At 41.1% G+C, this 121,896-nt stretch overlaps 3 protein-coding genes across 4 annotated transcripts; 2 read left to right on the top strand and 1 right to left on the bottom strand.

Annotated features, from left to right (window-relative positions):
• Nucleotides 1-299: 299 nt before the first annotated feature.
• Nucleotides 300-43,086, top strand: arhgap29a (Rho GTPase activating protein 29a). Of its 2 annotated transcripts, XM_049566115.1 has the most exons (23): nucleotides 300-512; nucleotides 1,895-2,312; nucleotides 22,580-22,723; nucleotides 25,803-25,899; nucleotides 26,677-26,749; nucleotides 27,243-27,303; nucleotides 27,812-27,958; nucleotides 29,270-29,334; nucleotides 29,428-29,538; nucleotides 29,652-29,732; nucleotides 30,301-30,483; nucleotides 31,323-31,460; nucleotides 31,616-31,806; nucleotides 35,188-35,357; nucleotides 35,903-36,031; nucleotides 37,347-37,445; nucleotides 37,779-37,942; nucleotides 38,870-39,058; nucleotides 39,663-39,800; nucleotides 40,126-40,361; nucleotides 40,499-40,811; nucleotides 40,925-41,033; nucleotides 41,149-43,086. In XM_049566115.1, the coding sequence occupies exons 2-23, from the start codon at nucleotides 1,994-1,996 to the stop codon at nucleotides 42,093-42,095; spliced, it is 4,104 nt and encodes a 1,367-aa protein (XP_049422072.1). In that variant the 5' UTR covers nucleotides 300-512; nucleotides 1,895-1,993; the 3' UTR covers nucleotides 42,096-43,086. The 2 variants fall into 2 exon arrangements, with proteins under 2 accessions (XP_049422072.1, XP_049422073.1); XM_049566116.1 differs by lacking the exons at nucleotides 300-512; nucleotides 1,895-2,312; nucleotides 22,580-22,723 and adding an exon at nucleotides 24,374-24,619.
• A 557-nt stretch (nucleotides 43,087-43,643) lies between these two features.
• abca4a (ATP-binding cassette, sub-family A (ABC1), member 4a) lies at nucleotides 43,644-95,145 on the top strand. Its single transcript, XM_049566120.1, has 51 exons — nucleotides 43,644-44,006; nucleotides 46,256-46,367; nucleotides 47,005-47,098; nucleotides 47,236-47,377; nucleotides 47,713-47,852; nucleotides 52,124-52,251; nucleotides 53,309-53,506; nucleotides 59,461-59,550; nucleotides 61,779-62,013; nucleotides 63,343-63,482; nucleotides 66,763-66,879; nucleotides 68,998-69,195; nucleotides 72,603-72,808; nucleotides 72,891-73,067; nucleotides 73,275-73,497; nucleotides 75,058-75,279; nucleotides 75,607-75,811; nucleotides 76,215-76,292; nucleotides 76,432-76,641; nucleotides 77,358-77,535; nucleotides 78,226-78,357; nucleotides 78,484-78,623; nucleotides 78,794-78,931; nucleotides 79,913-80,091; nucleotides 80,491-80,593; nucleotides 81,142-81,347; nucleotides 81,732-81,786; nucleotides 81,966-82,046; nucleotides 82,586-82,761; nucleotides 83,044-83,168; nucleotides 83,252-83,350; nucleotides 83,449-83,638; nucleotides 83,868-83,962; nucleotides 84,167-84,199; nucleotides 84,427-84,532; nucleotides 84,646-84,720; nucleotides 84,901-85,070; nucleotides 85,442-85,619; nucleotides 85,812-85,927; nucleotides 86,515-86,662; nucleotides 86,743-86,866; nucleotides 88,640-88,769; nucleotides 88,952-89,072; nucleotides 89,160-89,222; nucleotides 89,320-89,426; nucleotides 89,524-89,665; nucleotides 91,233-91,367; nucleotides 91,508-91,611; nucleotides 91,702-91,794; nucleotides 91,917-92,166; nucleotides 94,009-95,145. The coding sequence occupies exons 2-51, from the start codon at nucleotides 46,302-46,304 to the stop codon at nucleotides 94,126-94,128; spliced, it is 6,981 nt and encodes a 2,326-aa protein (XP_049422077.1). The 5' UTR covers nucleotides 43,644-44,006; nucleotides 46,256-46,301; the 3' UTR covers nucleotides 94,129-95,145.
• Nucleotides 95,146-95,316: 171 nt separating this feature from the next.
• On the bottom strand, nucleotides 95,317-112,196 carry tecrl2a (trans-2,3-enoyl-CoA reductase-like 2a). Its single transcript, XM_049566119.1, has 13 exons — nucleotides 112,125-112,196; nucleotides 106,027-106,077; nucleotides 104,362-104,413; nucleotides 103,698-103,742; nucleotides 100,246-100,349; nucleotides 99,209-99,324; nucleotides 98,313-98,418; nucleotides 97,898-97,970; nucleotides 97,152-97,195; nucleotides 97,004-97,061; nucleotides 96,739-96,827; nucleotides 96,600-96,645; nucleotides 95,317-96,190 (listed from the first exon to the last, which is right to left on the bottom strand). Exons 1-13 carry the CDS (start codon nucleotides 112,146-112,148, stop codon nucleotides 96,063-96,065), a joined length of 936 nt encoding a protein of 311 aa, XP_049422076.1. The 5' UTR covers nucleotides 112,149-112,196; the 3' UTR covers nucleotides 95,317-96,062.
• Between the last annotated feature and the right edge of the window lie 9,700 nt (nucleotides 112,197-121,896).

The raw sequence follows: 121,896 nt of genomic DNA, 5'->3' as shown, positions 1-121,896 counted from the left end.
AGTCTCTATGGACCAAGCTACTGCCAGCCCAGAATATAAAGATACGTATTGTATTCTCATTTTTTCTCAAATTCATATTTTGCTGATATTCTGTGTTTAAGTTTTAGTAGAAAGACTTTAAAAGTCACACCAACACTGACATGTAGCAAGTTGTAAAATCCAAGCCAGTGAATTTATTTTGAAAGGCATAACCGGAAGTTGAATGTTTTATCAATCGCTTAACACTTTAAAACTCCAGACACCTGTTGTTAAGGGAGGACTCCACATGAAATCCCCAACACACACACACACACACACACACACACTAATCACAAGTTACAGCCTACATCACGGAGAGAGGGGAGGTGATTGAACTCAGTGGAGCCGGGCAGGACAGTGAGTAGAGAGGGGGACGCGGCTGTGAGACATCAGGACAGTGGCTGTGGATTATTTTGTCTTTCTCAAGACTGATCACCGGTCGCTTTTACGCCTCAGGATTTTTTGGGCTGAAATGTTTCAGGATCCGACGGCAGGTGTGTAATTTTGTCTGAGAAGTTGTAACATTTATTTTGGGTTGCTCGCTACAGAAACACATCGCTGCTAATAACTAATTTGACCTCACAGAGACGTTGCAAATCAGCTGCGTACTTTTATTAGTGGAATTCAAGCTAACTTGTAAGCAGCTAGCTACTTCAATGCTGCCTTTCGCTGGCGAAGAGCCTACTTATTCTTGAGGAGAAATTACTTTCAAACTTTTGTTAACTCGCAACACACCACTTCGACATAACTTCAACACACGCAGCACGTATTACTCTCACAAAACACTACATTAAGGTTGTTCCTCGAGTCCGAGCTAACGTTAAACGCGAACGGTTATCGCGATCTGCCGTAGCAGCCAGGGTGATGAAAAAGTTAATTTTCTATGACAAAGGGTGTTGTTTGGTAGATTTTATGAAAGCCGAATTAACAAGCAGACCTCAATGATCCGACAGCCTTAACAGGAATAAAGTTCATTTTGTTTTATTTGGCAATAAACAAGGAATCATCTTAATTTGTGAATTTAAACCAGTGGAGTCGCGTTCTGTAGTGAACCTGTGCACTGGGAGATGCGCTTAGACACAGAGTGGATGGGAAATGCATGACCACCTGTATTTAACTCATTTATCTGCTGTTTTTCCCTCCTGTCTAGCTTTATACACCCTATTTTTACAAATTATGTTTGGTCTGTATTTATAACTATAACCAAATTAAAATGCAGGACATGTTTACATCAGTTGTAGCATCAATCACTGCAAGAAAGGCTATAGATTAATGTGTCAAGTATAAAAGCTTCAAATGTGTTTACTGGTTGAATATATTTTATATATGTATATGTAAGTGTCATGTCCTGTCTGAGGCATTGCATGTTACTCACAGCCAAATATAGGCATGGTGTAACTGATGAGGATAACTATGTTTCAATTACATCATAGTTAAAGACTGGTTTGGTCTGTCAGATTATGTTTTAGGTGGTAATTGGTGTCATTATTGTATTACAGTAAAGACGACTGAGGCTTCTTTAGTACTACAAGGACTGCTTAATTGAATTACCTCACACATTGTTCAGAGCACAACACTGTTTGTGAAATATTGCAGGTTGACAGCATGAGGAATGGTCCAGCCATGCGCCTCATTTTCTTCTGATTGACCCATTTAAACTCCATGCAGGTTCTTTATTGTTAATTTCAAGGGATTCACATGTTGAATATTGTCAACAAATAACTGAGACAACCCATTTCATAGTGAGAACACCATGCTGTGAGGGTGTATGCCCTGCTACAACCTATTTGGTACTGTGTTACCTCTTTCAAACAGTAATGTCATGTTATTCCAGATGGTTTTTGACATGATCAAGAGTCTTCTCTTTCTTTGGCAGAATCCTTCATTCCTGTTTCGGTGCAGCGCTGGGTCTGAGAACTGAGCCTAACTGCGGGATAACAGTCACCAGGCCCAAGGGCCACTGGACCAATAAAACATGCTGGCTGCCATGCTGCGCCAGAGCTCTGGCGGAGGATCAGGAGGTGGTAGTGGCGGCAGCGGCAACGGCGGCGGCGGCAGTGGTGGCACCAAACTCTCCCTAGGTATCTCCAGATTCTCCAGCTCCAGCTTGGGTTCAGCCAGCCCTACCAATGTGGGCTCTGGGGTGCCGGGCAGGGTCTCCAAGAGTGGCTCGGTGAGCTCAGACAGCCCAGATATCCCCACCTCAGACCCAATCTATATTATGCAGCTGGTCAGCGACGTGCGCAAGTTTGCTGATGTGCTTCTACAACTCAAAGAAGTTTTCAACTCCAAAGGTATGTTTGGAAAGACACACTGTTTTTTTGTTGTAATTTTCTGCTGTGTTTGCTAAATTTCCTGCTAATGATAAAAACACAGCACGCTCTTCTAACAAACAAATAGTTTTTTGAGGTACAGACGTCTCACAGCTGGTATAATAAACCCTATCACTTATATTCACACTAACAGATTCAAATCCAAACTTGCGTGTCTTTGGATTTACCTGGTCATAATTTGTTGACACAACAATTGGCCATGGTGCGTGTGGGCTTTTCGGTAAGTTACACATGTAAGTGCTTCCACATATAAACATGCTGATGACATGAACACATCAGTGTGGTTAAGCTTTGTAATTATTATTTTGGGCTCATAAATAAGATGTGCACATCCTAAAAATATCTCAACTTGTGGCAGTCTTTAGATGAAAGAAGCGGAGCAGTGTAGGCACAGTCAGACGGATTCATAACGGACCACAGCTCTTTGTGTACACACTGTCACCACAGTGTGTACACAGTCCCAGGTCTATCTACCTGTTTTGTCCTGCTGCAGCCTTGGCTGCACGGTCAGTCAACCAGTCTTATCTCACTTTTAGTTTGGTTCTTGTCCTCCATCTTTCTATCTGTGAAGTTAAATATCCAAACATTTAAAAGTCTCTCTAAAAACTATTAAAAACGGCTTTGATAAATTACCACACAGCAAGAATTTTCAATATCCTGGTTGGCTACGGCAAGGTTGCTTGCCACAAATTCTTAGATCATTCCGAGTTGATTACCCTGAAAAGACATTTTAGCAAGGTATGATAAGGTTTGCTTTACAAATTTTAGCGTAACAAATAAAATATCAGTGTTCCCTCTTTCAAAGTTTAAAGCGACACTGAAGCCACATGAAACAACAGCAACAATCCAGCAGGAACCTTTGACGCCCAGGCTTTTTTAGATGGGTTGAAGCATCCTCTAATTTAGTATTTAATAGGCTCCTTTTATCAGTGATGAAATGGATGTTTTCCAAACCATAGGGAAGTTTAGAGACTTGTGACTCTGTATATTTGTGTGGGTGGTTATTACATTCCTGACTTGGTATGTTCAGCGTTGCCTCTTGGATCAGATCCAGATTTGTTAATCCCCAAATTGGTATGGAAGATCTAAATCAGATCAGATGAGGTGAAGGTGCCTGCAGTGTGGTGGTGGTAGTACCCTTTACTCCCTCATTACTACTGTGCCATGACGCCCAAGCTCTGTAAAAAAGGAATCCCAGGCTTTGTTTTTTGTCTGGAGAGGTCAGTAAAGGTGCTTGACCCGGCTGGACATGTCAGCATTATGGAGAGCAGGACTTGCAGCAGGCACCTTGTTAAGCTTGAGAGACTTTTCAGTGACCTGTCACCGTGCCAAGGATCAAAGCAGTAAATCATCATGTGCAAGAGATCGACGTCTGCAGCTGTGTGGAACAGAGGAAGGCTTAATTCAAATAAGGAATATACCATGAGCTTTCATCATGGCTGCACATTTTCTGATTCTGACCTAGTCGATCGTTAACAGCCTGAGCTACAGTTGTAATTTTGGTGTGTTTAATAGCAGATTAAAGGCGGGTAATACACAGCATGCACACACAGGTTCTTGCTGTGTACCAAGGTTGCATAGCTTTCATACTAGACATTTTGGCCAGGTTGCTGCTTGTCATTAAGAAACCAGTTTATAATCCGTGCCCTTTCCAAATAGACTGTAAGCAGAACTTTTGAATATCATACCTTAAATGGGCTTGAAAATAAACTCATGGCTAGGGTTGGGTACCAGACTCAGCACTTTAAAGGGTATGGACTGAATTACGTTGGTACCACTGAGGTCTGACACATGTTAAATGCATCGGTGCCAAATGTTGGTACCTGAGAGACAACACCAGATTTAAAGAGGAGGCAGTAGTGCCGCTAAAGTGCCCCGGAGCCTGGAAGCCAGCCAAGGAGCTCTGGCAAAAATGTGAGTGATACCCAACCCTACTCATGACAAACATCATTCAGTAACTGTCAGCCCACTCTGCTACTAATGTAACTGCTCACAATTTACAGGTTGAGTTAGCACAAGCTCAATTATGCAAATGTAGTCACTGAGATGCCAACACGTGATTGTAAAGCAAAGTTTTCCCATTAGACGGCTTAATTTGGCTAAATACAGGAAAGGGCCGATTTGGGGAAAATAGGCTGATTACGATGTAAGAACAGACCTCTCTGCTGCAGAGGAAACTAGCACAGAGACCATTGTGTCTCAAAGTAATTTCAAACTCCACAACAAAAGTAAGTTAAAGAGAGTGTTTGACAAATCAGTGATTTTATATGAGGACACTTGACCTCATGCAAACAGACCTCACACTGAGATATTTGGGTTTATTTTATTGGCCGTATCAAGATGCTTATCTTTAAACCTCTTCAGAGTGTCACTGTTGAGGTTTAGCGCTCTCTGGCTTTCAGCGGAGCTTACTGACAGATTGTTGGGAGTCACTGACTTGTGCTGTGATTGGATGTGATTTGAATCCCCCTCTAATTTATGGCCATATTGTCTCTGCAGTGCTTCACAATAGTTCAAACCTCTCATTACCCACGCCACTGACTGAAACCTAAATGAACCCTCCTTTTTTTTTTTTTTTTTCACCACGCAGGCCAATAGTCAAGAGCAATATTCAGCTTAAAGCCGTGTACCCCTCGCAACAGTGCCTGCATTCACAGTCAACGATGTGAGTCTGACACCCATTGTCCCGGGAGGCATCTGCAGACTAGCATGCTGCTGCTAACTGGCAGCTTTTACAGAAATGATACTTTCCCAAGTCAAGAATAGCTGCTGCCTGTGGGACTGGTCCCTGCGGGGTTTCTTCAGCCAATTCCATTACGAATGTTTCACTTGTAAAAAAAAAAAAAAGTTTATTTTCCTAGCATGCACATCAACCTTAAATGGTAATTATTATGCTGCTGCTGCTCAGTTGTGGTCAGAGCCAATGACGCATGGCCGCATTTTGTTTTTTAAAGCGTGCCTGAGAAGAAGTTGTTTATGTGCCGTCTTTGTTGCCAGGTCAGTGATGAGCTCTCCACAGCATCTCCACAGTTACATTCTTCCTTAAAGTTGTGACCTCGTCCAGTGGCCACTTGTGAAGGACGTGTCAGTAATTGGAGGGGATTATTATTTTGGTCTTAACCGGGGTCACAGAGGACGTTGGAGACCAGATGAGCCGTGGAGGTGGTCCTTTGTGTTTGACGGTGAATGGGTCCTCTGAAGCTCTCCATCATAAGATTAGCGTAACAAACATTCGGCCCCAGCGTGTCCTCCTTCAACACACGATAGACTCTGTTTTGGAGTCGCTGTGATTTGTTGGAGCTTGACTGAAGATTGCTGTGCATCTCATCATCTATTTTAGGAGTGAGAGTGTATTGTTGTGGCTGCCTGTCTGACTGGGACAGGTGTGTCATCAGTGTTTTTGTGCTTGGACGCTGCCAAGCAGAATGATGGCCAATTGTGTGCGTCAGCTGGTTAAGAATGAAAACAGCAAAAGCAATTGGCTCAGTGAAGCTGAGCAGGGCAGGGTGTGACAGGAAACACTTCATGTTTACAAAGATTGGAATCAGTATGTGGATCTGTCAGTACTGTAATTGTAGAAGATTGACTGTATGTTGAAACAGGTAGATGTATGGGATTCTTGTCAGGTTTTTTAATTTAGTAACCCGATGATGTTCCCTTTTTAGTAGACTTGGAGCAGCTTGCTTGTTATATAACAACTCCTATAACAACATCTGCTCTTTGTTAATTTGCAGCTGCAACACTAAGGAAGGCAACTGATAAGATTTACCAGTGTCATTATTGATTGTGGTAATTGGTCTGATTCTTTATCAATTCGCTTATTGAGTCCTCACTGATTTTATGTGTAGAAAAAAAGTAGGTTTACACAGATCTTCAGTGTCATTTTATTATCTCTGAGTCTGAATACAATGTAGATGAAATGACAGATTATTTATACAGCATTCTTAGTCAAAGAAAAAATATACCAAGCCTGCCTGTGCCGCGCTGATGTTATTATAACATAGGCAGGTTACCCTCTGTAATGGACGTGCTGCTTGGTTGGGAAGCAGTGGCACTCATGCGTAGTGTCAAATACATGGCATTCCTGGACTTTAAGCCCGTGTTGCATAAAAAGATTTCTTAGCTTATTGCTGGTGTTTCCACCCTTAGTTGAAGTGATAATTTTACAGCTGCACTGTTGTCATCTCTCTCTGTCAAATGAAGCCACAATATGGATCACTTCTTTGTGTCCACCAAAAGCGGTTCTTGTTGCATGTTTGTAGCAGCATAGACACGAGTTTGCCGTCATTGTTTTGCAGTGTGTAAACATGCCAGCGTGGATAAAAGGAATTGATAAGCTCGGAGGCGTATGGATCCGATGGATCAGACAATTTGGAACCAGTTGTCAAACAGAGCCGGCTCTTGACTCCCATCTTTTTGCTGGACAGTCTATGGTTTCTCTTGTGTTGATTGCTTTTACACAGATGCATCATCAGCACTGTAAATAACAGCTTTCCTGTGATATCTTAAAGCCACAGTTGTTTCATCTCCCTGTCACCTCTCCTACTAACTTCCTCTGTCTCAGGTACCCTGCGTACCTACAGAGCAAACACCCACTTGTTGCTTGAAACATATGCTGACAGTGTGACATGTATTCAGTCATCCATTAATTCAGGGATGCATGATATTGGATTTTATGCTGATATCCGATGTGCAGGTATATAACAACTCATTTGATCGACGACTGATACGGATATATCCTTAGATTATAGTAAATTATGCATTAACATTATTCCCTGAATCCTCTTACTGGATATACGTCTTTATCTGTATGCTTGTACCCCAGTTTATCTTGGTTTTTATATGCATTTTTATTTATGTAAGCCTACTTATGTAATGGTTTAGGACCATGTAGCCTATTTGTGTTTGCATTGTGTAGTATTGTTATTTGATTGTCTGATTTATATGCATTTTTAAAGAAAATTTCCTTTAAACTTTAAAAAGCCTGAAGGAAAATACTATTTCACAGACTTATGTTTTCTAAGCCTGTTGCTTTACTTTGTGGTGGTTTAAGAAATTTGTAAAATGGATGTAAAAACTCATTTTAAAGCCCTGACGAAGACCTGCAGTGGTGGAAACATGTTGGCTCTTTTAACGATTCAGCCACTACAGTAAAGGCTTTTTAATACTTCCTTCCTTGTTTTCTATGTCGTTGGAATGCCTTGATTACCGTCTTTTGTATCCTGTTGTTTCCTGTTCTCTGTGAGCACCAACACAAGGTTTTAATCTACGTTTGATTATAGAGAGCGACCAGTCGTCTCTCTTTTTCTAAAAAAAATATATACATCAGTTTGTCATATCGGCAGAAGTTGGCCCATTCTGATATTTCATTTTAAAGCCAATATCAGCTGATACCATGACGTGACGTGTTGATATAATATGATTCCAAGCCAGTTATCAGTAAATGCTCAACTACCCAAACCTGGTTGCAGCTTATGCGCTCTCCTCAGTGCCACTAGGCCCTCCTGCCAATAAAACTCCTCTAAATCTTGCGCAACCCAGCCAACATTCTTTCTAGGAAGGAAGGCTGTTTAAGCATGCATAAAAACAATGTTTTGTCACAGCTCCATCATCATTGGTCATAGTTTTAATTTGCCAGTGTTAATGGATGACTTGTGCAGGTGTACAAGTCATACCGCCTTATGTCAGCTGTATGTTTTCCTTCGAGGTGTAAGCACTGAGTCATAAGTGTCCTCAGTTAATCAGTGTGGCTTCCAGACGCTCTCTCCTCACACTGAATGCATGGTGTTTGTTTTTAATGATTAACAGGTCCCTACTAAAAAGGGTCCACACAGGTTTTGTGTAATGTTCTTCACTGTAAAACACCTGACCACTTGTTGAGGTACAAATTTGTGGCAAGGAGCCAAACATGTTTTTAGAGTTGCCTTTTTTTCTTTAAATCATTGGCAGTAAAGAAAATGGTACGATGGTTGTACTGATGTTAAACTTAACTTTATTGAGTTGCAATTTGTTTTGAAATGTGATGTAAATATGTGGAAGAATAAGTGCTTTTTGTCTTTTTGGAAGCCTGTTGAGTACTCTACAAAGATGCTAAAGCTTTGTGGGAAAGTGATGCTGGTCTGGGTCCTCAGAGAAAGCCTAAATGCTATTTTAGCGATTTGTATTCTAAATCACTCCTTGTGAAATACCAGCCTAAAATTAGCCCTACTTGGTCTTTTCACTAACCATTCCAAACCCTCTTAATGGCTGTAACTGTGCTCTGTTTAGACAGTCTATCCCACTGGGTCTGGGATCCTCTGTTAAAGCATTGCAAGCTTTTTCGTGCCTCCAAAAAGTTCCTTTTATGGTTCTTTTACTGTGGCCATATTTAAAGCCATTGTAAATTATCTCAGGCACAGGACAACTAGCCTTCCTTACTAAAAAGTTGTCTCTTGAAGATCAAGTTACATCCATGGTTTGAGAGTCTGGTCCCTAAATTAAATTTTCTTACTAATTTAATGTATATCTTACTAATTAAGCTGCCTAACAGGATTTATTACATTACCTTAATTGTTTTGGGTGATCTTTGTTTAGAGGCACAGCTACCGCTCAGCATTAGTGATGCAATGCTCGGGTTAGATCTTTGGATTGGTACTGCCTGGGATTAAAGTGCAGACTATTGTGACATATGGCAGGTCAATTTATCCCCTCTCCCTGAAAAAAGAAAACATGAAATCATATCCTGTTCAGAGCACCATCAGCTTAAAATCTGTCTTTTGGAAATACAGTGTGTGCAGTTGTATCGCGCTGTACACAGGTGGCAAAACCATGTTGACTTGTCAAGTTTAATAGCCTAACTGCACTTGAAGATTTGTAAGTTGTTTTCAAGTTGTAACCCAAGGGAGCTCCCTCTCTGTGTCTCTCTCCTTCCTTCCCTCTGGTAAGATTTATGGTTATAGGCACTGTTTTTGCTGGGGCAGCTTTGTTCCAGGAGGCTGTCGATGTCTGCCACACACTGAGATAAAGCCTCAGGATTCCCACACTACACATGAGAAGCCAAGGACTGTGGGCTCTGATGAGGGGCTGGACTTTAGAAACTTCCTATATACACAGTTGAGACTTGCAGTCAGCTGTGGAGCAATTTGGATATTAAAGATGGCAGTATTCCTCAGTATTCAGCATGGCAGATTTAACCAGCACCCATTTGGTTGCGTGATCAAAAGACCTCTCCTCGTCCTTCTTGGATTAAGGCTTTGAAACTAAGATGGCAAATTTATCCCCTGAATAAGCTTAAGTAGCCCTTGAATCTGTGGCCTCTACCCCTGCACTGGATTAAACTCATCTAGAATTAGAGAAGGCAGCATTAATTCTTGTTTTGTCTTGACTGTTAGAATTTTATTTGATTTCATCGAGGTGTGTGTGGTGAACACTGGGGCGGAAAGTGGGAATATTCGTAGTTAATATTAAGTTTATTCATAAAATATATAAAAAAGATGTAGGATTTGATAAGTATTCACTTCCCTGTACTCCCTTTCAGACATTATAATTATTTGAATCTCTATATCACCAAGCAAAAACCCACCCTGATCTCTTTAAGTATGTGTTTTGTTATTTAAGACCATGCCTATGTTGTGAGGGATCTATTTACTGTAATTATGTGTTTGGCGAGTCAGCTTTGCAAGGGAGAATTTGTAAAGAAGAGTCAGCCGTAGGGAACTTGTTAGATGCTGCAGGTGACAGGTGCTTATTTCAGTTTCAGCATGTCATTAAGACAAGTCATGGGTTTTAGCACGCTGTTTTTGTCGCGTGGAAAACCCATTGGCCACTTCGTAAAGCACAGGCAGTACTTTTAAATATCACGGTTTTATGGTATCACGTTATACAGTATTACACTTAATATTTTGAACAAATGCTGTATTGGCATTGAAACTTGAAATCATTGTTTTTAATGGAACTATGTGTAGAAAGTCTGACCGGCAGTTGAGGAGGAAAGGAGATGCGCAAGCACAGGTGAGATTCTCTGTCTGGTTGCATTTCTTTTAAATACCATAGATAAGCAAATGCACATGGTATGATAACCGTCTATTTTCATACTACAGTTTACGATTTCAAGTTAGGCTGCTGCAACCCTACAAACAGCATGAGTCATATATCCCAGCCTCCATACTCACAAGTCTTTGTGTGAGATTTTAATTGAGAGTTTCAATCTTATTCAATCTTAGTTTCTTGTCTTCATAACGTTTAGTTGTAAATCTCTGTGTAGTACGGGCTATACTGAGTGTAATTGGCCTTGTTATTCTGCCAGAGCCAACCTTAGGGCATGCTTGCATGTGCCTGGGTCAGCCCCATGCTGGGTACAGCTCATAACTTGTTAAAGGCCCAATGGAGCTGATGGGGGAGAGAGAAGGATAACCAGCCGCTGTCTTTGTCCACAACATTCTGTAAGTTTAGGAACTTGGTTGCTTTGCTCAGTGAAAAGGAACAGAGACCCTGTTTGATGTGGAGGTAGACAGACTGAGCGTGAAGCATAGCCGGGATCAACTGGAGTCTGTCCTGTCTTGTGAGACTCAAATTAGATCCCATTGGGGTGTAGAAAGGGCAGGGGAGGAAAGCGAAGCTATTGGGGTGTATTGAACTTGCCAGAGCATGCAACACACAAGCAATAGTGTCTTTTTATCTAACCAACAGTGTGTCTGAAATCGCATAGTTCTGTTAGTACACTTCAATTTAGTATACTATGTACACTACGTACTTCTTGTGTGGTGCACTAATTTTCACAGGGCAGTGTTGTCTCAAATCGAGCACTACTGTTTTGCACTTATGGGAAGTGACAATGGCTTTCTTTGAACCGCCTCTTCTTCATCATCTACTTTTTAAATGGCAAATTGCAAACGGATGGTGGAGCATTATTGCCAACATTTGACCTCTATCTCCACCAACACATAAACTTAACTTACATCACAACATCAGTGCTGATTAAAATGTGCTACCATTGCTGAGCAAGCTAGATGACGAGTGATGTTAGGTACCAAGCTAATGTTAGCATTGTTCACGGTACCAAATCATTACAGACCCAACAAACATTACTGACTGCTTCTATTCAAAAACAGTATTGGTACTTAGTGCAAAAAACATGTATACCTTACATCTGTATAACGAGGTGGTGTTTACTGTAGCCAGCTCAGGCTCCTTATCAAAGGCCATGGTGGCCGAGGATATGTCAAAAGATTCCACTATGTCTCAAAGATGGTGACCATTGAGGGTGAGAAGTGTCCATCATTTCACACTCATTTGGACCATTTTGAGTGTGCCAGTAGTACACTGCATTTTCCCGTACTGTGCAGTGTAAATTAGAGCTTAGATCGGGCCCAAAAAAATTAAGCCCGACCCGGCCCAAGCCCGTGCACGTTATGTCCGGGACCGGCCCGGCCCGTCCAATTAACTGTAATTATGGGCCCAAGCCCGATTTAAACCCGACATTTTTCAATAAGTTGGCTGTTATAATTAACGCTAAGGACACACCGAGCGCGTTAGTGCCGCGGAAGTCCTGCGAGTGTACTTGACTGAGGTGCTTGACTGTCCACACAGGCAGCGCATTTCTCCTGCGCTCTCCGCGCCGGTTAAACATTGACTCTACTCGCCTGTTCCCGTCAGTACTCGTTTTTTGACTTCAACAGGCCATTTTAAACATGGGTAAGTCCATATTTTCATTGTTTTTTATAACGTAATAAGTTAATGACAGTTTGTCATTGCATGTCCATGTATTGAGCGTGTTGGGTAAACACTGAATGAATAGGGCATATTTTTTGGAGGCATGGAAAGCCGCTGTCCCTCCCACTTATCTCTACCACCCCCCACCCCCCCACCCCCTTTCTTTCTGTATGTGTGAATTGCATCCCCCAACCTGTAGCCATTTCTCTCTCTCTCATATTTCTTTCTTTTTTTTTTTCTTTCTTTCTTTCTTTCTCTTTCTCTCTCTCTCTCTCTCTCTCTCTCTCTCTCTCTCTCTCTCTCTCTCTCTCTCATATCCGTCAGAGGGGTGGGGGGGGGGTCCCGGCCCGACCCGGCTTGGGCCCGCGGGCCGAGAATCTAAGCTCTAGTGTAAATGCACTCAGAATATGGAGTGTTTAGTACAGAAGTATACGATTTGAGACACACTCCAATTGTGTTACCTGGAATTCAGAAGCCTCTTAAGCTGCATATTTTATAACTAGTAGTGAATGGACATGGGGCCCACATATGCAGGAGGCCCCTTGGCATTAGATGTCTAGTACCTTTCATCAGGGCTGGCAGGTGTCAGCCAATATTGCCTCCAGAGCCCTGAATACCTTCACCCCCATGTAAGGCCGGTGTCTGCTCAAGCTGTTAATTGTAACCATGGTAAGAAACAAACCAGTGTGTTTTGCTCACAGATGGCTCTTGTTTTTCTTGAACCCTTGAGGTGTACTTTCTTGTCTTCCAACTGAACATAAAAATGCTATCTTTTCCCCCCATTCCCTTTTTATAAACATCTCACTAAATAGAATGCATTGACAGTTATAAGTTTTCTAGCACAAGCTTTCTATCACACAAAGCCCATTCTCTCAGGATTAGGATGCTAGTAAAGCTAAACAGTGTCCTCTTGTTCTCATTGCTGTGTTTGTCCCCCAACCTCAGCCCCCTCACCTCCCACTTCTGCCCCTTGACAGGTGTACTAAAGGGGCCCATCTTTGTACTTGTTAGACAGCTCTCCCACCTCCCACCTCTTTGGCCTGCTGATGTTCCTTTGCCTACATAACACAGCTTGGGGAGCAACTGTAGTCTCTTCAGTCTAATGCCTGACCAGTTTGGCTGCCAGCGAGAGGTTGCACGGTGGGGGGGATTTGCAGTTTCTCTTAAAGAAAGCATAGTTGGAATGCCAACCTTCAGAGCTTTGCATCAACAGTAGGCGGCTGTGGTGGTGGTGGTGATGTGGGGGGATATCCAGAGAGAAAGGTTGCCTGTCTTTCCTCACAGTGACAGACAGCTCCAAAGAGAAATGAAAGAGGGGGAAAACAAATTCTTCACTTCGCACTGGGTATCTAATTGATATGCGAATGAATAAAGAGAGAAATTTCCAAGAGTAAATGTGTCTGTTAACTAGACATCTTGGAACATTTTATAAGTTGCCCTTGGATTTTGGACAATTGTCAATTCCTTATTGGATCTTTATTACCGGAGTTTGCAATATGTGGTTATATCTTGTGTTCCTTTCTATTAGTCAAACTTAATGTCAGGCATTTCCTGTCTTCAGCCTTCATTAAGCATTATTTTTCATTCACTTTTAGTTTCCTGAGCTAACAGCTAACAAGCCTGACAAAGGCAGTAGCCTGCAGAGTGGGAACATAAAAGCCCCCCACCTAGGTGGAAGGTGCTGTGTGTCTAGCCTAGGGCTCTTTTTAAACGCCCGCTCTTTGTGCATGTAGTCATAGGGAAAAGAGCTTCAAAGGTGAAACAACAGGGAATGCCTCGGTATGAGCACAGGAGTCTGGGAAGGCAAAGTTCCCCTGCCTTTTACCAGCTGCATGTAATCTGCTAATCTGCAGAGTGGACCACCGGTGGTCTGTGGACAGAGGTGGACCAGGGCCGCTGACCACAGGAAGTATGCTGGGGAGGGGGATATCAAGGGATGTATGGGCCACCCATTGCAATGACCCCGCCCAAGTGTTAAAGGTTAAGTGGACCCATTTTGCAAGACCCCCTTATAGTTGGGCAAATAGTTCAATTTGGATTGAAACGATAAGGTCATTTTTAGCATCGCACATGAATACCCTATTAAAGATGTAATGTGAAAGAATGTGGCATTTCACCCCAGCCAATTAAAGAGGAATCCATTTAAACAATACAAAGGTTATTGAGTCACTCAGTGATTGATTATTAGACCCACATTTGGCTGCTTGTCTTTTGAAGAAGGGGGCAAGTCTCAAAGGACCCCCTTTAAAACTAGCCTCACCATAGCTTTTGATGAATGCACAATTTCTTTGAAACAACTGCCACTACAGAGTCCTAGCTGGTTATTTAGGGGGTGAGTCGCTGGAATGTCCAGCTGTGGTCTGACTCAATGGGACACATTGAGAGGTTTTGATTGACATTGGTCATGGCCAGCCTGTCCAACATCCTATTTAGCCCCCTCCGCCATGAGCTGCCTCCATTTGATCGGACCTCTGCGGACCCAGTTGTGACATGTTTAGTGATTTCACACTTGCTTTGTGGCAATAAGCACCCCTCCGTTCCCTCAAATGTTTTGAAGCATAGATAATACATTGCTCCCATGATTTGCAATGCATGACTGAGCATAGCTAGGGCCAGAGCGAAAGGAATGTTGCCAAGTCATATTGTGTCAGGCCCTAGTGGAAGTTTTGTGCCTCAAAGAGTCAAGCCATTGATGCTTATTCCCCAAACTGAGAGAGTTTCCTAATGGTACATATCACAAAAGCATCAGCATCTTTTTTTATAGCACTGATGGCCTTGCGTTATAAAAGCATTCTATTCTTGTTTGGTAGTCTATACACTGTGAGCAAATGATAAGTATTACAAACCTTTTCACACTGATTGCTTGGATCTGAGATACTCTGATTTTCCACAAATACATTTTTTGTTGTTCTTGGCTAAATATTCTTCTTCCCTCAGTTTTCTTTGGTCGGAACCAAACTGATACATCTGTTTAAAAAACTGACTGTATAAAAACTCATGTAAATGTAAAATATAGATGAGGGTAGTTTCCCTTTGATCAGGAGAGATATGTACAGTCCAGGAGTGGCCTATTATAACACTACTTTTGGGTATTGCGCTTATCACAAGTCAGAATGGACAACATCTGTTCTGTGACACCAGATCCAGCTCTGTTGCACTATGTGTTAAAACTGGACAGTTATGCAAATAGCCAAGCTTGACCACTGCATTAACCCTGCAGGTTAACGTGGGACCTGCATAGAGGTAGGGGTACCAAAGAAAACAATTCACAGAAAATACACTGTAGTGACCTGGGGGTCAGTGGTGTAGGTAGACATCTCACGATCATTACTTCATTGACTTATTGTACGATATGTGGACATGAACTTGATCATTATTCTAACCTTGTGTTTACTTGTGTGTTTGTCTACATAAGAATGTCACAAGCTGGGTTTCCATCCGAATGTATCGCAAATTTTAAGCGAATTTTGTGAAAATGCGCAAAAGAAAATGCGAATTTATGCATGTTTCCATTCATTATTGTTTTGCGAGTATGGGGAGTCAACAGGTCGAGCAGAACGTGGCGCTTCTCATGAAAAATAAAATGCAAAAGAACACCCGTTGAAGAAGAGGGCACCGTGAGATGACATCATTGAGAGCGTCTCATGTCCACAACTGATGTAAACAATTACCAGCACATCCATGACTACGGCGAGATGGAGAGATTCCTTGGGAACTTCTTGGCTATTGCGAGAGCTCTCATCACACTCATATCAGCGTTGTCAGCGTAGCCTACATAATGCTGTGATGTCTGTGTTGGTACACCAGGCAGCGCACATGATGCAGCGGTATTCAACACATCCAGTCTATTCAGGTAAGCTGTGAAATAGCCTACACTCACCTGACACTGGAGTAATTACCTCTCTCTAAGTTCACACAGGTGTGTGTGTGAAGTAGAAGTAGGATTCGGTAGCCTACGTCATTGTTTATTCGCTAAATCTGTTTCCATTGCCAAAAGTCGCATTTTCCTAATATCGATATGCTGACTTTTCCACCCCCTCCATGTGTAAAAACTTTTTTGCGATATTTTGGCCCTTTTTCGAATTTCTGGCGTTTCCATTCAAGTTTCTTTTCACAATTGTTGAAAATGCAAATAAAAATAGGTGGATGGAAACCCACCTACTGACATGTTAGTCAACACATTATAGGACTTGGGCGCAGTGACTCCTTTTTTATGTGTCCACCCCACATAATCCTGCAAGTCAGAAGGAAGAAAAAACACTTCAAAGAGGACATAGTGAAGCTTACCAGTAACCTGCAGCTGCACTTTTGATAGTTGTTGGCTTGCCGACCCCTGGCTACAAACCAAAAAGTAAGTCGTTTGTAGTTTTGCCCTCCTACAACTTCATCCACTGTCAATCCCTGGGAGCTGACTGCTGCACACCGACCGGATTATGGAGCCAATGCGGTGTTCCACAAACTTTGCTAAGCTTGTCTGTTAGTCACAAGAAACACCACTTTAGGGCTGCAACGATTAGTCGACTAATCGATGACTAATCAACTATTAAAATAATCAGTGACTATTTTAGAAGTCAACTAATTGGTTTGAGTCTTTTTTCATCAAAAAGTACTATAAAAGTACCCCAGAATACTCTTATTGCACCTTCTTGTGTTCACATATTGGCAGCTTTAGACACTCTCCCGTGACGGTGAACTAAAACCCTTTGGCGTGAGTACAAAACAGGACATTAGATGACATAATTTTGGGGTTTGGGAGAGACAGACCGACATTTTTCAACATTTTAACACATTTTTCGATAAAATGATTAGTCGACTAATCGAAGAAATAATCGACAGATTAGTCGATGATGAAAATAATCGTAAGTTGCAGCCCTACATCACTTGGTTTTGTGTTTTGTTGGCCAAGCTCTTTATTACAGTTATTGATATACAGTATGTAGAAATAACTACACCTCTTGGCACACATATCTCCTTATATTGTAAAATGGTGGTGTGGCATTATTGATTGATTCTGTCAATTTAGAATGAATCTGATCCACTAACATAGGCATGATGGTAAGGACAAAATTGGCAGGTGTGCATGTCATGAATTGGATGGTAATTTTTTTGTGCACACTTTTTTGTGCATAAAGATAGAACATTTTAGTGCTCATATTAGTGAATGAGGCCCAATGTTAAGATTCACAAATATCCCTGCTAAAGAATATTGCTGTGTCTACAGGTTTTATGTTCTCCAACATTGCCTCACCACATACTGCACAGACATAAACAACAAATGTAATATTTGTGTTTCTTTAGACCAGATCCTGACGTTAAACTGTTATCAAACAGGAGTCGTTGGCCTTATGTTTGTGTATGTGTGGGTCCATAACATTTATATTCCAGATAGTCTGTTCCAGAAGGGCATCAGTATGTTTTGGTATTGAGGTGTCATCTCGATGGTGAATGATCCGACAATGTTTTCATTATGGATCCCCCTCGACCCCTCGCTCCTGCAACTCCCGTCCCCACTCCCAAACAAGAGGCTGGAATGTTGGGTTTCCATGACGCTAATGAAGTAAAAACCTGGCAATGTGTTACTGGCAGCCTCAGAGCAGCTCCTGATCCGCGGCCTCCTTCTCATCAGGATCAGAGTCTGATCCCCCTGTAGCCTTCATTCACCAGGGCTTATTATGCCCAGGAATGTCTCTCACTCACTCCTTCTCTCATAACCCCCACTGAAGCAGGGATGTGGGGTGCAGGGGTAAATTTGGGACAAATCCCAAGGGAGAGCACCACCCCAAATAACACACAACCCCCCCATACCCAGCAAAACTCCTCCCCTATCACTCCTTACAATCACAATCACGCACGCACGCGCACACACACACACACACACACACTCCAATCCCGCTTTTCCGTGAAAAGTGAAAAGCTGCCGTTGTGATTTATTGTTCCATAAATGCTTCATGTGGTAGGCCCATGAGGCGACCAGCCCACTGTTTGCTAGTGGCCCCAGGGACAATGGCGAGTCTTCGGCACTCAAACAAGTCCTCATGCAAAACTCAGTGGTCTTCCCTCGGGAAAATGGGAAGATCTTCCTGGCAGCCTGTTTGTTTTGAAGTTTTCAGATGGCCAATATTTGCAAATCAAAACATCATCTGTCATTGCAAGTTTTTCCACAGAATTTTTCCTTTTCAAACTTTATCTTTCTCACCTTTAATAAGACAATACCACCGCTGCAACAAAATGTACTACTTAGATGTGCCTTTAACCAACCCTCCCCGGTGGGAACGAGTCTTCTTCTCTTTGTGTCTCGCGCAGAATGGCAGTTGAGGGGTTAAATAATCAGTCTCTGTACATTATCCTGCGTCCTGCTGAGCTGGTGGACGCAACCATAATGTCTTGCTAATTAGCCTCCATTTAGGATGGTCCAATAGGCCACACAACTGCCATTGAAGATTGAAGCCCATGGAGCTTTGCAAAGGAAGACCCTCTGTCTCGTGGGCATTCATGGTTGAGGCTTGTCCTTAATAAACCTTTAGCTTGCCCAGGCTTGATGCCTCCAGGACTCAGGATTCAGTTACTCGGTCCATGAATGGGATGTATAGCTTGTGTAGGGATGATTTAGGCCATTGTGTGTGTTTTGTTATTGAAAGGATAATGTCCATAAATGGGATCTAAACTGACCAGGACCAATTAAGGGCTTAAAGGTTGAAGCGGCTCATTGTAAACTTTGACCCTTATCAAGGTATTGTGGGTTGGGGTCCCTGTGAGAGATACGATTTTTGGGAAAACTGATCAACAATAAAGGATTAACATTGCATAAACATTTAGTGAAAGGAAAATTATATAGCATTTTTTACATTTTTGAATCTAAAATCCAGGCAAATAGTTATTTTTGTTGTTGTTATTTTTGCATTAACTCCAAAAAAATTGAGCCACTATAAATGGAAAAACACCAGTTAAAAGGTTTGTGATGGGAACTCAATACATTGGATACCACTGGATACCACTATAAAATCACTAAGCATTGTCTCTCTTTTCCTAAGAATTGTACAGATACAGTCATTTCTCAAATGACAGTATTCCAGGCAACTAACAAACAGAATGACCTCCTCTGTATGCCCATGTGCATTGATTGTATACAAGTATTGAGACTCAGTTTGATGAGTGGTTGTGCCAGAAGCACACCGCTGGCCCTTTTCCTGCCTCGTGGGGAGCTGGGCAGCTGAAACAAAAGGACAAGAGGCTTTCATCATCAAAAAGCACTCGGTCCTTGGCACTAGAAGGAGCTGTGCATGACATCTGATGAAGATGGATGAAGAATGTTGCTATGGTGAAGGATAGGACTCTCCAGGTCCTGAGCTTTTGGCAAGCAAGAAGCAGCAGGGCATGTTGGCATGGGGTAGTTCATGTGGTAGTGGAACAGTCTGGGATTTGTGCTTGTCTTATGTAATCATTTTGGGGTGTCCTGGGTTTTTTTAAGCAGTGTGCCAAGTTGATTTGTTTGTGTGTGGATCTCTCGCAAGTCCCTGATTTTTTGTTTTCCTGGAATTACCTTGTGACCCACTTGCAGTGTTGTTGCCCTGAGTCATTACACCTTACTCAATCACTCCAGCTCTTTTGGTTTATGTTAAGTGGCTGTTGCAGTCTGTGCTGATTGGTTGCATTGAAGCAGCATGTATGGCCATTTGGCACAATGTGACCACCATGTCTCGTTCATTAAGAGAAAACAGGGGCAGTCAGAGTCCTATAGCAGAGCTTGAGGCATATAGAAAACAAAGTGTGGCCCTCTGTGGCTTTCTGTTGACAGTTAGTGGGTGAATTTTGGCCCGCATATGTTGTCGTTTTTTCAGCGCTTTATCCTAGTTGTGTGATTATTGTTGTGATGTTGTGACCTGTTGGTCCATGTGAACTTGTCACCTGCTGGTTAGTTGGCTGGATTTCCGGGTCAGGACTCAGCAAGCATTGTCATGGTGGCCACACAGACCCAGCATTATTAGCCGGACTGGCGACACTATTTGTCCCACTCCAAAAAAGAGGGCTAATGAATAAAAGAAAAAATGGGAGACAGCTAAAGTCTTTCTGATCCCCCCTTCCATGAAGGGGTAATCCAGGGGTGATCGTCAGCACAAAATGTGGCTTTGACTGCCTGTATTCATTCTGTGTGTGTGTGTGTGTGTGTGTGTGTGTGTGTGTGTGTGTGTGTGTTTGTGTGAGGGTGTGTATGTGTGTGCGTGTGTGCGTGTGCGTGTGTGAGTATGAGTGTGTGTATTTTTTTTAACATAATCTTAATTTACAAGGAAATTACAAGGTGATCTGACCAGGGATAAACTCATTTATACACGTGACTTTAATGATCATAATCAAAGCATGACATAAAAACAACCCGCCAAGCAGCCTGCTATGTATTTAGTGTGATTACAGCTTTGGACTGAGACATATTTCATGTGTTTCTGTGTGTGTGTGTCCCTATTACCCTTTTGTATCAGCCGTCTTTGGGAAATCCAGTCATGTTAGCTGTGTTAGAAACCTGTCCCACTACCCCTCAGTGCTCAGTATGTTTCAAATAAGTAGTAAAAACACTTTAACATAGATCATATACTCATTTACATTTGCACAAGGGGACATTATCAAGGTTACCTGATAACACAGTGTATTTTGTCCCTTTTGTAAATGGTGGTGACTCACTGTTAGTAAAGTCACAACTTGTACACAGAACCACATACCTGAGATGCCAGGTTTTCTTTGGTTAACTACTAACTAACTGCTAATTGCAGAAAGAGCACAGTAGGTCATGTTTTAGTGCACTTTGCTGTCAGGTTAGTACCCTTTTTAGTTCTGTGTGTACGACTGCTGAGTTGTGTGCAGCTCTGCTTTGTGGTGTATTTGCCTAGACGGACAGTGGTTTGTCATGGCTGCCATGGTCACTCTTTCAACCAACAGAGCTGGAATGTCATGTAGTAATCCTTTTTCCAATGAGGTTGCTCCATTCATGTAAAGCAGAGAGGTTTTTAGAGCTGTGTTCCAGGTCCAGTCTGCTCAGGTTTTATAGCGTGTGATGCACTGTTAAGCCTCAGTGTTGAAATAGAGTGCAAGTCCTCTAATTATAGCATTTTTCAGACTGGAAACACAATTCATAGCATGAAATAGTACCTTGAAAAGCCTGTACATAGCATCTGCTATAGCACAACAAACCTGGCTAATTGCACAATGACTTGTAGCTGAGGAACACTGAATAACCCTGATCTCTTATCACCTTATTGGTCAAAGGTTAACAAGGCTAAAAGATAACAGTAATAGCTGTCAGTGAGATCTCAGCGCTTGATATCCAGTAGATGCTGTCCGATGGCGATGTTTTTATTGTCTTTGACAGTGGCGTCATGTGAAATTCCAAGTATATGAGTTGTCTGGACACAGTTCGTGGAGGCGGCTGAGCTGGCAGCTAGCAGCTAACAGTGCTAACTCCATAAACAGCATGGAACAACAACAACAGTGCTGAGAGAGCTAACAGTATTATCCGGGGGGAGGTGAAGGGTGGGCGCTTTTAAAAGCTACACTTTTGTGACGCTGCTGTCCCAATGACGGCCGAATGAGTGCGGTACAAAGCGGCAGTGATGAGCTAGCCAGTGGGTTACACATGTGTCTCAACTGGCTTATCACAACAAACCACACAGAAGCTACGTTTTTAACACACACAGGGGTAGCATGACTTCATTCTCTGCTCAGGATGCCATTACTTCGCTGTGTCTTTACATAGCAAATAGTCATTTACTTCAATGTTATTGATCTGAATGTTGCATACATAATTTTTAAACAGTTATTTGAGTGTTGATGGGGGGTAAAAAGCTTTGTAAAAGTTTTGGAAGCTTAAGTGCAAGCACAGTCCTTAAGCCACATCCAGCATTCACATTTGTAATGGTATCTACTGTAAGGGCTTGGTCTACATAGTAAATAATATCCTAAGTCACTAAAACCATGTTATCACATTAGCCATTTTTTCACTGAACACTTTTTGGTGTAGTACCCTTAGACCGTACTGACATGTCAATAAACCCTCGATCTGTCTTGTGTTTCCGCCGCAGACAGAACTCTTAAATGTAGGTGGGGTTACCACCAGATAGTTATAGTTGTGTCACTGTTCCATCCAGCTCTCACTGTATGTCCTCTTCACGGATGATGCAGAGGAATGTCTGCACCTTGCTGATCGTCCAACGATCGGGGTTGTGAACTAACGTTTTAGTATTGTATCAGTGTGCCAGGTACCTCAACAGAGGGTTAACTAAAAAATGGAACTGAATGGAACAGTTCCATTGGTACCATCCACAACATTTGACAATGGAAACACAAAAATAACCCTTATGTAACAAACTAAACTGAACCAGACTGCTTGGTGGAAACAAGGCTATTGTGACTTCAGCCACAGGTCTATTTTGTTGACTTAACTGAAACATTCCTCAACTCTACAATACAGCCATGATGTGCTTATTACAAGATAGACTGAATGCAATGTATGCATGAACTGTTCAAGTAAAAGTGTCTTTATAACTTTCCAGAGCACCAGGACTGCCTTCATCAGGCGGTGCACGAGCGTCTCGGGGAGCTGCTGCGAGTCCTGAAGGCCATTATCAGCAAACACCAGAGCCTCAACTCGGTGGACATTCTCAGTACTGCTGGAACCGTCATCGCCACGGTCAAAGGTGAGCAATGATGACCAGATCTCCCTTAAAAAACACACACATAACTCAGAGCTTCACTGTAAAGCATGCCAGCTACTCCTCCACTCTTCCTTTGGTCTGTTTTCTGTCTCTGCTTATCTAATACCCCCTTCTCCCCTGACAGTTTTCTCCTCTGGACATTCACAACCATGGCCTCTCTCTCACACTGTCTTCCCAAGTCTTAAAAAGAAGTCCCAGGGAATGTTTCTCAGTAGTTTTCTTATAGCTTCAAAGCAATGCAGCCCTTCAGAAGTCACTCAAGTGCTTAGAATGCAGCAGCATGAGTTTCAAACCCCATACGGAGAGTAAGAAAATAATATTTTGGAGTCAGACACCTGATTCAAGAGGCAGGGAGAAGCGGGTGTCCTTTGTGCTTTGTTTGCCAGTCCAGAGGGAACTACACTGAGGAATCCTATTCAATCTCTCATTCTCTGAGATTATGATCTGGCATGCAGGTCAATTCTTAACTTGGCCGCCGCACAAGAATCCCCTGAGTATACCTCGTCTCAATTTGCATTGCAAAGAGGGGTATAGACGGGGCTGTGTTGCTTTCTGAAAAGCTTTTACTTAATAAGATATGGTGACATGTTGAAGTGAAGAAAGTCTGAAGAGGCTCTGCATTAATCTGGATAGAGCTCATCTTCACTGAAATATTTGGAATAAGTCCATACACACAAGGGTGTGTGCAGGCATGTATGCCAAATAGCTATTAGGTGTATGCAAGTCTCATCTTTCGTGCAGTAACTTGACTATTTGTGTGGCATTCAAACATGTTGATGCACAACAAAGACGCACACAGTAACACCTTTTCAATAAGGAAGCATTAGATTTGACAGCTGAATAGTTGCTGTATAGAAGCCTTTGATTTAAGCTCTTAGTGATATTGCTTTAATGGGTGGAAGGATTCTTAAGAATGCAGATTAAGGTTTTCAATATTAATAGTAACTGGTTAAACAACACCAGTGTTAGTGCTGTAAATGAACACATGCCTTTAATACATGGCAAATATTGTGAAGAGGTTCAACACTTACAGTAGCTCTAATTATCTAGTCTGATCATGTTTATGTGCAGTGAAGCATGCTATAACGGCTTTTCTGCCACTAGGTGGCCAGAAGTGCTCACTCATTGACCCTCACACAGTGACAAGGTGATATCAGCTGTACACACCAATATTTTTTACTGCCAAATCTCAAAGCTGCGAATGTTACACAACACTAATATGTAAGAATATTGTTATACTGCTATTTATGGAGGTGTGACATGTGTACAGGAGGTTGTGTTTTGTTCTCAAATAATTCTAACGTCAGAAAAAAAGATGAAAAGTCTACCATTTGATTGTAAAGATGAGAGAATACTGTGTGCATTTCTCCGTCATCACACTTTTAAGGTACACCTCTACTCCAGATCAGATATTTGTTCATACAGAGTTTTACTACTTCCTCCATCCTGCGACACTTCTTATTCAGTCGCATGCCAACTCGCGACACCTTCCCATTATTCTTTACTAGAGCAAAGGTTCCTCCTGGACCTGAATTCTGCGTAGGACTTTGCAGATGACGAGTGTGTCAAGATTGTTGTGCGTTTCCACTGAAACAATACCATTTTTCCCTGATGATGTAACTTCCACGCTTGGACCACTGGCTGGGGCCTGAGCGAGTACTGGCATTGTATTCCAGCAAGCCTCAGGATGTCCTGTTGGGGGTAGGGGCTGGACAGAAGTGGAGGAGATGTGACTGCACAAGAGAGTTGTGTGCTCTGAATGGTGGTGGCTACAGTAGCTGGACTGGGGTTGGAAGAGGCTCCCAGGGTGCCCCATGGACATTGGACCGCATCAGAATCCTTCTTTTGCAGCCTTTCGACAGAATCTTAACACTTCCTGTGAGTCTGGGAGGAGAATTTTTACATTGGATTTATTTCTGTAAAGTGATCTTTTTGCTGGATAGAGGAACATAAAGAAAATCAACTTGTTTGGCTGCATGTTTAAGGCGTTAGGACAGAAATATCACCCAGAAGTAGAGGATACTGTTATGATCTAATTTCTGTTAAACAGGAGAAATGCTTAAGAAAGTTTTGAGGTGGGTAATTGGTGGTTTGGTCATTGGTATTCCTTTTTTTTTTTCTCTCTTTCCAAAACACTTGGATGCAATTCGTTAAAGCTACCGAGGAAGCATTTTAGTATTTGGTAGGTGTTGGTAGGTGAGTGTTCTTCAACTTTTTCATGGACCTGGCTAAAGATGATTCTAGGTATGCATACTACTTGAGGATTTGAGAAACTATTCAAGATAAGTTGGAGGTGGACTCTTCGTAGCTTGAGGTTCCTCCATGAATTTATATCTCTGCTTTTGCTATAAAAACAAGATTCACTTTCCAAGGAAGCCTACATTAAATTAAAGGAAGACAACCAAAGACATCAGGTTTTCTATTTAAGATGTCCGCTCTGTGAGTCTTTGAACTCTAGAAATCTCCATTGTTCTAATGGAAAGGAAAAACTGAGGAAATCATGGAGGCAGTGCAGTGGTCAGTGACATCACTGATTTATGGCTTAGTGTTTGGACTCGCTTTCTGAGCATCTCTCTCCTAGTTTATTTTTTCTCTCCTCAGTCAGGACAGGAAGTTTATTGTGAAGACTGATTACAGACGAATTTACATTGGTGTTTTTTCCCATTCTGTCCTCAGTCATCACTGTGTTTAGACTCACAGCAGGAAACTACTGCCTTTCGAGATTACAGCCAAATATATACACTCACAGTTTTTGCTTATCTTTTCCGACTTAAGGTACAAAGTTGTTTTTGGGATGTCTCTGAGGGGCCTTGTAGTTTTAAAAATGTCAGCAGATTTGAGATATGAAGTTCCCCAGCTCTCAGTGTGTGATTCGAAGAGCAGAGCGTGACTCAAGAGAGATTTTCATGCTTGACGTCACGCACAGGATGATGAATCATACCAGATTTATACCTTGAACACATCTCTATCAGTGGTGCCAGTGGAGGATGTCTTAAGAATGCAGCGTTTTAAGGTTGGCTACCAAAACTTGACTCTCTCCTCCTTATTCACAATCTGACAGGGGTGAACTTTAAGGAGGTGAACGAAGAGAACAAACAGAAGCTGTTCGGAGAGATCTACACCGCTATTGACACATTGGCGTTCACCTTTGGCAATGTGTGAGTACAATGTCATAACAGTGATTGCAAGTTCCACGGCTCATTTAATTTCTGTGGGTTTTCTTACTCCATTAAAATACAGACGAAATGACTGTTTTCACACCTGTATTTGCTACCTGTCAATTCTAAGATTGCACAATTAATGAACGTCAGTTAATATTTATATAGTATATTTTAAACAGTCCAGTGCAAGACAGAAATTGTGACATAAAAGCGGAAACAAATAAACATTAGTCACAAAAAACAGTAGAGATCAGTTGGAAAAAGATCAAACTGAGCCTTAAAATGGTAAACAAAAAAGAAAACACCCACAAATAAATAATAAATAAAGCAGTACAAATACTTCTGTGTAAATATCAGGCTATCAGATATGCTGTAGGTTTTTTCATTGCAACATAAAGGGGGCACTCCACCAATTTTACACATGGTGCTTTCCAAAATTCAGAAAGATTAACCCTAATGATAACAGTGTGGATTGGGCTTAAAAGACTTTTTAACGAGGTTTTGTGTTACAAATGTTTGAGCATTTAGGAGGACACTATTGAGTTGCATTATTGGAAATGTAGGAGGCCATGTTTTTTGGACCTTGACCCAGTGCTGCTTCTTTTAGACCATTCATTTTTTTTTTTTTTTAAATCTCTCTTTTGTAAATAAGTGCAATACTAAAACGCCGGGGTGCCTCTTATTAGAATTAAAACATAATAAGATGCCTGGATATGTTTTTTCTGATGAATTTCTGAACTAAATTTATTGATTTGTGTTTCTGTTTTCCTTCAGAGTGTCTGACTTCCTTATGGGAGATGTAGAGAATGGATCAGTTTTGGGGCTCCCCCTAACTAAGAGAAGCAGGGTAAGAAAAGTACAATATCTGTGTTGTGTAGTTGTGTCCATTACCCACCAACAAATGGTCTAATTAATTCAGGATCAAATTGGCAGTAATTACCTTCCAGAATGCTCTTTGTCATCAAAAGTTAATAGTGTATTTATTTCCATTGTAAAGATACATGTAACTTTGGTGCATTCACTGCCCCGTGAACACTAGGATGTGGCCTACTGCCTCAGGATTGTTAGGCCACAGCTATGAAAAATTACCCAGAGGAGTTCAGGGGTTAAGTGAGCGCTTGCTGGTTGACGCATGTTCCTGAAATGGTATGTGCAAATGATGAATTGATGCTATGCATTGTTGTTTTCCTGCTGTAGATTTCATAACAACTTGAAGGAGGAAGTCCAGGTTCTGATAAGCCTTGTTTTAAGTGTGTTAGCAGAGCATACTGTGCTTTGAGAAGGAAATTCATCCGCCCTCATTGTAGAATTTTGTTTTTTTTTTCATCTCTGTTTTTCAGTCTTTTGAGAACCTCGCCGTGGAATCTGGAGGATCCGGTCCCGAGAAAGATGATCCGCCAGGTAAGACAGATCTCTGTAACATAGAGTGACTGTAGTCTGGTGTTGCTCCGCGAGAGCACAGTGGGAAAGTAATCCTGGCATATTTGTTGGAATAAAGCTTACTCATAAATCATTCTTGAGCTTATCTACTTTTTCTTCTTTATCATTCTGGGCTGTGGTGTTGTTTGGGCTGTGTCACTGTGTTAGAGTGTTGTAGGGTTATCTGGGGAAGGACAACAACCAGCTCTCAACTCTGGATGACCAGCCTCCTTAACCTCTTATTAATACATCCAGCAGTCAGTCTCCTGTCGGTATGACTTATCCTCAAATGGTATTAGCCTGAATCACGCTCACCCAAGGTCAACGTGGGCTTTTCTCACTGACTCACTGTCACAGATGTTGCAAGCTGAACTCAAATGTAGTATGTCCGGCATTGGCTATAGGCATGTTGTGTGGGGGTTGGGCGCTGGAGTCATGTTCAAGCCCAGATTTTACAGCATCCCTCGTGGGCGCACGTTTTTTGTCACAGGGCCGTCTCCGCCGGTTCGGGCAGAAGAGGTGGACAGGACACTGCAGCGCCAGGACAGCGGGGTGGAGTCGGCGCTGCTCTATGCCAAGGCCTGGTCCAAGTACACCAAAGAGCTGCTGGCGTGGGTGGAGAAGCGTCTCAATATGGGTGAGTTGGGGCACAGCGGGTCTGATATGTTGGGGAGGCAGCAGCTAAGTAGCACCTACAGTATCACAGTGACGTACAAAAGTCAGCTGAAACATGTACTTAAGTACCTTATTACATAGTCTGTGTCGTCATGTCACGGAGTCTTGAGATGTTTTCATGTTCATGTCATGCACATAAAAACCATCCTCTTAAACATGACAGTAATAATAATTGGGGGTTTTATATTGTTATGACTAATTACAATGATGTTATTGAGATTGTTTAAAATTGTGGGGCACCCAGTAGCTCTGTGGGTAGGGTGAGCGTCCCATGTATAAAGGCAGTGTACTTGCTGCAGCGGCTCTGGGTTTGACTCCAGCCTATGGCCCTTTGCTGCATGCCCAAAATCACAAAAAACCCTGCTCCTGTATACACTAGTTTAGCACAGAGAGACCTTCCCCCCGTCTACAGGTGAATATGAAAACAGCCGTCTAGTGTCAAACTGCACAAACATCCTTCTGGACTGTGAAGGTCAAACATCCAAGTAAAGGAACAATAACTAATACACATTTTTAAGTTTCGTTTTGACTGAAGTTTGATGACTAAGTTTGGAAGAAAGACAAAGATTTTTTTCCTGGAAGTTTAGATTCTGCTTTTATCCAATTGAATTCATGAATTTCCTGATGTAATTTTATGGCACCTTTTGTAGTTTTAAACTTCTTCGATTTGAATTTGCTCAGTCGGTCTTAAACATAGCTCCTGGCAGCAATAGGTGGCTGAAAATGTCTGTACTTCTACATAATGTCTGAGCGCAGACATCTTAGCTACTGGAGATTAATTAGGGGCCAATTTCCTGAGAATTTTTTCTCAATCACCTGAGCTGGACTTAAAAACAATGAAGTCTTATCCAGGCTCAAGGTTGGGTGTGCAGTGTGTGAGACTGTGTTTGGCACTCCGGTTAATGAATGCTTTCAGTGTTATACTTAGTCACTTGGCCAGTCAACACAGTGACACAAAGCACTCAGTCAGTACAGTACATTTTGTTATCAGGCAAACATACACACTGTTTGTTAAACACATCCACTTTGGTTAATGCTCTGTTTACTGATTAATTCTATGGATTTGTCTCATGACTCAAGGACGATGTGGGATTTAATCAGAAAATGCTTAAATAGGTTTTTAGGTAGAGATAATTTCAAGGAAGAACCAACAGTTGACACAAAATTAAAGGTACTTCAGCACATTGCACGTAGATGATCATTTGTAGGCCTTAAGAGAGCACTGTATATGTGAGGTCAAATGAAACTAAACTTTGGTGTGGTCTATTTACAGATATTGAGTGTGCAAAGAGTTACGCCAAAATGGCTGAATCTGCCAAGACGCTTGCAAGTCAACAGGTGAGTCGATGTTGCAGCTGATGTGCACACAATTCTGCTTCTGCCTTTTAGCTGTTTGGCACTGAGGTTAAGAATTTCACCTTCTCGTTTAAGGAATTCATGCCCTTCCGTGAGATCTACACGACTGCATTCAAAAATGACACTGAATACAGCCAGCTGGTACTTCACACCGCAGCAGTACTCCAAAGCAACAAATTCATGCAGGTAATTCAGCAAAGCAAAAGATGCCATTTTTAACTGGGACTGGTTGTGTAATGGAAACAAGAGGACCTACTGACGTTGTGTTTGTGTTGGGGGGGTTATGTGTTTTTTTCCAGCCTCTCCTGGCCCGAAAGAATGAGCTGGACAAACTACGAAAAGAGGTCAAGGAGCAGTGGCAGAGGGAGCAAAAGAAAATGGTGAGTCGATTGCCATAAAGGCTGCATTCTGTAGAGGGCCACACAGAATCTAAAGATGTTTCACTGACCCGAGGCCTTGGTCCAAGGACACTCTTGAAATGCCTGGGCCTAATATATGCATGCAAACAAATGCTTTGTTTTTTCATGTAGTTGTTAAGCCTGCGAGGCCAACCAGTCCATGTTATAGAATAAGAACCATTAACTAAGCTAGTAGCACTAAACACAGTGTATGCCTAGACATTTGTAAATTAATTGCTTTAAGTTAGTCTTTATTGCTGTATTGAAATGTATGTCTATAACTGTACTTTTTTACAGTTTACTATTGACTTAAAGAAGGATATAACATTAAAAGCCATATTTTTTGGTTAGCTCTGGTTAGCATTGTTGGACCAGTGGTAGTTTTCCTATCAGTGGACAGATCCAGTGGAAGAGTGACAAAAAAGTGGCGAGATCAGCCACTTGTAGACTGTTATCAGTGTTCACATTTGCACATATCTGTTTTTGCACATACTGTATGTGCAGTGTGTATGTTTGTCTGTGTATGAACTAAATATGTGTGTGTCTCCAGAATGAGGCAGACAGTGCTCTGAGGAAGGCTCGGCTGCTGCAGGCTCAGCGGCAGGAGGAGTATGAGAAGGCCAAGGTGTCAACCAGCCGCCTGGAGGAGGAGCAGATCGGTGGAGGAGGAGGCGCAGCGGCGATCAAACAGCTGGAGAAAAGGCGCAGGCTGGAGGAGGAGGCTCTGCAGAAGGTAGGACACCTCTTCCGTTGGGCTTGTGGCTCTTTTACTGTGGTATACTGTAGGTTTCTTTGAGCCCTGAACTCATCTCAAAGGTTGTGTTTTTTAAATTGTTGTAGTTGTTTTATAATGGGTTTTTTCACCTTTGTGACTTTGTTTGGCATTTTAAAAATCCATTCTACTCAGTAGCATAGTTGCTGTAAACACAACAACTGGCTAATTGAATATCAGCCTCTACCAGCCACATCACAGTCTACCTTAATAGCTTCATAGGCACCTTTGACAGCAAGTACACACACAAAATAAGAACCTAAATACTGCAGGTTTGCTTACTGTGTTGGCATTTATTGGAAATTGAAACTACAGGGAGACAGAAAAACGTGGAGAGGCATATGAAGGATTCTGGGCCAGACTCCAACATTTATGTCAACAAAGACCTGCCCATTTGTACTGTTCAAAGTGCATACTGTCAATTAAACTATAGCCAGCTGGGTCAGAGTGTATATAAGCTGATACATTCCTTAGGGCCTCATTATCAGCTCTCAGTCAGTACAGGAATTAGAGTGAAGACAAATGACTCTTTGGTCAGCAAACCATCAGTCTTAAGGGAATTGTTCTCCTGTGACACTGAAGATGCAGTTCAGCTCTAAGATCTTAAGTCTCTGCGATCACTTACACTTCATTCTTGAAGCATCTGTCAGCGCTGATAAGCATCTTTGGTTCAGTAACATCTGACCATGTGACTTACAGCAGTTGTAACGACTAACGTGCTCAATCTGGAGTCAAATCATATTAATATTATCATTCCTAGAGTCAAGAATTTTAATGATTTGTCTTCCTTCTGTTTGCAGGCTGAGGAAGCCAGAGAGCACTGCAAAGCCTGTCAGATTGATGTCGGGGACAAGAGGGTCGATCTGGCCAACACCAAGAGTGTGATCATCACTCAAATCCGAGAGATGGTCTCCCAGTGCGACCTCACCCTCAAAGCTGTAAGTTCAAACTTATGTGCTGAAAATGTTTACCACGATTATTTAACATTTAGACCAACTTGAATAGCAGAAATAATGTGCTACATCCTGGACATACATATGAGGAGGCACTCTATGCCTGATTCACAGGTTCATGTGTTTGTGTCTTGTTTCAGGTGACGGTCAACTGGTTCCAGCTCCAGCAGGCCCAGGTTGTATCACTCCCTGTCAACCACCAGAGCCTGTGTGAAAATGCCAAACTGTACGAGCCGGGCCAGCGCTATATCGACTTTGTCAGGAGTCTACCCACTGATGGGCCTCGTCTGGAGTCCCATTCGTTTGATTCAGCTGTCACACAAAACGCAGGGTGAGACATCAAGACACTGCTGCTAAGAAACACATGGGTTCAGTGGCTTGTCTTAGCACTGGGGAGTTTGCAAGTGATTTGGAGATAAACTTGAGAGAGATCGCTGCAGCCGCAGTGGAAAAACTACTTGTGCACCATCAATTTCCGTCTTTTAAAAAGTTCTTGTTTTTGCAGCTGACAGGCTCAGATTATTAGAAGTGTCTGACAACATTATGGAAAGGACCCTACGGAGAATTGAAACCTTTTTTCTTACCTTTGGCTGAAGTCCTGTTCTTGTTTGAAATCTTGCAAGAGAGGAGTGCTGGGAAGAGTTTGCTGTGTTTGAGTACAGAACTGATAAAAGATTTTCAATGTCATGGCTGAATATTTAGCTGATTTTGACAATGTTGAAAAGTTTGTGAGATTTCAGAATGAGACAGGCAGGATCAGTGAAATGCAAAATAAGAAAAATGCTTAATTTTTCTGTAAGGATCCTGTCCATAATGTTGTTAGACACTTAAATTAAACAATCTGAGTCTGTCAGTGGCAAAAAGAAGCGATTCTAATGGAAGTAAAGTGATGGTGCGCAGTTGCCTGTAGGGATTACACCTCTACACCTGCAGTGCCTTCTGTCAATACTGGACCACTTTAAGAAATGGTTGTCTCTTTTAGTCATTCAGACATAAAAACACGTAAAAATTGAGTCCAATTTGAAAAGTTTCCCTTGAAGCAGATGGTCAACTAATACACTGCATTGCATTCATTGATGTTACGATCACAAATAGGTCTTAAAGAAGATATTTAATTAGGAATGTTTTAAAACATTCTTGTCGTTATTAACTTATCAGATTTTCAGGTCTTGAACCATTTAAATGAAACCTTTAAATTAAACTGAAATCTTATGTTTACTATTGAGGATTGTGTCTAAATTTAACCAGGCAAGCCCCAGTGATTATCAGTGTTTATATTAACTGTCAGATTATATCGAGGAAATGACTGAGTTGTAAGTTGTATGTAAGACTGATAAAGTGGTTCATCATAGGATTTCGTGGGAATTTGTTTATTTATGGCAAACAAGTGGTTGTAAATACAGTAAAACTGAGTGACTGTGACAGTCTGTGGTGCCGTAGACCTCAGTGGTGAGAGGTGGAGTGATTGAGTGAGGGAGCTTGTTTTGGAAAGCGTAAAACAATTGGGTTGGCCAGGGCTTCCTGCGGAAATGACTGTGGTCACGGGAGAGAGGAGCCGGGGCAGTGGGCTTACCATCAGTTTCACTAAACCTCGTTGAAAGTTTTCAGTCGCTTTTAAACTATAAACACATCTTTATGACTAACAAGAAAAACATGGTGGTCATTTTACATTTGAGTCATTTTTAGTACCCACTTCTTCAAGGCTTTGGTTAAAAAAAAAAAAAAAAAGTGAGTTTCCTTTTATAAGAGTTTTGTTGACACAGGTTTGTGGTCTCACACACACACACACACACACACACACACACACACACACACAGATGGAAATAAGCGAGCACTTTGTTCTTACTTGGTTTTCTCCCCCACCTCCCCCAAACACTGACCCCTCTGATCAAAAGAATTCAGCTTGGGAGAGAGAGGAAATGAAACTTAGATACACACATCCTCACGTGCATCAACAGCATTTGTCTTCAAAAGGTTAAATATAGAGGCTGACCTACATACTGTATATTGTGAGATACATTAGGAGACGTTTGTTGACAATGGCTGACCTGGATTGCACACCGACCGTTGACAAGCCCATCAGTTAATCACGTTAAACTCTAATTAACTGCTTTCTTTGATGGTAGGGCGCAGCTGATCTCATGATATCGTGATTATTCAGGGATCTGTTGATGGAATTAGGAAATCTTTTTTGCAGTTTGATCCCGCAGTATTGGAATTACAAATTCAGATCTAATTTGGAATTGCATGAAGAGAGGAATGCTATCATTGACTGTATTATTGTTGGTCTTAAATGTGAATACTGTGAAATGTCAATTTAACCCAGCGAGAAAAACAGGAAGAAGTCAGGGCTGAGTGGACTGATAGTGCTTTGCTGTTTGTGGAAGGGTGTTGCAGTCTGGGTTTAACCTTGTCCAGATTTAGGGCAGAGTTTACTGTTGTTGTATTATTTGCAAAGCTCCTTCAGACCCTTTTTAAAAATTTTGGACCATAGATAATAATGTCATGACTTAAGTAAATTCTTACTCCAACTGAACACAGAGAGTATCTCAACAAAAACTCAGTTGTGTCTAAAGAAAACCCATCAGTATCTGGCTTTTGTCTTTAGTGGGAAGTTACAATCAGCATTTATTCCTGGGACAAATGACTCCGCAGTAGTCACAGGTTTTTATCAGCTTCAGCTCTGATTGGCAGTGATAGAAACTAACACCTGGGTTGCGCGCTTATTTTCACCCCTTTTCTGCCACGACCATCAGCAACTTTTTGTCATCTCAGCCACACAATCTGTCTGTCTCCATCCAAGCAGCACTTGAATGCCATTCCAAATTAGTCAGTACTGAGTTTGAATTATCCACTGTGACATTTTTAACTGGTCTCCAAGCTGTTTTCTGGCATGTTCGTGATGTTGAATGTGACATACCAGGGAAAAAAACAAAACAAAACAAAACAAAAAAAACCAGAGAGGCATACACTTATATGTGGGGCTGCCCCCGACTAAGAATTTTTCTAGTCGATCAATAGTCATCATTTAGGGCCATTAGTCAACAAGTCGCCTGCATGTTTACGATATTAATGTAATTATTAAATGATATATCTTAGGTGGGGCAACACAATGGTTTGAGTTGGAGGTGTGAGAAAGAATAGTATCAGTAACATTGTTAACACTGTGCTACATTACAGAGAAATACAAAACCGTACTAATGAACCTTCATTAATATAGGCCTATATTTTATCTACAAGTGCACGTCACACACTGAGCGAGCCGCCTGTTAATGACGCTGTGGGCTAATGGGCATGTAGCTACTTCCATGTTTCAGATGATACGTCATGTTTGTAGTCGACCAATGAAGATGAGTTTACATATCACCTTGGGTTCGTCCTTCACCTTCTCAAAATGATCCCACACTTTGGATTTCCTGCCCGACATGTTATTAACTAGGCTGTGGAATAACCGCAGGTACCAGCCCTGGAAATTAACGTGGTTTCTTTTTAATGTTCCATTACAATGATACACTGTTGTTTTACTGGACCTCTAACCTGCTTACAATACAGTTCAAGAAAATGTTACAGATTCGGATATACTGAATAAAGTCCAAAAGTCACAGTATCTGTTTCGCTTGTCAAAAATGCACCTTGCTTAAACCTCAGTCCTTTCAGGCACTGTGAGCTTACTATCAACAACAGAATTATTTTCATTCTGTCATTTTCCCAGAATGCCTTTCAGCAAGCGGTCGCTAACTGGCAGCCACTCGTCCCACAGTAACCTGTCACATTCATCTGTGACCTCTGACCTCCTCGGTACAGACGACGTCGAAGGTCCCATCTCTGCCCAGCATGCCAAGGTTGCAGAGAGGCACTCCAGCAGCAGCACTGACATCCAAGGTACGCAGGTTTACATCTGGCCTGTTAGCTCCTGCTCTCATTAAGTGTCTTATAATCTTTAAACATGTAAGTGTTCTGCTGTTTTGGTCAAGAGATTTAATTGTAAGCACTGTGGTAATATCCTCTACATTACCTTTAGTCTCTTGAGACCAAACTGTAGCTTTAACATGTGGCCAGTGTCCTTGTGTTGATCCACTCAGACCTTTTCAGGCAGAACTGTGTAGATGCTGTAGGTCCACCACTGGTTAACGGGCTCATGACTCTTAGGCCTATGTAGGGGCAAAGATAACAGATATCTAAGATAGTAGTAAGCTTCATATATAAACACTACTGAAGGCTGTGTGTTTGTGTGAGTGTGTGCATGAGTTCTTCTCATAAAGATGCCTGAGAATAATTTCAGTGGTCTTTAAGCAATCTGAGATTTTAATTGGAAACTAATGATTTCAGTAACATTTATACTTTATATATAATGAACAGAAATGGGAAACTTAAAAGAGTGGGCTGTATTATTTTGCCTTTCAATGTTGTGATATGTTTTTATCCAGCACTTCGGATGCAGGCCTCATTTCGTCCCTGGGCTTCGGCCAGCCAGGGCGGAGGGATGTGCAGCGACTCAGAAAGTGCTGGAGGGAGCAGTGAGTCCCGCTCCATGGACTCACCCACTGCAAGTCCAGGTAGGGTCATTCAGGCAGTGAGCTGCGTGATAGTTTTTTTTTTTTACAAGAGAAATGGTCTCTGTTGATCAAGGACGAAAGCTGTGCAAAAAAAGGGCAGGCTGCTTATTAATTGATTAGAAACCATCCAAATGTCTCCAACAGATTATTGGCTTCAACCATCTCTTCATACACTATGTTGTAATAGGTACAATAAAACACACGTACTTCCTGTCAGGCTTTTATGTTTACTGCCTAACCAAGAAAGCCAAATCATCTGGTTTCCCACAGTTACACAATACCTAGTCCTAAATAACGGGTGCAACAGTCTTATGTCATTGACAAAGAAAAGAAATCACTCATTGCAGCAGATAGAGAGGAGGGGCATTCCTCAGCGCTTACGGTCATAAGTGCCCCTGGGGCCTGCAAACATTTTTCCTACGAACTTGATGTTCACTCAACTTTGTTGGTGTGTTATCTCAGATCATGTGGCTTAGCAACCGCTGACAGTGGTGCCTCTTTGTTGAATGATGCAACTTTGGTAGTCTGCTAGCACGCAAGCATATAAAAAAATGCGGTTTCCGTGCAGGTTTTTTTTCCATGTTTTTTCTGTTGCTGTATAACAGTACGTGATGTACAGGCCTGCTTCCTACACTTTAAGATGTGGGCAAGTTTATTTCAAATTAGTGTCGGTTCATGTAGACGATGCAGCTGATACTTAAAATATACTGTTTGTCCTCTTTAATAATTCAAATTTTACAGTGACAATGGGTCTGTTGCAACCCAAAGATATATTGTACACCTATCATTGAATGTTTACTTGTCTGGTTGAAATTATTCTTGCTTAAGTTTCAGGATACAATTTTGATAATTCACCAGTAACATTAGGTCCATGGCTGGAGAAGGATGGTAGCTTGCCAGTGCACTGTTAGCAATACATCAAAATGGTGGCAGTAAGAGTCATTTCACCCTCCATCTAACCCCAGAGTATTAACAGTGTAAAGGTTTACCCCCTGATGAGGCTCCTTATTGGGCTCTTTGGAAAAGCAACATCAAAATGGGGCCTACTGGAAATAATTTACCAGTCAATAGAGGTGTGAATCACCAACATTCCCCTTCTTAGAATTTGATTAACAACAACACAAAGCTGACCACGCCTTTTTATGTGGCGCTTTTAAATTCTGGAAATTGTCACACTCCGGGCTCAGTCCAGTACTGCTTACTCCTTCCACTGTAATGTGGACCACGGAGACAGAATAATGGAGAAAGGACCAAAATTGACTTAATCTAACTGTGGAGATGTGGACTCACTGGTGCGTCCTGCATTACTGTTTAGGAGACTTCAAGAGGAGATTACCCAGAACCCCCTCCACTGGCACCATGTCGTCTGCTGATGACCTGGATGAGAGAGAGCCTCCTTCACCCTCTGATAACGGTGAGTCACACTGGGCGTACCACACTTAGTAATACATGTTGTTTCTCTTGTTTTGTACATTTGTTATTTCTTAAGATATTTACACTACGTATATTTAATTTTTCCAGCATTATTAACCCAGGAAGTTAAATTCTTTTGGGATTGTTAGTTGCATTTTGTGTACTACCTTAGCTTTTATCTGTGAATATGTACAATCTGTTTTTTTTTTTCTGAATGAGAATGACCCTGTTTCCCAGTGGGATTGTCCCTCCAGTATATACAAGAAGAAAAGAACATAGCCTCTAATGATGCTGCTTGTCCTTAATTTCTTCTTTCTCTCCCTCCACTCTGCAGGTCTAAGTGAGATGGTAATCGAATCAGCCAGCTCCCCAGGTCCCTTTAGAAACACCCAGATGTCCAGGGCTGCTCAAACCCACAAGTTGAGGAAGCTCAGAGCGCCGTCCAAGTGTCGAGAGTGCGACAGCCTGGTGGTGTTTCATGGAGCAGAGTGCGAGGAGGTAACCTTGGTTTCTTTTCCCTCTGTTTTGTTTTAGAACTAATGGAACAAAACGCCAACTGTGAGCCTCTATTTAGACCTTCATTAAATGTAGTGAGTCCACGGCATTCAGAGTATTTCAAGTTCAAGGCGAACACTGCCAAAGTTTCACAATGGCGTCTTTATCACTCATAGTGAGCAAAAATCAAACAAAAACTAAAGAGAAAGACCACCTCGTCCCTCATCAAAACATCTGAATAAAGGGAGAAGTTTAAACTGGCCGCAGGCTCTCCTCAGAGACCAAATCCACCAACTGGTCTCAGTCGGGGAACGGGCAGTGGAAACTGAAGACCTTTTGTTCGTCTTCCGAGGAGTCGCCTCCATCACCCCTGTTTATTTTAGATCCAGTTTCTTTCCATATTTATTGGATACACTGAGGATAGACAAGACAATAACAAAACAGTTACTGGAAACTTTTTTTTTTTTTTTTTTGTTTTTCCACAAAAGTTATATAATGGTAGAATACACACTGACAAGACATAAGAATTTAACGCTGCAGTGTACTGGAATCATTCCATGGCATCGGTTCAAGGGGTCACCAAACATAAAGCTTTCTTCTTTGGCCTTTTAGTCTTGATTTTAAGGAGTGGTTCACAGCCAAATTTGTGTTGAGTGCACATATTTGTGCTCAAGTTGTAAAGAGCCCAAACAAGCTGGAATAGACTGGCTTTGGTAGGAGAGATGTAGAAACACAGTATTTATTTGTCCCCATTTAACATGCAGCCTCAGCTTAAGATTGATTGGTCGTGTTGTTATCCTGTTCTGCTACTATAATGATCAAAATATTCAGTCCCATCACTTCTACTTTAATCTCTGCCTTTCAGCAGTGTCCTAAATATGTTTTACTTTATCACTTTCATAACTGAGATGCCTTTCAAAATGTTTGCAGTGTTCGTTAGCCTGCCATAAGAAGTGTCTGGAAACCCTGGCCATCCAGTGTGGCCATAAGAAGCTCCAGGGGAGGCTCCACCTCTTCGGCATCGACTTCACACAGGCAGCTAAGAACAGCCAGGATGGCATCCCCTTCATCATACGGAAGTGTACATCGGAAATCGAGAACAGAGCGCTCAACATTAAGGTATTCTGCAGTTAAAGACCTGACCTCACCTTAATGCTAAAATGCCCATAAATGTCCCGAACACAGAAAATAAAAAGAGTTTTTTCATTGTTTTTTAGAAAAATCCTGCATAGTATACCTTTGAAATTCTGTATTTAGCATGTTGCTTCTTCTTTTTGGCTTCCCTGAAGAGGATACTCTACTATGTTTGTGCTTTGTATTTAATTTTGTTGTGGGATATCTCTTGATGCATTGTTTATTGGAGGTTTATGTCTCTTTTTTTTCCTGATAATGGTTGTGTTTATGTCCAGATGATATTTCTGTATTGTGTTGTTGGATGATGGTGGGTTGACATACCGGAATGTTTGTTTTATTATAGGTTAATGTGTCTGAATAATCCCATGAGGGATGGGTCATGTAAATGTCCAGACATGAAAATAAAATATTCATTGATTAATTTATTCACTGTCTCGAAATATAAAATGCAGTGTTTGGGCCAGTAGAGGCTGCCAGTATTTCTAATGATAGTCGTAATGCCTTGTGGGAATTATTTACATGTCTCAAAATGAATGTTATTTTCTAAGAAATTCCTGTGTTGAATCCATTTTGTTTTTGTGCCATGAAGGGTATCTACCGCGTGAATGGTGCCAAGTCTCGAGTAGAGAAGCTGTGCCAGGCTTTTGAGAATGGCAAGGACCTGGTGGAGCTCTCCGATCTTTATCCCCACGACATCAGCAACGTACTCAAACTCTACTTGAGACAGGTGGGCTGCTTTTAAGATGTTATCCATAGCACTATAGGTATTGGGGTTTTGTAAATTTACTCAAACCTGCAAAGAGGCTCATCTAAATGAGGACACAAGATGGTTAAATATTAGCGCTACAGAACAAAACCACTGCAGTGGTATTTATTTGTCTTTGTCTATGTTTGGTATAAAACTCCCCCCTCTGGTCCCCCAGTTGCTTATCTCATTTCTAATTCCTTGCCACTTGTCTATTTACTTATATATTCTGGTCTCTGTTTGTTATTAACTTCCTCATTTAATTTGTTTTTCTGGGTCTTTTCTCCCCTCACACTTTCCTCTGCAGCTTCCAGAGCCCCTCATCCTGTTCCGCTATTATAATGACTTCATTGGTCTGGCAAAGGAAAGCCAGAGGATCATTGTGGAGGAACTGGAGGCAATGCGGCTCAGTCCCACCCCAGTGCCCCCGGCCCAGGTCAGCGTCGATCTCAACCGCGTCCTCTTCAAAATCAAGGACCTGCTGAGGCAGCTGCCACCAGCTCATTACAAGACACTGCAGTTCCTCATAGAGCATCTGCACCGGTATGACAGCCTCAGTCACATAACCCATAAAACACATTATTAAATCAGTCATTTCACAAGTAGGAATGTGAGTCTTATTTTTTAGAAAACTCAGTCTGTATTATTAATTTATATGCAATAATCCCTCCTCTCTCCAGGGTGACGGAGCAGTCAGAGGAGAATAAAATGACAGCCAGCAACCTGGGCATCATCTTTGGCCCAACACTGATCAAACCAAGGCAGGCAGATGCCGACGTTTCCCTTTCCTCTCTGGTGGATTACCCATATCAGGCACTCATTGTTGAGCTCCTGATCAGACACTACCAGATGATCTTTGATACCCCTCTTAGTCCCCTGAGCGGCACCTCACCTACAGAGATCGATGCCCAACGCCTTGACACACGCCTCAACCAACAGGAGAAGGAGCAGCAGCTGAGCCGGCACTCAAAGTCGCTGGGAGACATTAAGGAGGTAATTAGTGTTTGGTTTTCATACTAAACATGAGATTGTGTTATTTTAATGGTATGGCATTCATTTTGACATCAAATGGTAGATTAACACTGTGTTTTGTGTTACCATTACAGCAGAGCTCTAAGGTGTATAAGAGACATTCCTCCATAATTCCCTCCTCCCACTTATTGGCTGAGGTTCAGGAAACCACGCCAAGCTTCGACGGAAGTGACTTTGAACCTGGTCAGTATTGTTACAAAGCGATGTAACCTATTGAAAGCATTAGGCCAGATGTAAAATCTTTCTTTTACCTTTTATATGTTAATGTTTAACCTTTTGTTAATCTCTCTATTTAAAGTTGATGAAGTGGATTTGGAAGCCTTCAATGGGGTTTTGTCATCAGACGTCCCAGAGGTCCCGAAACCTGGCGAGAGAGGCCTCTGCCGTTCTCAGCATGTCACCGTCGCCAGAGTCCAGCTCCGACACCCTCGCAATAAACTCTCCTCCCGGCCAATGAGCATGCCAGCTGAACGGTTACACAACCGAGGCCAAGTAGACGAGAACAACACCCGGAACAGCACCGACCAAGGCGACAGGAAAGGAGGCAGTTTTGATCAGTCCATTGAAGAGGTGGATGAAACTGAGAGTACAAAATTGCGAGTGGGCACGCATTACCGGAGTACATTCATTGACACTCAGACGTTACGCAGAACTTGGGACAAACAGTACAAGCATGAGGTTACTTCCAGAACTGTCAGAATTGTGGCCAGTTCGCCCACAGAGAGTACGGCAGTGGACCCCAGCAACTTATCAAGTTCTGTGCCCGTATCCTCATCATCTTTCTCCCTTGGAAGTACTGGGAGCAACATGAACACCATCTTCCCTAACAGACCTTACACTGTCGCAGTGCGACCTAGCAGGACTTTAAGAAGGGAGGACAATGTAACCAAGTACAGCCCCACTTCAACAGCTTTCAGGGCTCCCAGGACACTTCAGCCTCCCCCAGGGACGTTCTACAAGCCCCCATCAGGGAGCAAAGCTAAAGTGCTGCAGAGCTGTGTTTTAGCTAACAGCGCAGAGGAAGAAGATGATGAGGAGGATGATGACGAGGAGGAGGAGGAGTTGGGGATTGAGATAGAGGTGTCTGTAGATGAGCCTCTTGAGGAAGACAACGAGGCTGAGCCATCTCAGTCTCCCAGCTCTAGTCCTGAGGAGCTGGGCCCAAACCAGGCCAAACCAGTATACCAGAGACTACGGCCCAGACGCCTCCAAGAGGTCGAACATCGAGAGGCTCATTTTGTGTGATCATCTGAGAGTCATGGGTTATCAGAGATCTAAAAAAAACAGTGCTCAAATGTGATCAATGTGTGCCATATTCATCTGCATTGACGCTGCAAAGACAATTTCCAGATGTACTATGATTGTGGGCCCCATGCGGACAATTATATGTACCCTTTGTCCTGACAAGACAAACAAGATGCACTTAAAAAAAAATGCTGTATATTTTAGCCTGATTGACCAATAATTCATTTACCAATCACTTGCTCAGTACACTCTGGCACCTTGTCAGAATATTTATAATTTTTTTTTAAACTGTGCAATTACATTTTTATTCAAATATTTTGTACCAAGTTGTTCCAGGCTCACTATGTATGTTTATATACCAAAAAAAACTGTTTGAATTGTTACAATAGTGCATATAGCCACAACACTGAAAAAAAAAATGTTTGGTGCACTTATCAATACTCTCACACAGATCTGTTCTGAGTCATGTTTCTACCTACTGTGAGTCAGAATGTTTTAAACTGTTACATTTAGGTTATAATTAATCATTTTGCTAATAACTTGTATATAAAGCAATATATTGATCGTTGTTACATGCTGCACTGGGTATCTACATTGGCATTTGTTGATGCTATGGAGCACCAGTTGCAGAGGGTATACATCCACTTGTTTTTATACTGTTGAACTTTTATGGTGTCAACTTACACTGATCTGAAAAGCTTTTAGAAATGCCTCTGGATTGTATAATGGCATTATCTGTCTTATTTTGATATAACATTTCTTCATAGCCAAAGCTGTTTTTTTTCTTTTTACAACTGAATTAGTTAAATAACCTAAACCTTACAGGTTCTTTGTAAGTAATAGGAAGTGCAGCATTTATTTAAATGGTATCTGTTTTTCATGGTAATGTACAAGGTTGACAGAATGTTGGAAAGTTCAGTGTAAAAAAAAAACAGGTACATGAAAACAAACACCCTTTTGTAACTTATTAAAATATATCTGACAACTTCCATGATGGTCTGTTTTTTTCTTTTTCAGAACTTTAAAGGGGAAGATCACCTAAATTAAGAATTTCAATGTGTTATTTCCATGGCCTAGGGAAAGTTTAATCACGGTTTGTGAACGTTAGCTACTCTCTCTTAAAGACAGAAATGGTAAAGTAAAGTGGAATTTATGTTTCTACATTGAATTGACAACGTAACTACGGTGTAGGCTCCATGTCGATACAGAGCCTACCTCCCTAGAAATGTAACTACATGTCACAGCGACGCAGACCTCCTGCCTATTTTTGTAAGCTGAAACCATTTCCCTCAGTGGAAACAAAGCTTTTATTTACTTTAATTTCACAGATAAGAAACAATAAATTGTGAGGACAATAAAGCCTCCACAAAAATAGCATTTTAAGTCTTGTGTGTGATTTATCCTGGCTTCATATGAGCAGACGAAATCTCACCTCGTCACTAGGCTAATTTATACAATGTAAAATGCCATAGGCTTGTGCTAATAACGTTAGCATGTTATATAAGCTTGGAAGGGTCCATGTCATTGGTTCAACAGCCCATTGGTTCGACATCCCATTAGTCCGACTGTCCGCGGTGCTGAACGGCTTGTGGCGGGCGTATAGTGCACCGTGACCGGCTTGAGGCGGAGCAGGCTCATGGCTTATGTGTTTCTCACTGTCTTTTTTATTTTAACCCACACCATGATCTTTTCCTGACCCTAACCAAGTGGTTTTTGTGCCTAAACCTAACCAGACATTAAGCACAGGGCATCATGATGATTTCGGAATGGACTTCGGAAGAATGAGTTTAATACATAGGTTTAATATGGTCGGAACAATGGGGTGTCGAACCAATGGGCTGTCGGACCAATGGGCAGTTCCCGCTTGGAAAACGTGTTTAGTATAAGACAGTTGTTTTGTCAGTGAACCTTGTGAGTTGTAATGGAGCCAAATTATGTACCGTTACCTTTATTAAATGTTTCTGTTGTCCCTGAATTTATATGAAAAGACGGAAAGATAGCTAGCTGCTAGGCTAATTTATACAATGTAAAATGCCATAGGCTTGTGCTAATAACATTAGCATGTTGTATTTATGGGGAAAATGTGTCTAGATAAAGACAAGTGTTTGTCTGTGAATGCTGCAAGTTATAGTGAAGCTGATTTGTGTACTTGTGTTTGAAATTGTCCATATTTAATGTGTGTTTTGGGTGTGTTTAAAATTAATTAAACTTTACAGTACTTCACAGAAACCTCCGCCGCCAACTAGTGTTTTGGAGGTGTAACTGCAGAGTGACAGACATTCAAAAGACAATATTCCTACTAAGCTGTTTGCATAGCTAAGGAAAATTAATATTTCCACTAATATTCCTGTTTACATGCAGCCATGCATACTCCCGTTAACGTGCCCCAGCATGTCATTTATCATGTCAAGATATGGAAAAGTGAAAAGGCTGGAGCTGCTTGTCATTTTGCTTCTTTGCATTGGAATAAGATTTTTCCAAAGTTTCCAACCAGTGGCAGACCTCTTTCTTTCAGTCCTTCAACCACCTTCTTGAAAAGGGCGGCGATGCGACCTATGCATATCCAAAAACCTTTTGATGTCCATATTTTCTAATATTTCTCTTAGACCCAAGGAGTAACTTGTAAGAATCTAAAAAATGGCCGAAATTCTGGGGCGTCGGTGGCTTATTGGATAGAGCAGACGCCCCATGTACAAGGCTGTTGCCGCAGTGGCCCAGGTTTGACTCCAGCCTGTGGCCCTTTGCTGCATGTCACTCCCTCTCTCTCCCCTTCACACTTGACTGTCCTAACAATTAAAGGCTAAAATGCCCTAAAAAATATCTTTAAAAAATAAATAAATGGCTGTATTTCTCCTTTAAAACTAATTTAACAATTAAGAATTATTCCCATTGTCACCACAAGTTGTGTGGTGTTACAGTTCACCAAAAGAAAGCTTTATCCATGTAATACAGTGAGCTGATAGACTATTACCAAGCAGCATGACGGCCTGTGAATGTAGAGAGATGCTAATTTTTGTTAAATTGTAATTACATTTGCATATTCACTCTCTATCAGTTTGAAGGATTATAACAGGGGCAGGATTACAACATAGGCCAGGTGGTTAGGTCATGTGTGCCTCTACAACGGATGAGAGCGTTAGCAGTCTCCCAGCACTGAGAAAGGAGATTAAATCAATCTGCTTAACTATTCACAAGGTCTGGATTCTAGCTGTGTTAGCAACCCCAAGGAGCACACGGTGAAATATTTGGTGTTATGCTTTATGTAGTTAGTATCACTCTACAGTGTGAGTGTTCTTCTGAGGTAAGTGATATACCATTCTAGACTATAGCCATACTTTGGGAATTTAGTCAATGTACGTGTAATTAGTGATGTGCTTGCCATAAAATTGCATAATAGTTGTAAATGACCAAGATTAAAGCTAATTTCGTTACATGCAGCGAGTGTGCGATAGTCAATGTTCTTGGGTAGTGACTTTAACCTTGAATAGTACTGAGAGAATGTTTATAGACTGTGGAAAGTTCTACTTTTTACACTGACCATGTGAAGTGTCTTGAGCTCATTAACCTCATTACAAAGCTATTGCTAGCCTTCATCACAGGATGAATGGAGGGACACCTCTATGGAGATCATCCACAACATTAAGCTTTCCTAATGCAAATTTTATGTAAAGTCATAAATGTTTTTGTAAAACATGGGGTAGCTTTATTTAGTAGGGGTGTAATGATACATCGATCTGGATTGATATTGATTCAGTAATCAATGATCAGTGTGAGATGAAAACATTTATATGCCATCATCTTCAAGATGCATCAATATTTTGAAAATCCCATGGCATGTCTTTGTCACCTTTTCCATCCAAGCGCACATTCTTTATAAACATTCAAACAGTGCTAACAGCCTAGCTACAGGCAGATAATGGTATGCAGCCAAGAGGAAATGAGGATATTCACTGATATTGTCTCATATCGATATCAAGCCACTGAATTGAATTAAATTGTATCGTATCACATCGTATCGTATCTTATCGTGGCGGACTTTGTGATACCAGCAAACATCGTATCATTGTCCAAAGAATCAATAACATCATATCATAATGTAACTTGTGATTCACACCCCTGTTGTTTAGCTCATACGAGTATTGTGATCTGGTTGAGTACAGGTTCGTCGGCTGGTGCCAGCCCCTGCGGGGGTGAAAAGGAGCAGCCATGGGGGCAGGAACACAGGTCAGACTCCTGCTGTGGAAGAACTGGACTGTCCGCAGGAGGCAGAGGGTAAAATCCTCTCATCTATTTATTACCTTCAAGTATCTTTCTTTGCAGATGATACCAACTAATTTACTGAAAAGTCTTTTTTTTTCATCTAAGATGTATGTGTTTGTGATCACCTGCAATATGTTTATGTTGTGGAACAATGCAAAAGCAAAATAATTAACTATATGAATAACTTCTTAGTTATGTTTTAAAGTCAACTTATCCTTCTAAATGCCTCTGAAAGGTGTAATACGGAAACTGGCATTAGCAATTTGCTAACTTGCAAAATTGATGGAAGTCAAAAATCAGATTCTATAAAAATACCTTATAGCCCAACATGATATTCTGATAAGACTGATTAAGGACCTTTCTCATATCATTTTGAAAGTTCTACTTTTGCTTTGCTTTTGTCTTGTGACTTTACATCATATCGTGTTGCTACCCAGCTGTAACTTTATTATACATTTTCAGTAATAACATTTAGCATAATTAAGATTCATTATCCATTAAGAACAAAGTACAGGGGCATTATTGGCCTATTACTTCAGTTTTTATACATCTAACACTTGCACTGACATCTGAGTGACTCGCTTACTGCCTTTAAACAACAACAGGATAAAATGCAGATTGACAGAGTTTACATTGTGCTCTCAACCAGGTGCGTTTCTTCATGGAGATCATGTGGCCTGTTATGCTGTTCATGGGGTTAGTGTGGCTAAGGAGAGTGAATCCACTTTACCGCCAACATGAATGTAAGCAAACAACTCTTTACCAAGAAAAAATATCAGAAACATCTCAATCCACAAAGAGAGAAATATGATATCTTATTCATGATTTATAAATGACTTGTGTGAAGCACCGAAAACCAACAGTATCCCCTCTTCCTCAGGCCACTTCCCCAACAAGGCCATGCCCTCCACAGGGGTCCTGCCATGGATCCAAGGAATCATCTGTAACGCCAACAACCCTTGTTTTCAATACCCCACCCGTGGTGAATCTCCTGGCATGGTGTCCAACTACAACAACTCAGTGTAAGCATCACCCTGGGCTGGTGGAGGGAGGTCATTTTAAGCCAGAGGTGTTGAATTCCTATGAAACATCTGATCTGAGACAAAAGGGCTGATTATGTAGTAGAGTCAAACAGAATATATTCATCTGGATTATATTCTACTGGTTTCAAAGCCTCAGTGTGTGCACATATATGAAGGTCTATATTCATGGGTGCAGCACACAATTTTGGGTCCTGTACATGGGCATTCTCTATGGACATCTACCAACATCCACAGCCACAGTCCTATACCCCTGTATATGCTTTTAATCTGCTGTTAAACAGGTTAAATGTGTGTGATTTTTGACTGCTCCTCAGATTGGCTCGGTTCTACATGGATGCCCAGGAGCTTCTTTTTAGTGACCCAGAGTTTCAGCAAGTTGGTCGCCTCTGGAGGGAACTGACTGCTATGAGTAACTTTATGGACACCCTGCGCACTCGTCCTGAACAGATCTCAGGTCAGTGCTCCAGCCTTTCGTCAACATACTGCAAAAACATTGTCTCTAAAGGGAAAACCCAACATCACTTGAACAGATGTGCTCAGCAGAATACAATTATCTTTCCGGATTCAGTTTAGTTGACAAACACGACAAAGGCCAGGATTTATATCAATTGTTGACCCTATGTTCCATCGTTCCTTTCCAACATTACCACCCACCCACAGATAAACATGCCAGTAAAAAACAACAGTAAACATATGTATATTATTTTTTAAAGACTGATTTCAGTGCACAAAACCATGACCTCATTTGGAGATGTTATCTAGCAGCCTCTGTTTGACCATTTTTGTAAAAGATTGTGGGTTGTGCACATCCTTTATTGCAAACAGGGAGTCTGTTCCACTCCATAGCACCAGCATAGATAAAAGAAACCTTAGCATGGTTTTGAATCTGTAAAGGTTCAGGTTAGTTACCCTAGCTTTTCTTGAGATTTTGAACTTTTTCTAACTTCTTAAAGTAATTGTCAATTTATATAGGGGCTCTGCCTTTTACAAATCTTATAGTATGGATATGACGCACTCAGCTGGAAGCTGTTGGAGCCGAAAGAAATGAGACCTGCCCATATGACTCCTGTGATAGAGCCCGAGCACTTTTCGGGCTGATTTGTATTGTACTTCTTGAAGTTTGTGTTTTAAGGCTTTATGAAAAGGATTTAACATTTTTTTTCAACCAGTATCATGACAATTTGTGTAGTATTTGTAAATGAACTGTGGTAAACTTCCCTCCATCTTACCAGATCTCCCTGCTCATCTTATTCTCTTATAATCAGACCAAACTCTAATCAAACTGTAAAACTATGCAGTGTTGATCAAACATAAACCAAGATTCGCACCTTAACAGTTCTCAGAAACATGTTTTAGCTTGCTGTTTAACTGTAATTCGGCACCATTTGTCACTAATATGCCAAAATGGCCAAGCTAGTATTACATCGCCCACCAGCGGGAACATTTAGTGGTCCTGGTTTTTGTAGGTTTTCTATCGTTTCAGCAAAAGCAAATGCCACAGCTCTTTTCCTTTGATTTCTCTGGTCATATAGCACCATTTGTTGAAAGACCACCTTTCCAGCAGTGAAATACTTTTTTTAAGTTCCAAATACCATGAACTAACGGTGCAGTGAGACTGGACAAAGCAGGAGGCCAGCAGTTTTAGGGATCCCTATCCAGTAATGTAGCCCTCCTGGCTAGATATCTAGCTCTTGCATTTACCTTCCCCAAAATCTTCAAGGCCATGAAAGCTCCCCCTAAGTTCTTATCAAGGATGCAACCCAGGTAGCTAACAGAGGACTTTGATGTAATAGATTCCTCTTAAATCTTAATACACCTTTCCCAGTAAGGGTTACTAGTGGAAAAGTTATATTAATCTTAATATACAGCATTGACTACATTTAGCATTGCAAAGTATTCTCAGTGTCCTGCTCCTGAAAGAGCATACAAATAGTTCTCATGGTCATGAGCTTACGCCTTTATTCTTCCTACTTTTTTGTTGCTGTTATAATTTGTAAAGATAAAATGAAACATGTAGAATTTTGGTACACTCGCCATGATTTTTTAAAACTTGGAACCATCATCTGGTCAATCACCGTGTCACAGTCTAGATCACGTCTCACACGTTTTCCCATCAGTCTGTCTGTGTATTTGTGTTGCCTAACAGGATTACATCACATGGGTTTAAGAAAGGCCCGTAACGTAAGCTGCTTACTTTCACCACCGTTGTGTTGTTTATTTGGTGGGAAACCAATCCATGCGCCCTCAGTCCATGCTCCTCTTTACGCGAGACAACAAAGCAACGTTCTCAAGGGACGCCATGCAAACAATTCATGTCAACATATACATGTACATCCATACTGTCTATACAGCATGTTTCCCAGCAAAATAAACCTTTACGATGGGAGTGGAAAGAGGCTGAGTGAATTCCAGCCTGTGAGTGATAACGTCTGGCTGCTCTCTGTGCTGTCACTCTCATGGAGAAATATGTAGATACACTAACAGAGCCAAAAGAGATATGCATCCACATTCCATGAAAGTTCCCATGAGCCCCGGGAAAGAAAATTAAATCATGTTGAGAACCAAGTTATGTAACTTTTCAAACTGACCCATCATGACTGGTCATATTAACAGAAAATGTGAGTGGACATGGGCAAGGCCCTTGATCATGAGCAAAGTGTGTGTGTGTTTAATTTATGTGTGCATACACCTATGTCCATGGGTCCATAGAGGTATATTCCCCATAATTATTACATAGCACAAAAAACGCCAACTGTCTATGGGCGGATTATAAAATAGTGGGCCCCTGGACACAGATATGCTCAGGAGCCCCTCTACCTCTCCTACATAGCAACAAGACACACAGATTTTGTGGTGATATTGCATCTCTTTGTAGTTGTTATGCTTTTTTATGGTTTTGTGTGTCATTGTGGTTATTTGGGTCTTTTTGAAGTCATTTTGTGTCTTTTTTTTGGTCATTTTGTGTTTCCTTGTAGTTATTTTGTGTCTTGTTGTAGTTTTCTTTTGTCTCTTTGTTATTTTGTGTCTCTTTGTGGTTGTTTTGTCCTGTTTTATGCCTCTGCGCCAGCGATAGCCATAGATGGGCGCATTATGTTTTCAGGTGGTCCATCCATCACATTCTCATGAACGTTTTATCCCCAGAATGCAAAACTTTGGCACAAATGTCCACTTGGACTGATTGAAGTGATTAGAATTTGGTGGTCAAAGGTCAAGGACACTATGACCTTGCTTCTGTCTCAGTCTAATGAACACAATATCTCAAGAAGGCCTTGAGGGAATCACCTCAACTTTGGCACAAATGTCCACTTTGAGTCAAGGATGAACAGATTTTGGTCAAAGGTCAAGGTCATTTTGACCTTGCATCCATCTAATTCTTCTGAACATGATATCATAAGAACACTGTGAGGGAATTTCTTCAAATTTGGCACAAACGTCCACTTTGAGTCAAGGATGAACTAATTTTGGTGGTCGAAAGTCAAATGTCAAGGTCACTGTGACCTAACAAAATGTGTTTGGCCCAAATTCAAGAATTCAAACTCTACTTATGACAAAATGTCACACAAATGTGTAAGTAGTATAAAAGGATGAAGTGATGATATTTTATATTTAAAAGGTCAAAGGTCAACTTCACTGCGTCATCATAATGATCTGCAAAAACACTTTTCTGACCATTATGCAATGACTAGTTTGCAGAGACATACAACCACGAGGCAGTAATTCTAGTTGTAGTTATTTTGTGTCTTGTTGCAGTTCCTTTATATCTCTTTGTGGTAATTTTGAGTCTCTTCTACGTTGGTGTATGTTAATTTGATTCAGATTTGGCAAGTGAAGGCCAGGGGGTCCTCTAACACTTTGGGCCCCTGGGCATGTGCCTGTTTGGCCCATTCAGTAATCCATCTATAACCTGTGTAGTATAGTTAGACCTTTTTAAAAATACACAATTTATGTAATTTCTGGCAGAGTGTTTGATGACAAGACTGACAACCACTCTGATATCTATTAAATATGGAGCTACAGTGAGCAGTTTAGCACAGTTGCTGGAGGCAGGCGGGAACAGTCCAACAGCCCATCAGCACTTGTAAAGTTCACTTATTAACACCTTATATCTCGTTTGTTTAATCATACAAAAATCAAAGTGTACACGTGAAAATAAAGGGACTTTTGTTTCAGTGATCAGTGCGTCATAAATGTTGGTGTGTGTAACCTGCTCACCACAGGAACAAGCAGCATCAATACAGAGGGTGTGATTTTGTCACTTTGCTATGTTGGCTAACTGGTCTGTCGGATATGTCTCACTGCCTCTTGGATAGAAGCAGGACTTCTAATAACATTTCCATTTCTTCTGTTCTTTTGAAATTAATACTTCCCCCACTTCCTCCCCCGTCTTACTTTTTGGTTTCTTTGTGGTTTCAAGTATGTGCAAGAGAACTGTATCATAAGGCAAGTCATTTCAGGGCTGAACCTGGATGCAGGCCACACCAGCACTTTACTTGACAAAGCAAACTTTATTCATGCACAGACAGGCCACTGGAAATAATGAGACAGTGCAGAGGTGGAGTGACTTCGTTGTATGTTCCTATCCTTGTAATGCAGCATATTTGTCACAACCTGTCCATAATATGTGCCACTCAGAGTTTTTTCAACTTACCCAGTGTTTTGTGGAGCATAGAAGAATTTCAAGTGCCATTTTTCATTCACTCGAACCGCCTGTGTCTCTCTCTGTAGGCCGAGGAGTAAAGGTGGAGACTATCCTAAAGGACGATGAGACTCTGACATCATACCTGCTGAGAGACGTTCCTCTGACAGAGTCTGTGGTGTATCAGCTAGTCCATGCCCAAATTAGGCCTGAACAGGTACACTGGCACACAGGCACATGATGGAAAGGATCCCTAAAGAGGTTGATCTTTTTGTTACAGAGTAAGATTATTTTTGTTTCACCAGAAACAGCCTTGAATCGCTGCCGCCAAACTCACCAGACTCCATTTGAATAAGCAGTAGTTTTATCATAGTAAAACACACTTCAGTCGAAGTCGACAGAAAAAAAATCACAATAACCGTCTCAGTTTGTCTTGGTTGGAATAAACCCTTAATTCACCCATTTAGATGTTTAGATTTGAAAATATTCCACAAGTAAAGACTTGTTCCCACCACTCCATATTTGTGTTCAAGGAGTTAACTTCAGGTATGACCTGATTCATTGGTATCAGTAATTCTGGCTGATAAACAGCTGGGAGAAATCCCCCTTTGGCAATTTACACACAGCAAAATGCACACATACATCCATGCATGCTACTTTATCCAAACACATGTGGCCAGCTGGCAAACCTCCCTTTAAAATACCGTAACACGCCTTCCTCTGAATCACTGCTTGCTTGAGGGTAATGTGAAGTACAAATGAGTCATCAACTCTGAATGAGCTATTAAAGATCGCATAAAAGGTGTTCACATCTGCAGCATTGCAAGCTTTACAATTAATGCAACTTTGGTCATATCTACTTACAATTCATTCATCAGACCCCTGTAGTCTCTTTTCATGCTCCTATCCCAGCATGCATTGCACACGCTTGACAGCTCAGCATATTCACAAGCAAATACTTTCATATCTATGGTCACACCTTTGGGCAATTTGGAGTTTCCACTTAACATAACCTGTTCATCTAAGAACTCGCTGACAGGATACATGTACAATATGCATTGTGACATTATAGAGGAAACAAAATTGAGTTTGATTGCTTTGGAAGTTTCCATTTAATGTTTAACTCTTTTATGTTGGGAGCCATTTTAATGCTAAAAAACAAATGGAAAGTACTGACTTGAGGTCACATAACACATCACAGTTTAATGTCAGTATTTATATGTTTAAATCTTCCAATCTAACCTACGTTACCTGTCCGCTTACATTTCTCCTAGTTTGCCTTTGGGGTTCCAGCCTTGCATTTAAAGGACATTGCCTGCAGCCTGACCCTGCTGGAGCGATTCCTCATTTTCCCCAGCCGCCGTGGACTCTACGCTGTTCGCAATGCCATGTGCATCCTCACCCCACAGCGGCTGCAGATCATTGAGGACAAATTCTACGCCAATATCGACTTTTTCAAGCTCTTCAGGCTGGTCAGTCTTGGCTGGGATGTTAGCAATATACTGCAGAGCAATTCTGAAAACTATTGTAGATATATAACACCTTCAGTAGCTACCCTCAGTAGGATGTGTGCCAAGACTCATTGCTAAAATCTACAGTCTGTTATTTAAAGGCTTAGACGTTTTAAAGCCATCCGTAATGGTCTGATTATATAACGCTCATAGAAACATCATTTTAAACGAGTGAAATGCATACATTTGACATAACTTGGCAGTTATCCATTTAGCTTATGAAAAGAGAAGGCCAGTATAAGTGGTTGGATGATTCCCATCTGGGGCGTTGCCATGTTTAGCTCATTTGCAAAGATCTTCAATGGCTATTCACAGAAGGCTGAGCCAGCTGCTGACTGGGTGACTTGAGGTTAAGCTGGCACAAAGCAATTTTGCAAATGTCATATCCTGCCAAATACTGTATGTGCAGGATATGACATCTGCAAAATAGTTATCAAGCAGTGTGATGTAAGTGTTAAGTTTTAACCACAGTATGGGTCTGATTAATGCATTAATCTTGTTGACAAGAAAATGTATGAAGAGCTTTTGTTGTTCAAGTCTAAAGGAAACCTACTGATGTTCTTAAATAACAGCATAATATTGTCACAGTCGACATTTTACAGCCATGTTTATTATACTTAAACTGCACCCAGTATGGTAACACTTTAAACTAACATCATTAATAAATCGCAAAGTAACACTAAATTAAACTTTAGTAAATAATTATTTTACTTTTAACAAAGAAAATGAAATGATCATTAAAATGTTTACTATTTTTAAAAAGTGATATTATCTTTGTAATTTTGACACTTTATTTGTGCACACATTATAACATGTTATACCTTACTATCTTACTATATCTTACTATACAATGACGAAAACTCCGTCTGTGTGTCTGTTCCACGTTTTTCTCCTCACTGACTTGGTCAATCCATGTGAAATTTGGCACAGTGGTAGAAGGTCATGGGAGGATGTGAATGAAGCAACATTACATCAATTGGCCAAAGGGGGACGCTATAACAACTGATTGAAATTGCCTCTCCTCATGAGGAACACATTTGCTTCAAGAACCCATAACTCCCGGTTATATAGATTTTCCACCATATTGAATTTTTTGAAAAACACTTAAAATCGATCTCTTCCTAGGAAGTTTGACTGATCTGCATGAAACTCGGTGAACATAATCTAGGGACCAATATCTAAAGTTCCCTCTTGGCAAAAGTTGGAAAACTTCCTAAAACTGAGCTTCTATAAGGCAATGAATATTGTGGAGGGCGTGGCTCATCACATACAGGTGTATAACATCTCAAGGGTTTCACCCATCACCACGCAACTTTGTAGGCATATGACCACACATAATCTGAGGGGACCCCTCCATTATTGACCCCATCAAACAAAATGGGGGCGCTAGAGAGCTAATTTCTTATCTAGGCCTAACCGCCATATGGATTTTTACTAAACTTGGTAGATATGTAGAACAGGACGCCTCAAGGTGACTGGAGAAACTTCACTCTAATTGGCAACTGGGTGGCGCTCTAACAACAGAAAAATGCTTAAAAATGGCTAAAATGCGACCGATCACTGTGGCTCCCCCTGTGGCTGAATGTTTGCTTTTTTCTTCTAATTTTTGGTATGACTAAGTCATGGCATGGTATGCTGTACATAATCACGGAAACTGTCAGTGTGTCATTCTGTCAGTCAGTCATTCTGTCTGTCCCACATTTTTCTACTCACTGACGTGGTCAATCTTTGTGAAACTGCACATAGGCATTGAGGATTGGTATAGGTAGAAGGTGACAAAGCTACCAATGGGTATGGATTAGTATGATATTAATTATTTGTTAATATATATATATATATAAATATTTATAAATATATTATGAATACTGTTAAGGGCATCAATAAGTATTGCGACTTTATAATGGCCACCTTAATAACGTTTATAGATGATTTACAAACCAATTATTAACAATTAACAAAGTGTTATAAATATGTGGTCCCTCTATCTATAATTTTTCATACAGTTTTTTTTTAATTTAATTTAATCATGGAATTTCTATGACTATTAACTCTTAAAATAACATAAATTATAGCATTAAACATAATTGTAAATGTTTATTTTATTGTTTGCTAACAGTAAAATAACTTTAATAATAATGGTTAAAGTGTTACCCAAAATAATGAAAGAGCTTAAAGAGGTACATCTACTAGCTCAGAGTCATCATGCTTTAATGCTATCTCTCATCACTGACTCACAGATTCAGCTCTGTTCCCCTTACTTTGTACACTCAGTGTATTAGCTGATGGTTGCAGCTCATGTCTGACTTCACATCAGTAGTCTGTGCTCAAATCACATCTGGATCGAAACTTGACAAGCCCACACAGGCCTATCATACAGCATGTTTAATGTCGGGAGCTGCAATGGATAAACAGCTGGTAGTATTTTTGTAAAAGCTCTGACTCACAGGGTGGGACAAGCAGTTCTCAGGGAAATGCACGTTGGCTTTGTGTCTAAAGTAAATAAAGTCTACTGCAGTACATCATTATCCAGGAATGTTAAAGTGACAGTATTTTAATATCTTAAAGAGTCTGTATGTGGCATTCAGAGCGTTAATATAGCAGCAAATCACTGTTTGCTCTGTAAAGATATAGTGGAGTAATAGTCCTGCCATCTGTGTGTGTGTTGTTATCCGAGCTTCTCAGTATGTTAGTGCATGTGTGTATCCCACAGGCTATTTCATCACTGCCACTTTGCACTGCGCTCATACAGCACTTAATGCTTCTATTGGGATGATGATGTTAAAGTGTAGCACCCACCCTCTGGTTCCACCCTGGTTAAGACTGTCTGAGTAATTAATTCTTTTCTAAATACAGAAAACAAATTTGAGACAAACTTGAAAACTGCAAACATAAAAATGACCTCTAGAAATGAATCAGCTAACCTCACTTAGTTGAGGAAATTACTGGGAAGATCTTATTACTTTTAAGCAGGGCCTTATTTATCTGCATGACTTCACTAAGAGTGTGCTGTAGCTCAGCCAACACGCGGCAGATAGGTGCAGGTGATGTGAAACAGCCATGAGCATTAGCTGAGCAGGCAGACCTGGCCTCCGTGTGTAATTAGCTTAGTGAAGAGACTCCTCTGTTTGGTAATCACAGGGCACTTAGAGTAAACATGTCCCACAATGAGACAGACAACAATGGCTGACCTCTGCCTCATCTTCATCCAGGTACAATTACATGGGTCTGAGCCAAGTGAGTTACGTTGATTGTCTGTCTTGTACTATTGCAGGTAAAGCTAAAAAAAGTGCTTGATTTTGATGCCATTTATACCAGTAGGAACAACGTCACAGCAGCGTGTGTTGTTTTCACTTTGTGAGTCAGTGTGTGTTTATGTGTGTGTGTGTGTGTCCTGGAGACACCTGTTGCTGTTACTGGAGCTACTACAGAAGCCATTTTGAGTATTTGGCCAGTAGTTGTCTTATTGTCTGTGTACAGATTTGGTCACATTGGTGCAAGATACAGTCATGAAACCTTACAGCTGTGTAGCTGATATCAGAATGAAGGCCGCGGTCAAGACAAGTGTAGTCTGAGCGAGGGCGGTGGAAGAAGGGGGGCAGGAGATAGGAAAGAGGGCCATGACCCCTCCACTTCCATCACAAGATGATCTCAAGTTTTCAGACAAATTCATTTCTTTATGTTATGGTTGAATTGTGTTTAGTGTATAAATTCAGTAGCTTTCTTTGTGTAAACAGTTTGTTTACAATGTCCCTACCTGAGAGAATGTGAAAATCTTTCCAATGCCCCAGAATTTCAGGGTAGAGACCTGTCCATGATTTGTGTTCACATAATGACATTCCATCATATACTCAAGATTCATAGTGCGAATAGCAATCTTATGCTCATCAACTCTCAGTGTTAGATGTTGTTTAGTTTGGGTGACTGCAGGGACATTTCAATGTATTGATATGAGTGCAACTGCAGTTTATAAATGACTGGATTCTGAATGTCTTAATCATGTTTGGGTGTACAAAATCATGCATGAGTGGAGTTAGAGCACAATGACCACAGTGAGGAAAAGCCAGCAGGGTGACATGGTGTCTCACCAAACACTTTCTGTATGGTAACTTTTGGAACCAAAAGTAACCCTTCAGACATGGTACCTAGACCCTAGGTCCGCTTAGCATTTCCATTACAAACAGTACCCTTAAATGTGGACGGTGTTCTTGTCACTCACTGCTCCGTCCATCACTCACTGTATTTCCTCACAGATGGAATGTCTGCATCTCATTTATCGTCTACAGAACGAGGTTGCTCGCTGACATTTTCAGAACAAAATAGAACAGGCTGCAGTGAGAGTCTCTCTCCATGGGATATTTGAAATATCGGGTTTGTGCATTTAGTCCTTCTAAGGCAAGCATAGCTGGCTGGACCCCACAGGAGCGACTTTTTTTCCCAAGTGAGGATTAGAATATATACAGTTCACATAGTCTGGTCGAAATTAATATATACATTTTCAAAAGTTTTAAGATGCACCTATTACTAAAAGTCTGTGTCATCCATGAGAGACCAAAAAAAAAAACAACAAAAGTAAGGGTCAAAGTTGTCATATTGTAATTTAAGGTGTGTTGATGGATTCACGTTGTGGATTCACTGAGTACATTACAAGTTAAAGTTCCACCTTAAAATTTCGGCCCAGTGAATTAAGTTTTTTTTCTCCGACTCCAGCTGCTGTGAGAGGCAGCAAAACATCCTTTATTTTTATAGTTATATTTTACTAATGTAAAACTTGGCACAGTATGAGCAGTGGTTACAAAACCAGCCACAACTCAGCCCTGAGCAGAGTGACCGTCCTCTACTGACCAATCAGACTGCAGTGTTCACAGCTCCACCTTTAAGTACCAGATCTGTGTGCTAGGTACCCCAACAGAGGGGGGACCAAACATGGGGATGGTACGGAACGGTTCCATTGGAACCATCCACAACTTTTCACTGTGGAAATGGAAAACATGTGCACCAAACTGAACTGTACTGAACTGTACCAAACTTATTGGGAGAAACAGGAGTTTAAGTGGAAAATGGAGGTTTGAAAAGATAAGAATGTTAGTGAAAGTTATGGGGTGTTCGAAAAAGATCCCTAAAAGACAGAAAGCATTTTAGGATGTTCCAGTGTTTAGGCATTGTTTGGTATTGTTGCTGGATGATGAAGCAAACTCTTCAGGAAGGTGGGAATGTTTGTCTGTGCTCACTGCTCGCTGATAGGCTCAATCTATATATGTGAGAGGGAAGGATGTCTCTTCTGGCAGCTCTGTGTCTTGGCCTCGAGCTGCTTCCTGGAACCTTTAGCCCATTGTGTTGTGAGCTGGCTGGAAGATCCCTGGGCCAAGCAGCAGATCCTCAAGAGAAAGCAGTGCTCAGCAGATACAACACATGAATGATGAAGGCAGTGTTCAGGTGTTTCTCTCTGGTCCACCAAAACATGTTTATGTCACAACATATTTTAATCACCTAACTCTCTATGAATCTGTTTATAATACAATATTTTTTACTGTTTATTTTTAATCTGGTGGAAATTGGCTAGAAATAAGTTGCTTTACAGCACTGAGACATATTGCTTTATGGCATAAAACAAGAACTTCTTTATTTTGTCAGACAAAGAAAATAAGACAAATACTTTTAAGTTGTGTCATGCCACCTGGTCAGACTGCTTTTATCAAGCATCAGCTCAGACAAACAAAGTGACTCCAGGGAGGGGGACAATAGTAACATTCTCTGTGTCAGAAAACAATCAGGTTCTTGGGAAACGTGGGGTTATATTTGAGAAATATTGCACATGCAAAATGCAAACGTTTGACGCTGAAATGTTTGCACCAAGTAAAAGTGACAAATATGTTGAAGTATTTATATTGAGATAATGTATTTATGTTTCTCTCCAGCTTCCTCGTGTGCTGGACAATTACTCAGAAGGCCTTGAAATCCGTCTCTGGGTACGGGTCGTCTCTGCAGTCTCGGACAAACTGCGAGAGGTAAGCCATGGCCTGTGCAGCCCCCAGTATAGCTCCACTCAAAGTTCACTGCCTGCTATATTTAGCTGTCAGGAAACAGTTGCTTCCTCTCGCCTGAGATTTTACGCAAACACAGACAGTAGGGGGATTTCATTTAGTGCGTATGAGGAAGGCTAAATCCAGAACAGCTACACCTCTCTAGCTTTAAAAACAGATAGATCATCATAATGGGATCAACCCAATGGAAACAACACAGAGGCTGCAAGAACAGGTGAAGCCTCCAGATGTGGAGAAGGTTAAACATCAGGAGTGATTGAATGGTCTGTTTGTGTTTGTCTTTCTCTCAATGACACTGAGTCCATGCACATTGTTATTCTTCTCCTTAGATTACCCTCATCACTGTTTTCACTTTTAGCTTGGTCACTGCTGAATAAGTTGTCTTATTTATATGTTTATTCTAAACATCCAGCACACACTGGCGTGTGGAAATACTGTTTTGTTTGTTGTGGATGTTTCTATGGAATATTTGGTGAAGCTGACAGCCTGACATCCTGTTGGCAAGACACTTGTCTTTGTCTCGACTGTAGACAGTCTGCAGTCGAGACAGACGACGTGCAACAAAATTGGAAAAATAACCTCAAACAAAACAAAAAAAAACCAAACTTTGTGATCAAACAAGGCCAAAAAAGAAAGAAACTTAACAGTGTCACCTTATCTCTAAAATATCAACAACAACCTCATTTACAGCTTTGTGACGATGCATTTTTCATATGAAGTTAGGAATTAAGTTAAGAACTATTTAACATAGAAAGTAACACACAATGAATGTTGTGTCAGCACTGATCACTGTAAGACTTGAAAGTAGTAGATGTTTTCACACATCTACTTAATATGTACTGTATATGTATTTTTAACATTTTCAAATATACTGAATTAAAAACTGCATGTAAAATTGAAATGCTTATAGTATGAGCAACACATTCTCACTCCGACCTTGTCACATATTGACGTGCTTGGTCATGGACTTTCCACTAAAACACATGGTTGGGTTTAGGCAACAAAAGCAAGCTCTGCATGTTGACAACTTTGGAGTTAGACCGGGCTCGTATGAGAAATAGTGGCTGATGTCATTTTGTTTGAGGTAATTTGATTGGCTGTAGCTGCTGTAACTGTTTTGTTTAAAGTTTAATTTGCTGAAGGCCTCTTCATTTTTCTCCTCACCCTAAGGGCACAGTTATACATGAGCAAAATGAACACAGATTAATATTCACCACCATTCACTTCAATTCAATGCAAGCAAAAGGTTGAATAAAATATTTACTACTGGTGGCGAAGCAAATTCTCATCTTTGAGTCGTGTGAAGTTCATCTTTAGTGAACTGTGACAGGCAAAGTCGCAGCCTCAACTAATAGCAAAGACTTATGTGTGGTTGACCCTGTTTGTTGCCTTGTCTCACCAGCTGACACTGTATGATACTGGCAAGAAAAATGGAAACTGCCCCACATGAGAGATGCTGGCAGTGAATCAGGAGAGTCAGTATTTAATAGATAGCTAGCTAGCATTCAGCACCTGTGGCTCAGAGGTAGAACGGGTCATACACTAATTTGAAAATGAGTAGTTTGATCCTCCAGTCCGAAGTATCCTTGGGCAAGATACTGAACCCCAAATTGCTCCCGATGGCTGTTCCATCGGTGTGTGAGAGCGTGTCAATGGTGACTGAGTGGCAAGTGGCACCTTGTATAGTAGCCTCGGCCACCAGTGTGTGAATGTGTGTGAATGAGTCAATGTGACATATAGTGTACAGTAAAAGCACTTTGAGTGGTTGGAACACTAGAAAGGTGCTCCACAAGTGCAGTCCGTTCAGCTAACAAATACAACCATCACATCTGGCACTCCCCAGCATGAATATCGCCTCTGCAGTTGATAGTCGTTTACCTACATTTGCTCATGTGTTACTGTTCCCTGATGGTGGAACATGATTATCGAATCACCATCAGGTGTGTGACTATAGGGTGTAACCTATGTAACATATCGGAGTCAAGAGACTTGGTTTTGGCTTTAGGTATTGTTTACTGTATTTTTCAACTTTCAGCAAAACCCTGCATACCCAAAATAACTCTTCAGCATCATCGACTCATGTTACTATTGGACATATCTTTAACATGAAAGAACTGCCATGTGTTAAATCTCAAAGTGAACACTTCTCTGCTCTCATTTAAGATCTGTTGTCCTTGTTTATCTCTCCACAGTTATTCCATATGAATAGCTCCAGGGAGCTCCTCCAGGCTGTGACTCCTCTCTTCCAGAACAACCTTTCCTTGAGGCAGGTGATGGCCGCTGCCTCCAGCCTGGTGTGTGGCTACACTGAAGGTGCTTTCTCCAGAGTCACCTCTTTTAACTGGTACGAAGACAATAACTACAAAGCCTTCCTGGGAATCAGCAGCGGCAGGGCCCGGGCCAGTGACACATACGACAACAGCACTAGTGAGTAGACCATTTATTAGTGCACTGGTGTGACACATATTTGAGTTGGCGTTGTTCCAGTCTCAAGCTTTTGGTTTTACTTATAAGCCAGAGGCTTTGTTGTTGTGACTGGAACATTGTCTGTGTCATTTTTTCTGGAGTAATTGTTCTTAAATTTCTGTTGAATGTCAGTGGATCTACTGGTTTAGTGTGACAGACTCATGAGGTTTGAACATTATCACTTCACTTACCTCTGCCAAGAATTTTGAATGCAATTTGGTGCAAAACAAAAATCGAAACAACAAGATAAAAGCTAGGTTAGTGCTGGTCTTACTCTAGTGGAACCCCCATGAGGTCATTTCTAAATCCTGTTATGGCCCATATATTCTGGCCACCTTCTGAAATAGAAAGGCAAAGTCTCTCCCCTTCCCATGTCCTCCATGGGAACTTATTTTGGAAAAAAATATGCACAGTAGTCAGCGGCATGAGATGAATAATTTTAAGATCCCATTTGAATTGTGCCATGAATTACACATATGTTTGTCAATTTCACAGATTATTTTGCAAGTCAAGAAAGTTGCAGTTTGTCATAGAGCCTATTAGTTTTATGTGAAACTGCTCACTACACCTCTCATCTCACACAAAAGACATCAACAATACCAGCTAGCTAGCTAGGTGAAATAGCCACGCACATGTTCCACGCACAAATGTAATGTAATGTATTCAGTGACTCCTGGTCTTTTTATCTGCTTCAGTAAAAGAGAAAATTATGACCTCACTTAGGTGACGTGTAGTCGTTCTAATTATGTATTTTCAGTATTTTTATTACACAAACCATGACTCTCTTTACGCGCTAAATTATCTTTTAAGTTGTGACCATCATATGTGTAATTCATGGCACAATTAAAACAGGATCAACAAATTGATTTGTCTCTTACCATTAACTATCGTAAGCATTTTTTGGGGGGGAAATAAGTCAACTACAGGTTTCATCCAATCATCACCCCACTAGATATGGTATATTTTATATTTTTAACACATATTTGTCATGGTATGTATCATACTTCTTGTCTCGTTTTGTAGTTTTATGTATGGTGTTTAATTGTGCCTTTTTTTTTCCTTTTTTTTTTTTACAAATCATAGAAGATTTTTTTTTAAATCTCTGTACCCTGCATGCCACTAATGGCCTCTGCCCCAGCACTACAGATAAAAAATAGTTTTTAGCTATAGTTTCCATACTAAATTATCAATAAAATAAAATAAATAAAAACAATTGATCTCTTATGCCATCTGCCATATTCTCTTTCAATAATTTGTATCAGTTATATAAAACATAACCTTTCCCTGCAGCTCCTTTCTGCAATGATCTGATGGAGGAGCTGGAGTCTGACCCCGTCACCAGGATTGTGTGGAACTCTGTCAAGCCCATGCTGATGGGACACATCCTCTACGCCCCCGACTCGCCGGCTGTCCGGCAGATCATACGAAATGTAAGCAGCACAGGCCACTTGTTGGAGGCAATACTGTAATACAATATTCCAGTGAGTTATTGTAGTAGGATTCTGCACATACACTGAGAGCTTACTCTGTCTCTTATATTGAGTTTCTGTTAGAAAGACTTGATGCATTTTACTTTGCACAGGTTATTTTGAATGTATAACATATATATTGAGAGAATGAAAAATATAAAATAACAAAATATTCCAGATTACCACCTTTATATGATTTCTGTCACCTCATGACATCCACATCTTTGATTTGGAGCAAGAAGCTTTCAGTAGTGAACAATGCATTTTCCCTCCAAAGGAGATCAGCTCTCCTCATGTCATGTCCAGCCCTTTGTGTCTCGATGTCGATACTTGTTGGTCAAAGCCCTTCAGGGGGGCAGCAGTCATGGATGGCTTGGTTGCAATGGAAGAACACAGGCTGATCAGTTGTGGTGACTACCACACAGTCTACTGGCGCCACAGCTTTTTCAGTGTTATGTAAGCAGTAAGGGACCATCCGTAAAGACGTGTGATCATGCACACAAAGACACACACTCGCATTTCCTCTTTCCTGACCTTTAATGCCCTCTTTGTTTTCCTCTTCCCTCAGATTGGGATCTTAATTGCACCAAGAAAGTAATGACTAAAGGGTTAAGTCATTTCTTTACGAGACCGAAAACATGGCCTCTGTGGGCTCTTTGTTTTCTTCCTCTTAACTCTGTCACGCATCACTTTGTTTCAGAAGAAACTCCAAGTGAAGCACCATGCATTTAAACATATGTTTTCACGCTTTATGTGACTGCTCTTGTGTATAATGATGAGGTACGCTGGTTTCCTCTGCATCCCACCATCACTGGTACTTTACTTGGTTACTCTTAACAAACACAGGAGGAACACACAGGCCATATCATTCAGATCTGCGTAAAAACCTTGGTGTTTCTTTTCAGTTAAATTTGATATACTGAACATTTTCAGAATTAAAATCAGATTCGTTTAAAAAGTAAATTAGCAAACCTCATAGTTCAGTACATCTGAGCTCTTATTTCTTTAGTGTTTTATGCTCCAAAATGGCAGTGGCCCAACATACTGTAATGTCAGACCATTTAAAAGGTGTGTCTTTAAAAGCTTTATATACTGTTTTCTAGCCAGTGGTGCCCCTAAGGGGGCAGAAGACGTGGGGGCATGGCCCTTAACTGAAGGCTGACATTACTGTCTTTAAGAAGCTGTGCTGCGCTCATTTTTTAAGCTAGCATGAAGGTAGAGATATCATTTGAAACTAAATAACCTAAGGCATCCATGTCTAACAACCATGTTGGCGTTGCTTGTCATAAAGGGGGCTAAAAAATGCTCCACAAATAGGCAAAATTTTGGGAAAGGAATTATTGGCATGGTGATTTTCAAAGAGGTCCCTTGAACTTTAACCTCAAGATGTCTCAGTTGAGTTCAGTTTTATTTTTAAAGCCCAGTATCACAAATCACAATTTGCCTCAGAGGAATTCACAGCATATGACATTTCTTTGTCGCTGAACCCTCGCAGCAGATAAGAAAAAACTCCCCCAAAACAACCCTTTAACAAGAAAAAATGCCTGACTGTACCCACAAATCTCCCCTAAAATTGAGAAAGTTTGCTCTCAGTAAATGTTTTTCCCTACATTCAATGAACTCCGTCAAATTACAGCTGTTTATTTGTCTTTTTAAGAAAACTGAAAACCAGCCTATTGGAAGAACAATGATTTGCCTATTGTGTATGTACACATACATAACACATTATTGTGGAGGTTGTTGTGGAACTCAAAATAGAGATCCAGATAAATAGTGTTATTAACTGTAAAATAAGACACCAATGTGCATCACTGTGCAATTTTTAACTCTCTATATTGACATAGTTTTCAGCTACCCCAAGCAAATTCTTTAAATTCAGTTATGGCTTTTGGTTTTGGTGTGACACCCCAATATTTTCAGTGGCCTCAAATGGCCACCACTATGAATATTTTTGGGGCACCCCTGTATCTGGCATCTTAACAAATACAGCTGTATGAGTGCTAGTCTTACATAAATGGTGTGAAAGAGCCCAGCAATCATGGATAGGTTTAACTAGATGACCAATTTTTAGTACTTCTCGGCTATGAAAAAAGCATAGGCATTTATTCAGTTGTCTTATGGTCAGCTCCAGACACCCCCCAAAAAAACAAAGAAACATCAAAGAATCAAAGAACTCAAGAATAGCTGATAGGGACCATGTTTGCAATGGTGCTGGAGCTCTAAGCAAACTCCTTGATATGTGTGTTACCCTCTTACATAGAGCGGAAGATGCATCTGATTAGGTCGTGTGAGGGCACCACAAGCGTTTCATTAAGTTTAATAGATAATACTTTCAGAAGTAAACTTACTACATGCGCTCACATATGTAGGTATATGCTAAGTTAAGCACAAAATACCCCACATCTTGGCCAACTACAAGATTCTTCCACTGCCCCCTTGAAGAAATCACCTCAAGTAATCCCCCCACAGTCCTCCTCCTGCTTTTGCCTGCCGTTTTAAACTGCCTCAGGGAATGAGGAAGCACTCACTTGTGGGAACCTGACTGGGATTCACTGGGCAGGCTGAATGCATTCGGCCAGTTGTCACCAACAGCCTCTATTGTCACCCCGGCTCCATTGTCCCCATTGTCACCCAAAATCAGACACACACAAGAGGAAGGCGTTTAATTGGGTGTACTCTTGAGTGCTTTCATCCCCCACTGCACATGACTGAATACTGAAATAGCCAGCCTTTGGTATTTGCCTCACAAAGCACTGTACCCACACACATCCAGGGTTTTAACGATAAGCGTGCAGTAAATATTTGACGATTTGGCACAGAGTGCATTTGTCGCACAGTTGCTGGTTATCTGAACAGGCCCGCGGGAATTCTTTGTGTGAGAATGTGTGTGTTGTCTTTGCAAAGCCTGTTTTCACAGAGAGTTTAATGTGGGAATGGTATGTAGGAGATTAGGAGAACTGCGACAATGTGTGCATTTGAGTTTCTGAATGTCGTGTACACATGTGCACGTGTGAGTGAAGTTTCCCCCAACATGTTGATTTCTTCTATACATGTGTGAAAAATGTTTGTATTTGCATACGTTTTACATGTTTCTGAATGATGTGCACCCTGATATGGACATTTGTGAGAATAGTTGTGCGTGCATGTCTATTTTTATAACAATTTCCTGCCCTTTGATTGTTGAAACACCAACCGCTTGTTTACATACATGTGCACACACACATTTCTATTTCTACCACAGGCAAACACAACATTTGAAGAGCTGGAGAGGCTGAGGACGATGGGGAAGGCCTGGGAGGAAGTGGGTCCTCAGATTTGGGCTTTTTTCCAAGACGGAGTCCAAGTCAAGATGATCCGGGTAGGACAGCAATATAGTGTGACTGAATAATGGGGTATAAACAGTACACCATAAATAATGAGAACACGTATCAAGTAAGTTTCTACCATGTCTGGTAGAAACTCCTTTAATATGCAACCAAATATTGGGAGAAGACAAAAGATTGCAAGCAAGATAACTGCATTTTAAATCACAGCTGACTTTACTTCTCTTGTGGTCTAAAATTACATCCACATAAAAGCTCCTCTGTACCAAATACAGCAGATATGATCAGGATTCGTGTTGCCATTCAGCCGACATCCAATGCCAAACAATTGTCCCTTTCAACGAGGTGATTAATGATGTTATTTTATCCTGATCTTTTCCTCACTGATCATTTTTGCCGAGGCCCCAGGAGTTCACATAGTTTCCTGCTTGAATACAGAACCTTATCTTACCTAAATATGCCATCTCTTTCCCTTTTCCATCCATCCCCTTCTCTTTGAGTGTCAAACTTTCCCTGTTATTCCTCCTTTCTGCCTCTATAAAACCCATCATTTTCTTGTTTTTGTCTTTGTTTGAGTGCCTCTTATATTATAATCCTCCTTGTTATACCTTTTCCTGTGAAAGACAAATGTAATAACACTGTTAGTGCTTTGATCAAAGGGACAGTTCACCCTAAAATCAAATAGACATATTTTTTTCTCGTACCTGTGGGTAGTGGTGTAAGGTAGTTACCACAGGCCCACTCCTGTGACGGCCCCAGTGCAGGCTTGTTACTAGTTATAAGGCACCATCACAGGCAACTGTTTATAAAAAAGCCAAAGGAATCTATTTTAGGGAGCTTTGCTACTTTTTCCTCCTGTTCATTTCTCTCTTGTCCTTTCTTAGCACCACTTTTATGTTTAAAAGGCATGTGTGCTTGCTGGAGTTGCAGATATGCTCAGCTTGTCAGTCTTGACTGATTTTGAGCCTGAGCTAGCTACTGTATGATGTTGTCTCGTCACATGATCAAATAGAGACTCGACATACAATCATACAGTTTATTCATAGTATTTATATTTCATGTAGAATAAGGATATAATTTTGTTATAGGTTGCTACTGAATATTCTACCAAAACAAAAGGAAAGAAAAGAAAAAGAAAATCATGATGGAGATTGGTTTGCAATTTTGAGGGCATATAGCCCATTGCAAATGGCACCATTTTTAATTTAATATCAGTTCTTCTTTGAACACAGTTGTAGTTTGGAGGTGGCAATTTGAATCATTCGCACCCCACCCGACGGGCCCCAGTGCAACCGCACTGCCTGCACTATCTATATTTACGCCCCTGCCTCTGGTGCTGTTCATCATTCTAGATGATATTGGATGTACAACTGTCTGCATTCTCTCAAATATAATGGAACTAGATGGCACTCAGACTGTGGTGCTCAATGTGCCAAAAAAAAATCGATAAACTGAAAAACTCAACAGCAATGTCTCTTTTCAGAAATCATGACCTGGTTACTCAAGATAATCCACAGACCTTGTTGTGAGCAGTTTCATGTATTAACTATTTTCTTTCTACTGAACTACACCTGTCAACCATATCAGTGTGCAGAGGGATGAGAGGCTTGTGCCTATGACAACGTGAGATGTAAACATTAATGGCGTCCTCCTTGGCTGAGCTGTAATGTTAGCTAGCTCAGTGGCACCAGCTGAACGGTAGATGCACCCTTCCTTCTGGCAGGTGTATTTTAGTAGAAAGAAAATAGTTCCTACATGAGACTGCTCAGAGTTACCTGGTCATGATTTGTAGAAAGAGACATTGCTGTTGAGTTGTTAAAATGTATTTTTTGACACTTTGAGCACATCTAGTTGCATCATATACAAGAGAAGGCAGACATCTCTACGGCTGATATCCCCAACGCTCTGCAACTCACACCAAAACAGACTAGAATGATAGATAGCAGTTACAAGTGTGTATTTTGATGTTTGATTTTTGGCGCCTATACATTGCTTTCTCTTTCTCTTTTCCTCTTGGTTTTGTTGTTATGAAATGTTTATTGTGTTCCTGCTGGTGACTCAGCAACATCTTCCTTCAAGAAAAATGTTCTTGCTCATAATGGAAAAACACCCAGGGTAAATAAAGCCTGTTCCCCTCCTTCCTTTTGTTTTAGGACACCATCCGGAATCCAACAGTGATGGATTTCATTGACAGGAGTCTAGAGGAGGCGCCATTCTCCTCCAAACACATCCTCAACTTCCTGCACAACGGCCCACCGGAGGACCGTCCAGCCGACGTGCCTGATTTCGACTGGCGAGACATCTTCAATCTCACTGACCGGGTCATTCGGATGCTCAACCAATATGGGGATGTGAGTTGACATCACTAAAGGACACCTGTCGCTTTAGCATTTCGTTTATGTTGTAGTGTAGACATTACCTTTCTCTAAAATGCCACCACCTGGATTTTGAGGAATGTGTGTCAGTCAGCGTGTGGAATTATACTGACTGGTCAAAGGGGGCTCCACATTTCAAGATGAAAATAAGGTGTCAGGATTGTTTTTGCTTACTTCTCCCACTGGGCTCTGACAGCAAGATGTGGACTGTTTTCCACATTTTGCTCCACCTGAGATGTTAAATTCTAGGAAAGGCCTATTGATGAAATAATCCAATTAAGTTTAGGCCCTGTCACTGCTTGGCTATACTACTATGTGCTCAATACCACTCTTGACGTGGTGTGAGCATTTAGCTGTCTCTAGGCTCTGCAATTTGTCCGGCCGTCCAGAGACATGGAAATCTACCCAGGTGGGCGAGAGCCAGAGCTGTCGAGTCTCTTTTGTTTACTGCTGATGGAGTGGAGGGTGGAAAAAAAAAAACAGAAAAACATTACAAACCTTCTCTTGTGAGGGCCCTCCACATTTAGAGGAGCAATGCATTTGAAACAAAGTTAAAATCACCCCTTTCCATGCGGAGGCTAATCGGGATGAGAGGCCTATCACACTGGGGGGTGACACAGGGGGCACCTTGGGGCATGGCTGGGTGGATGGTTGGTGCTCTTTGTTTTTGTCCAAGTTGAAGCTTACAGCACTTGAGTGTGACAGAGAGAGTGGGAACGATTGAGGCCGATTAGATACAGCTGTCACTCCATCCACCATCTTTTATAAAGCAGCAACAATGACAGTGGGCTTGATGGCTGGTTGGCTGCACGTTGGTGGTATGCATGCATATCACACCACACAGAGGGGCTGCAGTGTTGGTGGGTGAATGCCTGGGTAAATGAAGGGACGGTCTTTGAGATTTGAATAATTTGTTGGGTGTGTTTAGTGTAAGCCTACATTGTGTCTGTAAATGCATATATGTGTGTGTGTTTTGGATGCATGCCTGTGTTTGCATGGCAAGCTGAGTGTTTTTGGGATATCTGTGCATGTGATCTCAGTTGTTGTTGTGTTGTGTTGGAATGTTTTCTTCTGGATCACAGCCCTTCCTATTTGCATTAGCCCTCAGTGAATGGCTATATCAGATATGCTTTGCAGGGAAGAGACAACCATTCCTGAAGTTTCTCTGCAAATGAGGGCGTAGTAAAGTGTGGATGATAGTGACTTTAGCCAACCCTTGCAACTCTGGGATTTTCACCTTTTCCGCCAGCATGGCGGTCTATCTGTCAGTCAGACCATCACTTTTGTCCAGACTGAAATATCCAGGTAACTATGGAATAGATCGCCATTTAATTTTGTACAAACATTCATGGTCCCCTGAGGATAATTCTAGGATGGCTTTAGTGATCCCCTGACATTTTTGTTGCACCACCAGCAGGTTGTTATACACAAATGAAAATGTAGTTCTGCCAATATATCCCTCTAAATCCTACACAGTAGACCTTTAATGGCTGCACACACAATTTTTTTCAGACATTCATATTTATCCTATTGAATTCTGTGATCCTGTGGCTTCTCTAGAGCCACCATGAGTTGGCATTTTTAGCTGAAATGTTTTGGGAACTGTTGGATGAGTTTTAATCACTTTGATGATCACCTGACTTTTCAGCTGGTGTAATCATCACTAATGACATTACATAAACTGTGTATAAAGATGGATGACGCGTCCTCAATTACCTTTTTTTTTGTTTTTTGTTTTTACAAACTTCATTAAGAGCAATATAACAGTACAACTCAAGATTTATCAAATCATTACAAACATTTCAATATCAATATTGTACAAAATAGATGAAAAAATGAAAAACAAATGAATATAATCAGAGAACAATACCAGAGTGATGTCATAGAGGAAATAAAGGAAGTCAACATTGCAAAAAAAAAAAAAAAAAGAAAGAAGAAAATAAATAAAGAAAAGGAAAAAAAACCACAATTAGGATCTGCTAAATAATAAAACTGAATTGTTTAAATAACCTAATAGTTTTAGTTAATTTATTCCACTGTACAGAAGTGAAGGTAAATTATCCAGGAGGCGGGCGCTTCCACTGTGTATCAAAATTCCCGCCCATACACCTGTCTGACCAATCACGAGCAGCGCCACTGAATGCTAGCCCACTGATTGGCTCACACAGTTGTCAGTCAAGTTGTGAAGTACCCGTTTTATATCAGAAAAACGAACACTTGAACAAACAGCAGCGTGATAAAACTACCTCAAATGACAGAAACCACCTCTGGGAAAAATTTATTTGATGTGTACATAGAGTTTTTAGTTTGGACCATCTGCTAACATGGCGGGGCCTGGGTTTATGACCGTTACTGCAGCCAGCCACCAGGCGGCGGTCGAGATGTTTCGTCCTCCCTTTTGGTGAGCTGTCACGTCGTCCATCTTTACAGTTAGCGTCACATTTTCAACAGCTTCACCTGTACTTTGCTTTTAGTGAGCACTGAGCAGGACAGCATGCTAATATGCTAAACTAACTGATTGGTGTTAGCATGCTAGCACTGTCTTTGTCAGTTTGTTAGCAGGCTAACACGCTAAAACTATGACGGTGGATGTGGCAAACAGTGTGCCTGCTTGATGTTAGCATGCTAGCACTGTCACTGTCAGTATGTTAGCATGCTAACACGTTAAAACAAAGATGGTGAATGTGGCAAACAGTATGCCTGCTTGATGTTAGCATTGTCAGTATGGTAGCATGCTGACTTTAGCATTTAGCTCAAAGCATCATTATGCAGAAGTATAGCCTCACGGAGCCATTAGCATGGTTGTTTAAAATATATACTGACCCATTAGCTAAATTCTTAGATCAGTAAGGTGACAATTGAGTGCATTGTGTGTTTCTTTCCTTCTTTTACATTTTAATTGTGTAATATGGTGGTAACAGAACAACTGAAAACACGAGCAGACACGTCAACAGTTATTATCAACAGAGATTATATAAAGTAAAGAGACATAATAATATAAATAAAGACCAACAAAAGAAGACAATGCAAAACAAACAAGGAGTACATCACATGCTTAAACTAGTAGGTATACAGGCCAATTGATGAAAACAGATTTTTTTTCTGAGTACATCTGCATGAGAAACTCATGATTCACATGTAATTATGTCAGCTTACATTTAATACTGTATATTTAAAAAGAGTTTAAAACCAGAGTTATCAAGGTTAGATATTTTCTAAAGTTTCTCAAGTGCTTTTTTTTCTGGTGGATTGTTTACCTCTCTGGCTGGACTTCAGCACTTAAAATGCTGTTAAGCTGGTGCTCTGCTTATATCCAGAGGTTTCCCTGGTTTAACACCTGGCTATTTCCACATCTGTATCTCTCTTCATTCTTCTTGACCCAGTGTGTGCTCCTGGATAAGTTTGTGGCTGTGCCTGATGAGGGTACCGTCACTCATCTGGCCTTGGACCTGTTGGAGGACAACAAGTTCTGGGCGGGCCTTGTCTTTGTGAATATGCACCCTTGGACCACCAGCGTCCCACCTCATGTTAAATTCAAGATCCGTATGGATATCGATGCAGTGGAGCGCACCAACAAGGTCAAAGACAGGTCAGAGTCAAAGTCAAGTGGAAATGATGGGTTTAATATAACAATGACAAACAGAGGGATAAAGTATGTGTGTATTGCTCAGGTACTGGGACCCTGGCCCCAGAGCGGATCCTATGGACGACTTCCGCTACATTTGGGGCGGCTTTGCTTACCTTCAGGACATCATAGAGCACGGGATCATCAAGACTCAGACAGGGAAGGAGTGGCCACTGGGTGTTTACCTACAGCAGATGCCCTACCCTTGTTATGTGGATGATCTGTGAGTGGAAAACATGATAATTACCTTAAACTACTTTAAACTGACTTTCGTATAGCTTTTGACTGTCATGATACAGTCGTTATGCTAACAAGTTAACTGTTGTGTTTACAGTGACTGATAGATTGCGAGAATCACACTATTCTGGTTCACCCACTTCAATAACTGTGTCCCTCTCCATCTAATTTCTCCTTCTCCTTCTTTATCCAGCTTCATGTTGACATTAAACCGCTGTTTCCCCATCTTCATGGTGCTGGCCTGGGTCTACTCTGTGTCAATGATAGTCAAGAGTATTGTCCTGGAGAAGGAACTCCGCCTGAAGGAGACCATGAAGGCCATGGGGGTCACCAACGGCGTAATCTGGTCCACCTGGTTTATTGACAGTTTCCTCATGATGGGAACCAGCACTGTTCTCCTGACAGCCATCATCATGGTGAGGAACGATTTTCCAAACAGCCTTGAAAGGTTGTCATTCCTGCGCCATCTAATTTGTCACATACAAGCACTGTGTCTTTGGGCAGATGACCTAACGTCACAGTAGTTAGAACACTGATGAGTATACAGCACATGAATAGAGCTTGTAGAGTTTTTGTAGGTTTCCTGTACCATATTCCATCACATTTCATATTACCTTAATATCGGCTGTTCACTTTAATCTAGGGCTGCCACGATTAGTCGACTAATCGATGACTAATCGACTATTAAAATAATCGGTGACTATTTTAGTCATCGACTAATCGGTTTGATTTTTCATGGAAAAGTACTATAAAAATACCCCAAAATACTCTTACTGCAGCTTTTTACGTTCAGATATTGGCAGCTTTACACACTCTCCCGTGACAGTGAACTAAAACTCTTTGGCGTGAGTATGAAACAAGACAGTAGATGATGTAATTTTGGGGTTTGGGCGAGACAGACTGACATTTTTCAACATTTTAACATATTTTTTGATGAAATGATGAGTTGACTAATTGAAGAAATTATCGACAGATTAGTCGACAATGAAAATAATTGTTAGTGGCAGCCCTACTTTAATTGCATTTAGTTGCTATATTTTATTATAAAAGTTCATACAACAATCCAGTTTTTGCCAGAAACACCTAATCTTCCAGTGAAGCTAATGAGTCTTTCTATAATTAAGTCAGTGTGTGTCTGATCATGTTAACTTCTATAAATGGAAATATCAAGCTATTACTCATTTTACTGCAAATCATTACCAGATCTTTTCCCTTGAAATGACTAATTAATAATCGTTGCCTCGCTGATAACATACATATAAATCATTCATGAAAGAACTGTGAACACCATGACATCATGGGAATTATGTCAACGGCTCTGCAGGTCAATAATTAACTCTTCTATGTTGTAAGAGTCCTCTCTGTCATCAGCCAGTGGTTCAGCTGATATGTTGTATGCTGTAAGATAGATGGGCTGTTATGACCTCTAGTGGATGATATGTGTAAAGCAATGATTTACATCAAGATCCCCCAGATAATGTCTATATTTCAGGTCAACAATGTAGTATTTACTATCCGCTATTTCACGTAGCAACTATGTCTAAATTTGGTTTAACATCACAGGGTTTCTATATGTTTTAAATAGACTATGGCAGCAATGAGTTTGATTCAGATAATAATGCAAAAGACATGAAGTCACTGTAAACATGGCGTCCTAGACTGGAATATTTCACATAATTAAAGCGTTATGCACATCAATACTGATACAAAATATATTGCATATGTAACATTGTCATACAGTGGAGGGAAATATCTTTTCTAAGTTTCAAGCTATTTAAATCAGCATTTAGTATGGGGAAAAAACTGCATCTCTCTCACTTCCCTTGCCAAATAGTTAGAGTTTTAAAAAAGCATGTTATAAAGACAGCTTTTTGTTAGGCTCCTTACATTAATCCATTTGCAGCGTGTATGTTGGGCTTTGCAGATTCAGTGAGTTGCAGCTAAAAACTATGTTTCTCTCTGTGTCTGACCCATAGGGAGGAAGGGTACTCAACTACAGCAACAGCATCATCCTCTTTCTCTTTTTGCTCACCTTCACTACGGCCACCATCATGCAATGCTTCCTCCTCAGCGTCTTCTTCAACCAGGCTAACCTGGCAGCAGCCTGCTGTGGCATCGTTTACTTCGCTCTTTACCTCCCGCACATCTTCTGCTTCGCTTGGCAAGACCGTATCACCAAGGACATGAAGATCTTGGTGGTGGGTGTCACATCTTGGCATCTCCCTCTCTATCAAGGGATCATGTTTCAGTAAAAAACATAGTAATTAATCACAGTTACACTCTTCCTAAGTATAGTGCCACATATAGAAACTGATTTTGTTCCTTACTGTATTACAGACCTAAAAACCAAAGCATTATAACTATGGCTCACTAAACAAAGTGATTCAGAGGCCCATCACACATTGACAAATTCAATGTTATATAAACATCATGGTTGTAGTTTTAGTTAAAATACAGAGTGAATTGAAATCAGACTGTAAATGGTTGAAAAATGGTCTTAATGATTTTACCATTGCCCCCCTCAGAGTCTGCTGTCCCAGGTGGCTTTTGGCTTTGGGACGGAGTACCTGTCGCGGTATGAAGAGCAAGGCCTGGGCCTGCAGTGGGACAACATCCAGACCAGCCCTCTTGAGGGGGACGAGTTTTCCTTTTGCACCTCCATCTGTATGATGGGCCTGGACACTGTGCTGTATGCTGTGCTGGCCTGGTACCTGGACAATGTCTTCCCTGGTCAGTTTATTAGAGAGAAATAAATACAATTTTCATCGGGGTCATGGGGGGCTGAAGCCTATCCCAGCTGACACTGGGCAAGAGGCGGGGTACACCCTGGACATGTTGCCAGACTATCACAGGGCTGACACATAGAGACAGATAAAAATTCACACTTGCATTCACACCTACAACCAATTTAGAGTCACCAGTTAACCTGCATGTCTTTGGACTGTGGGAGGAAGCCAGAATACCCAGAGAGAACCCATGCTGACACAGGAAGCACATGCAAACTCCACACAGAAGGGCTCCCCCACCCCAGGGTTCAAAACAGCCCTTTGCTGTGAGGCTATGCTTAGTTGTTTTCATTTATTTACATATTTATTGTAGCTCATACATTATATTTTCTCTGTTTTCATCACAGGCCAGTATGGAATTGGTCGACCATTTTACTTCCCTCTTCTCCCCTGTTATTGGCTCAACAGTGTGGCTCCAGCTTCAGGTACACTGACCATTTTCCCAATTCACTTACTGTGCGTAAGGAAAGATTTATGCTTAGGGGAGAGACTGTTATCCAGTGGCATAATTTGAAGGATCTCAGCTTTAACTTGCTTTTAAAATCCTTTCTTTGTTCTCCAAAGGCAATGACAGACTGGGGTTGGATAAAAAAGGCTTTGATAACCTGGCCAACAAAGAGCAAGGAGAGCAGCAGAAGCAAGAGGAGGAGGAAAACCAAGATCAGGAGAAGGCCAAGGCTCTGGAGGAGACAGGCTCGTGTGAACACCAGGATCAGCGTGAGAGGATGGAGAAGGAAAACCAGGCTGAGTCAGAGGACAACCAGGACAGAGATGGTATTATAGTTACTCACTGGTTCTGTGTACAAAGCTGCTTTTCTTACACAGAGAGGTGCAGTTTGTTAGATTCAAAACACTTACTGTAACTTCCTGAAAGAGATGCAAATCATATTCAACCACAGGGTATAACACATACAACACAGTTGTATCATGATTTGACTATCACACAGCTGCATTTGATTATCTATCAACATCTCTGCTTCTAAATATCTTATCAATTATGTTAGAGTAATATTTCTCCGAGCAAGATCTCCATTTCAGGTTTGAAATAGTCTCTATATTTGCTCTCCCTTTCCCTCTCTGTCAATCAGAGTCATTGTGTGGGAACTCAGTGCCCTTGTGTTTATGTTTGCACTTGCTGGCATATGTGAACACACACACTGCTCGCTTCTCAGTTTCCTGCTTAGTTAATAAGTGATGGAAACTGTTTTCTTTACACCGTAAGGCATTCCAGTCCCCTGATCTCATATATGTCTTTCAGACATTTGGGAAATTAAATTACACTTTTGTTACTTTCTGAAAAGAGAAAGGATATGATGTGTTAATACCACTGTCACTTTTTATAATACGGTAAACTTTTTAATAACATTCTGTTGCTTTGAAACAGAATTTTAATTGATTCAACTTTAAATACGTAAACGCTCCATAATCTGTATTCACTCCTTGTCCAGACAAATGAGTAACAAACATGTTGTTGTTTTTGTTGTACGCAGGTCAGCCTTTCTTTGAAGCAGAGCCAGCTGACCTCGTGAAAGGTGTTTGTATCCAGAACCTGGTCAAAGTGTTTGGCAGTAGCGCCACACCAGCCGTGGATAGCCTTAGCATCAACTTTTATGAGAGCCAGATTACTGCCTTTCTGGGCCACAATGGGGCTGGGAAGACCACCACCATGTACGTCACACAGATGGGTACTCACACACAACAACCACAAGGGCCGAACATGTGGAAAATAGTTCAAAATTCTCGTGTCAATATTTAGCCAAGGGACACTTTGTTTCACTTAACTTATTTTTCTCTCTCTGTCTCTTGGGGCGCCCAGTAGCTCACCTCGTAGAGCAGGCGCCCCACATACAAAGGCTTTGTCCTTCCTGCGGAGGCCAGGGGCTCGATTCCAAACCACAGCCCTTTGCTGCATGTTATCCCCTCTCTCTCTCCCCCTTTCCTGCTAATACTATCCTATCGATTAAAGGCAAAAAACCCTTAAAAATATCTTAAAAAAACAAAAACAATTTTGGGCGGTAGTAGCTCAGTTTGTAGGGACTTGGCTTGGGAACCGGAGGGTCACCAGCTCAAGTCCCCGCACAGACCAAGTATGGAGCATGGACTGGTACCTGGAGAGGTGCCAGTTAGCCTCCTGGGCACTGCCTAGGTGCCCTTGAGCAAAGCACTTGACCCCCAACTGCTCGGTGCACCTGTCAATGGGCAGCCCCTTTACTCTGACATCTCTCCATTTAATGCATGTATAGATCCTGTTTGTGCATGTGTTTGTCCTTCAGGCCTGTGTGTATATGCCAACAGAGTGAATTTCCCCTTGGGGATTAATAAAGTGTATTTTCTTCTTCTTCTTCTTCTTTCCCTTAGGTCCATCTTGACCGGTATGTTCCCTCCCAGCTCAGGGACAGCCACCATCTACGGCAAGGACATCCGCACAGACATGGATGCTATTCGTGTGTCTCTGGGAATGTGCCCTCAACACAACATCCTTTTTCAGCAGTATGTAACTCTCCATACACAAACAAGTAACAATAACAACAAAATCATGCTTGCAGTGTATATCAGGTGCAGTTTTCTAGTTGCAACTGGATCATCGCTCCCTTTATGTCTCTTGCTCTCTGTCAGTATGACTGTAGCAGAGCATATCCTCTTCTACTCGCTGCTGAAAGGCCGTCCAATAGCAGAGGCCGAGGAGGAGGTGGAGAACATGCTGCAGGATCTGGGTCTCCCCCACAAGAGAGATGAACTGACCCAGAACCTCTCAGGTTTGTCTGGGTGCTTCTTCATCCAAAAAGCAGCTGCTGCATAGGGATACTTTTTATTGTTCATGTTTTTAAATAGATGGTCCACACCTGGTATGCTGGTGTGTGCACAAATATATTATCACTCAATACAGTAACACACAGTGTCAGTACTTTATGATATTTTAATCCAGGGGGCATGCAGAGGAAGCTATCAGTTGCTTTGGCATTTGTTGGTGGAGCCAAGGTGGTGATCCTGGATGAGCCCACTTCAGGGGTGGACCCCTACTCCAGACGCTCCATCTGGGACCTGCTTCTCAAATACCGTGCAGGTAAGACTGACCCCTGCTGGCGAGAAGAGAGCATAGAGCCCTAATGTCATGGCACTGTGGAGGTTTTTGAGATTTGCCCCTCAGTTTTTTTGTATATTCTAATATAACAAGACAAATAACAGTTTCAGTTTTTCCTTAAAACAACCAGCCTTTACTGTCTTACATATTGCAATAACTGAAATCATCATTCACTTAACAGTGTGACGCTTTAGAATATGTTATGAGCGTTGACATGGACACCGTCCATCTGTTAAAAACAGATAGCAGTTCATACTTAATGTATATTGTTTATATTTTATTTGACTTTATTTTTGCCACATTAACTGACCATTTTACTATAATATTGTATTTGTAATAACTGCCCAACTATGTGTAGTCAGCTGTGTCGTTTGGCAGACAAGTATTTCATTAAGTGACTATAATTCATCAGATCACAGTGTGCTAAATATACTCGCATTCATATTATAAATTAGGTTTCATTATCAGGTTTCCTTGACAACTACTACTGAGCCTTGCCAATACCATAATTAGAAGAGATCTGGGGTGAAAAATTATAACAGTAGCAGTGTAGCTTGTCAGGCTGTATTACACGACATGTTGAGGTTAGATGATGAACAAACCTGACAGGTTTGTCTGGTCAGGCCACTAATAAGCATTCAGCCTCTGTTCTGCACAAAACTATTGACAACAGTTCTTTAGTTAAACCTGATACCCATAACACTGGGTAACTTTCTGAACTAAAGCTGTTATGTACACAATAATGGAGCCTCTCTGATTTAGATTTGAAAGGACAGATGCTTCCGCTTAAACTATCACAATTGCATCGTATTTTCTTAAGTTATGACACCACATTCAGACCCACTGTACATGAAACTCCACATTAAAAATGAATAGAGAGATTTTTCCTGCCAGTATTATTAGATCTTCTCTAAGCGAGAAATCAGAATAATCAAATATCTATCTGTCTGTCCCTCGCTGTAGGACGCACAGTGATCATGTCCACCCACCACATGGACGAGGCCGACCTGCTGAGTGACAGGGTGGCCATCATTTCTCAGGGCCGCCTCTACTGCTGCGGCTCACCCATCTTCCTCAAGAACTGTTTTGGTGCTGGCTTCTACCTCACTCTTGTGAGACGAATGAAACAAGACACACTGAAGGTGGGAACTCATGAAAGATGGAGTGTGTTTGTGTGCTTTAGGCTTTAAATGGTGCAGAGTGGTAGCTTGCCAAGTGGTATTGAATCAGGAATTTTGGTTGAGGGTGAATTTTATTTACAGCATTGCCAGGATTTAATTCTTGTCTGGCTAGAAAAGTGGGACAGCAGTTAGGCATGAAACCCTGGTTGATTAAAAAACACTATAATGACCATACAGAAGTGGGTTTATCCGAGATATTTAACATCAGACTAACACAGACTGGTTTCACCTGTATGAGTCCCCTTGTGATTTGTATGGAAATGAGTTCCTGTGAGACTTAAGCGGCAGCAAAAATGCATGCAGGAGATATATATGAACATAAAAAAAGTAAATTATGGTTTCTGATGACATGTCCTGCAGGCCAGCTGTGACTGCACACAGGATTGCTCCTGTAAATGCACAAAGTGTTTGAAGTTCAAAGTGAACCAGGAGGAGAACGCGAGTCCAGACAGACAGATGGATGGTGAGTTCCATTTCCGTGTTATTATTATATTGTAATTTCAGAGATCAGTGTGCTATGCCAAGTTCATTGTCAGCCTCCTTAAACCTGGTTTTAGTCTATTCAGCTACTAAATGAATACTGCAGTGGAGCATAATCTCTTTGTCATGGTGATGAATAGCTTTTTTGCACTGGATTGTAGTCGGTCGACTTACTGTAGCTGTTGCCAACACACCCAGAAACACCCTGTGCTGACTTTATGCAATGTACTACTGTAGACTTATTATTTGTCAGTTGGGTGTGCAGTTTTGATAAATTATATGCTGTAATTTAATGTGTTTTTCCTCTATTATTTGTTTCCTGCTGTGATTTTGCACACCCTTCGCAGCACATTTCTACTCCACAAGCCACCTGTCAAATATTCTGTTTTCTTAGCTGTTTCTTTTTACTGTTACTGTTTACTGTAGCAGAGAGGTAAAGGTCCAGGCAGTAGGATATTAAATTATATAATCAAAGTAATTAACATGTGATGGAAGCTGATATATGGCCAAAATCATCCCACTCATCCCCAGGTAACATGGAGAGCATCACAGCCCTGATTCACCATCATGTGCCGCAGGCTCGTCTCATCGAGGCCATTGGTCAGGAGCTGACCTACCTGCTGCCCAACCGCAACTTCCAGCCCAGGGCGTATGCTAGCCTCTTCAGGGAGCTAGAGGAAACGCTGGTGGACATCGGCCTCAGCAGCTTTGGTGTGTCCGACACATCACTGGAGGAGGTAAATGGAAATAATAACAAATGAAACGATAACAGTTGTCGTAATCATAGGACTGCTTGTGTTTGAAACTAAAAGTGAAAATTTAAAAAGTTTTAAACATTTACAAATTTACATTAAAGTCCCAGAATGAGACAATAGATCAAACTGACAGTGACTGCCCCCTGAGTAAGACAGATTCTTAGTCATGGAGGTATATATTTTCATTTTCTGTGCAATTTTAATAGCAAGATCCAAAAAAGGCGAGTTTTATTGGGACAATCTGTCATACAGACTCGGTCTGACATTCACCTTTACAGTGATTAGACTCTGTTACATGAGGCTGTGTAATAAAGAGCATCTGTTAATATCTTGGATCCTGAAAATAAAATAAGCTTTCCTTTGTAGATCTTCCTAAAGGTCACTGCTAATGGAAATGCAACCAACAGGAAATGTATACCAGGTAAAAAACAAAAAGAAAGAAGCAGTTTTTGTAGCACTTTCCCTTCACTTCTGTCCTCGTCCTGTTGATGTGTTGTATGTCTGAATGTGTAGTTGTATCTCACATAGCCCTATTTTCTCCATCTCTCCGTCATCATGTGAACTACATCCTTTGTATCCCACTCTCTGACCCTCTCTCAGACAAGAAATCATTGCGACAGATCTGTCGAGCTAGTCTTTGTGGATTCAACAGAGTGGCAGTTGATATGGGACCACCTAAAGGTGACTTTGGCTTTCAGCTTATAGCTCTGGACAAATACTGCTGTAGTGAGAAAAACATAGCAATTTAAGAGGCTTTACAGTCTATTATGTGTTGTAAAATGAAACCTATTCAACCTTCCTTTGCTGTAGAAGAAGAATTTGTGAAGGTCAACTGAGACATTAACAGAATAGTTTGACATTTTGGGAAATGCCCCCACATTTAATCCATTCTTGAAAACCTATTTGAGGAGGTGTTTTTCCTGACAACAGTGTAACACAGAGAGCTTTGGCTTGGGCAGTTTGGCTAGTGGCATGTGAGCAATTCATCTATATATATGTATGTTTCAGTCCAGAGCTTTCAGGGGCACACACCAGTAACAGGTCAAGGTGATGAACTACATCCCTGAGGCTAGTAGAGCACCGCTGGTAAATGCTTTCTGATCACCGCTCACAGAAGGCTAAACATGCTAAGCTGGCTGGCTGGCTGGCTGCTTAAATCGAGCATGTACACTACATGGGCGAGTCAGACAATGCAGTTTGACTTGAGCTCTATATTCCAGGGACAGATGGGGATTTGCACACCAATGGCCAGGGCTCATGTGATATTCCAGAAGGCAGTGCGGGCAGGGGATCCTCCCAGGTCAGAGGTCTGTGTCTCACCATCAAACAGTTCTTTGCTCTGCTGATCAAGAGGTTGCATCACGCAACGCGCTCCTACAAAGACTTCTTTGCCCAGGTAACCTGGCTATAATTCATTAAACTATAATCCTTATTCAAGGCAGTATTTGCATTTTATGTTTTAAGTGTTGCTTTATGGTGTGCTTTGCATTTACTGGAATATCATTTAAATTTGCAAACAATCAGAAGAAGAGGTCCTTTTCTCAGTTATATTGTTATATTCAGTTTGGCTTTTTGAGTTAGAGTTTAATTTCTAAGAAGCACCAGGGCCTTGATCTGAATCAGAGTTTTCATCTTTTGTCTGGTTTTTAAATGGCACTTGTTTCTCTGTGTTTAATAGATTGTGCTGCCAGCCAGTTTTGTTTTCCTGGCGCTGACATTCACTCTGATCGTTCCACCTTTCGGAGAGTATCCAAGTCTGACTCTCACTCCCTGGATGTACGGGAGACAGTACACCTTCTTCAGGTGGGTATAATGGACAAACGGATGTCAAATTAAATTTGGCTTAAATAGTCTCTGGATACAATTTGTGCTTTTGTCCTTTGCAGTAATGAGCGTCCTATGGATGCTCAGATGAGATACTTCGGTGAAGTGCTGTTGGACAAGCCTGGCTTTGGGACTCGCTGCATGGTGGATGAACCACTGGAGTGAGTCACCTTCACGGATTTTGATCTTTTTCTTTTATCCAGACTGTCCTCTGTGCTGTTTTGTTTGACTGCATGGTTTTGATTTCGCCCACTGCCAGAGATTTCCCGTGTAACAATATTACCACAGAGTGGGAGATGCCCTTGGTCAACCCTGTCCTCATAGATATGCTGGAAGGCCCAGAATGGAGCTCCCTCAGACCGTCTCCAGACTGTCAGTGCAGCACTTCCAAGAAGCTCACCATGCTGCCTGTGTGTCCTGTGGGAGCGGGAGGCCTGCCACCTCCGCAGGTAAGAAGTTGGTTTAATAATATTGGAATGATTACAGTATATATTATGTATATATAATTAACCCTTTCAAGCACACTACTAAATTCCTTCAGCACATCCTATTATATGTTGTGCATTGACTTGCGTGTTACTTCCACACATTCGACTGTAAAGGCATACATTTGGGGGTTCATCAGTGCTGATTAGATTCTCATATTCAATATACACTGTGTTTGATTTTGTGCATCAGAGGATCCAGTCCACAGGGGATGTTCTCATGGACTTAACAGGCAGGAACATCTCTGACTACCTGGTGAAGACCTACCCCAGCCTCATCAGAACCAGGTATAAGATCCTGTGCACCAGTTTAAAAGGAAGAACTCATTTACTTCTCCAAAAATGACATTATTTACTATGTAAACTGTGATGTGTATACGTAACAAAAAAGTACAGTCTTGTTAATATGAAAGTACACAACTGTTTATGTCAAAGAAGCTTATTGGTGGTGATGAAGTATTTTTAAAAACTGAAATGTTGATCTCTTTCCAGTTTGAAGAGCAAATACTGGGTGAACGAACAAAGGTAATTTCAAATACTTGTCCAACTGCTTCTTTGTCAGGTTATAGTTAGATCTAAATATAGCTATTTTACATTTATTTTGAAGTATATTTCAAGGATGGATGTGTTGTGTGTAGTGGCGCAGTTCTCCCTCCAGTGGTTGTAATGGTGTGGTACAGTTTTGGGCTGCAATAGCTGGAATCACAGTCACACATTGCAGATGTCAGCAGGTTTTTCTCTGTGGTGTCCAGGTATGGAGGTATATCAGTGGGAGGACAGCTGCCTGTTCTAGAGCTGCAGCCAAAGACCATCCAGGATCTAGCAGCACAGCTGGCGCAGCTGTTCAATGTTACTGGGGTATGGCTTTAAAACTCAACATTATGTTTGTGCACACTTTTTGTTTCTGTGTGTTTATCACCTTGTTCTTCAGTGATATCTTATGTAACATGGCCTTGGATTTTCGGTTGCAGGGCAAACACTCCAGACAAACCTTGAAGGACATAGGGACGTTCCTCAGATACATGGAGACTCAAAACAATGTCAAGGTCAGTCTAATAAAGCCTCATCAGCAAGATGAAACCTTCATCACTGTGATCCACTTGCCTCATTGTGTAACACATTGTAATAGACTATATGTAATTTTGGCACAAACCAAATAACTGTTGTCGTTTATAGATGCCTACGATATGAATGCTCAAAGTACATCATTCACTGTGTTTCCATAGGTGTGGTACAACAATAAGGGCTGGCATGCCATGGTTTCTTTCATGAACGTGGCCAACAATGCCATCCTCCGTGCAAACCTGCCCAAAGGAGCTAACCTGGACGAATATGGAATCACCGCCATTAACCATCCTCTGAACCTCACCAAAGAGCAGCTCTCTGAGATCACTGTGTAAGTGAGAAATGGCTGACACATATTCCATTATCGTTCAACATCTGAAACCTTTCTAGGTGGTTGCAAAGAAAAGTAAGGAGTTTTTAGAGGTAGTGTCAGGATGTGGTGCTTGTGTAGGAACATATCAGTCCGTTTTTTTTATGCCTCAACGCCGGCGACTGCTATGGGCGGTGTTGAAGATGTGTGTGAAGCATTCTTGTTTCAGAATATGCAGCTTCTTTGCAGCAACATCCATATTTAAATCATTGTTAGCTCTCATGGCGTGACATGTGACTCTGGACAGACATGGATTAAAACTAACTGTACCTTGACTGGTTCACAGAGGCAGTCTTAGAGTCTCTGATAATTCTTCTCTGTCCTCTCCTCAGCCTGACCACCTCAGTGGATGCAGTGGTGGCCATCTGTGTCATCTTTGCCATGTCCTTCGTTCCAGCCAGCTTCGTCCTCTATTTAATCCAGGAGAGGGTCACTCAGGCCAAACACCTGCAGTTTGTCAGTGGTGTCAGTCCATTAGTCTACTGGATGGCCAACTTCCTCTGGGACATGGTACACTGACCCTATTACCTTATAAGATGAGCACCAATGTCCGGAAAATAGTAATAGTCAAGGACATTTAATTATGACCTTTATAAGAACAACCAGAGTAAAGACAATCAAGGTCAAAAGGCTTTCTGTTCTTTGCGCATGATATTGTTGTGTAGACAAAAGTGCTTATTGTTTTTATTGCTGTTTCTGCAGTTGAATTACTCCATCAGCGCAGCGATGGTGGTGGAAATTTTCATCTTTTTCGACAAGAAGTGCTACACCTCACCGACCAACCTTCAACCACTTATTTCCCTGCTTATGCTTTATGGGTAGGTTTTTGTCTTTTTTAAAGCACTAACTGTTGTTCAGTCTTTTTTCCTATAACAAAGGATGTGAAATGAGGGCCAAACACAAAAGCATAATTAAATGTCTGTGAGCTCCAGCAATTTTGTTTTTTAGCTTTACTGGGTCTGTATTTTAATGAAATATTGACAAACCGAGAACAAATAATCTCTCCATTAAAGTGAAATTTAAAACCTCGTACTTGAATTGATTCCACGACAAATGGCTGATTTTTAACAGAGGATAGCACAAAACTTATTACCCTGTTTCTCTTTTTCTTTCTGATCCCACAGTCAGTTGTGTGGCTGGTGTTGATTAGTTTTGACTTTCTTCTAACACTTAAAACAAGGGTTAGATTTTCAGATGCGTCCCTCTGCAGATATTTTTCAGCATCTGTCCTAAAAGTGAGCTGCTGTAATCACCAGTCATGTTTACTCCACACCCGACGGTAGCTCCTAACACGTCAGTCAGAATATATCATTGCATACTATATGTTGCATCACTGGGGTCTGACATTAGTTTGTCACATTGGTTTTGCCTAACTGATGCTCTTTCTGATCACTTTCTCTCCTAGCTGGTCTGTGACACCCATGATGTACCCCATGTCCTTCATATTCAGTGTCCCCAGCACGGCCTACGTCTCTTTGTCATGTATCAACCTCTTCATAGGCATCAACAGCAGCGCCATCACCTTCATCCTGGACCTTTTTGAGGGCACCACAGTAAGACCTCAGCACTTGTTTCTGTAAATCCAAACCTTCCATTTATCTGTCATATCATCCTAATTTGGATTTCTGTCCAGACTCTATACAAGTTCAACCAGCTGTTGAAGACCGTGCTGCTCATCTTTCCCCATTACTGCCTGGGCCGAGGTCTTATAGACATGGCCATGCACCAGGCGGTGACTGATGTCTATGCTCGCTTCGGTAATCACACACAAATGCCCATATGCCTCACAGTCCAGCAAGCAGATACTTCTAACAACAAAAGCCTTTAGCTGTCAGCCACCATCTCAACACTCTAAAGAGACTGTCCTTCAAAATACAACCACACAGGTTTTTAGTCAACCCGGTCTCACTCTAATGTCGTTGAATACTGGCACTTGGGCAGTGACTTCTGGTGTCAGACACAGATGAAAAAAGCCGTCCTTTCACGTGGGCATTATGTGCAGCCAGTCACCGTTACTGTTTAATGGCTCCCAGTGGTGTCAGGGGGAAATGCAGCTAGACAAGAATGAAACTTAAGACGGCAGGAATCCAAGTAGGGTGGGTGGGAGATTGGGTGGATGGATCCAACAACCACTAACTTTCACCCAGGAAGTTGGTGCTCGCTCCCCGAAAGATTGTAAGGCCAAACCCTGTTCTTTTATCTTAAACCCAATCACGTGCTTTTGTTGCCTAAACCCAACCACGTGCGTGTATTGGCAAAACGTAATGTAGTGCATTTATTTTGAAAGAGACTGTATGCAAACTGTGTATTTCCTGTGAAAACGGAACTGTAGTTTGAAAACAGACGATGCATGCAACAGGCATTATTTAACGTGATGTCCAAGAACGTCAACAACCAACACACACAGGGTACCGTGCATGTCATCTGTCGATGTGGAAAGCCCATGACCAAACGTCAATATGTGACGAGGCCGGAGTGAGAATGTGTTTCATTTGTACAGGCAGGTTATTAGGACCAACATTTACGTTATTGTCAGGTGACGACCTCTCCTGGCCATAGTAATTATATGGATTATATTAAGTGAAGTAATAGAAAGAGCAAAAAAAAATCTGCATACGGAGGCAGGTTGTAGTGGTGGACAGGTCAAAAAACACAGGACTTTGAGGCAGGAGACCCATCCCCTCAGCAACAGCGCTGGGCTTTAAGGCAATTAGACAAAGTGGCCTAAACCATGGAACCACGGTTCATGTCATATCCAGTGAATTAGCGCCTTATGAATGACGTTATGTATTTAATTTAAAGTTACATAGGTTACGTTTAGGAAAAGAAACATGGTGATGATGTACCTTAAAATAACTCAAAGTTTACTTGGTTTCATGCAATTCCAAGTAGCGGTCTCCTGTGTTTGTTTGACTCATGCACCACCACCTACTTCCTCTTTACTCACGTCAACACATTGATCAAGTGATCATAGCCTTCTGAATTTTTTGAGTTGTACACAAATTACTGACTGATTATGTAGGTCATATACGAAATGTGTTGCATTACTTTGGTAGCTATACGTACAAACATGAAAACAGCCTGACTTATTTTAACTGAAACCCAACTGTTAACAGTCATCTACGACCCATTCCTGCAGGTTTAAGTATGACACAGGTAGGACATATGTGGTTGTATGAGTTGAGGGCTTGTTGCTCTTAATGAGTATTGGGTCACTGGCTGCTTTAGAAATCTGACAGCTTACTGTACATGAACCATCCAAACCTGGGCAAACTGCAGAGTAGTAACACACTGACCACACAAAGTGATCGAGGAATCTGAAACAGATTCACAAGTATTGAAGAATGTGAAATTGAATGGGCAAAATATGAAATATTACAATACAATTACTATCACTGTTTTTACTAAAAAATATATTCCAGATAAACTAAGCCTCTCTTGTATTTTTCTTATGCCAAGGGAAAAAATATTCAAGTTTAAAAGTATGAAAGGGTGACTAAAAGGTGTGTTTTATTTATATATCTTACCAGGAGAGGACTACAGTCCAGACCCCTATAACTGGAACTTCATTGGGAAGAATTTATTCTGCATGGCTGTTGAGGGATTCGTCTATTTCACCCTTAACATTCTGTTCCAGTATCGCTTCTTCCTGGATCACTGGTGAGTGTAGTAGAGCGTGAATAAGGAAACCAAATTTACCAGATGTACTTTAATAATTGCTCTTTGAAAATTGCAGAGTGTGTGTAATACAATTTCCAGATAACACATTCTGAATGTGATGTTACTGGTGCATAAATTGACTAGAAGTTGATTTAACGAGCTGTTTATTTTTCCATTGGCAGGATATCAGATTGCCCAAAGCCTCCTATTTTGGAAGAAGATGTAGATGTGGCAGAGGAAAGAGAGCGTCTCTACAGGAGTGAAAAAACAAATGACATTTTACGTATACGAGACCTGTCCAAGGTGAGACACTTTTCTTTGGATAAAACAGTAAAACTCAAAAATATATTTCCATTTCATTCTGATGTTGTTCTCATCTTCTTTTGCCAGACATACCCAGGAACAATCATCCCTGCAGTGGACCGAATCTGTGTTGCAGTATCACCTGGAGAGGTTTGTGTGGTTAAACCAAATCAATTTACTCCACAGATGAAGCATTCCCACCACCTCATTGTTAATCTATCATGTTTTTCCTCCTGGTCCTCTGCAGTGCTTTGGTCTACTGGGTGTGAACGGAGCAGGGAAGACCACAACATTTAAAATGTTGACAGGAGACATCGATGTCACCACAGGAGATGCCTCAGTCTCTGGTTACAGGTCTGTACATATTGTTTTTACATACTGTGAATTTTGATATAAAAGTAATAGTAATAGTTGTAATCAGCATTCTTGTTGTTTACCCCTAAATCTTCAGCATTTTGACCAACATCCTGGACGTCCACCAGAACATGGGATACTGCCCACAGTTTGATGCCATAGATGAGCTGCTGACAGGCAGAGAACATCTGCACCTCTACGCTCGCCTCCGTGGAGTTCCAGAGTCGGAGATCAGCAGGGTGAGATGCACACTTTGCAAGGAAATAATTTCAAACTGGACCTGACAGCACTGTGAAATGATAAAAATGATGAATGTATCTTATATAATTTTCGTGTTTGAAAGTAACACAGTCCACAAGCCTAACTTATTTGCCATCAGGCACCCCTTGTGAAGGTTGTAGAAAAAATGAAGATGGATGAAAAAGGTGATTTTTAGTTTAAGCACATCCTTTAACTGTGAGCACTGAGGAAATATTAGCCAGTTTGATAATGAGAGGGGTGTAATGGGGCATTAAAGGAGCTGTAAGTGACATTCAGAGCGTATCTATGGTTTCTGAATCTGGTCTGAGGTGGTGTCTGCATACAGTTCTCTACATGGAGGTGGCTTAGCCAGTAGATAGCAGCTAACGGCGCTAAATAAACAATTATAAACAGTTCTCAATGAACAGTGCTAACAATGGTAACAATGCTGACAGAGCTAACACCGCCATATTAGGGCAGTGCAGAGCAACGGCGATTAGCTATCCAGTGGGACACACACAAGGTTTCACATGCCCTAACATGCATGCACAGCCGAGCAGGCTACAACAACAGCCCACTGTGATATAATAGTTCAGGAAGGACCCAGATGCAGAGCAGCAGGCAGGTTGAAGGTTTAACAAAAAACAAGCTTTAATAAAGCTGATAAAAAACATCCCAAACAGGCAGATAACAGAAAGTCAAAAAGAGAGAGGAACCAAAACTAAACTTCAAACCAACAGGGATAATACGATAAACTCAGGGAAGAAATCCAAACACAAAACAAGACACGAGGCAGGAAACAGCGAAGGGAACGACACCAAGAACACAAGGATGAACTGAGACAAACTGACAAAGAAGAAAGGGAAACACACAGGAATATATACACAGAAAACTAATCACAAGAATGAGACGCAGCTAGAGTAGGGAGACACGAGCAAAAGGAGGGAAATGAGGGAAATGGGGATTGGCTTACAACAAGGGTGTGGAGGGGAACACTAGGGTGGCGCAAAAAAGACTAATACAGAACAGGTGTGAAGGGAAGACTCTTGGAACAGGGACTAACAAGACAGGTGTGATAGAAAACAGGCGGGAAAACACACAAAGACAGGAAGTAAAATAACATGAAACAAGGAACACAAACAAAAAAACGTAAAACAAAATTCACAAGATAATAGAATATAAACAAAAACCAGGATCATGACACTCACAGAGAAACTCAGATTACAGCACCCACAGAGGAACAGTGGTTTGCTGCCATATTAGCAATATAATTTCCATAATGCCAAAATAGATGCACAGTTGAAGACATTGCTACATACAAATGTTTTATAAAGCTTGTTCCTTCCTTTACCAAATACAAACATTTTTGGACAAAGACAAAAATACCAGCAGTCAGCGAGTCCCACTGTAATTCTGTTGTTCAAAGAATCAGTGAAGTTCAGTTAAACACTCTGCATATTTGGAAACTACAAAGTCCACATAGTGTCATCTCAATCTATGAACCTGACACCTTTTGTTTGACTGAATTGTAACAGGAGGCACTTACTGTATCCTCCTCGTGCTCAGGTTGCAGAGTGGGCCATCCAGAAGCTGGGCCTGTCAGAGTATGCAGGCTACAGTGCTGGGACCTACAGTGGAGGAAACAGGAGGAAACTCTCCACAGCCATCGCCATGATAGGCTGCCCTGCACTGGTGCTGCTGGTGAGGCCAACACTAATGACTGTTATTGGTTTGGATTAGAGATTTATCATGGGGAACACTGTCATATGAGCATGGTTAGGTGATAGATGAGATGTTTCTGTGTGTATATTAATGTGTTTGTTGTAATTAATGCACATTAGGATGAGCCCACTACAGGTATGGACCCGCTCTCCAGACGCTTCCTGTGGAACTCCATCATGAGTGTTATACAGGACAGACGAGCTGTGGTCCTCACCTCACACAGGTAAACTCTCTGGTGTAGGTGTTTAACTGTGTGTTCACTATATTTATGAGCACAGATTTTGTATTTTAATATCCCCATCTGTCTTTACAGCATGGAGGAATGTGAGGCGCTGTGTACCCGCTTAGCAATTATGGTTAATGGATCCTTTAAGTGTTTAGGAACCATTCAGCACCTCAAATACAAGTGAGCCATTTTACTTCATCCCATATGTCAAAAAATCAGTTAACCATGATTAAAAAATCTAATTAGCATTCTACAAAATTGTCGAGCTTTGATTTTGTTTCACCCTACATCAATGTGAATAGATTTGGTGATGGCTACGTGGTGACCATGAAGATCAGGGCAGCTAAGCCCGGCTGTGCCCCTGACCTGAACCCTGCTGAAGCATTCATGGAGAGCACCTTCCCTGGCTGCATCCAGAGAGAGAAACACTACAACACTCTACAGTATAAGATCTCCTCCTCCTCCTTGGCTAGGATCTTTCAGATGGTCCTGGCGAACAAAGACAAGCTCAACATAGAGGACTACTCAGTGTCACAGACCACTCTCGACCAGGTAAATGAGCACAGGAAATGATAATGAGTGATTAAATGTGAATTTGATAGGGGTGTACATTTTCTCAACTCATGTTTTTTGTAGGAGAATCAGATGGAACAGTTGGAAACCAGTCGAATTATTCAAACTGTGAATAATTCACTCACTTTTTTATTTTTAGCTGTGCTAGCAGTGTGGCTGTACAGATGGCAGTGTTGGTCTGCTGGTCCATCACTTTGGTCCAGGCTGAAATATCTCTGTGAATACTGGATGGATTGCAGTAAAATTTAGTAGAAACATTCAAGTCCCCAACACAATTAACTGTGATCTCTTTGCGATCCCACCACTTTTTATCCAGCTCCATCATCAGATGAAGTTTTTATAAAGTCCAATACTTGGGTTTGTGGCCAAATCTGATGACATTTCCATCAGCCTCAGCTGTACCTTGTGTTTGGTGCTAATTAGCAGATGTTAGCATGCTATTGTTGCTGGCCAGTGGCAAAGACAATGCCTGTGTGTATAAACAAAGAGGCAGAAAACTTAAGCTTGTGTTCAGCTCGACTGCAGGATTTTTTCTGCTTCCTAAACATAGGAAATACGTAACAAATGACTTCCTGGGGTGATCAACAAAATACTCATAGTAGCGTCAGGTAAGATACAGTATCTTCAAGTAACGGTAGTGTGCAAATACACCGACAAATGAAGCTCTGCGAAATAAATGCTGTATGAATTAAAGGGAAATTTCAGTTTATTTCAACCTGTCACCTATCGTCCTAAATTTGTTTCAAGTGACTAGTGACATAAAAATAATAGTTAGCATGTTAGCCGTTAGCCTAGATACAGCCGGGGCACATAGTAGCGTCAGACCTGTTAAAACGTAAGTGAAAGGGCATACTTCAAGTGCAAAGTTAGTCCACTAAACAAACTTTTTTCCACAAAGACCGCCTCATATCGTTAGGATAAATGTCAAAGAACATATAGAAAACGACATGTAAACGTGTTGTCTTACCTTACCGGTGTGCTGCCATGTTTGTTTACCATTTAGCTCTGCATTCCAAAGCGCGGCCGAACAACATTGCAACTTGAATGCTAGTTATGTGTTTGTGAGCCTGACAACATGCTGATGTTAGCAGTTAGCTGAAACACAGCTGGGCCTAAATACAGACTCACAGAGCCACTAGCATTATATTTCTAATCAAATCGCAGAGTAAATGTTGGCATTGTACATTTATGCAAACCACAAATGTGTAAAATTTATACATTGTATTATGTATATTTTGAAGATTTACATTTCAGCAACACTGTCATTAACATGTGGTTATTTTTAGGCACAAAAACAACTTGGTTATGTTTAGAAAAATATCATATTTTGATCTAAAAATCCCAGATTTGGTGGTGCAGTCGCTGCTGGAAATGCCTCAGTGTCTCACTAAACACCATCCAGTTTTATTGATTGTTGGTTTTGAACGGTGGTCTGCAGCTTGGCAGCCATCTTGCCTAGGTTTCACGCCATCCACTATCCCCTCCACCTCCAGATGACAAAGTCAGCTTAAAAATATGTAATCAGAACCACCACACTTAAGAAACGTTGTAACGCATCCATTGTTTGCAGAAATGTACAACACCAACATTTTCTTCTGGTGACTGCGCTGATATTTCATATCCTTGCTTTTTGTTTGTCATCTCTCTTGATAGATACTGAGATTTCGTCATTATATTTAAAATGTCCAACTGATATTTCAAACAAATCTTTCTACATTATTTCATTCTCTCATGTCCTCTGCCTTGCATCGAGCATCATCATGGCTCAGAGGACAATAGGTTTATGTTTCTAATGTTTCTATGTATTTCTGTTCCCTCTAGGTTTTTGTGAATTTCGCCAAACAACAATCGAGAGAGGATGATGCCATCGTGCTGCATCCAAAAGCTGCTGGGGCACAGCGATATGTTGAAACCACACCCTTCAAGTCGTTGAAGAAGTGAAGTTACCTCAATGAGCTCAACTGGGAGAAAAGCTTTGGTTTGTGTTTTAGGGGCCACAGTGTCCAAATGGTGAGTGTGTACTTTGGAGGACTGAAAGTTGGTCAGCTTGGACCTCCTCTTCAAATTAGGATTCTATACAGTGTCATCGTGAAGTCCTGTCCTTAGTCTAGTGGAGACAGGCGACTGGTGCTGGTGCAACTGTTTTGGGATACTAAAAACACAGGCACGAACTGGATGTGTCCTCCAAGTTTGAGTCCCTCATCAGCATTTGAAGCAGCCTTTGGAATGGGGCCGTTCTTGTTGATCCATTGAGTGGTGTTAGGCCCTGAGATGCAGTCTGTAAATGGTACAAGACATATGTCATGTTTGACTGATGATTTGACATGTGGCAATACTTTGCTTTTCCAGTAAACGGGGTTAGTGGGCTTTGGACTTGGAAAGTGTGGAGCATTTCTGTGCCTGCTTTTTGTTCCACGATTTGCTCACCTTGTAGGCCTTGCAAACTAAATGAAACAAAGCTTGAGATTTATGACAAGGACCATGGCTGTGATTGATGACATGTCAAAAAGGTTCAATATCAGGCTGTAATGGGAGTGTGAAGAAAGCATAGGTCCTGTGTATTTTTTGCTTCAGATGCCAAGCAAGATCGTCTTTTATTGCCTTCGTTAGATATGTGAAATAAGCACTCAGAGAAGCATAGCCTTAGCACTTTATTGATGCAGCTTTAATTGAAGCATCACAATTCTTACCAAGATGTTTGGTTAAAAAAAACCTGCTAGTGCAATACAGCTAATGATTTTTACAAAATCCTCTTGCTGCTATGGAATTCATTTCAGTATTGTGATATTTTTATGCCACCAATGTCTTCAGTTTTGGCGCTTTGTCATGATTATGTGCAACTTTGGTAATTTGTCTGCATTCAACCAGCACCTGGTGTCATGAGAGGAAGTCAGTGTCACAAAAAGACGTTTCTGAGAGGGTCATCACATCCAATAAAGTCACAATTTTTCCTTAAGATGTGAACCTTTTTATTTCTGGACATCCTGCTTGATTTGTTTTATAATCAAATACCTTGAGAATACTCACATTCACATTTATGGAAAACAGTTATTAACAGTTTAGTAAAACCTGAGATTAGAGCGTAATGACTGGAGAAGAACAGCAGTTATCACAGACCACCTTATGAGCCTTCCACACATTAATGCCAGAAGTTCCACACCTACAATACAGTTTCATTTCTCTTTAAGAAAACAATCTGAGATATACGGCGGAGAAGCTTAGTATTAGCATAATTAAATGTCTGCTTCATCAGCATTCCTCATGAGAGCTTAAAAATTATGTTGCACTCTCAAATGGATGCCGTGACATTTTAAATTCCAGTCTGTTAGTTTGCTTCCACAGGAACTTTATTATGACCTAGAGTGTGTTTTATTTCTTTCACTTAACCTGAAAACTTTATAAGTGCTGTAAGCGTTCATCACTGAGAAGGAGTGACACAACCTGTGGGCTATAGAAGCCAGCTTGCGATGAGAACTGCTCGCTGATTTGAATAAGGGTTGCTAAAATGCTGACGTGCCATTTCCAACCTTCAGTCAAGTCCTGAATATCAAAAACATCCTATGACTGTGTGTAGAGAATATGACAGCAGATTGAAGATGTACCTAATCTCTGTACAAAGCTGATATCATAACGCCACATCAGACTCCTAAGAAACTAAAACCAGTTGTTGAAACTCAACAATTAAAATGTTCCCAGCCATTTCTAATGCTCCAGTTTATTGCCGTAATATTATTGCTCCCATTCCCACTCCTTTCAGTTCATTGATATAAAAAACAAACGCTTGCATAGTGCTGGCCTCAGCCACAGTGAAAAACACCTGTGGGGAGTGAATGTACACGTCTTATATGCTACATTAATTCATGTTGTGATCACTATCAGAGAATCAGAGGGATAATGGCCATCCGGAGGCTGGGGTAGTCCTTGAACTCCCTGCTGTAGGCTCTGTGCTTCCCTTTGGCCCAGATGGTCATCTGAATGAACCCCAATAATGTGTACAATGCCACTGGAATACAAAACAAACAAGGATTAGAACACACACATTTAGCTAACATCAACAAAACATCATTTACTGCAGTGGTTCCCAACTGGTCCAGCCCCAGGGTCCAGATTTCTCCTTAGTCATCAGTTCAAGGTCCACACAGTTTAACAAATCCAGCGACATACTTGCATTTGGACATGCCATCAAGCTAGTTTGCTGTCTGTCAAGTACCTGTCCATTAGTCACTCACTATACAGCAGGAAACAGTATTTCAAAATAAAAGCTCTGTGCTGGAACGTCACTGTGCTTAAAAATGAATTGTGTTTTTTACAAACTTGACACATTTGTCACCTGTGGTCCATTCAGAATGGACTCGTGACTGGCTTTTGGACCGCGACCCACCAGTTGGGAACCACTGATTTACTCTAAATACCTGGCAGACACTGGGTCATGATGGAGAAGCTCACCCAAGCTCCAACCTACAGTATGTGTCAGACATACAGGCAGAGGTAAATACACAAGCACGGGTGATTTCATTCATTGCTATGATCAATTACTGTGCTTCCTATTACCTCATACGTGTAGTTTGGACAGGATACAAAGAAAAATAGCCATGTGAATGGGTTCTTTGTTGGCATAGGAAACCTTCTGGCCTTGGGTCCTGAGAAACAGTTTTGTGGAGATCAAAAAAGGATTTCAGTAACATTTAAATGTAATTTATGTAGAAGTATACTTAAATACAATAATAGACTGTGACAACCATATCAGAATCCCTTCAGAGCTTGATGTATTCCTCCATTAAGTACAGTGCAAGTAACGGAATAAAGCTCAACTCACCCTCTCCTCTGAGATTATTAAGAGTCAGATGAATGGAGAAGTTGCCAAGTTCACACATCTGGAGCAGAAATAAGCATTGCACACCTTATTGTTATACATGCATGTACACTACTTTATGCTGGCCCCGAGTGAACACCAGTATACTTACCACAAATATCACTAATGCATAGTTAACTTGAAGTTCTCCATATGCTGTGAAGAGAGATAGGCTGGTGTTGATAAGCTGCAGAAACATGGAGGTAAACGACATTGTGTGTGTGAGTGTCTGTACTTGCACTTGCTATGTTGTGAGGACCGACATTTTTAACCAACAGATCGAGGACATTTTAAACAAACTGCAGATGATCCAAGATACAGCAGCACATTTACTCACTAGGACTAAACATCGAGAACACATGACTCCGGTTTTTAAGACTCCTCACTGGCTTCCTGTTCAACTTTTGCTTTTAGTTTTTAAATCTCTTAATGGACTGGCTCCTGACTATTTATCTGATATGTTGGTCAAATACATCCCCCAGAGTAGAACTTAAAGTATGATGATGCTGCATTCAGGGTCATTGGTCCTCGTCTCTGGAACTGCCTACCAGAGGATGTCAGACTCTCTGATTCAGTAGTCAGCTTCAAACCAAATCTTAAAACCTATCTTTTTGGACTTGCCTTTTTGTAGCTTTTTTATGTGTATATGTGATTGTGTATATTAATATTATTAATTTGATCTCATACTGTCTTTTATGTGTATTTTCTCATTTTATTATGTAAAGCACTTTGAGTTGCACTTGCTGTATGAGCTGTGCTTTACAAATAACGTTGGGGGGGATCTAAGCGAGGTTCCTCACAAAGATTGAAGTACAGGGATGTGTGTGTGTGTGTGTGTGCGTGCTTGGGTGGACTTACATGGAGGTGTATAAAGAGGGTGGTTGATGTAGTAAGCCAACCAAGCTGAGAAACCCCAGTAATAGGCACAATTCTGAAAGGGGAAACAAAAAACACAGATGTATGAATATGTGAAAGTGAAAAACAAATATATATTATTAGATACATTTCAAATTAAAATGAAAATGTAGTTACTTTGAGTGAATTTCTATTCATTTAACCACTGAAACACAAAAAAGAAGGCCTATAATAACCTCCTCTCCTCATCAAGACACTGTGTTCTGAGACTGTTGTAAGATTCTGTATCAGAACGTGTCCTCAGGCTAATATAGGTACCACAACAGCTGGTATGGGACGGGGAAAAGAGGCCACACATTGTGAAAGAGGTGAGTATATTAACAGAGGCTCGTCTTTTCAAGGGTAGTCATGTCCTCACCCTGACTATTGTCCTGAGAGGCATGGTCCCATGGGAGAAACGATGCACAAAGATAGTCTCTATCAACCTCTTCATGTAGTGGAAGGTGTGACAGGCACAGGCTAGTCTGAGAGACAGAGAGGTGAGGATGAGGTCAGAGGTACAAGTGTGTACATTTAACTGAGGTGCTTATGTTCTTGTCGTAGCATGCAGCTTCATTGCACTATTTCTGCAGCAGCAAAAGTCTGAGATGAGACAAGATTAAATTTAAATGATCCCTGAGAGTCAAATTGGGACACTGCAGCATCAGAACATTTGGGACTCAGCAAAGAAAGTGCATCATACTGTAAATAATAAATCACACTAGAATAATATAAACATATGCAACAAGATGCAACACTGCAGTATCAAGACGGATTGTTGAAGCAACTGAGGGTTTGACAAATTCCTTGAAGTACTACAAAAAAAATGACAAACCCAACTCAATGACGAACATAAATAAGAGAGACTGTTCAAACCGTCCTGTCACAGCAACATTAAATATAGATTTTTTTTTTCAGTGTAGATGAATGACTTGTACTCCATATTAGATGTAGTTTTACATGTAGTGAGGCATAAAATGGCAGTGAAAAAGTACATTGCAGATTTAGATGCGAATTATTGAAGTACAGATCCACTTTTTGGGAAATAGGCTTACTCTCTTTATAAGAATCAGATGAGATTAATGCCACTAATATGTATGACTGTGATATCAATTTAAGTCTTGAAACAAAACCAAAAAACATGGAACTATTCCTTTACACTTGGTTATTCTACGAGGTGATAAATCAGTAAACTTGCCTCATGCCTGCAGGTTAAAACTCACAGCCTGGGACAAACTGTGAATTTTATTGCTGAATTTTCTTTTTTCTACTTACGTGACAACAGGATGAGGACTGGAGGTGAAGGCATATCTGTTAGAGTAAATGTACGGTACTCGAAAATAGAAGAGGAGGTAGGTGAGAAGGGGCCCGATGCACTCTGCCAGAAACACCTGGAAACAAAAGAGAAGCTAACACCTTATACTTTGTCTGTACTGTGGAGCCTGGGAGCTGTCAGAGGGGAAAGAAAAAAATACTCAATTTAATAATTTGTGCTCTTGAATGAGAAATTTGTGCACATCATTTCTTATTTTTTTTGTCTTCCGTCTTTGGGCAGGTGTGAACACAGCAATCACACTCAGGTGCACATCAAAACAATCACACTGAGACCTTCTTGAAGAGGTGGTCTCGGTCTGGTTACAAACGAACTCTGGTGCGGTTGGTTTGTGGTGAGAAGGTGTTCCGACCTGGATCTGAACCAACTGCAGTCACATGACACATTGTTTGGGTTAAACATGAGCATGTTACAGTCCTGGAGGATTATTAATGTGCACCTCCTCCTGTGCTGCCTTAATATGCACATTCAGCACATCCAATGCATCAAAACATTGTTTTCTAGTTGGAGCCGCGCCTCGTTTTCAAACTGTATGGTTTGACTAAAATGAACAATGACAGCAATATAGTCCACGATGAGCAGCGCTAAAATCAACCTGCGTAGTTGTCCCTCCATTGTGACATTAGAAAGTGTCACATTTATCTTGCAAGTGTACTCTTCTTCAACGTTTGCTTTACTTCCTGGATTTTTCACACATGGAAATTCTGACCAATCAAGAGCAGCTTTCTCGCACAAGGCATTTGATCTGGTCCGCTTGTAAATGCTGCCATGAGAACACGAACCAACTCTAGGCCCAGAATTAGTCCCTGATTCAGACCAAAGCAAGACAACTCTAGGTCTGAAAGCACCCTAAAGTACAAGTACCTTAAAACAAGTACAGTATGTGAGTAGATGTACTTGGTTACTTTTCATCACTGACAGTAAGTATATGAAATTACAGTACTGGCACATTGGTAATCTTTGCGTGTGCTCTTCTTACCATAGTCCAACTTAATTGTGGACCAAGATCTCTGAAGTACATGGTGGCAGTGGTCCCAACAGGTAGACTCTGTAAGATTTCATCATCTCTGAGTGTTTTTTCCTCTGGAAAAAGATGAAGAAAAAAGCTTGTGAAATTATTTTATGTACACAAATTCAGCTTAATACGGAAGCCCTAATAGTCAAGTTGAAAAAAAAAACTATATGTAGGACTTGAACTTAGATTTTGGCCAAAATTGCCCACAGAAAAATGTTTCACTTTGCCTTTCAGGGCTTCTGTAGCTTCACCTGAAATTCTACTGTAAGAAATCTACTATCCTGCAAGCAACCTACCGGGAAACAAACAATGTAGACGGGTCAGAGGCAGGCAGGGTCAATAACAGGAGATCAGGCAGGTAAGGAGTGCTGGAATGTCTTGCATGAGGTTGAAGAACATTCTGGCAAAGAGTACCGGTACTATCATGCAAAACATTGTTTCTGGATTATCAAGCTTCGTGGAACTGAGTAATGACAAGACAGTCTTTGCATTAACAGTCACACTAAAATTCATTATGACTATGTAAATATATGCAGTCATGTGTGGAGCATTGTGGCTTAAACTGAGGTTTCAGAGGTTTTTTTTAATGAGTCTGATCAGTTTTTCAGCACACGTTCTCTCTACCTGGAAGCTCAGGGGGGCACAGCCACAGATATGTTGCGCTAATTGGATGACATTTTTAGAATATCATCAGGGGGAACTGGCCCAGATAGCTTTTTACCAAAGTCTCTTTTCTGTGCTTTTTAGTAACAAGATAACCCGCATAGTCGATTCAAAGCCCTGCAACGTACCTCCTGGTAGGTCTTTCTTTATGTGCCGTCTATTTGACTGTTTTAATTTAGGATTGAATAAATGGAACAAGGGTGTACATCAAGCAGTCTACCTTTTATAGTGAAAAGAAAGGAAGAACAGACAGTGGTTTCCAAGGTGATGGTGGCTCTGTAAAGACGTGGGGTGCTTTTTAAGCGAAGGTCATTGTAAATGTTATTAAGCATTCTGGTGTAATGGCAGTAACATAATTTCAAAATCTTCCATTCAGTTCACGTGTTGATCACATCCAGGTTTTTCCAGCATGTCTTTAATATTAGGCTTGTGCAAACATTTGGCCTGAGATCACATAGGATACAATTCAATTACAACTGTGTAATTGTCTCCAGTTATATTGATAGCATTGCTGGACATGCAGGTCTCTTTGGGAGGCTCCACTGGTGTACTAAGCCTAACATGTGTCACACCATGAATTGCGTTAATGTCAGGTAAGGAAACAGCAGTACCTTAGTGGGACACTTTTCTCACAAAATGATGTTTAATTACTGCACATGTTTTACAGAGTGGGCTCTTTATAAACAACAAACACTATGGCTAACTGCCCCTCGTTAGTTACCTATCAAAGGATAATATGCCACAATGGCTTCGGAGCCAAAGGATAAACACTGTAGACAATAAGTGAGATCTCAGAAGTACACCAACACTTTCAGCATGGTACCTTTGGAACCAAAAGTAACCCTTCAGAAGGCCCGTTTCCACTGAAGAAGTTCCTGGTACTATTTGGTGGCAGGAACTACTACAGGAACGTCCTCTCGCTTGGCCCCCTCAACCGCCGTGTCTCCACTGAGAGAGCGGAGTAGGAGGAAGGTTCCTGTAAAGTTACGAGCTCTGGATGTGACGTAATCGTTGCGCGACCATTTACTGGGGCAACGTAGGGACGCCGTTAGCTGTTAGCCCTTAGCGGTGTCTGTAATAACTCACTAAATGGCCCGTGAAAAAAATATTTTTTCCAGCAGATGTCTTAGTTACAACATGATTGAGCTAACTGGAGTAGTTTCATGTCGTATCCGACAACGGGAGGCTTTTAACAGATGACGTCCTGATGTTAGCTTTGCTGCTGCTGTTAGCTGTCCCTGTCAGCTGCAGCCACTGATGCTTTCTAGACATCGTGATTTCCTAAAACTGAATACATACAACACGTATCAACACAAACCTGCTTTGCTAGCTCAATCATGTTGTAACTAAGATATCTGCTGGAAAAAATATTTTTTTCACGGACCATTTAGTGAGTTTTTTTACATGGCGACGGAAGCTATATGAACGAGCTAACCCTCGTCTGCTGAGTTTTAAAAATGCCGGCTATTTTGTTGCTTTCTGTTGACGTCACATCCCTCCTTGAGTATATCCAATCAGCACCAAGTAAATCCCAAGCCCCAGCCAGGAGTCTTTCAGGGCCGTTCTGAGTACCTACTCCAAGGCAGGGACTTGTTTAGCCCCCGTAAAAGTTCCGGAACTCTGTCCTTCGGAGGTGGTTCCTGCGGCGGAGACACGCACCAACGGCCCGGGCCCCGTAAAATTACCCCGAAGTTCCTGCGGTGGAAATGGGCCTAGACATGGTACCTAGACCCTAGGGTTTCCACCACAGACAGTACTCTTAAATGTGGGTGGGGTTGTTGTCACTCACTCACACAGATGGAAGTCTGCATCTGGTTTATCGTCCACAGAACGAGGCTGCACACTGACATTGACAGAACAAAATAAAACAGGCTGCAGTGAGAGTCTCAAGCGCGTTTGTGCATTTAGTCCTTCTAAAGCAAGCTCAGAGGTTTAGTGATGATGTAGCCCACAGGAACACTTGAACATCCACTCATTACTAAAAGTGTATGTCATATAAAAACTAAAGTGATGGTCAAAGCTGTTAAAGTGAAATTTAAGGTGTGCTGATGGATTCACTTCGTCAACTCATGCATTGAGTAACATTACATGTTAAAGTTCCACCTTAAAAGTCGCCAGCAGTCGGCCCAGTGGAAGAAGTTATTTTTTTCTCCGACTCCAGCTGCTGTGAGAGGCAGCAAAACATCCTTTCATTTTATAGTTACAGTTTACTAATAAAACTCTCCACAGTATGAACAGTGGTTACATGAGCCTCAAAACCAGCCACAACTCAGCCCTGAGCAGAGCGACCGTCCTCTACTGACCAATCAACAGACTGCAGTGTTCACAGCTCCACCTTTTAGCACCAGATCTGTGTGCCAGGTACCCCAACAGAGGGGGGACCAAACATGGGGACGGTACAGAACGGTTCCAGTGGTACCATCCACAACTTTTCACAGTGGAAACAGAAAACGTGTGCACCAAACTGAACTGACACGGGGCTTAAATAGTGTCAAGCGGGCACTCATTCCATGTCCGAACACCTCACTTGTTTTTATTTTGTATAAAGCATCAGACACTGGATGACTGGATAGTAAAGAATTTGATTCATGGCACTGACATACAGTATTTGTGGGTGGTAACGTTCAATTTTAAACATTACATAGCTGCCACCCACTGTGATTTGAAGCCACGTCGCCTGTTGCAGCTTTCATGTTGTTCATGAGACACTAATACATACACATACAGTAAATGATCACAATACGGCTACTTACTGGGATCAAGCCTCAGGGCCTGTCTTGCTGGATACCAGTGAGGGTCTGTGCAGATCAAACACACATACACACACACCAGCACACACACACACACACACACACACACACACACACATACAGGGTTGGACAGAGCTGGCGTAGCACACGCAGACTTTGGCCTCGGGCCCAATAATAATTGATCACAATGGAATAACGTTGAGGTCTGCTGCTCTGATGGATCCTGATGGCCTCGGGCTTGGCAAACATTTGGTAACATTTCTGACCAGACGCACACTGATGACAGAACCACGACGGGCTTCAGAGAAGTAAACAAGAGCTTGTTTTTAACAGGACATCTCTGTGGTGAAGTGGTGCGATATGATATACTATAACATCACTCAATAGCACGGCAAGAATTTAAGTTGTAGTTTACAGTAAATGTGCAATAAAAGATACAAAAAATAGTAAAAAGCCAGTTTAAATTGATATTTTGGATAATGAACTTAATTAACAAATCATGCAGGTTTTATACTAACGCACCAGAGTACTATAAAACATGTTTGTTTTACTTTCAGAGATCGAGATAAAACATGAGGGCCAACAAAAACTGCCCAATACAGTGAATAATAGAACCAGCAAACACTCATCAAACTCATCAGTTTAAAAACTGCATTGAAGCACTCACGTGATTTGTGAAAGAGGCTCTTGATGTCTCCTATTGTTGAGTAGGGCTCCACCTGAATGGAGCACAAACAATGGGTGTGTGACCTTGATGCATTATCAGTGAAGACGTCAACAGTGTTTATTTAGTTAAAACCCCTTAAATTCAAAGTCATTACAAACTCTTGCTGTGCAGCCACAAATTGTTCCAACTCAGAGAGCTTTATTTCAAATTGTAGTGGAGACCACAATCATTCCAACAATCCCACATTCATAGGGCTGAATTTTGCAGGAATGTGTCTCAGACAATGCAGCATAATGTCCGTTTGATGGTGCAGCCGAGAAAACATGGAATCTGGGGTTTGAATATTTCACTCAGTGTAAACATGATATAGTTTTGATAACGAGTTGGAAACAGGCTGATACAGATTACGCTTGGGAGTGGCCTGGGGTGATACCGATGATTGTGATTTTTTTGGGGTAATGGGTAATGCTACAGCTACCTGGGCACCAAGGAGGTATGGGCCCCTTATCTTGCGCCCACTTGAGTAAAACCACCCATGTGAGCAACTGGCATGGCGCCATTATGGAACCCTTGGACAATCCCATATAGGGCCCATTTTTCAGCCCATGTACTACCCACATGGGGCCCACATACAAATGTTGGACTGTCAAACACAGGAATGTAAGAAACCTGTATGATACTGCGATGTCAGTAATTAAAGCAGTAGTGTCTCAGTCTGCTTCTCTCCCTCACCTGCTCCTGGTAAATTTCCATTCACCTGCACCCTGCAAGTCAGCCACGCCCCCCTCACCAAGGCAGCTCCTCTCACCTGCCTCCACAGCTACAGCTCATCAGCCAAATCAGCCTGGTATAAAAGCCTCTCCAGTGTCCAGCGCAAACACTCTTTGCCAGAATGTTCTTCAACCTCATGCAAGACATTCCAGCACTCCTTACCTGTCTGATCTCCTGTTATTGACCCTGCCTGCCTCTGACCCGTCTACATTGTTTGTTTCCCGGTAAACTCACCAGCTTTCTGTCCCTGACCACAAGTTCTGCCTCAGAGGCTCTGGTTTCCGTCTGCCTGTGCCTGTGTGGTGTTTTCCTGCCACAGCGTTTCAGCGTCATTACCAACTGGTAATCTTGTCCTCTGTTGGGAGGATAAAGAGCTACTGGACCTCATTATTTTTCCAATTTGCAGTCATTTTTGGCTTGGAGTTAGCTGTTAACTGCTAACAGCAACTTTTTAAATCACCCATGGTAGGTTGCATGCCAAACGCATCAAAATGTCACATCAATGCCACTCCTGATCCTGTCCTGCCAGCTGTCCTGTTTATACAGACATCATTTTGGCACTGTTACTACCTCTGATGCCAGCTCAGAGGTGAGATAACTTTGTCCCCCCATTACGCAATTGTATCTTTCAGACAGAACAGCATGGTGGTATAACAGCGTAAAATTCATGCCATTAGGAGGCAGTGTAAAAAGGGCTAGTAGTAGACAGAAGTAGTGAAGACATAAATTAAACATTATTTCAACATTTGTGCATGCACATACTTCATGCCACTTTTACAGAAGTCAGTGCCTCCCTATGGCCATCCCAGTCAAAAAAAAAAACAAAGTCTGGACACGCCCCTGCTGAGGGAAACAAAAGGGTAAAGGTGTAGTCATGGCAATATGTGAGCATACCTTATCTAAAAAACAAAGCTGCTCTTTGGTCTTGGCATCCAGGACCCTCACCTGAAGAAAACACAAAATGTCAAAACATCAAGGTAGTAAGTGTCACATAAACATTTGAGAGATTTACATTCACGCCTCATATGTATTCACCAAAATTCAGAAAGTGGTAAATTTGCTGATGGTCTGTGGACTCATGCAGGGGGCCATATAGGAGAGAAAAGTTAGGACGATTCCAAGGGCCCCTGACTGACAGGGGCCCCAAAAATAGGTAAAAATGAATATTCATTCATCATCATTAAGAATATTTTTTCAAATATAGTAATACAATTAATGATCTCTTTGTTTGTACTTGTGTTTGGCAGTAAAAGTTTAATATCCCCATTGACCAAAAAGTAAACATACATATTGACTGACCATCCCCCTGTATCTGCATGAAATGGATTGGTCCTGCCTTAGGGCACTGACTGTGATGTGTGTAGTAGCAGTCAGCAATCACCATCATGCAACCTAGGCTAGTACTCAAATAAAATCCTGTTTTCATAAAAGGAAAGAGAGAGGAGAGGCAAAAGAAAGGGTGTCAATATGTCACCCAGTTTTCTCCGAGAAAGGTGGGTAGCCTGTAGTCTGTGAGTGGTAGAAATGAACCTGTTAGCTTACTGTCCATAGTGAAATAAACTAGGTACAGACTAGTGTTAGCCTACATTTCACTCCTTTTTAACCTACATTTAATCAGTGCAGGTAAATGTTTAGCAAGATATTCATATTAAATCAGCTGTCCCTGCCCCTTTTACCAGACTCAACAACAGATGAGTCAGAAGCAGCAGCCCGGTCTCCCCATAACTTTACCCCTCCCCGTCCCAATGAAGAAGGTGAGCAACATATGCCAGTTAGCATCACTGCAGGGAGTCTGTGGGAATTTCTCTCTCTCTTGCTCTTTTTTACCTTTACAAAAAAGACAACGAAATAATTTTTAATGACAGAAATTTTTAATGACAGAAATTCAAACAAATTAAAACAGCCTACAACTGTCTGGACATTTGGAAACATTAATTAGCCTAACTCAGCCTGTATTAAAGTTACAGGCAATATTAAAATAATCCAGTTAGATGCTTTCATTTAAATTGAATTATGGCCATTAAATGACATCTATAGATACAGACTTTATTAATCCTTCATGAAGGGCAATTCATTTAAGCAGCTTGCGCGCGCACACACACACACACGCACACACACACACAACCAAAAATGTGTATGTAATGTATGTAATCTAGCGGTAGTGATACAGAACTGCAGGTAATTTGGGTCAATGTAAATCTGTAGGATTTAGTGTCGTTCATTTATTGGTATCAAAAATCTGCTGTTTTTATTATTTTGAGATGATGATCTTAATTTATTTTGATTGAAAAGTTAATGTATATTTACAGTAAGTTGTTTTTTAAGTCTTTCATTAATGTTGAGAGAATTTTCCATTTTGGGATTTTACAATAAAAATTACATTTAAACTATAAAAGATGGCCCTTAGGACATTTCTTATGGCAGTTTTTAATCTTGCATCAAATAGTGAATTGCATACTGTATGCAGACTGTTGCATGTACAACTCACTAGCAGTAAATATTGTACTGGTAGTTTTGAACTGCAAGAAGCAAGACAGTTGCAAGCCTTCAAAGTTAGAGTTATGTAAAGCTTTTAATGGGTCAGTTAGGTCCTAGAGATGTGGTGACAACAGCTGCGCAATGTGATTTGTTTTCATGGGGCCCAAAATTCCTGGCGGCGCCCCTGGACTCATGCAACCTCAGCAACAAAGCCACAGGCAATAAAAGCTGGACCTCAACCTCTCACATCCCCCTCAGAATGAACTATAAAAATTGAGCCTATCCATTACCAGAGGGCTGGAAGTAAATGTATATAAATATGATAAGAAGTGGACTCGTTATGTATCTTTATGACTGAATATTTCTACTTAACTTTGCTTACATATGTAATCAAGTTTACTCATACGAGCCTTAATCTTTTTTTAATAAAGCCTCTTTATGTTAAAAACACAAAACATTGATTATATTGACATATTGGCTGTTTCCACGTAGCGTAACGGGGATTCTATGAACTCAAATCAGAGCCCCTTTTTAAAAGAAAATTTAGATAGTTAACAGAAAATGGGTGACTGCATGAGATACACGTTCCCCAAAGCAATATAATTCATCTGTATTCTTGAATCAATCACAGAATTATAAACGGAATATCAATGAAAATATAACCATATAGTTAAGTCCAGTTGACACTCTTGTTAGTGGCCTTACTGCCAAGTGTGTCCAGTTTTCCCAGTAATCTCAATCTGAATAATGAGGCTGGTTGAATCAGGTCTGGGGAAAAAAGGGTTCGTGTTGTCCTGCTGCTCTCTTGCACACATCTTTTTCATCTTAATTAGACCATGTCAGTGTTGATGTACAACATATGCAAGGAGAATGGTGGGTGGCGGCCCACAATTTGCCCTGAAAGCACTCCATACTGTGCTGCTCAGCAGAGCTGTCCTAGCTAAATTGGTTCCCTTACTGGACAGCGTAATAACCCACTAATGGATACCTAAAGATTTGCTGAGTGCACAGTTGAGAAAGAAAGAACGAGAATGGCAGCAAGAGAGAGCCCTTCACCATCTGCTGTTTGTATTGCGAGAAACACAAGCTTGGTAAGTCATTTAATCTTGTGCCCAGATTTATTTTACAATATTCTAGCCATTGATTCTCTCTTTCCTTCACCTTCATGAGATCAATTACATCTTCAAACAGGATATTGATTTTGCATTTGTCTTTTTTTTTTTTTTTTTTTTAGAAAAGCAAATGTCTTTAAACAAACAACGCTCTCCTGGAGTTCTTGCAACCAGCAGAACCTCCCAGATTTTCACTGAAATTACCCTGCAATACACTCCTAGATTTAGAATATGAGTTTTTCATCTTGTCACTCTTTGCCGTGTGTGTTCATGCTTTGTAGGGCATGCTGATGTTTCAGTAAAGTGCATCCTGGGAGATGGGTTTGTTTTGCTTTCCATCTGCTAACCTTCCCAACTGCATTCTACGGGCGCATATTGATGCATCTGTGCGATCACGAAGAGCATCGAGGGTGTCATTAGGGCTGTGTGTTGTAAAACGGTGCGCACTCGGCTGTGCTGTTGTGCCCTTGTAAATCTGATTATCAGACGCCCCTGTCCTCTCATGGGAGCGCAGGGCACTGCTGACAGCACAGGTCATACAGAACATGTGCGTACATGCTTGTGAGGGCTTTGTGAGGAGGTGATAAGGATTTAAAGTGGTTTCATATCTTGTTTTAATAACGAACACCAGCTGAAGAAGTCTCTTAGCTGTAACAGCTCCACTTAATGTGAAAGCTGATGAATGTAATGGCTGATCTTGAACCACAGGATCATTACTTGACTCCAAGCATGATTCTATTGAAGTTGATTGTATGGATGTCAGCATATACCATTGTCCTTTTTGCTTTCACTCTCACGCAAACTGGACAGAATTTGTCTTTCAAACAAAGAAAGTAATCGACTATGCACTCAGCTGGCTCTTTGCATGCTGCTGATCAACAATCTGTCTTAAGTTTTCCACAAGCATCTGTCTCACTACACTTTTAGACAAAAACAGCCTTTTATCACGGCTCAGAAAAGTAAAACTTCTATCTTTGGTCTCTCAAGGTTTAACTTTCAAATACTAACTGTATGAATGAGACATAGACAAGATATTTTATGAGTGAAGCTTGTTTAAAACTGATTTCAAGTGGAAAGATCGGTGATGAGCCTCCAAATGTTCTTGCCTGTCCTCAAATCTTGAAAAGTATAGTGCTCATCTTGAGGCAGGCAAAGGGTTGAAGGAACAGTTTGACATTTAAGGAGACTTGGATGAGGAGATTATACCCTCATGTCTGTTCATTCAATACAAAGTTACACGCAGAAGCCAGAAAGCTCACATAGGTCAAACACTACCTTTCTATTAAACAGGCGTAATAGTGGTAATCACTGCTTTAGGTATAGAATGCTCCAGGAATGACATTCTTCTGTAGGTTGACGTGGAAGTTAGCATTGCCCTGGTTCCCTTGTCAAAAATTGAATGGGATTTTTTTCAATGGATTTTGGATTATTGCAGAAAATAAGCTCTGTGGCAAACAAATGTTTATGATACGTACATGTTCTGTTCAGCAAGATAATCTTCTCAAATGAACACCACTTTTATGATTTTGAACCCCAGATGCACTTGCCAAAAGCTAACGTTACAAATGAACCACACCGCATTCACATGACTTTACCTCCCTACCAGAAAGGAACATGACGGTGTTCTGTTGTGTCATTTAACCACTTATTAGCAACTGCCTTTTTAAGACAAATAAAAGGGGGGTATTTACTGACATGTTTTATGTTGTAGACCAAATTGTGAAAATCTCTTAACCTTGTGTTACCACAGACCAGACTTCAAGACTGAGGAGCCAGGAGTACAAAAATTCCTCATTTCTGGGTTTTAGGAATCATTCCTGGAACACCCTTATACGTTAGACAGCTCCTGCTTCAACAACTAGCATGTTCAGAATGATGTTATCCGCTATTAAATGGCCATGTTTGTTATGCAGGGACGTGTATTGGCTGACTTTGCTATTGGGAGGTGGAGGAGATGGTGGATGGCATGGTAGGTGCAGACCACTGCAGACCAACAAACAACATCAGTTGTTCATGCAAGACACTGAGGCATTCCCAGGGTTTCTGACATAGGTGTTTTTCTTAGTGACCTGTTGCTTAGTTTCCTGTCGTGATTCTGACCCAAAAATGGGTGTTGTAGCCAATACATGATCTTTTCCAAACCATTACCAATGGATTTTTGTGCCTAAACATAACCACGTTAGCCACAGCTATGTCGAAACATAAGGAAACGTAAAACTTTGCCAATGGCCATTTAAAAACTGATAACAGCATTCTGAGCATACTAGTCTGTGTAGCAGGAGGCCTTTAATATAACCATAAGCTTATGACCACAATACCTATTCAATATGATGGGTGGTTAGCTCAGTTTTGCAGAAAGGTAAAATCTGCTCACTGCCATCTCCAAAACAAGAAATTATGTGCTCAGCCACAAAATAACCCAGCACACAACCCTCTTATTTTTTAGCTTTTGTATGGATAAAACAAACAAGACACAACATGCTCAGTGAGCTTTAGAGGTGCTGTAGGAGGATTTGTTTGCAGTTTCCCCCAGTTTCCAGTCTTTAGGCTGAGGTTGGCTGCAGCTTTATATTTAGTGTAGTGCACAGCCTTTTTTTTAATTTAAACTTACAAGATCAGGCCTGAGAAACATATCTCTCTTACAGAACATCTAAATATTTGCTAATTGGGCTTGCACTCTTTATGTAACAGTTACTGAGAGCGTGGCATACATCCCAGAGCGTGTTGTAAATTAGCTGGAATTCATAGGCCTGCTGCACTTAAAGCAAATTACTTGTCTACTTCCTCACTGGTGTTCATAAGGCCACGTGAGACAAGAGTCAATTAAGGCAAGAGAAAAATCATAAAAAGGGCTCCAGCTCAGTTTGGTTTACTTTGACACAGAAACTTTATGAACTCTGCTGACACTTCAAACTTGTTCACTATTTCTGGAAGTCAGCAGCCGTACATTTGTCTTTCTAATGTATCATAATAAGGCTGCTGAGCAGAGTGATTGTCTGACATTTTAAAAGTCACAATTGTAGCTCTTCAGTGTCAATATGTGGTAGTTTGTTAGTTGGACAGATAATCATTAACAAAATAAATAACTAAAATAAGTTGTGCTTCAGGCTAGAAGTCTGAGATTACCCGACAGAAGAGTGTTTGCCAAAAAAAAAGCCTCTGAAGATGCTTCCAAGTTTTAAAATCATTAAGACAATGATGAAAAAACAGATGATTAATACAACTTTCTTAACGATTCTAATTGATCTCTATCAATTATTGCTCAGAGCGAGTCTCTTCAAGTGAGGCCTTGTGAAACAAAGTAATCCAAAACTTTAAATTCTCTATCAGAAAGTGGCAATCAGATGTTTCAGTTAATACAAATGCATTCTGTGACACTTAGCTCAATGCATTTAGACTTACCTCAAAAAAGGTGGTCCGACTCATGGCGGTGGGTTCTTATTATATCCTCTGTGTGCAGGGTGAAAAAAATGACCTCAAACATCAGCATAAGCAAACACAACACACACACACACTCATTCCTCACACACACACACACAGACGTAGTTCCTCTCCTTTCGAGGACAATCCCTGGACTGACCCTTTATTCTTCCCAGCCTCCTTTTCTCCCTCCCTCTCTCTCTCATACACACTCTTTCTCTCTCTCTCTCTTCTCTGAGATAGTGCTGGGACACTGAATCACTAGAGGCACTCCAGAAACCCTGCACATGCTCTCCCCCCTGCTTTTCTCTCCTGCTGCTTCCTCCTGCTTTCTCCTCTATCTCTTCTTTTTTCTTTTTGTATCTTTGGAGAAAAGCACTTGGCACTTGGAGTCCAAATAGGCTCAAGTTAGCAGTTACCTGAGATAGAGGCAGCTGGAAAGTGCAAGAATGTAGGAGAATACCAAGGAGGATAAAACACACAGATAACAGAAAGAAATCTCCAGGAACACTACCCACCAAACAAGTGCATTAACACATGTTAAGCAAAAGGTTTCATTTTTAAATCAACTTTAAAATCATCTAACAAATATGTTAATGTAAATGCCATGCTAACAATGTATTCTTGAACCATGAACCTTCTCAGCTGCAGTGCTCCGTTGTGTCAGCAGAAGATGAGCCTACTAGGGTTGGACCAGGCACCAAAATATCCCACACAAGTGGAGGGGGATGTTATGGAGGTCAAAATGTACTCCGCATATCTCAAAGTGAAACGTATAGTTTGTTTTGGCATGCTTGAAGTTAAAGTTGCAGTATACAGTTTGTGAAAGAAGGTAAACTGCACTGTAAATGTCAAGGACGTCAGTTTTCTTATAACAAGACTGAGCGACTGAAGTAGTATGTGGCATTCATGCGAAGGTGTTCTGGAAATCTGATGATAAGCCGACCACTTCACAACAGATGGCTCAAAGTTTACTTCACACAGATTGAAATGAACTAGTTCACATTTATACTTCACAATTTTGAAGTTTACAGTCCCAGAAAATGAGCTAGCTTACTCTCATTTCTTCCCTTTCCCCAGATACTTCCCAAGACTTGTCAGATGCTTTACACTTGATGTGTCATTTCAAGTTTGTTGCCAATGCAACTGGCTTTCAGACATGTTTTCTCCAACACACTCTGACTCCAACCTCGTCACATATCGACGTCTGATCATGGCCTTTCCATGTCCAGATACAACCTGCAAGGTACCCTGGGTGTGTTGGTTGTTGACATTCTTGGACGCCATGTCAAGTTCTGCCTGTTACATGCATTGTCTTTTTCAAAGATACACTTCCGTTTTCACGGAAATTTACTTACAGTCTCTTTTAAAATAAACACACTACATTAATACAACACCACAAATTGATGTTTTTTTCCTTCGACAACAAATGCACATGGTTACGTTTTGCCAACACACGCACATGGTTGGGTTTAGGAAAAAAGAACAGGGGTTTGCTTTACAATCTTATGGGAAATGAACACCTCAGTCCCGCTTGAAAGTCGGTGGTTATTGGACCCATCCACCCCGCCCGTCCACCATACTCAGACTTTCTCTGCCTTAATTTTCGTTCTTGTGCCACCACATTTCCCCCTGACACCAGCACGTGCCACTACACTATTATGGCAACCGGCCGTGTATCATGCCGACGTGAAAGGACAACTTTGTCTCTGCCAAAGCGTCAGATTTGGACGACTTTGGAGTGAGACCAGGTTGGTTTTCAAACAAAGCAGGCACAATATTATAGATATTTATATTAACTGGAGTCAGCAGTACTGGTAGATGTGTTGTCTGAATTGTCAGTTGTGCTAGCCCATCCAGTATTTACTTCAAGGGCGTCAGATACTGCCTCTTTGATACCCCTTGGTGTGTGATATTGACCCCAAAGGCACCTTTTGGCATCCTTATGAGATTCATTTGGGCTTTCAATTAACACCAGTATAAATCCATTTGCAGCAAAGGTTAACACTGAGAGCAACTGATGAAGCATAAAGAGAGAGAAAGTCTGTGTAGAGGAGAGGTGGATAGGTCAAACAAAACTGGACTTTTATCCATGAGACCACTGATTGTGTCAAGTGTGAAACAAAAAGCTGATGCTGCTTTAATGTTACATTAAGCATTTTAAGTAGGGGTTGTACAGTGATGTCACTGATGTGATGTATTTACATCACAATGTGTTACAAACATACTTATTTTACTTATGATCTTTTTTATACACCTGACTAAGGTGTTTTGTTACCTAAACCGAACTGCTATCGTTTAACATTAATCATGTGTTATGCAAAGTGTTTCAGTTGTGCGTTGTATAGATACACTTAATGCTGCCCTGTGCTCACTATAGAAGACTATGCAAAGAGACGGTGGGTGGTTATGTAAAGGAGAAGGTTCGGTCCAGATTTAGGCAGGGAGGAACACATATTGACAGGGAGACAGTTGATGGCACAACACCTGCATGCCGAGTGTTGTAAATCCAAAGGTGCCATAAAACATAGTGTGTCAGCATCTTTTCGCTGTTGCGAGAGTGAACTCCTCTCAGGTTCACGTTCATTAGTTGCAAACAGATACAGTCAGTTCACTGTTCTCCAAAAACATGAGCACATTGAATGAAGAAGCTCTGTTAGTGCGTTCATGCACAACACTAAGCTGACCATTAGAGTTTAATAATCCCGTCAGCAGGCCCCCAAAAACCTTCTAACTCACCCTCTGGAGGATTATGAATATCCACTCCAGATTTGATGGAAATTTGCCAAGTATTTGAACTACATTTTCGTGGACCAAATTGCCATGCACCCTATAACGGTGCTTAAGTACTCAATTGCTCCTTAAATGTTTTTCTGGGAACCAGGTGTTTTATTTTTAGCACATCCTCACACTGTACTTGGAGACTGTTGTGTTTATGTTTTCCTCTAAACTGTCTTTGTATGAGAGCAGTGGGGAAAAGCCTGCCGGTGTTTATGCAACTCGAGGCGAATTACATCACAAACTTTCTCATTCCACCATTGTCCCTCTGTGACATTCCTACTGTATTCTCATGTGGAGAGCGTTTCACCTCAAGAGCAAGCAATTATTGATAGATTGTGCAGGTCTTGCTTTTTAGCAGGTTTTACAGTATAATGAATGCTGCAGCAGTAAGTGGTTTGCATCCAGCAGCTTATTATACTTGCAACTTGAAGCAATAAATATGCCTATTACGGTTTTTTTTGTACTGAATAAAAGAGGAGCTGAAAACTGTGGCCTGCAATTGTGCTTTGGATGGTTACACAAGTGATGGGTCTTCAATGTGAAATCCAAACGTAGAGGATATTGTATATCTTTAGTCTTTTATATCTGCATTCCAGTGTGTTTAACTTTGCTGGAACTTACTTTAAGTCAGCCAAAAAGGCTAATCATATGCAGGGTGGCATTAAAACTGTTGTTACAGTGAAACATCTGAGTGTCTGTTCTAAAGTTTGTGTACACACGCCTAGAACAAGGCCGAACTTGCTTTGACAGAATATTCAGGGTCGAAAGGCTTTGTATTAGATTCATTTAGACCTGCGATATGAGCAAACACAAACTGAATTATGAATGATTGAAGCTGTTTTGTCGCAGAGACAAAGAGTCATTTCTCCCTGTCATACTCAGCCTTGGTGAGAAATGTCTCCAAGTTGCATTTTAGTTTTCTTTTAGCCTGTTTTGCCCTCTAGTCTCACATGTGCTTGCTCAGCTGGATTTCTCTCCACTTGTCCCCTTCAAGAAATAGATTCAGACAATGAAAATCAAGTTGAGCATGTATTCACTCTGTTGTTGTGCTGCCTGAGGGGATTCAATTTGTGGAGAAAGGGTAGATAGAGAAATGGACCAGACCCCAAAGGCCTCGGGCAACTGTAAAACAGGCAGAATTCGGTGAAGAATGAGACGGAGAGACGGACTCGAGATTGGTGAATGTAAACATCTGTTATTCAAAATGTCAGGATACAGATGGAGGATTCTTTGAATTCAACATATTTATGTGAGAGAAATGACGGCTAAACATGCAGTCATTTTAATCTCACCATGCAGCCTCATCTAAAATGCCACACTAACAGGCAGCAGACTATGCATTTTCAAACCGCCAAAGATATCTTTCTGTGGACTCAGTGTGAAATGAATGTATAATATGATTCAGGAGAGGTTGTAAATTAGAGACTTTAACGTTTTAAAATAAGACCTCTACGATAGCGGGTAATTGGTACACCTTGAGGAGGTCAAACGACACATTTTCTTCTACTTAAAGGAGCAGATTATGCTCATTACAGGTTCACACTTGTATTTTGGGTTTCTACTAGAACATGTTTACATGCTTTAATGCTCAAAAAATGCTTCATTTTCCTCATTCTGTTCATGCAGGAACACATGCCTCTGAGAAGCTTTGTTTTAGTGCCTGTCTCTTTAAGTTATCCATTCATCCATCCATTTTCAACTGCCTATCCGAAGCTGGGTCGCGTTGGCAGCAGGCCGAGCAAAGTATTCCAGACGTCCCTCACCCCAGCAATGCTTTCCAGCTACTCCTGGGGGACCCTGAGGTGTTCCCAGACCAGACAAGATATGTAGTCCCTCCAACGTGTTCTGGGTCTAGCCGGGGCCTCCTACCGGTTGAACAAGCCCAGATCCGGAGGTGCCTAGGAGCTCCATCCGGATCAGATGCTCCAAACCACCTCAACGGACCCCTTTCAACACAAAGGAGCAACGTCTCCGAGCTCCATCCGGATGTTGGAGCTCCTCACCCTATCTCTAAGGCTGAGCCCAGCCACCCTTCGGACAAAAACTCATTTCAGCTACTTGTATCCACGACCTTATTCTTTCGTCATTAGCCAGGGCTCATGACCATAGGTGAGGGTGGGGGCGTAGATGGACCAGTAAATCAAAATCTATGATTTGATTTAGTCTTTAAGCCCCTCTCTCAAAAAAGCCCAGTCTGCTGTGATTGGTCAGGTCTTCCAGAGAATAGCAACGCCTTCTACCGTGAAAATTCACCAATAAAAGCTTCTAAACACATCTGGACATGTCACAGCAAGACTCTAATCCAAAATCGGGGAGAAATTTACAACACTGGCAACCAAGATTACATGTTTTCCTGAAGAAAAGATGTTTTTTCATACATTTATCTTTTTTGTGAGTCATGAATTATTCTTATATCAGCTGCTGTATGTCGACTCTTACAGGACACTCACACTTGAGCGACTGCCAGAGGAATGTCGAGTCTGAGTGTCTGGCTGTGATTAAATCTATGAACTGGTCTGCAGCCAATGATTCATCTTTCTTTCTCACACAACCATCAGGTGAAAATTCCCCCATAAATTGACCAACATGTCAGACTGCCGTGAAATCTGCTGGGCACATATAGGTTTCCCAGAGGATGAACCATCTTCATTTATTCAGTGAGCAAACACTGGTTTGGCACATGCACATGTCTGTTAAATATATAATGGATGATAACTCCAGCATGATTTCATGACACAACACATAATGGATACTCCCCACCCACAGGCTTCCTCCATATGGGATGACAGTGTCCTCTACTGGTGAGTATAGCCAGTACCTGATTATCATCTAGTAATCTATACTATATAGTAATCTATACTTCCAAAGACACGTCTTTGCCTTTTTATGTAATTTTTTTAGACTGTTTCTATACAAATGTGCAATTCAGTAAACAGGGGATGTGTTGTCTTTAAGATTTTTGTCGTTTTGAATATATAATATTTTTATAGATTAGTGGAAGGAATACATTTGAAAATATGAACATTTCAGAGTAGAAGTTTGTGTTGCCAAGCCATATGTTTCTGGGCAGTTTAAAGCTCAATAACGGCAGTTGCCTTCTATGATCAGAAGTTTGAGTCTACATCACAGCCAGGGCATGTCGCCTGCTGGTCCCGAGGGTCATTATTGACTTTTCCATCAGTCTGCATCACTCTCTAACCTCAGAGGATGCCAGCTCATTGTAGTTTGGGGGCTTTTTTTAAATCCTTGTAGTCGTTGTTGGTCCTCTAAATGAGGAAGCCACAGTCTGGTGTCATGATATGGAGTTTGGATGGAAAGGGGCTGGAGGCTATAGCTAAATGCAATTGGCACACAGCAGGGTGTGATGGTAGCTGGCAGGATGTCTCCTTCCACTTTCCCTGTAGAAATCTGAGGCTGTGCAGGAAGACTATCTGTACATGGAGTACATACATATCTGGGAGCCTCTGGAGTTTGACACTGTTGTGATGCTTGAAGACAATGCACCATGAATGATATGTGTGTGCACTGATGTTTACATATGATATTACAGAATACGCAACTTCAAGTGTTTTGCATTTAGTCCTGAACCCCAATTTCAATATTACAACAGTGGCGCCCAAAGAATTTTTTCATATGGGTGGCCAAATGGGGCCACTGAAAATCTTGGGGTGGCACACCAAAGCCATAGCTGAATTTTAGGAAGTGTATTATGCTGTTGTTGTTGTTAAAATCTGTCAATATGAGAGTTAAGGCATTGCATACTGATGTTGTTTGTTTTCTTATTTGTAGTTAAAGGGAAATTTATGGTATGAGATCGCTGCTTGTTCTCGCGATATTTTGGCCACGCTTTGGAAAGCAGAGCTAAATGGTAAACAAACATGGCACCACACCGGTAAGGTAAGACAACACGTTTACATGTCATTTTCTATATGTTCTCTGACATTTATCCTAACGATATGAGGCAGTCTTTGTGAAAAAAAAAGCTTGTTTAGTGGACTACCTTTGCACTTGAAGGTTGCCCTTTCACTTACGTTTTAACAGGTCTGACGCTACTATGCGCCCCGGCTGTATCTAGGCTAATGGCTAACATGCTAACTATTATTTTTATGTCACTAGTCACTTGAAACAAATTTAGGACGATAGGAGACAGGTTGAAATAAACCGAAATTTCCCTTTAATGTTACTAATTATCTAATGTGCATAGACGAATACAGGTATAGTTCCTCTCCCCTCGACCTTAACAACTCAATGGAACTTTTAATGCGCATCACCAACGCCCTCTTTATAAAAACACAGACACTTGGTCAGTAGCCCTCAGCTTCAGACACTGAAGCACCCTTTAGTGGCGGTATGAGGTGCAGTGGACTGTGGCATTTTTTGATGCTAAGAGCAACTACAGTCGTTAAAAAAAGTATGAAAGTCTGCACAAGACAGTAGGGAGGGGAGATGGATGGGTCAAACAAACTTTGGACTTTCACCCTTGAGACTGCTGTTTGTTTCCTGCGTGAAACCAAAAATCAGTTGACTTATTTAAATAACAACATAAAGTGCTAGTATTTGTAGCATACTATGCTAGTGATGTATGCCACACGACATAGTGAGGTACGTCATGTGACATTACATTACTGTGGTAACAAATGTACTTCTATTAAGGGAAACCATGATGGGTTTTTTTCTAAATCCATGTGTTCAATGCATGTAGAAAAACACTGTCCCTACTGAGGCTAGAAGGTTACCTCAAGCAGTGTTCCAGCAACTAGTCCAGCCACGGGGTCCAGATTTCTCCTTAGTCATTAGTTCAAGACAGTTTAATATATTCAGTGACGTACTTGCGTTTGGCCATGTCATCAAGCTAGTTTACCGTTTCTGTCAAGTAGCTGTCCGTTAGTCACTCACTCTACAGCAGGAAACAGTACTTCAAAATAAAAGCTCTGTGCTAGAAATTCAATGCGTGTTTTAACAAACCTGAAATGTTTGCGAGTCACTTGCAGGCCATTCAGAATGGACCCGCGACCCATTTTTGCACCACAAGTTGGGCAGTTGGAAACCACTGACCTAGAGCATCATGGTTTGTCGTATAGGGCCACTGACCAAGCGTCAGTATTTGATGAGTTGTGACCAAGAATGTGTTAAAAACCCCCGACATAGTACAGGCACACAACTGTTGTCGTCTGCATATGGCAAAGGACACCTGACCCAAAGTTGTCTTTTTCATCCAAATATTTAAGTCACTATTATATGCATAGTAAAGGCTCTACACTCCCAAAAAGTCTGTCTACTCTACCTTCAGACAAAAGAAAACATTTTCTGAACCCCCTTCTCCCTTAATAATTATAGTCTTATAAATTTTAATATGTATTCCCAGGAAATGTTAATCATTAAAAATCACTGTCCCATTCCTAAACTGCATTGTAGTCTGCCCACTTTGTGACATAGAAAGGTTGGGGGCCCTGCAGCAGTTCTTCCACCTGGTCCCCATGTGAGCCTCTTATGCCAGTGCTCGAAGGGTTACACAGGCATGGACTGGAATACAAATAAGCCCAGCAGTTGGCATGCCTGATATATAAGTCTGCTTTGCATTAAAACGGATTCACACTTTAGTTTATTTATTTATTTTGTTTATAGTCCAACGATTACACTGTTCAAGCTCCTTACACTGCAGTGTGCCTGCTGGAAATTGCAATCTATAAACTAATCTACAGTATAGAGACTATATATTAGTCTTATATGGTCTGCTGCACATTATTTTGATCGTGCTCTCCAGTACAAATGGTGTTTCCCCAGTAGGGGGAGATAGTAACCTGGCACTAAGCGGTACAGCCAGCCTGCAGAGTCAGATATTGTATAGACCAGAGATCTCTTGAATTCTTCGATTGCTTTCTTTCATGTATTTCTGTTTGATCATCTGCAGCAGGTGAAAGTGAGTTTGCTCAGATTTGAATGTTGTGGAGAAACTTGATTATTAGTAGAGGGGAATTTTCACTTGGGCTGCTGTGAACCAATATTGAAAAATTTATTACAGTGCATCATTACAAAACTACAAGTGCATAATGTCAAAAGAGCTAATAAGAGAAAATGAATGAAAGGAGAACAATGCATGATGAACTAAATTTACACCAATGCCTTGTTTTTACCATTTTTTTCCTATCTGTATTATTTACTAAAGACTTCAGTAAAATTGTAGTTTTGACTCCTTTAATAGATAAAGTAGTAATACATGAATATGTCTGTATCGAGAATTTCTATCATCAAATATGTTTTGACTTTAAATAGAATTAAATTTAAGTAGAGAGTTTTGAATGACTCAAAGTATTTTGTTTTCACAGCGTGACACTTCACTCATGCTAAATGTACCTTTCAAGGCAAGACCAACTTTTTATTTTAATTTTGTGAAATCTAAAGGCTTGTTAAAAAGACATCTGTGAAACGACCTTAATCAAAATCCATTTGCAGGGGAAATAGCAGGCTCTAGTCTGCCAGGTAAGTCATTCACCACATGTCAGAGAGATTGATTTTTGTTCAGGCTGCAAAACATATTGCAGATGAACATGATTGAAGTAACCCGATCCAACACCATCTAATTCAGACCAGATCAATTCCATATTAGCCAAAAAATGACTGTCTTGCAGAATACAAACATGAAAAATCGGACTGAGGGATGATGCAAAGATCAATATTTATTAAATGTGATATTTTGCAGATGTCACTGCTTGCTGCAGCCAAAAAGTTTCCTCATTCATTGTCGGTGTATTCTTTATGATTATATCTGACTCCATCACGTATGCAAAATAAAAAGTTACCCTCTAATATTAGCCGTAATCATCAGTAGGCCTCATCAGGAGGAGCTTGTCGTGAGTAAACAATAGAGGCTCCAACAATAATGTCTGTTGCTAACAACACTGAAGTCTGCATCACAACAAAGATGAAGTAAATGTTTCGCCACATTAACTGCAGATATGAGGCTCTCATAAGG

The sequence above is a fragment of the Epinephelus fuscoguttatus genome, linkage group LG21, assembly GCF_011397635.1.
Source record: "Epinephelus fuscoguttatus linkage group LG21, E.fuscoguttatus.final_Chr_v1".
Lineage (NCBI taxonomy): Eukaryota > Metazoa > Chordata > Actinopteri > Perciformes > Serranidae > Epinephelus > Epinephelus fuscoguttatus.
This window is presented reverse-complemented; position numbering and strand designations above follow the sequence as displayed.

What these genes read in the sequence shown, in the direction of transcription:
- arhgap29a (XM_049566115.1), top strand. Translation starts at nt 1,994, where the DNA reads ATGCTGGCTGCCATGCTGCGCCAGAGCTCTGGCGGAGGATCAGGAGGT. An exon ending in AGAAGTTTTCAACTCCAAAG is followed by an intron (nt 2,313 to 22,579) that starts GTATGTTTGGAA and finishes ATAACTTTCCAG; the next exon opens with AGCACCAGGACTGCCTTCAT. An exon ending in CCCTAACTAAGAGAAGCAGG is followed by an intron (nt 26,750 to 27,242) that starts GTAAGAAAAGTA and finishes TCTGTTTTTCAG; the next exon opens with TCTTTTGAGAACCTCGCCGT.
- abca4a (XM_049566120.1), top strand. Translation starts at nt 46,302, where the DNA reads ATGGGGGCAGGAACACAGGTCAGACTCCTGCTGTGGAAGAACTGGACT. An exon ending in TCCTGACAGCCATCATCATG is followed by an intron (nt 73,498 to 75,057) that starts GTGAGGAACGAT and finishes TCTGACCCATAG; the next exon opens with GGAGGAAGGGTACTCAACTA. An exon ending in CAGTGTGGCTCCAGCTTCAG is followed by an intron (nt 76,293 to 76,431) that starts GTACACTGACCA and finishes TGTTCTCCAAAG; the next exon opens with GCAATGACAGACTGGGGTTG.
- tecrl2a (XM_049566119.1), bottom strand. Translation starts at nt 112,148, where the DNA reads ATGAGTCGGACCACCTTTTTTGAG. An exon ending in GAGCCTCTTTCACAAATCAC is followed by an intron (nt 103,743 to 104,361) that starts GTGAGTGCTTCA and finishes TGATCTGCACAG; the next exon opens with ACCCTCACTGGTATCCAGCA. An exon ending in CCCTCTTTATACACCTCCAT is followed by an intron (nt 97,196 to 97,897) that starts GTAAGTCCACCC and finishes CTCTCTTCACAG; the next exon opens with CATATGGAGAACTTCAAGTT.